This window comes from Amblyomma mixtum, chromosome 4 (genome assembly GCF_055824585.1).
Source record: "Amblyomma mixtum isolate Tamu chromosome 4, ASM5582458v1, whole genome shotgun sequence".
Lineage (NCBI taxonomy): Eukaryota > Metazoa > Arthropoda > Arachnida > Ixodida > Ixodidae > Amblyomma > Amblyomma mixtum.
Genome location: NC_143015.1, coordinates 68,841,522 through 68,954,182, shown reverse-complemented (window position 1 = coordinate 68,954,182; position 112,661 = coordinate 68,841,522). Strand labels below are relative to the sequence as shown.

The window sequence follows — 112,661 nt, the reverse complement described above, 5'->3', positions numbered from 1 at the left end:
CCGCCTGTGCCTGGTTTCTAGACCCTCGGGCTAAGGAGTTGGCGGCCTCGTTGCCGGGATATTCCGAGTGCGCAGGCACCCAGATGAGCTCAATGCGTCGGGGCGGGAGGGGGGGGGGACTTGTGAAGCAAGCATTGTGCCGGGGAATGAACCCTGCCCCTGGTGTTCTACGTTTCGCGGCGTCGCCATCGCTGTTGTGCGTTGTAACCAGCAGTGGACACAGTCGCGCTTTAAGCTGCGAAACCAATGGAGCGGGAGCGGGGAAAACAGATGGAAAACGCATAAATGACCTCTTCGAACAGTGTACACCTCAATCGTGCTTGAAGCTACGTGGCGGTAGTGACAGATGTGCGCTGCATGCGTTGGCATTGACAACGTTGTGCCAGAAACCAGGGCTGAAGCCATAGGCTGCCGGCGTTCATTGTGTTGATTGGCGTTGGCGTCGAGAAAGTTTTACACTCGACACGTGCAGCCCCTAAGCGTAGGGGTGCAGTTTGTTTCCTGTAGCATAATTACGTCTGGTGGGGTTCCTCTGGCATAGATGAATTGCTGCAGGAGGCCTTGTTTTTGCCTGTACCCCCTGCAGTTCCACTGCCACAGCTCTAATTGTTGGAGGCGTTCTGCCATGATGGGTTACCATTGTTTGCGTTGGGGGTTTCTGTGCCGAACCTGCGTTCGTTAAGTAGTCTGTCTCTAGCATCATTGGTTATTCTCTGTGTGTTTTGGCTCTTGATGTGCGTCCTGACATTCTGTTCTAACAGGGCAAACTTTTGTTGTCCCTGCTGCATTTCGCTTTTTAACTGCTGCATCTGCTCTTGCATCTGCCTCTGCATGTTCATCATGAAGGTTTTAAGCTCATCGTTGGAGGTCCCTCCCTCGTGGTGTTGTTGCCCCGTCTCCATCGCCCTAGGCGGTGGGGTCTGAGTCCTAGGCGGTGCATAGCCTGTCCTCGATTCACGTAGTTCTCTGATAACCTCGCTTAGCTGCTTCCTAAGCTGCTCAAGTTCACGTTTAAGTGTCTTATTTTCCTCCGCTAGCTGTTTCTCGCGTGCGGTTTGTGTGTTGTTTGTGTTCGAGTGCGGAGCAAAGAGTGATTTGGGAGGGCCGTCTCCCCAGCTCACCTTAACGCCGCCGCTCTTCTTCTTTTGCTGTTGCTGCCCTTGCGTCTGCTTCTGCTGTTGCTTGCCGTTGCCGCCCAAGGGTGGGAAGGACTCGTCCCTTTCGGATCCCCGGCTCTGGCTCCGGTTCCGGCTGCCCCCGCGGCTGCTCCGGCCCGACTCCTGACTCTCGTCACGAAACCATTTGGTTTTCTTCCCCGGCTGCGGCCCCGGCTACGGCGTTGCTGCTGCAGGGGGCCCCACCGCAGCTCGCTCGCCGACTTGAGTCGCTGTTTGCAGTCTCTCGTGCCCGCCACGTGGTCGCCGCCACACAGCAGGCATTTGGGTGTGCATTGGTGGTCTGCCGCCGGGTTCTGGAGTCCGAACTGTCTGCAGGCCCTAGTCTCCGGATTCGGGCAGACGTCCATTCGGTGCCCCTGTTGGCCGCAGGTGTAGCATACCTGCCTCGTGGGCCGGTACGGGTAGCACCAAAATTCTCCGCTGTGGTAGAGAACTTGCTTCGGGAGGGTGGGGCCGTCGAAGGTGATGACGGCCGTGCTGGATCTCCCGAGCATTCTGGCTGTTAGGATCTTCACGCCTTGCGTGCGAACTCTGAGGCTTGCCTTGAGTTCCTCGGTCGAAGTCTCCGGATCCACTGATCACCCCGCGTAGCGTGCCTTCCGGCGCCGCCACGTGTGCGTTTACGGCGTAGTTCTTGCCTCCGAAGCTCAGCTGCTTGATGCGCATAATCTTCTTGGCTGCTTCTTCGTTGCTGGTGCTCACAATTATGATGTTCGATCCATTGCGCAGCCGGATGATCAGGTCTTCTTCCTTACATCCCCGCTCGGTAGCCGCGACTACCGCCCGCGCCACGTGGTGTTGGTGCAAGTCTCTGACTGCGAGTCCTCTCGGCCGGAGGACGATTTTAAAATCGTCTCTGGGGAGCGGAGGCAGGCGTCGCCTCGGCGCTCCCTCCCTCTCCTTCTTATCCGCCGCAGCTGGCGCGCCAGCTGCGTTCTTCGTCGCCCCTGAAAAAGGCGCGCAATCTAGGCCGTTTCCCGCCAAAACTTGCTGCTTGCCGCCGCCATCTTGGCGTTTCCTTTGTTTCTTCGACATGGCGACTATCCAGTCGTCTTCTTTTTCTCTGTCGATTCCGCTTACTTGTGAGCGTTGGATCGGTGAGGTGCTGCTTCCCGGGGCTTGGATCCCTGCTGCAGCGAGGCCGTCTCGGTCTTGATGCATGTGGGCCACTTCGATGGTGTCGTGGAAGTCTTCTTCCATGTTTTCCTGGGATTCAGCCGAAAATCTTGTCGGTCCTAAGGTCACGGGTTGGTCGTAGCTCGGATTTCTCGTTCGGGACATCGCTCCGATGCGTCTTCACCGCGGGCCGAAGCCGGGAAGGCCGCGGAGCCCCGTACTTAACGCCTTGCCGACCACGTGGGAACTTCAAATGCCGATAAAATCCGAAAAAATGGACCCACCGGCTTGAAATTGGTATCCTCGTGGTCCTCTTCACTTCCGACGTCGATTCCGACCAACATTTCGGTAGTCCGATGGGATTAACCGGGTCAAAGGACCCCATAATCACGTAGCGCATGTGAGGCACGTCCGCACTCTTCGGCGAACGCAGCACCCGGATCGAACACGTGATCACGGAGATAATCCCCAAAAAGAAAGCACGATCTAAAAGCACTTATATTATAAACCTATACAGCCCGCCCAGACAGAAAGATGGGGACTTTATTAGGCTCTTTACGGAGGCGAAAAAGTTAGCGGGGAACAACACCCTAGTAATAGCAGGTGATTTCAACGCCAAGAGCCCGAGATGGGGCTACAATAAAGACGACAAGAAGGGACGTGGCATTTGCGCTGCAGCAGAACAGGCAGAGTGCGAATTGCTAACCGACGAACACCACCCAACTAGACAGGGGAACAGCGTCAGTCCAGACACGTGCCCTGACTTAACCTTCGTAAGGGGCGCCAGACAAGCAGAATGGGAGAACCTGCTCGAGAACCTTGGAAGCGACCACCACATAATAAGGATCAGCACAACCGCAAACAATATCAAGCGGAAAATAGGCAAGGTCCGCCTAACGGACTGGGACGCCTTCAGAGCACACTGCAAGCAGATCAAGGGCGACATTGTATCTGCGGAGGACTGGAGCCAGCAACTCAGATCCAAGAACTCTATACTAAAGAGGTGGATAGAACCGAACAAACTCCGGAGGTGGACAAGCGGCTCCTCAAGCTATGGGAGGCGAGACGCGGGCTCACCAAGCATTGGAAAAGACAGAAGTTCAATAGGAAGCTAAAGATTAAAATAGCCGAAATAACTAAACAAGCGGAGGAGTATGCAACGCAGCTGGCTAGGCAAGGATGGCAGCAATTCAGCAACGCGCTGAACGGCACCCTCAGCACGGCCAGGACGTGGCAGATCCTCAAGTCCCTCATGGACCCGAGCAAGAACAAATCAGAAAGCGGCAAATCGATTCAGAGGCTGGTGCACCAGTACACGGGCACGGACGAACAGCTACTCGAGGAAGTCCGGGTCAAATGCTACGGCAGAGACCAGGTCGAAAGCTACCAAGAAGAGTAACAGGGCGAAGAGAATCCAACCATGGATAGACCCATAACGAGAGAGGAAGTCGTCGAGGCGATCAGGTCGGCAACAAAAAACACAGCAGCGGGGGCGGACAGAATCAAGAACTCGCTCATAAGAAACCTCAGCGATGGAGCCATAGATCAGCTCACAGCCTACTTCAACAAGCTCTGGCAAGAAGGAACAGTGCCGGCCGAGTGGAAACACGCGGTAGTGGTAATGATCCCGAAGCCAGGCAAGAAACTCCAGGTCGAGAACCTCAGGCCGATCTCCCTCACGTCGTGCCTGGGCAAGATGTACGAGAAAGTAATCACAAAAAGGATCCAGTCGCACCTAGAGAAGAACCAACTGTACCCAGACAGCATGTACGGGTTCAGAGCCCACCTGTCTACGCAGGACGTACTACTCCAACTCAAGGAGGAAGTACTCGAGAAAATGCCGAGAAGTGGCGAAAACGTTGTCATGGCCCTCGACATAAAGGGAGCCTTCGACAACGTGAGCCACGCCGCCATCATGGAAGGCATCAACAACACCAACTGCGGGGGAAGAACCCACGACTACATCAGGGCCTTCCTGAGCGACAGAACAGCGACCGTGGGACTAGGCGAGCTGAGAAGCGACGTCTTCACCACGCCTTGCAAAGGAACACCCCAAGGCTCCGTGATATCGCCCGTCCTGTTCAATATGGCGATGATCGGGCTAGCAAGACGACTCAAGGAAATCCCGGGCACCCAACACGCGATGTATGCCGACGACATCACGGTGTGGGTCACCCAAGGATCGTTAGGGGAGAAGCAAGACAGACTACAAGAAGCTGCGACCTGCGTAGAGACCTACGTCAGGGAGAGAGGCCTGAGATGTTCGACGGAGAAGTCGGAAATCATCAGGATCGGAAGAAATCCTACCAAAGCCTCGCTGGAAGTAGTTCTAGAGGGGCAACTGATCCAAGAACAGAACATGGTACGAATCCTAGGCATGTGGCTGCAGAGCAGCCGAAAATGCAGCCATACCATCAGCCTGCTGAGAAGAGCCGCGGAGCAGGTTGGCAGAATGATCAGTAGAGTCTCTCAGAGAAGGTACGGGATGAAAGAAGAAGATACCCTCAAACTCGTCAACAGCCTAATCGTTAGCAGAGTTATGTACTCCTTGCCCTACCATTCAACAACAAAGGCGGAGCGAGAGCAAGCCGACTGTATTCTCAGGAAGGCATACAAGATTGCTCTACACCTGCCCAGAAACGCATCAAACGAGAAGCTACTCCAACTCGGAATCAGCAATACCTTCGATGAGCTTGCCGAGGCTCAATTGGGGGCACAACTCATCAGACTCAGAGGCTCCTCTACGGGAAGGGCGCTCCTGAGAAGGTTGGGTCGGAACACGTGCGGACTGGTAGACAGATACGCGGACGTACCGGACGACCATAGAAAGACCTTTAATGTAGGACCCCTGCCTAAAAACATGGATCCTAACCTACACGAGGACAGACGAAAAGCAAGGGCCGAGCAGATAGAAAGGAGGCTAGGCCGATCAGAGAACACAGTCTATACGGACGCCTCCATGTACGTACATGCAGGGAAGCACTTAGCCGCTACGGTGGTAGTTAATAGCACAGGAGACATGGCCACATGCGCCTCAATGGAGGTCGTGGGCATAACGGAGGCCGAGGAAATTGCCGTCGCGCTGGCGGTAGCAGAAGGCTATAGGACAGGCCGATCCCTAAACACCTTAACAGACTCGAAAGACACGTGTAAAAACTATACGAAGGGCAGAATTAGCGGCATGGCCCTCAGGATAATCAGTGGGGCAGCAGCCTCTGCTGAGAAGACACCCATACAACACATAATCTGGGTCCCAGGCCACGCAGGCGTAGCGGGGAACGAAAGAGCAGACAGCCTAGCTCGAGGGCTTACATACCGAGCAGGCATGTCAGATGTTCTGGAGCTTCAGCTACTAGCATGCGAGGGGGGATACACAGAGACATTACAACTATACAGGGGGACTAGATTCAAGTACCCGCCACCACACAAAGCCCTCACGAGGGAGGAAGCAGTCGGCTGGCGTAGGCTACAAACAAACTCCTTCCCCAACTTGTACATCTATAACAAGATGTCACCAACACAATACAGAGCAAACTGCCCCTGGTGCGGCGACACACCCACACTATACCACATCACATGGGAGTGCGAACGAAATAAAGCATTCCACCAACACGAATTCCCGAGTGCGGAGCAATGGGAGAGCCGGCTCACCAGCAGCGAGCTCGCGGCCCAAAGGGCCTTAGTGCGGCACGCTACTGATGCAGCGCGACTCAGTGGAGCCCTGGACTAGGGGCCCAACCTTGCTGAAGAGAAGCCTCAAGTCGCCGGCGCCACGAAAGACGACGGAGGCTTCGAATCCGCGAATCTCTTAAAAGATCTCAATAAAGTTTTCTACTACTACTACTACTTTACACTCGATCATTCTAAGGAAAGGAAGTGCGCATAACAGGCTCCCTGGCTCAGTGGAGGCCTGAATCGAGCTTATAGGCACGTGGGGTGATGAGAGATGTCGGCTGCATGTGTCAGCGCCGACAACGGTGAGTGAACTTTCGCGATCAACCATTATCTGCCACCTGCCAGGGTGGCAGAATGGGGGGGGGGGGGACTTTAATGCAGATACAAAGACAAACAGAAATTTCTTACCATTTATGCGAGAGACCATCCCGTTCCTCTCGTTCGTAACGCCTCCCACGGTTGGGACAACCTCGCGAAATCAGGGTAGCAGGGTGGGTGGGGAAAGAGAACAGAAATAGAATCAGGCTTGATGTAGCAAGCCGAGCTTATATACATCTGTTTCTCCGACCACAATGCTTCCTTCATGACAATCAAGAACTGTTAGTGGAGTGTTTCTTGAAGAAGGAATATTTGTGAAAAATGGCGAGTTGTCTGTAATTGTAGGTAGTACATGTCTTGCTCTAATTCTTTGCCTGAATGTATCGAAAAGCTGAAACAGCTGATCAGCTTCGCTGAAATTTCGCATTGGAAGCAACGTGTAATTGTCGGCAGTTTTTTTCCACCCTGATTTTTGCCACCCAGAATGCGTATGGTATGGACCTGGGGTATCTGTCGGCCCTGAATTCGGATTTATAAGGGATTTTGGTATGTCCGTCCCTTGGGGGTATGTATGGCGAGTAGTTCATTTTTAAGCGAAAAGCTTCACTACGTCAGTCAGAGCCGAGCTTCTCGTGAGCCGAACTGGTGAGTTACGCGCATGCGTGAAACCAAGTAACGTCACGCGCCGTGCAGGTGGTCGCTCCTTGCCGCCGCCGACTCCGTCGATTGACCTTTCGGCGCAGCCGCGCGCTGCTACGCATGTGCGTCGTCTCCTCGCTGTCGCTACAACTGGGCGCTTCGCCTCCTCGTCCATCGTTTGACGTTTCGTTGCAGCCGCGTGTTGCCTGCATCGCAGCCGGCAACACTCCTCTCCGCACTCCTGCTGGCAGTTTTAACCGCGCTGATTTCTGTCTCCGCCTCCGTACAGGCAGTGTGTGGACGGCCGTCAAACCAAGCCTAACCGAAGCTTTTCGCTTGTACATCCGGGCTTAACCAGAGCTAAGTCACTGCCTGATTTTTTCTCGTGAGCACGGATTCTCCTTGCCCGTTGGAAAGACCTTTGAACACAGCGCATTTTTGATGACAGGAAAGGACGCAGTAATTCTCTGTCATCTCGGTAGACACCCGAACCGCACTATAACGGAAGGGAGGAAGTAGAAGTGAAACAATAAAGAGAAAGAGGTGCCGCAATGAAGCTCGAACGCTGCTGCTTCTGGACTGTGCTGCTGGACTTTGCTTCTCCTGGTGGTTCCGGATTGCTCTTCACTGGTGAGGCCGTTCTACGTTGGGGGGTTTTTGGCCAAGGCTTAGGTTAAGGTTAGGTTAATGTGAACCTGAGGGGGCGTTTCGCAGTGAGATGTCTTTGACCTCCCCAGGTGGAGGGTCGGCAGCTTGGTTTGCCAGCTTGCCAGCCCAAAGCCTGCCGCTTGAGTGCTTCCAGAAAAATGGCATTGAGGCAATTCCTGTGGCTCTCGTCCCAATCGGTGAGGGAGCGATCAAAATGAAAACACCCAAAGTTATTCAACAGGAACTACGATCATTGACAGCCAACTATCTTCAGATCTCTGAAGTGCGTCCATTTGGCCGTAGAGGCATTGTCTGCAAATCGTCTGATATCGCTTGCGTGGCTGACTTGCTGCAGTGCAAAATTTTCAGTTCTCTACCGGTAAAAGCATTCATTCCAGAGCAACTTGCATGCGTCAAGGGCATTGTACGCGGTGTGGACCCAGCATCTTCCCCGCAAGAAATTCTAGAAGAATTTCAGGATGCAGGTGTTGGAGTCCTTTCGGTATATCGGTGCAGTAGAGAAATAAACGGCTCGCGTGTTGCTACTGAATCGGTAATAACAACTTTTGCTGGCACTTCCTGCCCTACTGAACTAAAAATCTGGCCTATTGTATACCGTGTAGACACTCTGCAACCGCGCCCACTTCAATGCACCAACTGTTGGCGGTTCGGGCATAGCGGCAAAGCATGCAAGTCAGAGACCCGCTGCCGTTTGTGTGGCGAAGGTCATGCTGCGGATAACTGCACCTCAGAACAGCCTCATTGTTGCCTCTGCAGTAATAACCACCCAGCAGATGATGCCGACTGCGCAAAACGCAGTGAGGAGCGCAGCTTGTTAGACATAATCAAAGAGAAGCGGTGCTCAAGAGCCGATGCTTACGCTCTTCTTAACAGGAAGAAGGATTCATACGCTAGTCGTGTGCGCGCTTCGGTTGGGGATATTGAGTCCAACTTGACTGCCTCCATTGTCTCCACTGTAGAAAAAGCCCTTAACAATGTTGTTGAGCGTATGCTAAACACATTTTCTGAGGCGTTGGCTCAGTTTATTGCAGTTCAATCTGTGTCACCATCTCCATCCGTTCTGGCAGCGAAGCCGGCGTCTGTTTCAGCTTCTGCCGCTACTGCTAGCAGCTCAGCATCACCTCCTGATGATTCCCAGGTCCCACCTAACATCTCTCTTCCTAGCAATGCATGTTGTACCGATGCATGCACAACAGATGTTGAAATGTCGTGTTCCACGCAGAAGCGTCGTGCTTCCTCGTCTCCATCTAAGTCTAGTTCTCATCAGATGAAAGCTAGGAAAGGACCACCAAAACTTCTTCCCAATATAGATATCCTCAAAGAGGCGGTGTCTGCCTCTTCAATTGGTCAGTAATCATGGCAGGTATCAAAGTGTTACAATGGAATTGCCGCTCTGTATTCTCTTCTCTTCCAGATCTAGAACTACTTATTCGGAAACACAACCCTGATATCGTGCTTTTACAAGAAACGTGGTTATCACCTTATAAATCATTTTCAATGAAAAACTTTCGAGTTTTCAGATTAGATCGAAATGCTGGTAGGGAAGGCGGATTGGTAATCATGCTTTCTAAACACATATGTCATCAGGCATCTATCTCTAACAAAATTCTTCTCCCTGACTGTGAGCTTTTAGCGCTCAAAATTTCATTTCCGCAGTGTGCTGATATTACAATTGCTAATACCTACTTTCCTTTAGGTGTACAGAGGACAGACTGCTTAGACAGCTTGGTGGCTGGCGCAAGTAGTGTAGTTATTGCGGGAGATTTTAATTCCCACCACAGTGAATGGGGAAGTCGCACTGATTCCTGCGGCCAGCTTCTCTGGTCGTGGCTGTCTGCAAATGCTGTACGCTGCTGTAATTCAAGAGATATAACATTTATGCGAGGCGGTGCTCGCTCAGCCATTGACTTAACATTATCGGCAGGTAGGCTTGAGGTGACTGACTGGTTGACAGAAGATTCGGGTACTTCTAGTGACCACTTTCCTATAACTTTCACTATCCGGTTATCTCCGCACAAAAATAGTTGTGTAAACCATAAATTTGTCAACCACAATATTTATAGAAGTTTGATGTCCGCCTCACTTGCCTCTATAGTCAGTACTAGCCGGGATGACAGAGCTCAGCAGGCGGTTTCATTTTTGCAAAGTGCAGTAGACCATGCAATATTCACTGTGCCCGCAGCAGTCTCTAATAAACAGCCGTCTCCCTGGTGGACACAAGAATGTGATAAGGCCTATCGTTGCAGAAAAGCGGCCTGGAAGAGACTATCCTGCAACCAGAGTCCAGCAGATTGGTTAAATTACAAATTTTTCTCTGCATCTTTCAAAAAAACAATTGCAAAAGCCAAGGAGGACTATAACCAAAATTTGAACACTTATCTTTCAAATCCTCGTAATCGGAAGGCCCTGTATAGATTTATGGAACGTAACAAGAGTTATCCAGTCCCTCACCTTACTTCTTCAACAGTGTTATCACCCCAACAGGCTCAGGAAACCCTGGATAGTATTGCTCAGGGACTCGCAGTACGTTTCCAGACTCAGAGAAATGTCCCTCTGCGCGCAATCACACCCTCTTCAGATTATACCGAGGTTGATGCGGCAGAGCTCCTCTCAGTCCTGGCAATGATGCACCCTGCAGCTCCCGGGCAAGATGGTGTCACTGTTGGTATGATTAAAATTTTAGCCCAGGATTTCACAAGCAACCTCTTAGATATTGTCAATACTTCATTGAACAATGCATGGATTCCAAGCATTTGGAAGATGGCGAAAATTATTTTATTGAGGAAAGATGCTGGTAAAGGGTACGTTTTAGACAATATTCGGCCAATTGCACTAACTTCAAATTTAGTCAAATTAATTGAAAGGGTAGTGCACAGCCGTCTCACAAAACATGTTCAGGATGTTAATGGCCTCAGCCCAGCACAGATTGGTTTTCGTCGCGGATGTCTATATGGACCGCGCATGTGGATCTTGAGAGTAGAATCCGGCTCTCGATACGCAGAAGGGAAGTTTCAGCTTTGGTGACTCTTGATGTAGCAAAGGCCTATGATAGTGTAGAACATACTATTTTACTTGACAGACTTGCGCAGTTACATCCTCCAACCTACATTTATGCATGGATATCTGAATTTCTAAAGGACAGATACTTTTACTGCGCAGAGGGTACCCTACGTTCTAATACTTACCATCAATCAAGAGGAGTGCCGCAAGGCTCTGTACTATCACCGCTACTTTTTAATATTTTGGTCAGTGACATCCCCATCCGTCCTGATGTAACAGTTTTTGTGTATGCAGATGACATAGCTTTTTTCGCCTCGGCCACGGATATCCATTCGCTTTACCAGATTATGCAGGGATATTTGGATGCTCTTGGAGTTTGGTTGCACCGTATTAATTTATCCCTGAATGTTAACAATTGTGGCACACTGGTATTTCCTCCAGACACGCCTTTGTACATTTGTACATTTCATTAGCCCATCACTCTAATCTGATTCCACAAGTGGAATCTGTTACATATCTAGGTGTTACTTACCATCCAACCTTAGATTGGAGCCTTCATATCAAGAACAACATGCGTAAAGGAGAACGCGCTCTAGGCCGGCTGACACGAATCGCCAATAAAAGGTTTGGGATGCGCCGCGACACATTATTGTTACTTTACAAAGCTTATGTAAGACCTATACTTGAATTTGGTTGTGTTTTGTTCTCTGGTAGCGCAAACTACAAGGTCCAACCCTTAATCTTACTGGAAAGGCGTGCTCTACGTCTCTGCCTTGGTCTGCCAAAATCAGTTTCAAACGCCCTGCTTTATCTCGAAGCCAGTATGCCCAATTTAATTTCCCGCTTTCAAATACTCACGGTGCGAACTTTCCTCAGGTCGTTGGACCCGATGACTAATGTCAGTACTCCTATTTTTGTGTCTCAGCAGGCCTTATTTTTTTACCAACATTGGCCACGATATAAAATGCCACAAATTACCTTAACGCAGAAACTTTTAACCCCGATTGGTGTTGATCTCAGTTCCTTGCAGTGGGTTGACGACACGCCGGCAGCAGTGGAATTCCATTTTGACCACATCTTCCCATCTCATGCGAAACACATGCCCACAAACATTTTAAACGGCATTCTTTCTGGTCATATAGCGGAATTCCCCCATCATGTGGTGCTTTCTACTGATGCCTCCGTCAGCGGCCAAAAAGCTGCAGTTGGCATCTTTTCGCAGGATTTGGCATGGAGCTATTCTGTCCGCATCCCAGATTATATCCCCATATTCTTTGCGGAATTTTTGGCTCTTGGAATGGCCCTGCACAAAATTCCGTGTCATGTATCTCACGTGATCATCCTGGCTGATTGCTTGTCAGTTTTAGTCTCCCTTGAAACTTCCCAAAAAGATTTTTTGTGCCGCTTCCTGCGATTTTTTGTCCCGTCCACTTTAAAGGAGGTCCGTTTTGTCTGGATTCCTGGTCATGCAGGCATTCATTCCAACGAGGTGGCTGATTATTTAGCAAGGTCAGCTCTTGACGGGCCAGTAACGCATCCCGTCCCGAATTTCAGTCTGCTGGCGATCTCCAGGTTTCAGCGGTTCCAACACATATCAGCCAGGCTACGCGATCCCCTAGTAAATACTGATGATTATCAGCACTTAGCGTATAAATGGAACGTCCGTTCGTGTAACACCAGGCAGTGTGAGGTATCAATGACGCGACTGCGGTGCAGGATTCCCAGTTTAAATTTATACCTATGCAGATGTGGCTGGTCTCCAACAAACCTATGTGACTCATGCGGGGTCGTTGAATCTGTGGACCATTTCATGCTCTACTGTCCAAAGTTCGCACTTCAGAGAAAAATTTACCTGGAGGTCCCTCTCTCCAGGTTAGGGCTCCCGTTATCTATGCCAGTGTTGTTATCGTTCGGAGCGAGCGCCAAAGGATTTGCTTTGAGTTCAATTTGTGGGAATCTACATGATTACATAATTGCAACTGGTAGGTTGATTTGCTAACTCCTTTAAAAATCTCGGAGTTTTTTTTTGTTTTTTTTTAATTATTATTATTCTCGCCAGAATGTTCTTTGTTATTTCACTTCAATTATTCTTCTGTCGTTTTTCATGAATACATTTTTCAAATTTCACGTTTAATCCTATGGAAATTTTCTTATGTATACCACTACACCTTGGCCAATCCCCCCACGTGGGTATGTGCCATTAAAATGAGGTGAAGAAGAAGAAGAAGAAGAAGAAAAATTCAGGGGGCACTTTGACTGTCTAAAGTGCGTAGAGGCGAAAGCGTTTTCCGCACCACTTTGACTGCTTCAGTGGAACTGGTGGCGTCACATATAATTGAGTACTAATTACTGTGATGACAAATCACTAATTGATGGTTAATTACTAATTAGTGCCTGAATACTAATTTTGTGCTCATTAATGACGCTAAGCTTCGCCTTTAGGTGTGGAACGCGACAACGTGTTGTAGCGCTGCCAGGGAGTCCACGGAACGCCACCACCTGTTCGGCGCGATGCCTTGCCCTTTGAACGCAACGCTTTTTGAGGAACGGAAATGGCGCAGAAATTGTGTCATCTCGGTGGACACCTGAACAGCACCGTAGATGAAGGGAGGAAGTGGGAGTGAAAGAAGACAAAGAGGGCCCGTAATGAAGGAAATGAAAATTGTATTTGAGGAAAGAACTGTCTCACATATCTCGGTGGACACCCGTCAAAATTCAAGGGGGCACTTTTTTTTACCTAAAGTGTGGTCACTGATGTGTGGTTAAGATGTTAAGCTTCGCCTGTAAGAGTGGAACGCGACAGCGTCTTGCGACGCTGCCAGGGAGTCCATAGAACGCCATCGCGCATTCGGTTCTACGCCTGGCTCGTCGGTAAATTGGTTTTTGAGGAAAGGAAATGTATGTCTCTCATATCTCGGTGGACACCTAAACCTCGCCGGAAGGGAAGGGAGGAAGATGAGAGTGAGCGGAGACACCGTATTCACTATACGCGCCTTAGTTCATTCCACACCATCCAGCTGGCATGGCGGAGTGGATGGCATGCTCATCTCGCACGCCGAAGACCGGGGTTCGATTCCCCAGCTGGACCAATTTCTTACTCGTTTTTATTTGTTTATCTGGTCTGACGAGACAGATTAATTAGGCTAATTGGTTAAGTAAGCAATTAACTAAGCTCAGTCCCACTTTCTCTTGGAGCATCACTATACGATCCCTTCAATTGGTTGCATGGTTACTAGGCAAAGTACAATTGACCCCGTTTGAAATTCGCGCGCTGTGACGTCACGGCCGTTTCGACCAATTGAAAAGCGTGACATTCTCTGTCGACAACTGCTGCTTACAACGATGAGGCATTAAAGGCTTTCGCCTTAAAATGACGAAGTAACTGCCTCAATTATCTCTGTGGACACCCGTCATCCGTTTGAATTACAGCTATAGAGAGAATTTTGCCCGACAGTATGAGCCATTGAAGGCTTGCTTGCGCCTTAAAACTGTTGGCAGGGAGACTACAGCTTAAGTGCTGGAATGCACGAAGTATCATTCCCTGGGAACGCAGTACGACGAGCGGTTTCCTCACAATTTTGATAAATAATTCGAAGTATCATTCCCTGGGAACGCAGTACGACGAGCGGTTTCCTCACAATTTTGATAAATAATTAATTGTTTTCAGGCGAAAAGCTTCACTACGAGGGTCGGAGCCGATCGTCGCGTGAGCCGGTGCACAAATTTGCCAGTTATGCGCATGCGCGAAACAGAGTGACGTCACACGCGGCGCAGGTGGCCGCAGTCTTCGCCGCCGACTCTGTCGCCTGACCTTTCGCAGTAGCCGCGCGCTTGTGCGCATGTGAACCGCCGCTACCACTGCGCGCGCTACTTCTCCTAGCCACCGTTTGACCTTTCGAAGCAGCCGCGCGCTACTGTGCTATAAATGCGCTTGTCAGAGATTAGGCTCTCGCACTCTTGTATATCCAGGCTTAACCAAAGCTGAGCCACGGCCATTTTTTTTTCAGAGATGCAAATGGCGCAGTCTCGGCGCAGTGAAATATCTCGGTGGACACCTGAACCGCGCCATAAGGGAAGGGAGGAAGGTGAGAGTGAAAAAAGGATGAGAGAAAGAGGTGCCGTATTGGAGGTCTCCGGAATAATTCTGACCTCCTGGGGATCTTTAACGTGAACTGACATCGCACAGCACACGCGTTCATTTTGCGTTTCGCCTGGATTGAAACGCGGCCGCCCCGGTCGAGTTCGAACCTCGGTACTCCGGCTCGGTAGACGAGCGCCTTAATCCCTGAGCCACCGCGGCAGTTTTGATGTGAAAATCAGTTTCTGAGAAAAGGAAATGGCAGAGTATATTTCACATCTCGGTGGACACCTTAACCATGCCACAAAGAAAAAGAAAAAAGAGTCTGCGAAGGCATTGGCATACAATTGAAGGTACATAACATAAATCCTTTTTTAGGAGACCGGAATCATGTAGAGTGGTTGAGGAAACAAAGACGAGTTAATCACATCCGAATCGAAGTCAAAGAAATGGGCTTGGGCAGGGCATGTAATGCGATGACAATCGCCGGTCCTAACGGTAACGGAATGTATTTCAAGCAAAGACAAGCGTAGAAGCGGGCGGCAGAAAATTAGGTGGGCAGATGAGATTGAGTTTGCGGGGATACGTTGGCAGCAGCTTGCAAAAGACAGCGTTAATTGGAGGGACATGGTAGAGGTCAAGGCCATATACTAGAAGAGGCCTTTGCCCTACAGCGGGTGAAGGCCCACTGCATGATCAGCGTGCGTAGTCAGGCTGATGACGATGATGATGACATCAGTTCGAATACTTGTCGCAAGTTAGCCGTCAGTCTGATTATCACATGTAAACTGTATGCAACTAGAAAGCGTGTGACCCCCCCCCCCCCCCGCAAAAAAAAAAATTGGCAGAGGCTTAGCTTGGTTAAGCCCGGTAGGTTGCGAAAGGAAACGAGGCCTTGGTCGAAACGCCTTATATATACACATCCACACGTAATCTTCTCTCAGAGAGAGGAAGGGAAGGAGAGAGAGAGAGCAGCAGCGGCGTGGTTACCCTGGGACTGCGGCGACGAGCCGAGCTGGTCTCCAGTTTTCTGTCCGCTTGGTGTGACGTCACCACAGCGAGCGCCTCCTCGCGGCTGCGGCGCGCAGCAGGTTGCGTCAAACAGTTACAAAGAGTTGCGTCACAGTTTTGATATGAATGTCAGGAAAACTGGCACCACATTGAGATCGCCCAGTGAAAAGTGCAAGTGCTTTGCGATGTCAGTGAACATTAAATACTCAGGTAGTCGAAATTATTCTGCAGACCTCCACTATGGCACCTCTTTATTCCTTTCTTCTAGAATCAGTCACTCCATTATCCCTTCCCTTACCACGCGGTTCAGGCGACGATCGAGATATGTGAGACAGATACTGCGTCACTTCCTCTCCTCAAAAGCAATTTTCGAGTGGAGAGTTCATAAAGATTGTTCGAAACGGCGGTGTTTGTATGGCAACCGCTTGACGACGTCACCCTAGTTTTTTTTCTTCCATAGCTATTAGTGGCTGGCTAGCAGGATACGCAACTCTCCGTCTCCCAGGCCTGCGTGTCAGGGGCGGGAATAAACGTCTTTTTTGGTGAAAACAAAAGTTGTTCAGTTAATCAGTCTTGCCATCGCTGGAATTTTCAGTACCATCTCCGAGTACACACACAAACGCACATACGCCGCCGTATTTTCTCATAATGCGACTACTGATGCTTTTGTATTAGATTCATCAATGCGACTGATGGGGATGGGAATTCGTTAGCCTGTGGGCCTAGATTTCGAGAATGAATGAACGAATGAAAAACTTTATTGTTACAAGGGTGGAGCCCGCAGCGTAGGTGGAGCCCTCAGTCCAGGGCCCCAGTGGCCTTTGCTGTCCTGCGAGCCCGGTCGATCAGCTTGAGCTGCTCTTCAGGCTTCGACCTAGACAGCGCAGCCTCCCACTGCTCCGGTGTTGGTGTGTTGTTTATGAGTAATCTGTGTTCATGAGCTGGACGCATTCGCAGCGATGCCAATTTCAGTTTCACATTGACAAATTATTTATTTGCGTGTCTCTCAGTTCTTTGACGGCAGTTGCAGTTATTTGAATTCTGTTTCCAATTACAGTGACGAGTTCTTTTTTTGATTGCGATTCTTCGAGTTCGTATTCCTCAAATTCTTTAACGGTCCTTTGACTTCGCCTCGCCTCTGAGCCGCAGAGCCCCTGTGCTGTCTCCTCGAGCACCCGAATTCTAACTAGGCTGCGGAGGAAGGAGGAAAAAATGGCTGAGGCTTAGCTAAGGTTTAGCCTAGTCAGATGCGAAGCATATTGATGGCTAGGCTTGGTAAAGTTCCTCGCTTTGTTCTTCAGTTGTTGTAGAACGTTGTCGCCGAGCCGCATATTGAGCACGCCGCTTAGCCAGACGTTCATCCCGCTCTTCATCGGTCTCTGTGGCACGCTGAAGCTTTCGCTTCTCGTTCAAATCAGCCCTGCTTCTAGGCGGCATCCCAACACCTGGCCGCCTCGTAAGTGCCCGGAGAGCGAGGCAAGCTCAGCTTTATACCGCTGCTGTAGCGTCACGTGGTCAGCTGCAGCGCCTCTGATGTGGAGCCTCCACAGCCGCGGCCGACCGCGCGAGCCGGCAGCCCATCTCTCCTCTGCTGTGACGTCATGTTGTCACGTGGTCAGCCGCCGCGCTTCTGATGCGGAGCCTCCACCGCCGCGACCGACCGCGCGAGCCGGCAGCCCATGTCTCTGCTGTGACGTCATGTTGTCACGTGGTGTCACGTGGTCACGCTAAAGGTCAATGGTAGCTCCACCGCCGCGCTCGGCGGGCTGTAGTGTAGCTCTAGTAATATGCTTCGCATAAAAAAACTATTTCAGGCCAGCACTACGGCACGGAGAACAAGGGGGCTTCCTCCGCCAAGGCCTGCTGATAATCTTGTTTATGGTTTGGGGGGTGTTTAACGTCCCAAAACGACCCGGGCTATGAGGGATGCCGTAGTGAAAGGCTCCGGAAATTTCTAACACTTGGGGTTGATTAATGTGCAGTGAGTGAGTGAGTGAAAACTTTATTAGCTCTAGATTCGGATTGTGTTCGGCGGTTTTGAGATGGCTTCGTCCATCTTGCTCAAAGGTCGGTTGCCCTTAGTCCAGGGCTCCGCTGGATGCTGCTGCCAGTTTTGCTCGCCGAATCAGACCTTCTTGGTCGACCCGACGATCGCTGGAGAGCACTCCCTCCCATTGCTCCGCACTCGGGTTTGTTATCACTGGTACCACGCTTATCCTCTGGCATGCCCACGTTATGTGGTACAGCGTGGGGGGTTCTTGGCACCAAGGGCATTTGTCATTGTATTGTGTTGGATATATTTTGTTGAGTACGTGTAGGTTCGGGTAGGAGCCCGTCTGTAGCTGTCTCCACGCGACAGAGTCCTCTCTGCTAAGGGAGTTGTCCGGTGGTGGATACCGCTTTCTGCAGCCCTTGTAATAATTTAGAATCGCCGAATAATCTTGGGGTACAGGTTCGTTCCCCTCGAGGTCGCCTACGTTGGATGCTCGGTAATAAGTTTACCCTCGAGCTATCCTGTCCGCCTCTTGGTTCCCTGTTACTCCCGTATGTCCCGGCGTCCATACTATCGTATGCCTGATTGGTTCTTCGTTTGTTTGTCGTTGTGTTATGTGGCCCCCAGAGCGGAGTATGCGGAGCGCTCTGTGCCCTATTCTGCCGCGTAGGTAGTTGCGGCATGCTGTTTGTGAGTCTGTAAGGATTTTTAGAGACCGTTTAGACCGATAGCCCTCCGCTGCCGCTAGAGCGACGGCCGCTTCCTCAGCCTCGACTATCGTACAGTCTTGTAGTGATGCGCTGGTGATCTCGCGTAGGGTTGAGTCAATCACCGTTGTTACCGCATTGCTGTTGTGCTGCCCCGCTGTTCTGGTGTATGTGGCTGCGTCCACGTATACCGTCGTTTCTTGGGGTGCTAATGTCTTTTGTAGGTATTCAGCCCTTGCCTCTCTGCGTGCTTTGTGTAGGTTGGGATCCATGTTCCGGGGTATTGGCGTTACTTTTAGTGTGTTGCGATATTCGTCCGGAATTGTTTCTGTCCTCTGTATTTCTTGAATTTGATCGGCGCGGCCCAGTTTCTTTAGGAGCTCCCTGCCAGATGACATCCCACAGTACACGGGCCTCTAGAAATTCGCCTCCGTGAGTCCGAGTGAAGCCAAGCGCACCAGGAAGGAGGGGAAGCGTAAGGGATGTAAGGAGAGGTAATTGCACTGTCTGTCGTGTTTCGACGGAGCAAAACGCATAAGGTGTTCGCGTGCTGCGCTCTTCCTGTGCATGAAGTGATTCCCAGGTGGTCCAAATTACTCCGGAACCCTACACTACGGCACCTCTTTCTTCTTTCACCCTCCTTTATCCCTTCCCTTACGGAGCGGCTCGGCTGTCCACAGAGATAGGCGACACATACTGCACCATTTGAGTTCCTAAAAAAATAATTTTATAGCCGACCCTTCCGTAATAATAATAATGATAGTTGTTTGTTTTTTTTTTTGGGGGGGGGGAAAGGAAATGGCGCAGTATCGGTCTAACATATCTTGTTGGACACCTGAACCGCGCCGTAAGGGAAAGGATAGAGGGACCGACAGAAGAAAGAAATGCCGTAGTGGAGGGCTCCGGAATGATTTTGACCACCCGGGGATCTTTAACGTGTACTTACACCGCAGAGCACATGGGCGCCTTCTGCGTTTGGCCTCCATCGAAACGCTGCCTCCGTAGTCAGGTTCGTACCCGGGTACTGCGGCTCCATGCCTTGCCTTGAAAGGCATTTCTTGCCGCCATCCTTTCTTTTCCTGGTCGAGAAAGGGGCAGAAGAAAGCAGATGCAAGGCGGAGAACAAGAGGAGAAGGGAAAGACGCAGAAGACAGGGCACACAATCCTGCGCCCGGGCAGGTAGGTTTCGCGCTCTGAGACATTCCCGAAAAGCGGCTGCACTCAGCCTGGGAGCTCCTCATGGAGTCTTCGAAGTGGAATGCACTTCGCACGAACATATAGCCAGGGAGAGAAACCGCGGGCAGACAGGACGACTATGACGATAGAAGGAACACTACTTGCAAAGCAGGCACGAGGCCGAAACAAACGGCTACACGAAGCTGAAGCGCACTTTCTTGCGCATTTCACTATTTTCTCATGGGTGCTGCCACGTTGGAGAAGTGGCGCCACCTGGTACCTGGCCCACACATGACCGCCATGTTGGGTTGGGCGGCCGGCAGCAGGAGCTAGCTGGCAGTGTAATCGGAATCTTCAGAGTGTTTCCATCCTGGGAAATGGCTGTTCTAAGAACGTTGATCTTACGTGGCTCTCGCAGTGCTTCCAGCCCTTATCTCACTCTGCTAACACTGGCACTGCTGGCCTGGAGTGCCTGTGCGCATGCCATATATGCCGGGACGCGCAACGAGTACTCAATGTAAATCAAATGCACAGCCGGAAAGCAAGATGTTTTGAGTTGAAAGAGGAGAAGTCACGCTGAGTCGGCAGTTATTGGACAGTCTCGAATCCCGCGCGCAGCGGAGATGAAATTAACGCCGAATATGACCAAATACGCTCCCAGAAAAATGTTAACTACTAGTGCACTGCACGGGCTCGGGCCGGCCCGAAAGCCCGGGCCGGGCCGGGTCATGATCTGTTTTGCCGGGCCTGGGCCGGGCCCCGGCCTGAAGTTGCGGGCCCGGGCCGGGCTCGGGCTTAAAGCTGCGGACCCGAGTCGGGCTTGGGTCCGTACAGAAACGGCTGGTGTCCGACTATTCATTCACTTGTGCAGAGTGTGGTACACAACTGCGGTATTGGAGCAGCGACACGGATGAGCTATGGGTTATAGTACGCGCTGAGAAAAAAACTAAGCTTTACTCATTGACTTATTTATTTCCTTGTTTCCACGCCGCGGTGTCTTAGTGGTCAAGGCGCTTGATTACTGAGCCGGGGAACCAGGGTTTGCTCCTAGCCTCGGCGGCCGCATTTCTATTTAGGCGGCAAGCATGCCAGCCTTGTACTTTGTTGTATCATTGCTCGTTGGAGAAACCCGGGGGGCCGAAATTATTCGTAGCCCTCTACTTCTGTGTCTCTCACAGCCTTAAGCCCTTAAGCCCCCTCCCCTCCCCTCCCAAAAAAATGCTTTTATTCTATAGCTATATTTTTCTCATGTGAGAAAATTCACAAACTAAAGCGAGGTTGGTTTTCCTTTTGATCAGCCGACCAGAACGTCTCGTAAAGGAAATAGCCACAAAAGCTCACGACAGTTTCTAAATCTCATCTCATAACCACATCTATCCCTCCTCGCTTCTTCAGCCTGGTTGTCATGACAAGTGTTTTGCCCTGTAAGTTATCACGTGGTTCGCGCGTTATCTTCTGCTCTACCAGTAAGAGTAAAATTCAGCAGGTCTTAATTGGCCATTGATAATTCGTCATCCCAAAACATACCTATACACTATTATAAATGGATTCGGGAAGAACCTATGAGTTTAGGACGCTTATAGTCTTCAAAACACACACCATGAAATACTCAAGCCTTTCAGCTTTTCGTTTCCGCTGAAAGGCGACCAGTTCGGATATGAGTTCAACCTGTGAGATCGCGTTCATTAAAAAACTGTTATCCCACTGCTTGCTAGGCAGCTTTAATGTTTATACTTCCGGGCGGCAAAATATAACTGATTAAAATCGTGGGCGAATCCAAAGTAGTCTATTACGCGCGTATGCAGCCCTTTTTATTTGGCTCTCGGAACTTCCCGAGTTACTTTGCGCACCTACACGAGATCACTGTCCAAAAGACGGGCCTGGAGAGCACTACTTCCTTCTGGGTTAAAAAGAACCAACTTTCTGCAAGCCAAACTGTGGTTTCAGAACCTTTGTCGGCCAGTTTCTTACCGGTGGGCAGTATACCTCAAGCGTTACTGTGAAACGGGCCGGGCCGGGCCCGGGCTGGGCTTCACTCCAGGATTCACGGGCCGGGCGGGGCCAGCTAGAGCGATAATTTAGCGGGCCTGGGCCGGGCCCGGGCTTGAAGCCGCGGGCCTGGGCCGGGCTCGGGCTTCAGGTCTCGGGCCCGGGCCGGGCTTGGGGCTCAGATTGAGGCCCGTGCAGTGCTCTATTAACTACTCGTTCGCAGTAGTTTTAAGTAGCGGCACTCCACTGGTTCTTAAATGGGATCGAATGAAGGTGCGGTACGCCTGGGGTGTAATAGCACCTGGCGTCACGAATATTATCCAACAAGAGTTCTTTTCTAACATTTTGTAGAAATTCAGCTACCAGTGCTCAAAATTTGAATTTCATTCTTTTCTCGCCTTTCCCACTTGTCACTTTTTGCACCCTGGAAGGTCGGCGCTCCTCCACCGGGCGCAACTACGGTTGCGGAGCTTCCCGGGCAGCCGTAGCTTCGCGGCTTATTGGCGTCGGCCATGGTAGCTGCTTGACATCTGAAAGAATCTAACGAATTCTAATCTCTCAATCTAATCCCTCAACTTGTATACGCAGGTGGGAGCGACGGAAGAGGGTAAAGACAAGAAAAAGCCGCCAGAAGGGCTCGCCAACTCTCCAGCAAGATTGTAGGCTCTCTGCTGAGTGTAGAAGTGTATTATTTGGCTCAGTTCATGAAAACACCGCGCTGTGATTGAGAGAGTTGATGTGCTCTCCCCGGAAGGTGATTTCGAGTCCATTTCACAATGTTTGCATTCTGTTATCTATTAAGGCGGAAGCCTTTAATGCCTCATCGTTGTAAGCAGGGGTCGTCGACAGAAATGTCACGCTTTTCAATAGGTCTAAACGGTCGTGACGTCACAGTGCGCGAATTTCAAATGGAGCCAATTGTACTTTGGCTACTAACCATGCAACCAATTGAAGGGATCGTATAGTGATGCTCCAAGTGGGACTGAGTTAATTGCTTACTTAACCAATTAGCATGATTAACCTTTCTAGTCAGACCAGATAAATAAAACCGAGTAGGAAATTGGCCGAGCTCGGGAATGGAACCTTGGTCTCCGGAGTGCGAGACGAGCACGCTACCACTCCGCCATGCCTGCTCGATGGTTTGGAATGAACAAAGGCGCGTCTAGTGAATAAGGTGTCTTCGTTCACTCCCACTTTCCTCCCTTCCCGTTACGGCGAGGTTCAGGTGTCCACTGAGGTATGCGAGACAGTTACATTTCCGCCGCCGCGGTGGTTCAGTGGTTACGGTGCTCGGCTGCTGACCCGAAAGACGCGGGTTCGATCCCGGCCGCGGCGGCCGAATTTCTTTGGAGGAGAACTTCTAGAGGCCCGTGTACTGTGCGATGTCAGTGCACGTTAAAGAACCCCAGGTGGTTGGAATTTCCGGAGCCCTCCACTACGGCGTCTCTCATAGCCTGCGTTGCTTTGGGACGTTAAACCCCATAAACCAAACCAACCAGATACATTTCCTTTCCTCAAAAACCAATTTACCAACGAGCAAGGCGTAGAACCGAACGGGCAATGGCGTTGTATGGACTCTCTGGCAGCGTTGCAAGACGCTGTCGCGTTCCGCTCTTAGAGGCGAAGCTTAACATCTTAACCACACATCAGTGACACAAGCAGCAACGCGCTTATGGCTTTCGCCTCACCGCACTTTAGGTCAACAAAGTGCCTCCCGGAATTTTTCTCCTTCCGCTTATGCACACATGAAAGCGACGAAGGGCCCAGCCCCTAGCGAATACTGCTCAGCAGCAAGTCTATAACATCTTTGAATCACTCCGCTGAAATTCCCAGCTGCCCACTGTGCGGCCGCAATTACACGGATGACGCTTCACGTTTGAACTTTTGTAAAGCATAACAAGCTTACTTGGATTTACCCGCGGGCCCACCAGCGGCATGCGATTAGCATAGGTAATAAACACCTCATTTTGATTAGGTTACGCGAGAGTTATCGGCGAAGCGTACTTCGCGTTACGGCGGAGACTGTACAGCTCAATTTGGTCATGTCCGCGCGGAGAATCACTGTGTGCTTCGTCAAAAATCGTTTGCTCTGTACTAAGCTCGTACGAAAAGTTGGGGCATATCACTGCGTGGAATTGGAAACGTTCAGATGAAGGAATAAGTCACTTTGCATAATAAAATAAAATAACACCAGCAATGCATTAAAGCAGCGACAGCGCATTGCTCTTGTCGTTCTTTTATTTTCCAAAAATTTGAGTAGGCGCACGATACTTGTCGAAGGCTCAGCTGGAGCATATCACTGCGTGGAATTGGAAACGTTCAGATGAAGGAATAAGTCACTTTGCGACACTGCCTGAATAAAATAACACCAGCAATGCATTAAAGCAGCGACAGCGTATAGCTCTTGTCGTTCTTTTATTTTCCAAAAATTTGAGTAGGCGCACGATAATTATCGAAGGCTCAGCTGGAGCCAATGTGAGATGCAGTATTGCGCTTCGTTAAGATGCGCTTTAAATTCAAGAGAAGCACTGGTCTGTATGCGAAACACGCCGCACGCAGAGGTCGCTGCTCGTTCGCCGCAAGAATTGCGTAAGGCTTGCTGCTCTATTAGGCTTCTATCTGTAATTTAACGTGCATATTCAGATTTACCATATCTTAGAAGATAAAACTCGTCGTTTTTATAAGCTGTGAAAACGGGTGGCACTCTAGTACGCGTTTACTCAGTCATTTGAACTACTGTGTAACTTCATGCCGTTTGACGTATTTCTCACGTTCACAATCAAGAATTCAGAATCACGCTGATGATATATCGGCACTTTTTTATATCCCTGTTTACCATGATATCAATATACATTACAAGAATGATATAGTGTAAATTAATATTGCAGTATTTGCATGTCAAGAATGAGCGCAACCTCCTGCAATTTGTCCTCGTCAAATATTTTACTAACCCTTATACTACCTGCTTACCAAAGTTCGTACTAACTATTTTACATGCATATGTCTTGCTTGTTATGGTTTGAGCCAGCAAATGCTATAACCTGCCCCGTTTGTTATAAGAGGTAAAGCCCTCATCAAGTCTTAAGAAAAAAGGCTTTTCGCTTCAACCGCGTAACACAGCCATTACGGTAGTACTAAAGACCGAATGACCTTGAAATACTAGCAGAAGGTTTTGTCTAGCGGTAGAGAATCTTCCAGCTTGACTGGTTTGAGTGACCTGCTATATGGAGCACTCTAGGAACATTCATTTCGCTGCATCTGAACGTTGTGGCTTTAAAACTTCTGGCCAAGACGGTACCTGTCATGTAGCAATAATAGTGTGGGACCTTATTCCCTCTTAGAGTACGAAATATCCTACCGTGTGGCTTCTTTAAAAAAATTTAAAACCTCTACTAAAACAACCAAAGGAGGCACGGTCTCCTCTCCAGCGCCGCTGCATGCTTCCTCCTCATCCGTGAAAATGGCCTCCTACCGCACAAGCTATCCCCCCCCCCCCCCCCCCCCCCTTAGTCTCGTTTGGTTGGACCGTGACCGTCAGGGAATCTTGAACAGGTTGTTCTTGATGAACTTGACACGGTTGAAGGGGTCCTTCTCGCACTTCTTGGTGTAGTCGCCGAGGTGAACGTTGTTCACCAGCCAGGACATGCCGGGGCGCAGGTCAATGTTGCTTTTTAGTTTGTCGAACTGCAAAGATAGGAGAAGCGCTCAGTTGCGCGGAAAAGCAGAAACAGCGGGCAAACTATACGAAGGAAGTGGGGTGAAAAGCATCTCGTTTTTTTTTCGCGGCTAAATTCTAAAGATTATAAACGCTTCCCGCTAGTATGCGTGAGTGTCCTGCGGAGGAGTGTGAGCGCGGGACTTCAAGCAGGAGACTTGAACTCGGGCGCGACATTTCTTTCACAGAAATCGGGCGCCCTGACTTTGTTTCCAGATCAGTTACGGGGTACGTTACAGTCAACGTAAGAAACACCGGAGCTGCAAGAAGGAGATACAACGCAATGAAAATTACTTTCAGATGCTTAAAAAGTACACCGGTGCGGTCCAGCCGATCTAGCTCACCAGATGCAAGGGAGAGGCCAAGTTGCATCATACGAGTTCCGACACCAATAGCTGCGCAGCGAAGCTCGAATTTGTACACTATACCCTAGTGCCATAGCAAATCTAATTCAGGGCATACAGGTTTTGCAATAGGCCGTGCAAACCGACGTCGATTGGAGGAGCTCATTTACTGTCGTTGACAATTTAGCGTCAAACGGACAGGATAGTCCGTTTTTAGGCCGCAACAACTGTGCTATCTTGAAGAAACACATACAAGGAAAAACGACGCGCACGCAGTGGTCAGGCCAGAACTTGCAACTAAAGGCTTAACTTGTGCCTGCGCGTCTGCGTACAGGTGGTTAGCAGAAGAAAGAAAGAAGCTTGTCTGTGTAATTTCCTCCGTCCTGTCTTCTTTTGTGCGCTATTATATTTTTATAAGTACGAATCACTGCTCGAACTTATTCTCTTCGAAAAGAACAAAGAGTAAGGCAAATAAATAAGAAGGAAAGCCGCAAATGCTCTGCGCTCTCTAAGTGCAAACACTGCTGAAGTCTTAATACGCTTATGAAGTGTGCCGCGAACTTTACCGTCTCGCTTAGCCTTGCGCAAGAAAGCAAAAATTCGTCAGAAAGCCGTCGGTGTGGCTCGTCAACCAAGAAATCTTATTTTTAGTTGCGTGCGTCGGGAGCAAAGGGCTTCCGACTTTTTTAGTGCGCAAGCAGTACTCCACTAGCAACCCTGAAAAGGCTGATGGGTCTCCGAAGCCTCGAACTTTGAATCTTGAGATGAAATTAGTTGCATGCGTTGCGCCTAGGGGAACGTCACGGGGTACAAAACCTTAAAACAAACTGTCTTGGAGACTATGTAAGGCTATGTGTAGGCAAGAGTCGAGCGAATTTGAAGAACAAGTAAAGGCGATGTTTAGGCAATAGCCAAGCTAATTCGAAACCGAACGCTTTTGCACGTGACACGCTGCTTAACATCGTTAAACAATCAGTCTAGCTTTTTTTAATGTGTGGCGTCAGCAATAAGTTTCCGCAAACTTGTCCGCACGATTACGTCGTTCTCTGAAGTTAAATATGTGAAAGTGTGAGTGTGACAGATAGTGTGTCATAAAATGTTGTGGCGGAAAAAATTTGGTTGAAAAAACGCGAAAGAATACACTCAGACGTCGAAATAGTCATAAACGTCGATATGGTACATATCGACGTGATATGGGCCCGTACAGAAACGGCTGGTGTCCGACTATTCATTCACTATTGCAGAGTGAAATAGACAACTGCGGCATTGGAGCAGCGACACGGATGAGCTATGGGTTATACTACGCGCTGAGAAAAAAAAACTAAGCTTTATTCATTGACTTATTTACTTCCTTATTTCCACGCCGCGGTGTCTTAGTGGTCAAGGCGCTTGATTACTGAGCCGGTGAACCAGGGTTTGCTCCTAGCCTCGGCGGCCGCATTTCTGTTTAGGCGGCAAGCATGACAGCCATGTACTTTGCAGTATCATTGCTCGTTGAGGAAACCCAGGTGGTCGAAATGATCCGAAGCCTTCTGCTTCGGTGTCTCTCACAGCCTGACTCCCCTTGGGCCCTTAAGCATCAAAGCCGTAGCTTTTATTTTATAGCTGTATTTTTCTCATTTGAGAAAATTCACGAACTAAAGCGCGTTTGGTTTTCTTTTTGATCAACTGACCGGAGCGTCTCGTAAATGAAGTAGCCACAAAATCTCACGAGAGTTTGTAAATCACATCTCATAACCACATCTATCCCTCCTCGCTTCTTCAGCGTGGTTGTCATGACAAGTGTTTGCCCTGTAAGTTATCACGTGGTTCACGCGTTATATTCTGTTCCACCAGTAAAATTCAACCGGTCTTATTTGGCCATTGATCGTTCGTCATCCCAAAATATATCTATGCAATATTAGAAATGCATTCGGGAAGAACATATTAGTTTAGGACGCTTATAGTCTTCAAAACACACACCGTGAAATACTGAAGCCTTTCAGCTTTTCGTTTCACCTGAAAGGCGACCAGTTCGGCTTTGAGCTAAGGTATTTGTTTGGGCTAGTCGGTTTGGGCTAGTCTTTGTCCCTACCTTAGTCCTGTCTTTCGTGCGCTGTGCCTTCAGTTTCGGCTTTGAGTTCCACCTGTGAGATCGCGTTCACTAACAAAATGTCATCCCACTGCTTGCTAGGCAGCTTTAATGTTTATACTTCCGGGCAGCAAAATATAAGTCATTAAAATCATGGGGGAATGCAAAGTAGTCTATTACGCGCGTATGCAGCCCTTTTTAGTTGGCTCTCGAAACTTCAGAGTTTATCTTTGCGCACCTACACGAGATCACTGTCCAAAAGACGGGCTTGGCGAGCGCTACTCTTAGTCACTTCCTTCTGGGTTTATTTATTTATTTATTTATTTGAACATACTGCAGGCCCTTTTCAGGCCCATGCAGGAGTGTTTACAATGCATCACTCTGATCAAACATAGTAAAAACAAAAATTCAAAAATACAGAGATGTTCTCTGACCCAAACACAAAAAGAGTAAGAGAGAATTAAACAGAAAAGTAAATTTTTTCGATATAATTAAGAAATAGTTCCACGGACGTACACTTCACCGCATCTTCAGGCAATTTATTCCAATATGATATAGCATCTGGAAACAGGGAGTACTTGTGGATATTTACACGGCTGACTGGTTGACGAAGTGTTTTACTATGGTTTGTTCTAGACGAGTGTTTGAATGGCGGTTGTAAGTATTGTGAATTGGCTATTTTGAAGTGACCGTGAAGAAGTTGGAACAAAAACTTTAATCTTGAAATGATTCTTCTCTGTGACAGGCTTTGTAAATTTGACTGAACTATTAGACTTGTAGCGCTAGTTTGGCCGAATACTTTGAATAGACAAACCTCACTGCTAGTTTTTGGATGCGCTCAAATTTGTTGATTAAATTTTTATGATGGGGGCTCCAGACTATATGCGCATATTCTAGGGTAGGTCTATGAGTTTTATAGGCACTGAGTTTAATATGGGCCGGCGTGTTACGGAGCTTTCTCCTTAAATAAAGTAATTTCCCTTCAGGTTTATAACGAATAGAGTTGATGTAGGGCTCCTAATGCAGGTTAGATGTTAGGATGAGCCCCAGATACTTCACCTGATCATATATTTTTTTAAAAAGAACCAACTTTCTGCAAGCCAAACTGTGGTTTCAGAACCTTTGTCGGCCAGTTTCTTATCGGTCTAGTAGCAGTCTACTTGCTCAGAGTGAGCAGTAAATCTCAAGCGTTACTGTGAAACGGGCTGGGCCGGGCCCGGGCTGGGCTTCACTCTGGGATTCACGGGCCGGGCCGGGCTCGCTATAGCAATAATTTAGCGGGCCGGGCCCGGGCTTGAAGCCGCGGGCCTGGGCTGGGCTCGGGCTTCAGGTCTCGGGCCCGGGCCGGGCTTGGGCCTCAGATTGAGGCCCGTGCAGTGCTCTAGTCCTTATGCTCTGAATCTGTGAAATAAGATGAACCGCTGTCCTCACGTTGTGACACATTTCGGTATTTAGAAGTGCCGTAAAGGCTCCGTTATACGGTTGAGAAGGAGAAACCTGCTGCTCTGTTACTTTTGCCAAAGGGAGTACGTTTCGCAGCATTTTTTTCTGCACAAATGGTTTGGAATGACCGGAATGAAACAATTGCAACTTGATCTATAAAAATTAATTGCACTAGCAGTCCAACCCCTCGACATTTTTCACTGCATAAGACACTCAGGGTCCGCTTATTCTACGACGGGCGCATAGCCTGCCTGAGAAGGTCATATAGAGTGATAGAACAGTGCGATCCGCGCTCCACCACGGTGATCCACTTCCGCGAGCCGACACTGCGCACGCGTTGGTTGGCTCCGACGCGGCAGGTGTGCGCGCTGCTCACCGGCACCTGGCGCCACCTGCTGTCCTCCGGGCGAACTACGCATGCTCAGTGGCCCCTTGTGAAAAGCCGATCATGGTAGCGGATTGCGCAGCGTCGCATGATATACGAGTAAGGTTAGGTTAGGCTGATGTTAGGTTAGGTTAGGTTAAGTTTAGGTTAGGCTGGTGTTAGGTTAGGTAAAGGTTTAGGTTAGGTAACTCTACAACAGTGGTCTTTGACGGGAGCTGCAAGGCGAATCATTTTTAGAGGCTAACATAGCGCTTGTGTAAAATTGAGTGGGAAGGAAAAGTTCACTGTCAGATGCCGCCCGGAATGCAAATGCTGCATCATTGCCGAGCCGTAAACTGTGCTGCGACTGCTAAACTGGTAGAGTTATTTCCTGTTCTAAAACAAAAATTGTTGCGACGAAACAGCACGAGGTTAAGGAAAGGAGAAAAAGGCTGTCAAATCAGTCACATTTCGTATTTTTACGTGGACCGCCAGTGCGTGCAATCTGCAGCAGACTTTGAAAATAAAAAAGATGTTTTGCCAATATTTGTGCCTTTTCTGTTGTAAATATAAGATAACCTCAGGTGCCAAACATTTTTGTTATGTGTACTGCGACGTCTTACAAAGAATCTCTATGAAGCCTCCAAAAACCATCATTTCTAAAGAATTTGCAATATTTTTATAATGAACCATACTTTCATACAACCAGAAAATTAAATTTTTACGATGCCTTATAGCGCATTACGCAGGAACGGGTGTACATGTGGAAATAATCCTCAACACCAAACCCTCCATTTTATAGAATATTTTTTTTTCAATGCTTGGTATAGCACCATGGCTCTAATTACGAAATCTGCTGAGGCGCTTAAGTTTTTTGTAGCCAACTTAATTCGCGGCCCCATCATTCCCGTGCACTTCAAGAGCATAAATATCTTTCAAATTTCAGGAGGTTGAGCTGTATACACCTATGATATTTGACGGAATGACCCACGAAAAATAAGCACTTATAAAATTTAGAGGCCAGCAAAAGGAAAACGTCGTACACAGTTGAAGCAATAAAAAAGTTTTAAGACGAATCATAACAATTTTTAATATGCGAAATTAACTGAGCAGCATGATTTAAGGAAAGAGACATCAACTACTAATATAAGAAACGAATGCAAAAAGCTTAATTGAAGATGCGCCACATATAGAGTATTTCATTCATTCATTCATTCATTCATTCATTCATTCATTCATTCATTCATTCATTCATTCATTCATTCATTCATTCATTCATTCATTCATTCATTCAGAATTTCAGACAATGGAGAGGTTGTCCAGGGTGACGTGGCAAAAGGCACACATTGCCTGACGAGGCCACGCCACCCGGATGACAGGCGGCACCACTGGCTACAGAAATCAAGAAGATCATTACATAACAGAACACACGTTCATAATTTTTAAACAATATATAAAGACATCCTTACAAAACACTGGCTTTCGGCGGAAAAACAAACAGCATACTTCAAAACACAATTCGACCATTGCAATCTTTACAAAACATACACAAGTGATAGGTATACGTTTAGTTTTCATCTTTAAGGTTCATTTAAGAGCATTGCTTTAATTAACGTTTTGCAGTTACGTATAGAGCGGGTTCTGCGTGCAGTATACAGAATAATAGGCTATTGATTAATTAAGTCAGGGATTTGCCATCCTAACCTCTGAAAACCACAGTTTGTACGTGCACGAGGTGTTTCCATACATTGTTTCCGAAGGTCATATGTGCTAAGTTTAGTGTGATAGGTGGTTTCGAATGCTACTTTGTCTAGTTTGTACTGGCGTAATATTCCGGGACATAGTTTGTATGTGTGCAGTTTACTTATTTCCAGTATTCCATGAGACCTAATCAAAGGCCGGCAGCTACGCAATAACTGTATTTTCCCAATAGCTCGGAGTGCCCGGTTTTGAACTGCAAGGAGGGAATCTCGATTTGTCTGTGTCGTCGTTAACCATACAAGGGAACAGTAGCTTAAACGGGAATGTATTAAAGAATAGTATATTTGCCGCTTTATGGGCGCTGGGAGATAATATCTCAATTTGTTTAAAATGCCAACCGCCCGAGAAAGATCACTGCGAAGCTGATCAACATGCGAGTTCCAAGAGAGATTTTCTGGAAACAGAACACCTAGAAACCGAATTTGTGAGCACTGTTGCAGCTGAGTGTTTTAAAAGTTTAAGTTTAGGTTATCAGGAGCTTTTACACCTTTTGGCCTGAAGAGAACGTATTTGGTCTTACTTGCATTTAATTGCATCCTGTTTAGTTTTAACCATGTACTCAAGTCCGTCAACCAATAGTTAGCCTTTCTTTCGAGCGCGTAGGGGGTCAGTACCTGAGAAAAAGACATTTTTGTCATCAGCGTACAACACTAGGTTTTCGCTGCCTGGTATATTTACAATATCATTCAGGTATAAAATAAAAAGTACAGGTCCGAGAATAGATCCCTGAGGCACACCATATTTTATTGTTTTTACGTGTGAGGCTACAGGATTTATGACAGTAAATTGCTCTCTTGACGTTAAATAGCTGAAGGGTTGAAATGCGGGCCAGTTGGTACATCGTAAACTGAGAAAAAACCAGTCACACAAGACGACGGACAAGAAGAGTGTACACACCACAACGACTGGACTAACAACTGAAGTTTATTGGAAAATACATGGTCCGAGCAAGGCCAGCAGAGCATGCGCAACAGCATCATCACTAATCACTGCGCAAAAGAGACAAAGACAAGAAATCTAAACTATCGTGGACGATCTAAAAAAGCAAATTCTTTTTCAAGTAAGCTCACCGAAGTTGTGCTTATACAATCAGAGCCTAACAAACCGATATGATATGCCTCCAGAATTTCCCGCTCCTGTTTTCCCTTGCCTCTACCAAGAATGGTGGCATTGCTAAACAAAGGATAACAGCCACATTCGTTGCAATGGCGAGGCAAGTTTGCACCGCCACCGGACCCCAGGGAGGAGTGATGCTCACGAAGCCGGTCATTAATACACCGGCCAGTTTGGCCGATGTAAACTCTCTCGCATGTGAGGGGGAACTTGTACACCACCTGTGCGACACATGTCGTGAAGCGATTCTCATGCTGCGTTGTGCACACGTGGTTCCTTTCCCTGCCTCGAGAAATGCGCGAACACAGTCCCGACAGCTTGCAAGGAGCAGAGAACACCATGCTCACTCCCTGCTTGGCCGCCACTTTTTTCAAGTTGTGGCTCACTTTGTGCACGTACGGCATGACCTCGAACTTCTTTCGTTCAGTTGGCCCAACGTCAGTCCTCTTCGTGCGTCCTTTCTTCAGGTTCTGAAGCAGCGATTCAGCCACTGCCTTCAAAAGGGGTTTAGGGAACCCCGCGGCTTCCAAACCTTTGCATTGATTGTCAAGGCTGGTTTTGATGGTATGGTGACAGCTTTTTCCCAGTGCATTGCGGAAACAGTTCATCGCAATCCCTCTCTTTACAATCTTAGAGTGCGCAGAACCGAAAGGTAACAAAGCTTTCTTGCTTCTAGGCGAAAACATCCAGCATAAATGGCCATCGTCAAGGAATGTTAGTTGCAGTTCTAGGAACCTGATAGAATGATTGCTAGGGAGTTCATGAGTAAAATTAAGAGTGCGTGAAGAAGCTTTAAAAGCAGTCAAAACATCGTCTACTGCTGCGGGCAGTAGACGATGTTTTGACTGTTTTGACTGCGGGCAGTAGACGAAATAGCTCTCATTTAAGGTCAACGACACGCTACGGAACTCGTAAAATGGAAGCTTTCTTATTGGAACATCCTGCTGAACACAGTCGAATGCCTTTCTGAAGTCGAGGAAAACACCCAGGGTGTGTGCCTTTTCTTCAATGTTGTTTAGAATTTTTTCCTTTATGCCAAGGAGTGCGGTTTCGGCTGGTCTATCTTTCCTAAAGCCAAATTGCTGATCGGCTATAATATTTCGCGCGGTGAGAAATCGGATGAATATTTTGTATATAACCTGTTCGGCTACCTTTGCAAATACTGGTAGTACTTATATGGGCCTATAATTTACTAGTTCGTTCGCGGGGCCACCCTTGTGCACAACAGTCACTGTGGCTAGTTTCATTTTCTGCGGAAAAACACCCGTAGATAAAATAATGTTGCAAATGTGAGAGAGCGGGCAACTGATTATTTCACCTACAGCCTTTAGAGGTTTCGCCTTTAATTTCGTCTGCTCCTGGAGCACAGCCATTTTTAGTGCCAGAATAATAGCCAACACTTTAGCATAACATTAAACAAATTGGCAAAGATATGTGACTTCTTATGGTTACTTAAGAAGAGCGTATTATTATTATTTTTATTATATTATTGTTAAAAGTGAAGCACATTTGTTTTTTTATGTCAGGATGTTCGTAAAGCCGTTATGAGCAAAAAAAGCTATTAGTCTTTTTTTAGATGTCAAGTACTGGTGGACATAAAAGCTCAATTCCAGTATGCATTTTTACAAGCCGTTTCACGCAAATATAATGTTAAAGAAATACTGCGCGTGACATGTGCATAAAAAAAGAGCTGTATTGCTCTTTAAGGTGAGAAAATGATGTGCTGTGAAGAAAATTGTTCTGCTGTCAACTGTTGCTTGATGCCGAAAATAAGAGTGATACCGAAAAGAAAATATTAAAGCTGCTAAATTTATTGCCCCGTATGCTTCGTTTATCGCCTGGTAAGATGTTGTGTTTGCGCACTTCAAAAAGACTTCTTTGGTGAATAGACTGCCTAATAAAGACCCAAGAGTTACAAAAAATATAAATTTTAAAATACAACGTACTGACCTAATTGGCTCTTATTTGACGCACTTCCCCTAAAGGTTCAAGTGTTAAGTTTCCATTTAAGTTTGCAATTTAAATGAAAATTATGCAGCTCAGAATCCAGTGTGGCTATTGAAATTTCATGCTACTGACGTAACATAAAGGCGATCATCAGCGAGAAAACAGAGGCCAGAGAGGATGCCCCTAGACTGACCTTTTGCTGCAGGCTGTTAATGTTCTCCCAGAGGTAAGCGTACTCCTTTGTGCCTGGCAGCTGCCCAACATTTATGTAACCTCGCCATTGTTGAGTCACGCCATAAACCCCGCAGACCTGGAGAGAGAAGGGAGGAATGAGTCGATCCACCCAGGACTCGTATTCCTTGTTATAAATGACCGAAAACTCGCTAAGAGCTCGAAAGGCTTACTCAAGACTAGCACTCGCATGCTATCATAGGAACGGCCAGCTATGATCGGGTAAATTTTCAGTCAGCGATGGGAACAATCATGTGAACAGTCATAGCCATGTGAACAATCATAGGGTTAAACTGCACGGGCACGTATGAGAAACAGAAACATTTACAGACGATCATGCAATAGGATTCGGCAAATCTGTGTTCACACCTTCGCTTTTGCCTTTAGTTTTTGCATTTTCGCTCTTACACGAAATGATTAGCGTTGGCGTCGAAGACGCTGCTGTTCCGTACGCCGAAAGCATAAGTTTGCTGCGAACTGGTTGTATGAAGCGCGTTTGAGGTGTAAGCGGAAATGTGGCACAGTGACTGCGAGACTCGTGGTCTTAAAACAATTTTTTTTTGTTGCGAAAGCAACACTCCTACAGTCAAAGCGAGACCACAGGTGGTGGAAATGGTCGTGACGTCACAGTGCGCGAATTTCAAACGCGGCCAATTGTACTTTGGCTGGTAACCACGCAACCAATTGAAGATATCGTAAAGTGATGATCCGAGATAGTGTGACTGAGTTTAATTGCTTATTTAACGAATTAGCCTAATTAACCTTTCTAGCCTGGCAAGATAAATAAATAAAACCAAATAGGAAATTCGTCGAGATGGGGAATCGAACAAGGGTCTGCGGAGTGCGAGACGAGCACGCTAACCACTCCGCCATGCCAGCTCGATGCTTCATTTTTTTTTCTTTATTGCCTAGCTTTGGCGCATGACATTGCACAACAAAAATACACATAACGCTATATACATACGACACTGTCGTGGGCAGCCAGCACGAGACTGGCTTCGGCAGCTTAAAATTCCCGCAACATACACAACGGCTATAGTCTTGAGAGCCACTCGGGAGGCTCCGCAGCTGCTTTTTGGATTGCAAGAAACCTGTCCATGCTATGAATACTACCAGAGGCTTTTTTCATCGACTCCTGTAGACGCAGTACCCTTTACGCATCAGTTTCTTGGTGCAATGCCACGGCTTGACGAAGAAAGCAAAAAGAAAATGGAACTAGCAATAACTCACAGCGAGGTAGAGCACGCGATAGATCAGTTAAACCTAGGAAAATCACGAGCACCAGATGGATTCAGTGCGGCATTTTATAAAGAATTTAAGCACGAAATTGCCCCAGTGCTGTGTACAATGTTCAATGAAGCCTATGAAGTAAACGTATTGCCTCCGTCTTTTGGGATCTCCCATACAGTGCTCATACCTAAAACGGATGATATAGAGATATTACAATTGGTTACAGCGTATCGACCCATAGCACTCACTAATGTGGACTACGAAATTTTTATGAAGGTATTGGCGCGAAGATTGCAGACAGTGATATCGGATATTGTTGGACCCCACCAGACATGTGGAATCAAAGGGCGCTCAATTTTTTCCAACATTCACAAAGCGTGCAGTGTGCTTGAAAGCTGTGACGACATCAATGGGCGAGTAGCGATGCTTCAGATTGATCTCGAAAAGGCATTTGATTGTGTTTCCCATGAAATTTTGTTTACCGTTTTAGACCATGTGAACGTCGGTTCAGTTATCCGTAAGGGTGTAGCCCTGGCGTATCGAAGCTACACGACAAGACTGATTGTTAACAAGAGTCTGGGGGCCCCCATTACCGTGCAGCGTTCGGTGCGTCAGGGCTGCCCCCTCAGCCCTCTCTTGCTTTGTATTTACATCGAAACGCTGTGCACGAAAATCATAGAAAACAATAGTATTAATAGCTTTAGGTTACAAGCAGCTGAAGTTAAGCTGCTGGCCTATGCAGATGACGTTGCAGTATTTACGGTTGATCAGGGGAGCATAAGTGAAGCTGTCGGGTGTGTACGCGCGTTCAGCGAAGTCACAGGTAGCGGGGTTAACTGGTCCAAGTGCCTTGGGCTCTGGCATGGATGGTGGCCATCCCACCCGGACCATTTCGCCAACGTACCGTGGGCGACGACCCCGGGCAAGTATTTGGGCGTTCCGCTCGATGCTTATCGCGATAGCGAGGAGTATTGGAAAGAGCAAACTAAAGATGCACGTGACCGAGCTGGGAAATGGAAAGGCACCAGCCTTTCAATTTTCGCCAGAGCTACAGTCTGCAATCTTTTTTTTTATTAGCAAACTCTGGTATGTGATGCAGGTTTTGCATTGCTCGCGTGTGAACGTTCAGAAGCTACACAGGATTTTTACAGTTTTCATATGGCCGTCCGAATGGGAACGTTGTAGCAGAACGAACCTGTTCCGGCGGGTAAAAGACGGGGGGCTAGGGCTAGGGCACCTCTTTTTAAGGCAGCTGGTGAACCGTTTTTTGTTTTTTCGCGACGTCACAGACCCGTTCTTGCGCACTGTGTGCCAAGTGAAGCTGCGGCGATTGCTGCCGGAGTTTGTGGTATCCACAGAAGAGCCCTCTGGTGGAACTTTTGGTTACTACAAAGATATGGTAGCAAGCGTTCGGTTTCTTTCGGCACGTTTTTCCACCGATTATTTGTGGAAAAGTAAAAGGAAAAAGTTGTACAATGATCTTTGTGATATTGTTTTCCCAGAGCCCATGTACAGGGCCTTGTGCAGTGGAGGCCCGGGAGGGGATGTTTTAAAAAGGGTGAAGAAAATGCAGGTGCCACCAAGAGTAAATACTTTCTTTTTTTAAGTGACACACCGGGACGTTACCAGTTAAAAAGTAGCTCGATGCTTCATAATGAACAAAGGCGTGTCTAGTGAATACGTAAGGGAAATAAATAGCGCACAGGAGAAGACGGGACAAGCGAGGAGACACAGACAAGCGCTAACTTTCAACAGACAGTTTAATGCAAAATCGGGAGCATATATACACATGTCCAGATAGGCAACAAAGAACATGATCGAAGATAGCATCAACAAGACACACACCCCCTCAACAGCCATCTACTTATCGTGCCAGATATGCAAGCTCTTTTTTCGACAAATTAACGGAAGGTTCACTGACACAATCCGGTCCAAAACGCACGATGTTCGACGCTTCAACAACAAGCCCCCTTTGCCATACAGTTCAGCGCATTCTAAACTTGTCAAAAGAAATATCGTTCTTTCGTTCCTGTCCAATGCTCTTGACAAGTCATGCCGGCATACGTTCGAGGAGGGTTTAAACATGCAAGTTGCACGTTTGGAGGGCGCGGGCTAGCCGACTCACGTGATAGCTTCGGTTGCTGAATGCTTGCATCGCAAAAGGAAGGAAGCCTCTCGCCTGAGTCATGAACAAAGAGCAGAGGACAGGAAAAAGAAAAAGGATAGAAGAGAGTAAGAAAAGTTGGCGGTGATACCTTACATGCATAAGGTATCACACAACATCAAGAAGGTGGGTCAACGGTCTCATGTTAAGCTCGTGTTCACGGCTCCTGAGAGGCTGGGGAGATTGTGCAGAATGAGTTGCCCGATCAAAATGCGTAGACCCGACTGTACTATCAGACATAGGCAGACCTACGTCCATTGTCGGCTGGGGGTAGTCTACAAGATCCCCTTGTCCTGCGGTAGGTTCTACATCGGGCAAACGGGCAGATGGCTCAACGTACGCCTAAAAGAGCACGCGAAGAAAGTCAGAGGTGGTGTCGACGGGCATCTGGCTTTGCATTGTAAGACATGTGACCCTCCTTGCCGTCCAATTTTTGAAGATACTGTAATATTGTATCATCACCGCGACCAACTTACCAGGGAGATTGTTGAAGCGTCGAACATCGTGCGTTTTGGACCGGATTGTGTCAGTGAACCTTCCGTTAATTTGTCGAAAAAAGAGCTGGCATATCTGGCACGATAAGCAGATGGCTATTGAGGGGGTGTGTGTCTTGTTGATGTTATCTTCGATCATGCTCTTTGTTGCCTATCTGGACATGTGTATATATGCTCCCGATTTTGCAATAAACCGTCTGTTGAAAGTTAGCGCTTGTCTGTGTCTCCTCGCTTGTCCCGTCTTCTCTTGTGCGCTATTTATTTCCCTTAAGTATGTCATACCAACATGCCCAAGCCTCGTCTATTCTGAAATGTAGTGAATACGGTGTCTTCGTTCACTCCTATCTTCCCCCCTTCCCGTTACAGCGAGGTTCAGGAGTCCATCGATATATGCGAGGAAAATACATTTCCTTTCCCCAAAAACCAAATTACCGACGATCAAGGCATACAGCGGAGCGGGCAATGGCGTTCTGAGGACTCCCTGGCAGCGTTGCAAGACGCTGTCGCGTTCCATTCTTAGAGGTGAAGCTTAACATCTAACCACACATCAGTGATACAGGCAGCAAAACCACGCTTAAGAATTTCGCCTCACCGCACTTTAGGTCAACAAAGTGCTCCCCTGAATTTTTTGCTCTCAGCGGCTTTCGCGAACATACGCAGAATTTGCGGGTGAAAGATGGTGAGAACGATATCCACCGAACAACGCGTGAGGCTGACAGTGAACACGTGTAGGCCGTCGCGGTGGCCAGTGGCTATAATGCTCAGCTGCTCACTCGAAAGACGCGGGTTCGATCCCGGCGGCGACAGAAGTATTTCGGCGGAGGCGAAATCGTTTGGTTTCATTTACGCAGCTTGGCGTCACAATGCGATCGGATCAGGCTATGAGGGATGCCGTAGTTGAGGGCTGCGGATAAATTCATCCTCCGGGGAAGCGAAATGGTTGAAGCTCGTGCACTGTGTGGTTAGCGCGTATGTTAAAGAACCCCAGCTGGTCGAGATTAACCGCAGCCTTCCAATACGGCGGCCCTGACAGCCTGAGTCGGTTAGCGATGTTAAACCCAGTAAAACTTCAAAACCGCATTAGCTTTTTCCCTGCAGCGGGAAAAAAGCAATTTAAGTGCCGTGCGAATAATTTTTTTTTCTTCCATTACTTGAGGGACGCAGTGAAGCAATCGAAGAGAGCGGCCGCGTGTCACATGCGCTCCGCAATTTTTGGGCAATTTGGCCCGGTCAACTCAACGGAACTGCCAAATTTTTGGTGGGAGATTGCGCAGGAAGAGAACCGGACCACGAGGACACCTTTTTCGAACCGGTGGGCCCAATATATTCGGATTTATCCGGCATCGAAGATTTGCCACGCGGACGAGAGAGCTAGGCCTAACGCTAGGCCTAGCGACTAGGCTTTATGGGCGGCAAACTCCGCGGACTCCCTGACCTCGGCGGACGACGGAGGCAGCGGAACGATGGCCCAGACTCAAGACACCCATGCCAGACATGAGTTTTTGGCAAATGGAACGTTAGAAACCCAAGAAAGAATGAAAGAAGACCAACGAGACGTCACCGCAGGAGAAACCCACGCACAGGGCCCGATGGTGAACACCCAAACCCCGGGATGCAGCACCCTGACGACAGCAACAGCACAGGAGAGTCGTAGGAACGACTCGGTGATGGACTGGAAAGTAGCCATGTCACGGCGGCACTACGCAAAAGCCAGAAAGCGACAGCAGGCCACGTGGCGGGGGATGTGAGCCTCTCAAGCGGAGGGAAGAACACAGGCGGCAAGCAAAACACAACCAAACAAGGAGAGGGGGAGAGAGCACCGAGGAGGAGGCTCCCTCCCCTACCGAAGGAAGATTTAAAGGTGATCCTGAGGCCGAAGGGACTCGCAGTGAGAGAGCTGCAAACACATCAAGTGGCGCGAGCGGTGGCAGCAGCCACCGGACACGGATGCAAGGCAGAAGACCTTATCATCCGACTGCGCTACGGTTAAAACGTCATAATTGTCAGCACGGACAAGGAAGAGGCAGCTCGACAAATCAGAAGCATAGCGCAACTCAACTTCGGAGGAAAAAGCTATCAAGTCACAGCACACGTGGCGGCGCCAGAGGGAATGCTACGAGGGGTCATCCACGGGGTAGACCTGGTAACCCCAGCCGAAGAGCTAGAAGCAAACCTGAGAACAAGAACGCAGGGAGTGAAGATTTTGGCGGCAAGAATGCTGGGGAGATCCAGCACGGCAGTCATCACCTTCGACGGCCCAATCCTTCCCAAGCAAGTCCTGCTCTATTGAGGGGAGATGTGGTGCCATCCGTACAGACCAACAAGGCAGATATGCTACAACTGCTACCAGCAAGGGCATCGAGCGGACGTGTGCCCAAACCCGGAGAGCAAGGCGTGCAGACAATGCGGCCAAGCAAACCCGGAGACGCAACACCAATGCGAGCCAAAATGCCTAGTGTGCAAGGGTCCCCACATGACGGGCGCAAGAGAATGCACACAGCGACTGAAATCGATCGGAGAGCTACGAGCCTGGGGTCAGCAGCAGCGCGGCCACAGCCAAGGGAGAAGCGGAGCACGACGACGCTGGTTCCGGAACGAGGACCAGGAGAAGCAAGCTGACTACCGAAGCGAGTCCAGGGGACGCAGCAACAGCCAGGATCGGATCCAGAGCCGGGGACGGAGCGAGACGAGCCAAACCACGGCCAGCCAACAGCAGACGCAGCAAAAGAAAAGCAGCGGAGTCAAGGTGAGCTGGGGAGGCGGCTCTCCCAAAATACTTTTTGATCCGCACGAGGGGAACAATACAAGATACACAAGCAGAAATCGAAAGACCTAAATCGGAAAACAATAACATAAGGAAGGAGCAGGAGGAAACGCGGAGAGAAAACAGACAGCTAAGAAAATAAATTAGCGATCTAATTGCAGAACTACAGGAGATACGGAGGACGGGATTCTCACCGGTGAGAACACGGACACCCCCGCAACAAATAATAGAGAACCCCCAACACATGGAGGAGATAAAAACAACAGATGACTTAAAAACCCTCATGCTACAAATGCAGCAACAAATACAGCAACAGCGATAAATGCAGCAACAAATGCAGCAGTTAAACCAGAAAATAGCCTTGCAAGATCACAGGTTCCGCAACTACGTCAAAAATCAAACAACACAGAGAACGGTAAACGGCGCCAGGGACCGCCTATACAACGAGCGCAGATTCGGCACTGAAACCCAAGGGAACAATAGTAGCTGCAACACAGCAACATGGCAGGAGGACAACAACTAGAGATTTGGCAATGGAACTGTAGGGGCTACAGGCGTAAGCAGGGCTCTTGCAGCAATTCATTAGCACTAGGGGAAACCCACCAGACTTAATATTATTACAAGAAACAAACTGCATCCCGACCCTAAGAGGCTACAAATGCCAGGAAAACGGGAAAACAGCGATACTTATTAGCGACATGATAACGACAATAAATCACGGGGAAATAGCAGATACGCAGTTGGAACACGTGGTAACCGAGATAATTCCAAAAAGGAAAAGGAAAGCAAAAACACCTTCGTAATAAACATATACAGCCCACCCAAAAACAGGGGTGACTTTATTAAGCTTTTCGCGGAGGCAAAAAAGCTTGCAGGGCAGAATACCCTGATTATAGCGGGAGACTTTTACGCGAAAAGCCCACAATGGGGCAGCAAAAGAGAAGACATAAAAGGGCGGAACATATGCGCAGCAGCAGCAAATACAGGCTGGGAGCTACTCAAGGATGAGAGTCAGCCCACAAGGCAAGGCAATAGCGTAAGCGTAGACACGTGTCCCGACCTAACCTTCGTCAGAGGAACAAAACAAGCAGAATGGGAAAACACGCAAGAAAACCTAGGCAGCGACCACTATATAATCAGAGTGGCCATAGAAGCTGAAACCATCAGGAGGAAAATCGGCAAAGGAAAATTAACAGACTGGGATGCCTTCCGTACCCACTGCAGAAGAATTAAAGGCGACATCACATCTTTAGAAGAATGGAGTCAGCAACTCAAACAAATAAGAGACATACACACCAAAGAAGTGATCCGCACGGAACAGGTACCAGAGGTAGACAGAAGACTCCTCGGTCTATGGGAGGCAACAAGAAGCCTCACCAAACGCTGGAAAAAAACAGAAGCTGAACAGAAAACTGAAAAGAAGATAGCAGAAATCACCAAGCGAGCGGAAGAATATGCAACACAACTGGCTAGACAAGGGTGGCAGCAGTTCAGTAGAACACTGAACGGCACCCTAGGTACAGCCAGGACGTGGCAAATCCTCAGAAAACTCATGGACCCATCAAAGAGCAAAGCGGAAAGCAGCAAATCGATATAAATAATAATCCATCAATACGAGGGGACAGAGGAGCAGCTAATACAGGCAGTAAAAGAGAAATACTGCGGAAAGGAACACGTGGAGGCCTACCGGGGAGAATACCAAGGGAAAGAAAACCAGATGGACAGACCGATAACGAAGGAAGAGGTCATCGAAGCCATAAGGGCAACAACAAAGAACACGACGGCGGGGGCGGCTACGATCCAGAACGCGTTGATAAGAAACCTCAGCGATGAAGCAATAGAGCAGCTTACGAAATATCTGACAAACACTGGGAAGAAGGGACGGTTCCGGAAGAATGGAAGCATGCGGAGGTCGTCATGATACGCAAACCAGGCAAGCAACTGCAGATAGAAAATCTCAGACCAATCTCACTAACATCGTGTCTAGGCAAGCTGTTCGAGAGGATAATTACCAAAAGAATACAGACACCTAGAAGAAGGAGGATGGTACCCCAACACCATGATCGGCTTCAGGGAACACCTATCGACACAAGACGTGTTACTACAACTGAGGGAAGAAGTCCTAGAAACAATGCCGAGCAAAGGGGAAAACGTAGTCATGGCCGTCGACATCAAAGGGGCTTTCGACAACGTATTCCACGCGGCAATCATGGAAGGCATCAACACCACCGACTGCAGAGAGAAAACGCACAACTACGTGAGAAGCTTCCTCACGAACAGAACGGCAACGGTGGGCTTGGGAGACCTGCGAAGCGAAGTCTTCCAAACACCATGCAAAGCAACCCCGCAAGGCTCGGTGATATCACCAGTGCTCTTCAATATAGCAATGATCGTCCTAGCCAGAGAACGTAGCCAGATACAAGGGATTAGACACGCAATGTATGCGGACGACATAACCATATGGACCAACGAAGGCTCGCTGTGAAGTAAGCAGGAGGCGCTACAAGCGGCAGCCACCTGCATCGAAGAATACACGAAGAAAAGGGGACTACAATGCTCTACGGAGAAGTCCGAACTCCTCAGAGTAGGAAGGCACCCCACGGAATCCAGCCTCGAGGTGAAACTGGAAGGGCAGAATATACCGGAACAAAGAATGATAAGAATACTCGGGATGTGGCTGCAAAGCAGCAGGAAATGCAGCCACACACTCAGCCTGCGAAACAAAGCGGCGTAGCAAGTAGGCCGAATGATAAGCAGAGTAGCCAGCAAAAGACGCGGCATGAAGGAGAAAGACACAATCAGACTGGTGAACAGCCTGATAGTCAGCCGGGTGACATATTCACAACCAAAGCCGAAAGGGAGCAAGCAGAAACAATCCTCCGCAAAGCATACAAGACAGCACTACATCTACCAAGGAACACGCCCAATGAGAAACTAATGGAGTTGGGGCTCAGCAACACATTCGAGGAGCTGAGTGAATGCCAAGTTAAAGCGCAAGTCCGAAGACTCAGCGACACAAATATCGGAAGAGCACTTCTGACGAGGTTGGATCGCGAGATGGAGAACCATCAGAGTAACAGGGCAGACATACCAGATACATTAAGAAGTAACATAAGCATACAACCCATACCCCGCAGCATGGACCCAAATCTCCATGCCAGCAGAAGGAAAGCTAGGGGAGAGCACTACTAGAAAACGATAGGACATAGAGACAGCACGGTATATACCGATGCTTCCCCGTACTACGGCGAACATAGAAACAGTATGGCGGCAGTAGTCGTCAACCACCAGGGAGGACACATAACGAGCCTCACAGCCAGGGCATCAAGCGTAACAGAGGCGGAGGAGATAGCGATAGCCCTAGCAGTGAAGGAAGGGGATAGGAGGGGAAGATCTCTGAATATGCTAACAGACTCACAGGAAGCGTGCCGAAACTACACAAAGGGTAGGATAGGCAAAACGGCGCTCAGGATCCTCAACGAGGGGGCACCCTCGGGGAGGAGAGAAAAGCACAATATAATTTGGATACCGGGCCACGCGGGTGTCTGGGGCAACGAAAGGGCGGACGAACCAGCTCGAGGATTTACCATCCGAGCAGGGGAGTCACAAGCCCCGGAGGAGCTCTGGACCGACCGGGGGGCTGGGTATTCTGAAACACTAAGTCTATACAGGGGTCTGAGATACAAATATCCCCCACCACACAAAGAGCTAAGCAAGGAAGAAGCCGCAGAATGGCGGAAATTACAAACAGGCTCCTTCCCAAATTTATATATACTAAGCAAGATGTTCCCAACGCAATACCGCGCCACATGCCCTTGGTGCGAAGCGAGGCCAACACTATACCACATAACATGGGAATGCGATAGAAACATATCGTTTCACAAACAAGACACACCAAGTGCGGAGCAATGGGAGAGCCGGCTCACCAGCTGCGAGCTAGAGGCCCAAAGGGCACTCATAGCGTGCGCAAGCGAGGTGGCCAGACTCAGTGGAGCCCTGGACTAGGGGCCCACCCAAGGCTAAGAAGGCGACCTCAAGGCCTGAAGACGGCCTCCACCGCAAGCGAAACTTAAGAAATCAATAAAGTTTCTACTCACTCACTCTTCCATTACTTTCCTTTAAGAAATGTCTTCGTTCCAGCACTTGATAGTATAGCTAGTAGATTTTATTTTCAATGACAGAAATATAACAGCATACATGTCGCTTAGGAAAAAAAAATGTATTTCACTGACAAAATTTGAAAGGCTTGCACGGAAAGTCACAAAATTATTAGACATATTCAGTCAGAAATGGCAAGAATAAAAACTCTAGAATATAGCATTTTTGCTCTTCTATCCCAAAATTTCGTATTCGAAGTTAGAGAACTGTTCATGATAAACTTTACAGTCAATAAAAATAATAGTTTCTTCGCGAACAGCATTTTGGGCTGCACTGTGGGACTAGTGTGGACCCCTGGACGTCATGCAGTTAACTGCGGCCGCTACACTACTTGTGGCACAAAATCGCTAAGAGCCCTGAAAGCAAAGAGACCTTGAAAGCCCGCAATCTCCTCGGAAACGGTGGAAACAAAAGTTAATCTGAACGAACAAACGTACCGTCCTCATCTTTCTGTGTCCTGTTTTAAACGCTAACTTTGTTCGTTCAGATTATGTATGACCAACTGGCCCCACAGTGTACTCTGTGAAACAAAAGTTACTGTAGAACACCTGTCGATACTCCGGGCTGGGAAGAGCAATCACCTCTATCTGGACTAACATCAGACAAATGGACGTCATGTCTTCCCACAAAAATGTCGCTTGCATCTACAGAATCAAGTGTCGATGCCGCGAAATCGGAGGAACACCTCCGCTGCTGAGCATGATCAACACCACCTTGACTTGGCAAGGCCTGTTCATGTCCTCTCCAGACTGCCTACGTCACGCTAGTTGTCCGATTCTCCTGTTGCCGGCAGGCGCCCTCGCGACGGGGGGACGGGGCGAGTCAAAAATTTTTGACAAGTCGGAACGTGTTTGCCACCCGCCTGTCCTTGCTTCCTCTGGTTAGGTTCAGTGCTGCGTCGCACTGCGCTGACATTCTTTTTGCGCTCTTTTCGTTTTTGGTGAAGTGTCTTATTTTACTATCTTTGCGTTTGTGTGCAATCCTGCTTGTGTATGTGTGTGCAGAATAGCTGCGGAAGTGTTGCGTGCAACAATCCTGTGGCTTTGAGCAAAAGCAAACGCCTCACTTTGTGCGACATGGGACGGTGTTGTGTTCCGGGATGCCGCGGGAATTACGACAATGGGCCCAAAGTGCGGGTTTTCTCTTTCCCCAAGAATGAAGGTCGGAGGCAATCCTGGATTAGAGCCATTCCGCGCAAGGATTTCACACCCAGCATACACTCCAAGGTGAGCAGACGATATTTACTTCATTACATTGTGCATCGCATGACTCGCGTTCTCGCTTAGTAACTCTTGAAGCAATTAAGTATGGTTTGTGGTCAAAACTTTCGCAGTTTTATTGCGCTTCCGGAAGAACAATGCGGTGTAAACGAGCAGAAATATTCAGGACAGTGTCAAACTGCATCATAACAGATGTTTCATAAAATAGTGTGTCCATGTATCGATGATAACTCAGTCGTTTTCACGTGTGGCGCAGGTTTGCGAACTTCACTTCCAAGGGAGTGAACTCATCCCGAAGCTGTCACATTTCGGTGCAGCGTCGGGAAAAACTGTGACAGTTGACAGCGAGAGGGTGCACCTAGTGCCAGATGCCGTACCGTAGATTTTCCCTAACTGTCCAGCGTACCTGAGCACAAGCAGTACTCGTCGCGAATCTCCAGCCTCTAAGAGAGCACGAATGGAAGAGGAGGCCTTGAGCAAGGCAATCAAGAACTCCATAGACACAAAAGGAGAAGAAGAGGAGAGAAATGCAGTGTCATCACTTGAAGACTTGAAGGGCAAACTTTCTGCTGTCTGCAATAGTCAGTTCTGGACCGTCAGCGTCAATGATCGCTGTGTAATGTTTCTCCGCATCGAGGATAATCCTGCACCGCATGTTAGGTTTTCCGTCACAGTGTTTGCTGATCTCTCAGTTTCAGTGTCAGCAGGTATGATTAAGCTTATTTCATTACTCTGTGGACGCTCAGTGCCAGATGCACTGCGTGACACCCGTACGTTGTCCTTAATGCTCGAGCAGCTAGAAAATCACATGACGGAGACGCCAGAAGCTACAAGTGCGTCAAAAACAACGAGAGTGCTGCAGCAGATCGGCTCCTTGCTCAATGAACTGTCTGAAGACAACGATACAACCACAGAACAAAGTGCCTTGTTTCGTCTTCTAAACGAGCAGATTGCTCTCACACTCGCTGCCCCCATTCGTCGATACAGTGCTGAAACTTTAGTGTTTTCTAGCATCCTGCACTCCATTTCCCCGCACGCTTATAACTTTGCGAGGTCGGCGTCGATGTTGACGTTACCCCATCCTTCAACACTGCGCCGCGTTTGCTCCAAGTATGGAGGCGATCCTTTGCAGGAACAAAACCAAGCCCACTTTCTTTCCTACATCAAAGAAAGGGTGAAGTGCATGGAGCCGCACGAAAAGACTGTGGTGCTGATGCTTGATGAAATTCACATCAAGCCGTACTTCGATTACAAGGGAGGCAGCATAGTAGGATCATCAGCCAATTCTGAAGAAGCAGCCACAACGGCCCATGTTTTCATGGTTCAGTCGCTCCTGTCAGCCAACAAAGATGTGATACACATTCTGCCCGTTTCTAAAATGAACTCCGAAATCCTACATGAGTACTGCAAGAAGATAATTTTGGAGGTGGAATCTATGGGCCTTAAAGTCATAGCTGTAGTTACTGATAACAACTCGCTCAATCGGAAAATGATGTCGCTTTTCTCAAGGAACCATGAAGTGAACATTGTTTATCCCCACCCAGCCGATAAAAGCCGTCCTCTTTTTTTTGTCATCGACCCTGTGCACATACTCAAATGCGTCAGGAATAATTGGATCAACCAGAAAAACGAAAGAACATGTTTCTATTTTCCTGAAATGAGCCTGTCTGGAGAACTGCCCGTAGGACCTCCCAGAATGAAAGCTGCATCGTTTGAAGCCGTGCGACAGCTTTATTCATCGGAGAAGACATCGCTCTTAAAGTTCGGCTACAAGCTAAATGCCAAAGCAGTCAATCCAACACCTATGGAAAGACAAAATGTAAAGTTGGTTTTAAACGTCATGAACCCGTTTATCGCAAACGCACTTGAAATGCGTGGCGAAGCCTTCCAACTCATGAGCGCCAATTCAACAGCCCTCTTCGTCAACATTATAACGAACTGGTGGAAGGTCGTCAACGTAAAGAGCCCTTCCAAAGGTCGCCGACTGAACGACTCCCTGCAGAATCCTGTGACTACGGTGGTGGATCAACAGCTGACTTTCCTGAACGGCATGGTAGACTGGCTGGACGCTTGGCGCAGTGTCAACATGACCAGTGGCTGCATGACGAAGGAAACACATACTGCTTTGAGGCTAACTCTTGTTGAGTGGTCGCGTTACTGCCTAGAAGACCTGAAATTCAGGTATGTTCTCCTAGGCAAATTTCAGACGGACGCACTTGAGGATCGCTTCGGTCGATATCGTCAGCTTGCTGGTGCACAGTATCACATTTCTGTGCGACAGCTTCTCGAATCAGAAAAGAAAATTCGTCTACAAAAGCTGCTGATGCTTCCGCAGCCAGAGAGCAACAGCGCGAGCGACACGGAAGAAATTCCGCAACACAACTTCTCCGTGCTGGTCTCTGATGAAGAAATTTCCGGCCCGAAGCACGACATGGAAGTCGTCGCCTACATCGCTGGATACTGTGCCCATTCAGCTCTCGAGAAGGTGTCTTGCACATTTTGCCGCAGCGTTCTCATTCTGGAGAATCGGGATATAGAAGTTGAATCGACGAAAATGATTGCCAACTTATCAAGGGGAGGATTAAAGTTCCCGCAACCATGCACTGTGCATATGGTGCTAATTACAACCCTTGTTGTGGAAAAACTCACCACGGGAGAAAATGCAAATTCTTTCCTCGCATCGGACAACCAACGTGCCATTGTCAGCTCCATTTCCGCCTCTATTATTGGAGATGTTGATCCAGAAACGTGCGAAAATGGACACACTACAGAGACTCTCATGCGACAGGTAGTGCGTGCTGCAACGAACGTAGCTTTGAACAACTTTTGTAGACTACAAAATGATACGATTCACAGCTCTGCACAAAAGAAGGCTGCAGAGAGAAAGATGAAAACATTAAGCAAGAAATGAAAAGGGTCAGTTCTAGCCATGCTTTCCAATAAAGCAATTTGTACAAACGCATTTGTGGCACTGTTTCAGTATGCTGTCGTAAAGACTAAAAACAGCCTCACATATTCGCGGTGCATGCCTTGGAGTCGCAAACACTATATTCTACTACAAAAAAAAAAAAAAACACCCCGGTTTTTATCCTAGCAAGCACCCAAGACATATCTAACGCGAATGCGTAGGTACCGAAAGAAGCGGCCGAGGGGGGCTGCCCGGCCACTGGAGTGACGTCACGGCCTCCGTGGAGGGGCCTTGTCTAGTCTAGGTGGTGTTGGCATGATTCGCTTGATAAGACGACTCCACTTTGGGCGCCATTCTCAGGACATCGTTCCGTGTTGACAGTTTTCGTGCGGAGTGCGAAAAATTCAGGGGGGGGGGGGGCACTTTGTTGACCTAAAGTGTGGTGAGGCGAAAGCTTTAAGCGCGGTGTTGCTGCTTGTGTAACTGATGTGTGGTTAAGATGCTAAGCTTGGCCTCTAGGAGTGGAACGTGACAGCGTCTTGCAACGCTGCCAGGGAGTCCACAGAACGCCATCGACCATTCGCCTCTACGCCTATCTCACATATCTCGGTGGACGATGTGGGGACGCCTTCGTCCCCTGCGTTCACTTTCCCGCACTGCACCCCACTGTTGTTAGCTGCCCCCGAAAAGCACTCCCTTTAGTTTGGTTACTCTAGCTAACAGGGGAGGGCGCTCGCGTCGCAGCGACAGCAGCGCCACGGATGGCGTGTTTGGCCGCTCGCGCGCGGGGGAAGGCTAGGTCTCTTCTGCTCGGCACCGGGGATAGCTCGCGGACGTTTCGCGAGCCGCTCCGCTCTGCGCCGGCTGGCGCGAACCCACGTGGGGAGGAACGTTCACCCCGCATCTCGTTCCGTCGGGCCTCGGAGTTTATCCCTTTGCCCTACCGTGGGCGGACGTTCGCTCGTAGCCGTGCTGGTGAGTCGGACATCCTAGATTCCTCAGTGTATTTTGTTGCTAGCTGGCGTTATTGTTGCTATAGCAATAAATGCCTTGTTTGTGTCAGCCAGTGTGTCGTTCCTTTGTTCCCGCAGAGCAAGGCCCGCCGTGGTCGGCGTGCGCTCAGAAGCGTACGCGACCACGGGGTGGGGTCCGCGCGGTTTTGAACTGAGTCAGCCGCGCTTAAACGGGGAATACGTGTTTATCTCCCCCATTTTAAACCCCATATCTGGCGCCCAACGTGGGGCCTGCTCTTGGAACATTGGACGACAGTCTGTTCGGTTCGAGGAACGCTCTTTGTCCGGACTTGACAAGTGCTAGGCCTAGAGTGAATTTTGATCGCTAGGACCTGCGGCATGCTTTCTTGAGTGCGAGGTGTATTGCGCTGCAGCATGTTTGAACTTTTCGACATGCTCAGCATGTTTTTTTTGTGAAGTTTTCTTCCTGGAGTTTCTTCAAGAACCACTTGGTCCGCATCGAGGGAGCGCGAGGCCTAGCGCCCGCGGAGTTGCCGAGCCCGAAGCGAGTGAGTACGGAAGCCGCGTGGGTGGTCCGAGTTTTCTGTATATATTTTCTCGCTGTCTCTTTTTCGACTCTGGGAGTCGCAGCTCTGGGAGCCGGGTGGCCTGGGGCCACGGGTGCCATTACGAGCTCGCTGGTATTGCAGCTCGGCACCGGGCGTTCCGACACCGTCCGATACGGTGGGCGCCGATCGCTCAGAAGCTGCTTTGTGCAGTGAGCGGGGAGGACCACCCCACAATGCTGATGTCTCCTCGCGGCTGCGCGCACGAAACCCGTTTCGGGTCTTTCTTTTGTTGGGGGTCATCGACCGCCACTATGGTAGTGAGGCCTAAGGCTATTCATAGCTGCCTGCGCCATGTCAAAAGTGACACGACCACCGGAACGTGGTGTTGAGAGGGGGCGCACTTTGCTGGCCGCCTGTTTTTTTTTAACCTCGCATGAACCGAGCATTCTCGTTCAACTCAAGAAAGGGCTTTGTTCACTCGAACTTTGCGTTGCACAGCCGCCCGACACGTTTTGCTAGCGAGTTGAGCATTGAGCCACCAGGCCTTTGTGTACGCCGTTTCCCCTCCCGTGACCTACGTTAAAGGCATGCGGAGTGTGTTTTGGCAATCTTTCAGATCCAGCGGAGCCACTGCGGCTTGCTGTCCTGTGCACATCGTCTCGCTGCCGCCTGCTGCGACGGAGCGGCCTGTATCCTGTTCGCCGCATCCATCCGGGGCAGCTGTGGCGAGACCAGACAGCAGCCACCTCTGGCTGCTGTTGCCCTGGCGACTACTGCGGAATCTTGGCCTGCGGTGGTCAACCGGCCCTCCTCTTCGCGGGCCTGCGGGCACTTAGTCCGCGGGCCATGCGAGTCGTCCCAGCGGAGACCTTCACGCCGCCTTCGGAATACCGCGGAAGACTGCGTGCACGCTGTCGGCGTGACCTCCGCTGCACGACCTGCCTCAAGTGCATGAAGACCAGGAGACTCCTCCATAGCATGTAACTTGCAGGCGCGTGGGTCTATTTAAGGTTGGGGGGATGTGGGGACGCCTTCGTCCCCTGCGTTCACTTTCCCGCACTGCACCCCACTGTTGTTAGCTGCCCCCGAAAAGCACTCCCTTTAGTTTGGTTACTCTAGCTAACAGGGGAGGGCGCTCGCGTCGCAGCGACAGCAGCGCCACGGATGGCGTGTTTGGCCGCTCGCGCGCGGGGGAAGGCTAGGTCTCTTCTGCTCGGCACCGGGGATAGCTCGCGGACGTTTCGCGAGCCGCTCCGCTCTGCGCCGGCTGGCGCGAACCCTCGTGGGGAGGAACGTTCACCCCGCATCTCGTTCCGTCGGGCCTCGGAGTTTATCCCTTTGCCCTACCGTGGGCGGACGTTCGCTCGTAGCCGTGCTGGTGAGTCGGACATCCTAGATTCCTCAGTGTATTTTGTTGCTAGCTGGCGTTATTGTTGCTATAGCAATAAATGCCTTGTTTGTGTCAGCCAGTGTGTCGTTCCTTTGTTCCCGCAGAGCAAGGCCCGCCGTGGTCGGCGTGCGCTCAGAAGCGTACGCGACCACGGGGTGGGGTCCGCGCGGTTTTGAACTGAGTCAGCCGCGCTTAAACGGGGAATACGTGTTTATCTCCCCCATTTTAAACCCCATAACACTTGAACCACGCTGTAACGGGAAGGGAGGAAGATGGGAGTGAACGAAGAGATCGTATTCACTACACGCGCCTTCATTCATTCCGAACCATCGAGCTGGCATGACGGAGTGGTTAACGTGCTCGTCTCGCACCCCAGAGACCCTGGTTCGATTCCTTAACTCGGCCACTTTCCTATTCGGTTCTATTTATTTACCTGGTCTGACTGGAAAGGTTAATTAGGCTAAATGGCTAATTAAGCAATTAACTAAACTCAGTCCCACTTACTAGGAGCACCACTCTGCGATCCCTTTAATTGCTGCATGGCTACTACCCAAAGTACAATTGGCCCTGTACAAAAGTACAATTGGCCCAAAGTACAACTCGCGCACAGTGACGTCACGACCATTTCGACCAATTGAAACAAGGTCAGCGTAGTTACGGCGGTCACCTGAGGTCTCGCTCTGCCTGACGGAGTGATGCTTTCGCAACAAAAACCCTACTCCCGTAGCAAACGGGAAAAATCGACTCCCATTTCAGAAGTACGGTTCATTTGCAACGTACCCAGTCACGTTGCTTGTGCGGAAGCGACGCGGATTGCTGCGAATTCTTAGTTTCGCACATTGGTTCATAGTAGTGTGGCTGTTATAGCGGTGAGAGGATAAGTACAGGAGGTATTGCAATGAGCAAAACTGATTTCACAGACTGATCATTGGTCTAGAAGCATATCGACAGAGCAGGAGTTTCACCAGATGATACTATTCAACGCTTGTTACAGCAGACTCGCGTGATCCTTTAAAAAACGTCCGTTGTATCCGCGATATGCTCTATGCGAAATAACAGAGCCTTTTGCAACGGAACTTAACAAAGCTTTGTTTATTTGCCTCCACTAAGTTTTTACTGGATATCTACTTAGTACGTGGTTGCAGGTCTTCAGCAGAGCAGAGGAAACCCTTGACTGCAGCGATGCGCTCAAGAACGACGTGCGAACTTGCTCTCACAAATTGATTTTTTTTTTTACGAAACGTCATGAAGCCTTAGTTATCATTTCGGTTTCGTTTAACTTTATGGGGTTTAGCGTCCCAAAGCGACTGAGGCTATCAGAGAAGCTGTAGTCGAAGGACCCGGAAATTTCCATCGACTGGGGTTCTTTACTCAGAACACAGTACACAGACCTATAGCATTTCGCCCCCATCAAAATGCGACCGCCGCGGCCGGGATGATTCCAAAATAAAAAAAAAACACAGTGAGTGATAGACGAAAAGACAGGAAATGATATTGCCCTCTAGAATGGAAGACTGCAAACGCCGGCAGGGATGAGGTCGTCGCACGCTTTAAAGCGTCCTAGCGAATTGAAATGAATGATGCATTTCGCCAGAACTGGGGAAATAAGGTTTCCTTTATGGCGTAATTCACGCCTCTTTTGAGGCTTCATGCTCGACAGGGAAGCGGGCCCCGTTGAGAATGCTTCTTTTGCCGGTGATTTGTAACACTCCCGAAATGTCTGCTTCAAGATTTGCCCAGTACGAAATCTGGCTCCAAATTTAATAATAATAATAATAATAATAATAATAATAATAATAATAATAACAATAATAATAATAATCTTTATTCAGCATAATCTGAACATAAAAAGAAACGGAAGCGCCGAAGCCACAAATGGGCTTGTGCGGCGACAACCGGCAGCCGCGGCAATCTTCGCGCTACATCAGAGCTCCATCAGAGGCAAAAGAAAATTAAGAGACGTAAACATGAAGAACACAAAAATTTTGGCACGGAAAGAATGAAAAAGCACTGATAAGATTTTAGCACATGTTAAAGATTCTCTAACGCTTGAACAGCAACACGCAGTTTTTTGCGGGTGGTTAAAGAAAATAAATCGGTTAGTCCACTGCACCCAATAGTTTATTACAGCGCGTACGTAAAGACGGACACACGTGCGATTTAAAATGTGCGCGGATCGAACAAGATTAGTGATATCGTCCTTTATGTACGGATGCTCGTTGTATCCGGATGCGTTGCAACCAGCGTTGAGTGTACCACTACTAACGTAGTGAAATACACGACATTCCTTAGTCCGCGTGTGTTCCGCGCGTTAGGAATTTTCCAACTGTTATCCCACTGGTGCAAATCATTACAGTGCAATACAGCCGAAGGCAGCACACATGTAAACTGACCTCTAGCCATTTTTGAAGACGGATTCAAAGTACTGCGCTGACATAGCGGCGACAGGATACCTCACGCACATAGGTACACCATAAACAACAGTGAACTCAGTGGCTGCGGCTGTTCATCTTTCCTTCTATGCACCTGTTAATAATGAAATACAGTACAGGCACGCGATAATGATTAGGCACAGAAAAATGCGGCAGTACGCTCCTGCGAAGCATGCAGTTTCTAAATACTGACCAGAGGTAAAGTTGATTGTCCCGCACTGCTTCCAAAAACGTGGCTTCGGATTGACATCTGGTGGTTTTTTGATTGCTTATAGTCAGTATTTTTATTAGTACAGTTTTGCTTTCATTGATGTTTCCACCGCCCTTGTTATTCAGTTCTAAAGTATCAGCACAAAAAGATTCTGTGCCAGCCTGCTGCTTGCCAAGACATGGCACCTGCCTTTGTTTCTCTTCCTGGCTCGTCTTTCCTTTGCGCTGTTGCTTTGCGGTTGAATATGTTACTCTCCATTCATGTCCGGCAGCAGCGCCACAAGACGTTACTCAGGATAAAATAACGAGGCCAAAGACTTACTGTTCATTAATGAATGTGTTTCCTAGTCATGGGGGTGCTATTTAGCACCAAAATGAAGCACGAAGCAGGAAGAGGCATCGGGTGATGCAGCTGTAATTGAGACCCATCCATGCTAAGCCTCCCAATATCAGCCATGCAACTTCTCACAGTTTCCTGTGCAGAAGTTATCCCAATGCGTCACACAGCCCGCTTGCACGTGCTTCACCTTCCTCGTGCCAAACAGGTGCGCACCATGAACCAGCACCTGTATTTTCGGCTCAAGATCTGTGTGTCGTACCTGCCGCTGCCTCTTCCATGAAGAGCGCCCATTGGCTATTCCAAACATGTGTCTGCCGAAGACCGATATTCAGCAGTAGCACTCCTTATACGAGCCTTACCCAAGCAACACAGTTAATCGGTTCAATATTGGAAACATATCGGCAAAGGCTGGTCCTACAAAGGACCAACGTGAAACCATCCGTTTGCAACACTGGGTGGCCCGATTACCTTCGCTGCTTGAGTATGTACTGCCCTGGATTTTGGGGCATTACTATTTCCGTGTTTGTGTCTTCAGTGGTTGCAAGACATGCAGACAAGGCTTGTTCGGTTCGTGGAGACTAGTCGATTCGAGAGAAATGATCCGGTTACATATGAAGCGAACCGTCTACAAAAATCGTTTTTTTTTTCACTCACCACCACGTCCATGTGGGTAGTCGTGGATGTTTTGCACTGCGCGAACGCTACGTCTTCCAGTGGCATGTTGTTTTGGAACATCCTGTAGAACAGTGTTCCCAACTCGAACGAAAGACCCAACTTGATATTTCGCTTGTACACGATGTTCCGTGCCATGAGGCTCCCTGCTTGAAGTTTCTGCGCACACAAAGGTTGTTCGCGCACAGTCGTTTGGATGTGTTCGCTTGTAGGGTGTGCGCCATCTTCATACACGATGTCGGTCTCCGCAAATGCTGGAGCTAGCATGGTGGGTAAAAATTGATCAGCTTCCATATTCTCATCGGCGCGGTGATGGTCAAAATGTGGTTGATGAATTAATATATTTGCGACTTTTTCTAGATCAATTTTCCACGTCCTTAGCTCTCTGGCCAATCTACGAGGTCTGTTAGAAAAGTATCTGACTTTATTTGTTTTTGCGAACACCTGATGGATATGAGACAAGCGCGCTTGCATCAGGCGACCTTGAACCTTCATGCGCATGCATGAATTTTTTCCCGCCTGCCGATAACGTCAGTCGCTGGGAAGCAGCGTTTGAGTGAGGCAGTGTGCAGTGCTCTCGTGGGTTTTTTTATTGCAAGGAAAATGGCGGAGTGAAAGGAGCAGCGCTACTGCAACAAATTTTGCCATAAACTTGGCGACAGCCGAGTGGAAACCATTCGAAATATTCAGACGGCTTTCGGTGAAGATGCTATTAGCAGCACACAGTTTAAGCAGTGTTACAATTGTTTTAAAGATGGCCGCACATCGGTGGAGAACGAGCCACGCTCCAATCGGCCATCAACATGCCAAAATGACCAGGTAATTGCCGAACTGAACGCTATGTTGATGCGGGACTGTCGCGTGACTATTGAGGAAGAGGTGGACATGAGCAATTTCTCCGCACATTCCATTATCACCGAAGATTTGGCCATGGAGAGAGTTGCGGCGAAATTTGTGCCGAAGCTGCTCACGGTGGAGCAAAAGCAGCTTCGTGTTGAAGTCTCACAGGACATGCTGGATTCCGCAAACAGTGACCCCGACTTCATCAACATCATAATCACTAGTGACGAGTCTTGGGTGTACAGGTACGACCCGGAAACCAGATCCCAGTCGTCAGAGTGGAAGCATTCCACGTCACCAAGACTTAAGAAGGCCCGCCAATTGCGCAGCAATGTGAAAGTGATGCTGACTGCTTTCTTTGACACCCTCTGTGTGGCAGACCACGAGTACGCACTCTACAGGGTCAAACAATGACCAAAGAGTACTACAGGGATGTCCTCCGTTGCCTACGTGATGCTGTGCGGCGCAAGAACCCGGAGCTGAGGTCAACAGGAAATTGGCGCACCCATCGCGCCAATGCTCCTGCACATTCCTCGCACTCGAATAAGATTGTTTGGTGAAAAACCAGACTCCTGTAGTTCAACAGACTCCTTACTGTCCTGATATGGCCCCTGCGATTTCTGGCTGGTTCCCAAAATCAAAAGGCCATTGAAAGGAGCGCGATTTCAGACAAGGAAGAACATTATGGCTGCAACGACAGCTGAGCTGAACTCCATTCCGAAAAGGGCCTTTTCGGAATACTTCCCACAATGGCAGCACCGCTGGGAGAAGTGTGTGGAGTCCCAAGTAGACTACTTTAAAGATGACTAGGTTTGCAACGCTCCAGTTATGCAAGTTTTTTTTCAACGGCCAAAGGTCGGATACTTTTCTAACAGACCTCGTACACTTAGCTTCACAGCCACCAGCCATCGGGTCTGTTTTATTTCGACGATGTTGATGCTCACTACACTCTGCCGGTTTTCTAATTCCCTATTGTTGTGGAAACAAAGCGGTGGTCTCATTTACTGCGGTTCGATATGCTCGTTTGCCTGTCTTGCACGCAACAGCAAGTACTGACTTTGGCGTGAAATTTCTGCCGGCAGCATTTTGCAATCAGGTGCTCTATCCAACGTTCTTAAGTTTAGTTGCTTCTCTAGGAGCGGTTCTGCATGTGCCTTAGGTGGTGATGTAGAGTTCTAATATGAGTTTTCCCTTTATTTTCTTCACTGGAATTTTTTCCAATCCTTCTCCGATATACCTCTTAATAACAAGGCATCTTCACGTAGTATCAATGCTATATAGGTATGTGCAAGCCTCTGTATAATGTGCAGCCCACCACGCCTGATTGCGGGGCGGGAGCGTGTGATACATAGCAAAGGTCAAACCTTTTTACAGGACGAAGCAGGGTGATTCATTATGATGTTCTCGTTCCTCTAAGCCCTGCTTTAAAGTCGTTTCAGAGGCCCTTGAAAGGTTTGTAGAGCCTTTTTTGTCTTAGGGTGTGTTTTAATCGACCCTCCGCACAAACGTTTCTCACAGATTTCGAACCAACAACCAAGAAACCCAACTTATTAGCTGCGACCAGCATGGAGGAGAGCACTGACTTATAACTTACTATGTCCGGGTATCTCGCAGCCCAAATTTTCTGCCGGTCAGGGTACGTATCGCGGGCAGCGTAAGCACTCGGCGCCGCAGCATAGCACTCCGAAGTGCTCTGTTGCCATCCCGTGGAACTCAGGGCAATCACGGTATCCGCCTGGGTGTTCCTGAATGAAGACGAAAAGAGAAATGTTCTTTGCGGCATTGCGATTACCTTAGCGCCAATTACACACAGAGTCGAGAGGAGCCATAGTCCGCAACGAGCCAATTCGTCGTACCGTAGCGGAACACCAAAGCGTGAGCAAATAGCTTTCTAACATGTTGCACTCAGGATGTTGTGGAGAAACCACTGCAGTGGCAATAAAAGTGGTAATACCATCACTTGTTTGGTTTGTTTTTGCGATTCTATAACTAAGCAAGCAGCGGTAACAAAGCGCATTTCATCAGACAGCAAGTTCTTGAAAAACACAACGTGTACGACCAAAAATTATCGCGCCCAGCCACTTTGGACAAGAGCGTTTTTAACCAGAAACCTTCCATGAAAGATTTTTTTCTTTTAATGTAAGATTTCACTATAATAGTCAAAATATCTGCAGGTCACCCGACGCCAGTATTGTATTTTTTTCTATTACCGGACGTGATATTCTGAAAAGTGCTCCATATTGGTTTTCCATGGCAGTCTTAACCGTTAGATACGACCATCGGAAACACTTTCAAATAAATATATCGCTACATATCAGAAGAATGGACCAACGGTCTCAATATTTCGATAACCATATCTTAGAACATTCAAATATTTAAAATTTTTGTCCAAGAAAGCTATATATATATAGTTAAATAAAAGGAGGAACATCGCTTCATATCGAAACATTTCTTAGGTCGACGTTGCGGCCAGGAGCTGGCTTTCATCAGGACTGAGTGTGAAGGTATTGCGCATGGTTTTAAAAGTGCAAGCAAGAAAGAAGGTCCAAGAGAATCTGCTCACGTTCGGAGGACATTGTGGAAAATTCTGATGGTATGCGGGCGGTTCTACATAATCAACGCTATCCGCTCTCTATTATTGATGACGCGATTAAATAGGCTGACACAATAAATCGTAATGAACTCTTTCAGCAGCCCCAAACGACCAGCGCTCCAACCTCATCCTAACTTTCGCAAGTAACCTTCCAAACATCAAAAATTAAGAAAACACATCAACATCATCGAGCAAAGTGATCGGCTCTCCAATATTTTCCCAACAGTTCCGTGTGTTACGTACAGGCTAACCAAAAATTGACAAAATTGGGTAGTTCACTCTGCTATCAGTAGACGAACGTATGGAGGCTGCCTACCTTACGGAAAAAATCGGTGTAAACTTTGGAAGCATATGCAGACAACAACGCTAGCTCAAAGCACACATTCGAACTTCAAACACTCCATTCGGAGAAATTTGATTTGTGACAGCAGCAAGGTTGTGCACATGCTCAAATGTGGCAGGTATCAATGCAATACATCGGTCACACCGAGAATTCATTCCGAATGAGATTTAGTAAGCATCGTGCTCAAGCGAAATCCCTTCCTGACCTCCCTCTGTCGAAGCACCTTAGCCAAAAAAATGACGAGTTCGACAAGCTGAGGGTTACGCTGCTACAGAGCGGTTTTCACAGCCACCGTGAGCAGAAAAACGGGAGTGATACTTTATTTTAAAATTTAACACACTGCAGGCCGGTATAAATGAAAACTTCTGAATCCTGTACGCCCTTCAGAGGCCAGAGACCTGATGAAATCCCCCCCCCCCCCATCGCGCACCAACACTTCCCCCCAACAAATACCATCCACCTTACTTCCTCGAAGCAACAGCCTCCATGCAGATAAGAAAGCCACCGGTCTGCGTCTCCTCAGGTCATGCCGAATTACGTGCCTGCACATGCCGGCTTTCGCCTTTTTTTTTGTTTTTCCCCTGGCCACCGCGGCTTTCTGATGTATATTTTTTTCGCCCCTGCTTTCAACCCCACCACCCCTCCCTCTCTCCTCCCGCTTTTTTTCCCTTCCCCTTCTTTCTGCTTCCCCTTTTAAAACCATGTGCAATACCTTCATTCTCAGTCCTGATGAAGGCCAGCTTTTGGCCGAAACGTCGACCTAATAAATATTTGGATATAAAGCGAGGTTCCTGCTTTCCTGCTTTTACTTAAATTATAAACAGCAGTCGAGAAAGTTTTTCTTCGCAGTATATATATATATATATATATATATATATATATATATATATATATATATATGAAAACTTGGCCGCAAGGTTGCAGTTTAGAGTTTTCGACAGTGGCAAATAAGAAATTCAAGACTAGAACAGTTTCAAGCACAACGAAGCACTCAGCATGAATTGATTGGGGCGTGGATCTTGTAGCTGACCCACATGTGCCGCAAAATAAAAAAATTTGCAGAAAAGAACGATAGTTTTACATATATATTTTTTAACTTTTATCGGTGGAAATATTTTTCTAAGCATGCACTTTTCATCAGTCTTACACTATAGCGTACAAGGCAAATTCTCTGCTTCTTACGCGTGGTATAGCTTCAAACATTTGACATCGACTTTAAGATAATATTACTCATCTCGCAGGATGGTTTCCTGATCACATTCAGCCAAAATTGTTTTTCTTGCAGGATTGCAATATAGTAGATGGGATAGAATTCCAAAAATAGCGTTCTAATAAGAATGGCATACAACGTAAAAATTTGAACGCACAGAGTCAAACTAATTGACAGGAAAGAATCAAACTCCGTTAAACCTACCCTAACGGGTGCAAGCTTTTAGACAATAACTTTTCAAGTTGCTTGGCAAAAAGCAATGCCCTGCATAGAGGACGCTGGGCATGTATCGGTTAAAGGGTCCGTTCTTTGCGCTGTAGAATGAAAGTGCGAATTGGGGCAGACAGAGAAATGAACTTTGTGCAGAAGGAAACCCTAAGCACGCCCAGGTTTTAAGCGCTTAACGGAGAATTTGAATAAAATCTGTTAAAGTCAATTGCGGAAGTGCATCTTTCTAAATTTCAGACCATTCTTCATACTTCGCACCCTTTCACTAAACTATAATACTGTCGACTTCCCTGGCATCATGTGGAGAGGGCAATGCCCCTCACCCATTCGGGCACCGTTTTGAAGCCTCCCAGAACAGAAGGCCTGACCACAGGTGCCACACGCGGTACACTTCACGAATCAGCTCTTTGATCATAACAGTTTCCTGCCAGTATTGTGCTGTTTTTAACAGTTACCAGGAGAAATTCTTTGTAGGAATATGGGAAGATTTTACAGCCGGAAAGCCCTCTCTGAAACTGACATAATCTGATTACTGAAGGAAAAATTTCAGTATCGTATGCATCGATTCCGTCCAGCACAGGGTTCAGCCGACGCACGCATCTTGCCACGGCCCCTCGCAAATGATGGAGGACGTGAGAACTCACGTGACAATGTTAACGGTCACTGTGTGATGTCAGATGAGTAAAATATTTTCACTGAAGCAAGTGGTGACGCCGTCTGTGCAGGCGTAGAATATCGTCACGTAAAGTTACACGGGAATTTCTATTATCATACCTTTAGCTATCTGTATTCACCAGAACGTGCAAAAGTTAAGACATGAACAAGCGCGCGGCTTGGACTGAAGTTAGCGTCATGGAGTGCTTCCGCCGAGTTTGAGTCCATGTTGCTGGATATGCTCGCGGGGCTTACGACAGCGGCTGCTCTGGCAAGGTCTCGGACCTAGATGCAAGCGATCCCCCGCGCTAACGTCAGTTGAAGCAACGGGCGCGAGCATTCGCGTTATGTTTCCCTGCAGTGGTACACACACAGCTCCCAAGCAGCACCGCTGATCGGCCCCACATGGGGAAACATATTGGCAAAGGCCGGTCCTACAAAGAACCACAGTGAAACCAGCCATTTCCATTATTGGGCCAAATAGCTGTGGTGCTTGTGTCGTGTGTTCAAAGGTGCACTAGCATGTGGAGGCTTCACACAGACACCGATCCCCGCACGATCCCCGGTACTGTGGACGCCGACGCCACCGAACTGTTTTCCACTTCATGGCCGGCCTTAAGGCATCCTATTGAAGAGAGTGTGAGGACGAACAGAAAACTTGACGCGAGGAAGCTGCTGCAGTTGGATTTACTTTCGTTTGTGGTTTTTGTGGGGTTTAACGTCCCAAAGCGACTGAGGCTATGAGAGACGCCGTAGTGGAGGGCTCCGGAAATTTCGACCAGCTGGGGGTCTTTAACGTGCACTGACATCGCACAGTACACGGGTCTCTAGAATTTCTCCTCCAGAGATTTACTTTCGACGATCGCTTTGATGCTTTTACTCTAAGCCGAAGCTTCGCACACACGAAAGAATATTTCTGGAGTGAAGAGGTGGCAGAAGTGGTCCGTACTTCTGGAAGGTGGAGGTATGGTCGAAAATGGCAGGAGGGTGGCGGTGGGTGTGCTAGGAGGCCCCTAGCTATGAGGAAATGGCGGGTAGGTGGCTTGCGTGTGATGCTTCTGGAAGCGACGTGCCTTTTCACACTGCGACATTGGATTCGATTTCATATTCGCTTTTTCGTTCCAGTGCTGCATTGGCTTCGAATGGCCCGAGACCTTTTGGATGTAAGTTCAAGGTTGATTTGGTTTATTGGGGTTTAACGTCCCGAAGCAATTCAGGCTATGAGGGACGCCGTAGTGAAGGGCTCCGGAAATTTCGACCACCTGGGCTCCAAGGTGGATGGTTTTTAGCGCTATAAGGGGTGCACTTGAGGTGGGGACATTGGTGGGACTATTGGAGCGAGGCTTAACACAGACGACGAAGGCAGTTTCGTCATGTGCCACCGGTACTGCTTACGCATTAGAACTGCAGTAGCGACATTTTACGGAGCTATTGCTCTCACTACAAATCGAAATCCTCGACATCACTTACTGCGCAGCCTTTATTTCAATTCTTGCTAACCACTATGGCAGCCATTGCTATACATAGGTGCTTTTTTAACATTCAAAGATTCTTACTTTAAAAACTGTTCAATATGTGCCGGTGTGATCTGTTGAGCTGTACTGTACAGCCAAGACGACATTGCATACCTCATTACGAACCACATTTACAAGAATAATTAACTTAATAAACTTTTCATTTTTGATGTTAGGGGTCTAGGGTACATTGTGAAATTGTCAGCCGTCAAAATCAAACGAGAGCGCTGTTTTTATTTTTCCTAATTGGTAGTCTGGTTACAAATATCGAATTGCAAATATACGCGTTTCAAAGCTCGTTTGGTTGTCTTTCCAGCATTGCCTAATTATAAAATAGAGCCACTCTGTGCGGTATTGTCGCCAAAACCAAGATACCTTCATCTGCGGCATCAAATGTACCAACTGCGCGAGAAAGACCAAGTTCGACCGCCGCTATCTTATAAATATACATTTATAATATAAACATCACTTAAGGCTTTTGTAACAAAAACCTGTATAATGTCTAATAACCCTGTATAAGGTCTAATCATGCCATGCCACCAGCAGGTGAAGAAGTCCAGACGAAATTTATCTGCAACAAAGATCGTCTGAGATAACTCTTGTACCGAGTATCGTTATGAACGCTGCAAGAAATAAATTCTGGCGCGTTCTTGCCGCCAGGGCGCACTTCCATTAAAGGGTAGTTGCAGCTCTTTTTTGACAATTTCGCGCTATTCAAGGATTCAAATCTATGTAAACTGTAGGTAAAGCATGCCAAGTGTTTTTGCACTAGCATTTAAAATAGTGACGTAATCGACAATTGAAATTCGCGCTTCTCAATTCACCGGAGGAACGCAGGAAAACTGAGCGTGACGTCACGGAAGGTATGATTTCAAATTAACGCTGTCGTCAGCCACACCCTGCCCGGACGCATTGGGCGCTGCCAAACAACTCTCAGTGGGGTTCGCCCTCGGTGGCGTTGGTTTTTTCCTTCAAAGCAGGCGTTTGTGCGTTGGAAATGTGGCGTTACCTTCGATGACGTGATCATGCGCCACCCACTTGGCGTTGTGCGCTGCGCAGAAGCTTGAAGGGCGTCCAGATTTTAATCGGCGGTTACTTCACTATTTCAAGTGCTAGCCCAAAAAGGCTTCGCATGCTTTGCCTCCAAGTTTCACACATTCGACCATCTTAAGCTCGTTGATTTCTAAAACATACTATGCAGTTTCCCTTTAAAGTAATGTTGTGTTTAAACGCGCAGGTTTAAACTTTTTTTGGAACAATGCGTCATTGGTTGTTAGGTCTCATTTTGCGCAACATCTTCTTCCCGTGCAATGACGGCGCTGTTGAGGATTGCTGCAACCTCCTGCAGGGCTCTGGCAGCCAGGGACACCTCATTTCTCTTGCCCTGCCTTCCTCCGAAATGAGTCCCACAGATGATCTCCTTTTGTGTCTCATTGCAGCGCCTGCTGTGCATACATCAATCAACCAATCATTTTTTATCCAAGACAATAATACAAAACAATTGTCTTGGGGGACGTGGCAAAAGGCGGAAAAGTGTCTGACGAGGTCACGCCACCCTGTGGCAAGCAGCGGTTTGACACTCATGCAGAGTTTCAACAGAGTTTACATGCAGAGAAATGTCTTAGATGAAACTGTATCCCCCAACCCCCTTATATTTTTTTACAGTGCAAAAATATGTACAGGAACGGAGTACAAGAATAAGTGCACCAACTTCTACTAGCAATACATGTTAACAAAACACTTCCAAACATAAAATACATGTAAACTATCGAACTTGAAGCACATCGAACATAAAGTTGAAAACAAGAAGAAAAACATGAAAACATAACACACTAGTCTTCCTTTATGAATAATCCCTTCAGTGTTTTCTTAAACCTGCTTAATGAAAGATTTTCGGTTAATAGGTCATGAATGACGGAATAGCTGTTTAATAAACCTGCTATCTGACAGCTTAATCTTTGATGTCCATAGTTTGTTCGAGCTCGGGGCTTGACTATGATGCTCTTTCTTAAATCGTACACACTTCTTTTTTCCTGGTATTTTGTTTCAAAGGTAGATTATCCGACCGGTATTGGCGGTAAACTTCCAGGCTTAGTCTGTATTTGTAGAACTGAGGCATTTGGAGTATGCCATGCGATCTATAGTAGGGCGCACAACTAGAGGACAGCTCTAAGTTACTAATAGCGCGTATTGCTCTTTTTTGTACTGATAGTAGGGAATCTAAATTTGTTTTCGTCGTGGTTTGCCACACAAGAGAGCAATAGCTAAAACGTGAATGTATAAGGGAGTAGTACACCAGTCGTTTGATAGAAGCTGGTAGGTAACACCTCAGTCTGTTTAAGATGCCTAAGGCACGAGAGAGATCAGTTCTAAGTGTGTGGATGTGAGCATTCCATAAGAGATTTTCGTGGAATGTCACACCTAGAAATCTGGTAGTAGAAGACTGTTGTATGTCCAGGCCATTAAATTTTAAACATGGAATTGTATACATTTCAGTACCTTTGGAGCGAAAGAGTACATACTTTGTTTTGTTTACGTTTAATAAGAGCCGGTTACTTCCCAGCCATGAGGTTAAGCCCAACATCCAATTGTTTGCCTCCCTGAACAGCGCATCTAAATCCCTATCCGAAAAGAACACATTGGTGTCGTCCGCATATAAAACCAAATTCGAGGCACCCGGTATATTTGTATATTTACAATATCATTAATATAGATGAGAAATAAGACTGGCCCTAGGATCGACCCTTGTGGTACACCATACAACAGTGTTTGTCTCTGGACATACACCATTGATGACAGTAAACTGCTCACGTGAAGTTAAATAACTCATGAGGAGAGTACCAGCTATACCCCTGACACCGTAATGCTGAAGCTTTTTTATTAGTATATCATGTTGTACACTGTCGAACGCTTTTCTAAAATCGAGGAATATACCCAGAGTTAGTGCCTTGTTTTCGATATTGTGCAGAATTTCATCTTTTATTCCAAGTAGTGCTGTTTCTGGCGATTTGTTTTTCTGGAAGCCGAACTGTTGCCTTACGATAATATTTTGCGAGGTTAGAAATCCAACAAGTCTTTTGTTTATAATATGCTCAGCTATTTGGGAAAATACAGAAAGCACAGTGATCGGCCTGTAATTGTTCACGTCATCGAAAGAGCCTCCTTTATGTATAGCCGTCACACGAGCAAGTTTCATTTTGGCTGGGAAAACTCCCTTTTCCATTATAAGATTGCAGATGTGTGCAATAGGAGTACTAACTATTTGACTCACAGCCTTCAGTGGTTTTGGTCTGATCTCATCAGTGCCAGATGCACAACCGTCTTTTAGAGACATAATTATATCTTGCACCTCGCTGAAATCAGTGGGGGACAAAAATATTGTATTCGGATTGCTTGCAGTGACATAATTTTCCCAAGGTGTAGAAGAAGGTGCATTTGTTGCGTCGGCTAAAGGAGCACCAGCAGCAAGAAAGTGCTCATTAAACAGGTTTGCAACCTCTGCTTCAGACAGATCGGCATTCCGAAAGTTCACTTTTTTGTTTCTGCATTCTTATAGATTAACTCCCTCATGGTTTGCCATACCAGTCGTGTATTACCGTTCACCTGTGTAAATTTATGTGTGTAGTATTCGAGCTTTGCTTTTTTTAAGTCTGAATTTAGCAGATTTCGTACTTTCTTGAATGCATGAAAGTCACTTTCATCTTTTGTTTGCAAGAATGTTTGGAAAAGTCTGTTTTTCTGTTTGATTCTTTGAAACAGTTCACGAGAAATCCAGGGCTTTCGTACTTTTTGTTCTTTTTTCGGGGCTTGAGGGGAAAACATGTGTTATAAGCAGATACAAAGCATGAAAGGAAAGCGTCGTAAGCGGCATCGGGGTTCGAGAGCTCCAAAATTATGTTCCAGTCAACATTTGTCATCATGTCCCTAAACTTGTTAACATTGTATTCGGAGTAATCTCTAATTAATACTTTGTGTTCGGGGGCGACTGTGTGTTTGCAGGGTAACACACAATATATTGGCAAATGATCGCTTAAACTGCAGACCAGGGTGCCTGATTTTACATTCTCACGAGGGAAACTTGTAACGCAGAGATCAAGAATACTTTGGGAACTTGGTGTAATTCTTGTCGGTGTGGTGATTACGTTAAAGCAACCATAAGACTCGTATAACTCTTTGAATTGTAAGTAGGCTTGATTGCCAAGGGCAGCATTCAGGTTCAAATCACCCACAAGAGCGCTTTCAGACTTCAGCTGAACACTGAGTTCAAGTATCTTTTCAGTAAACTGCATAAAGTCACTGAGAACACCTGATGGAGGACGGTAGAAAAAATCATACCACGATACTGTATAACTATGCATTCATAATTATCGCCAATTATCTTGAACTCCGGAAGTACTTTATAGTGCTTTACAGTGCTTTATAGTGCTTTGATCGCATGTATACAGCGATACCACCACCACGCCTCCTACAGCGACATGCAGATACAACATCATATCCGGAAAGTGAAAAACACTCGTCATGACATGAGAACCAAGTCTCTGTAAAACAAATGATGTCATAGAAATGATTCGGTTCCGACAAACAAGAAATTACTTCATCATACTTGTTACGTAAACTCCTGGCATTAAGATGAAAAACTGAAAGTGTGGGCAGGTTTTTCATTGTGGAAGAAAAATTTCAAAGAAAAACAAACTTGCCAAGAATAGTCACTGCAGATCATCAAGATCCTGAACCGTGCGAATCACCACAGCATTATCACCGCTCTTCTTTCGAACTAGCACTTTTCCGTTCGTGTGCCATACGAAAGCGTAGCCTGCGTTCTTCGCCCATTCCTTCGTTTTTGTCAGAAGACTACGGGAAAGCCTTGTCATGTTTTCGCACATAAACATCTCACCAGGTTCATTCCTTAGTGTCTGTCGCTTTGCCAGCCAGGCGTCACGATGTTCATGACTGACGAAGCGAGCAATGATGCCCCGTGTTCTGCCTTGTTTCGCTGGAAGCCGATGTAGCGCGGTGATATCTTGCTTAGTTAGTGGCTGAATGTCCAGTCTAGGGGCTAATTCATTTACTTTTTCGAGCAAGTTCTCGTTCTCAGTTTCAGGATTGCCGTGAAATTCAATGTTGTTGCGACGGCTACGCCACTCCAGGTTATCAACATCTTGCATTATCTGTTGCAGTTCACTGGAAGAGTCGGCCTTTTCTATCTGATCCATGCGTTTGGCCAGTTTTTTTGTCGCTTGCTCTTGAATTTGAAGACGATCCTGAAATTCATCGAACTTGTCTGACGGGGACTTCACGCGGGAGTCAAGTGCGTCTACCAGTTTAGGGAGAGCTAGGAGAGTATCGAGTTTGGTCTGAATTGCTAGCAAGTGCGCAGCTAAGAAGCTGTCTCAGTTGGGGCTCTCCGAGTCATCGCTTCGTGAACCCTTGCTACACCGGTCACACTTCCAAGATTTCTTGAAAGAACCGCGTTTGGCATTCTATGTTTCGTCACTTATACCAGAAATTCGATCAAATGTAATTCGATGTAATGTAATTATGTAATTCGATCAAATGCAGCCCACCCGAGTGAGGCGAGGACCTCTTCGTTGTTTAAGCCATTATAAGGTCGACGCCTAGCCTGCTACGTTGCTTTAATTAGGAGAGGAGATGGGGAAGATGGTGAACAGCTGAGATGCGGAACGGCTAAGGCGCCATTCTTCAGAGGTTTAGTACCGTATCGAGACCATCTCTCTCCCCGACGGCCTCTCCCGTCAACTCTCACGAACGTTTCCAATAGAGCAACACTTCAAATAGCGCTCCGTTACATCCAAAAGAACACTTACACCTGGTCTCCCAACCAGCGAGGCACACCGGCTATGAAAATAGTAAAGAGAGACACGCCGGCCTCAATGCTTGTGTACTCACTCGACGGCCCATTTGAACTGCGCTGTGAAGGTACTGTACGCATTTTTGACGTCGTAGTCGTAAACGCCGAGTGCTATAATTGATTTTCCGTCGTGGTGTTTGCGTTGAATTGCCTTGAATTTCTGCAACAAGACCCCAATAGAAACTCTGAACGACACGTATGCGCTCAATACAAACAAAGGCTTACTGAGAACTTTGTAACCTCCCTGCGAAAATGATGTAAACAGCTGCCGCGTGTAACAATGTGCTAGGTACGGGCACAGTGGTAAACGAAATCAGCAAAACTTAAGCTTTGTGGTACTTCAGGTGCTCTTCTATTTGAGGTTGAAGGTTAGACATAGATAAATGCGCTATGCGCGAGCTTCGCGCCTAGGGTTCGGTTTTTCTAAGGTGCATGTAAAGGTCAACTTTTTAAATTGCAGCCCTTGTTTCAACAAGCTCTACATTGTCACCAGAATAATAAATCGAAGTCGACAAGCACAAAATGAAATAATTAGGGGAGATCAACGACATTGATGGGGGGGGGGGGGGAGTATGCGGTAGCACTTTACTCGCACTCGGAAATATATTCGAGTTGTAACTAAAATTCTATTCGTATCCTGCTTAAGGTTCCACCTGTATGATAGATGTAACGTTGAGAGACCGGAAGCGGGAAGAGTGGGTGAGGGAACAAACACTGGTTAATGGCATCCTAGTCGAAATCAAGAGGAAGAAATGGGCCTGGGCAGGGAATGTAATGCGAAGGCAAGATGACCGCTGGTCCTTAAGAGTAACGGAGTGGATTCCAAGAGAAGGCAAGCATAGCAGGGGGCGGCAAAAAGTTAGGTCGGCGGATGAGATTGAGAAGTTTGCGGGGATACGGTCGCCGCAACTGGCAACTCACTGGGTGAATTGGAGGGACATGGGAGAGGCCTTTGCCCTGCAGTGGGAGTAGTCAGGCTGATGATGATGGTGATCCTGCTTCAAGTCAGTGTTTCTATTAATTGCTGTTCCATTTCTAGCCATAATCGCGTCTTTTATTACATACTACACATACATACATACATACATACATACATACATACATACATACATACATACATACATACATACATACATACATACTTACATACATACATACATACATACATACATACATACATACATACATACATACATACATACATACATACATACATACATACATACATACATACATACATACATACATACATATATACACATATTCTTTATTTCTCTAAAAGAGAAAAAGGCCCCTAGGCAAAAAGCTACTTCAGAGTAGCTTGACTAGGCCCGGGACCCATTACAAGGCAGCAGGGCATACAGAATTCGGACATATTAAAGCACAGGGTCCATTTGACTGAGCACTGCAATTTCGAACGCAAGAGGCAAACATGTAAGGTTTTTTTTTACCAATTAAGTCAAATTGAACATGACACAATATAACAGGCAAGAAGAACAATAAATGAAATCATAATTAGACACCTAGAACACAACGCTACTAAATAGTTCTAAGCGACAGACATAAGAACAAAATATGATGTTCACTATGAGAGAATAGAAATAGCGAGGTAGAATTCTCTGTTTGTGAAGAGACACAGTGAGGATGTACAAGCATGTACACAAAGTGATAGGAGAAAAAGCTGTCATCATCCATACGACTGAGAAAATGTTTCATAAAAACATTTCTTTTACAGCCGGCATTCCCACACCACCATTTGAATTAAGTGTGTTAGGAACTAGGAATCGCATCATTTGCCTCCCATAGTTTGTGCGAGTCTACCGACCATTTGTTTCTTTGATGTGTATACCTGGGTGGGCCTATTTTTTTGTAAGGATGCAAGTTTGAGGAGGAATTTGCTGCGGGGGAGTTCGTGGATTTCATCAGAAGCAGGACGTTGTACTCCAACATTTTGTTTATTGGTATAATATTGTGTAGGATAAATAACGATGGTATGTCATGTAATCGGCGGAGGAAATATTACGGATGACCTTTCTCTGCAAGATGAGAATGTGGTTAATATGTGTACGGGCTGCGGTACCCCAGACTAAGTGGCAGTACTTAATTTGAGAGTTAAATAATGCATGGTATATCAGTTTCTTAACTGCTACGGGTAGTATATCGCGACATCGACATATGACACCTAAAGTTTTTGATAAGTTATTTGTAGGATATTGAATATGGTCAGACCACTTAAGGTGTTCGTCAAAGATTACTCCTACATTTTTGTGTTTGGCCTGCTGTGCCATCAATTGTAGGGCGTTTTCTTCCACTCAACTAAAAGAGAATAGGTGGTATGGGAGGGAAGTGCGGGGGACGGCTGGCAGATTGAGAGGAAAGTCCCTCTAACCACGACCAGCCGTGACTTACAGCTGGAGGCTTCGCACAAACGATGAGGCCGGACAGTTCTTGCTCCCATGACTCTTCAAAGGCTACCGCAGTAAGGCGGGGTCCAGCTGAGCGTATGCTCCATTTGAGGCTATAGGCATCCGAGCATTCTTCGCGTTTTCTCGTTCAGACAGCACAATTTCGGCATCATTCGAACGATCTGTCACTATGTACACTCCGTCAATCGATACACACCAATATAGGGTATATGAATTATCAAGTGCACAAGAGGCGGTATCGCAGGTAACAATGCTTGTAGGTTCGGGGATCTGACCTGTGTCAGAGAACAATTCTGAGGAACAATTCAGTTAGGACAGTTTGATTTGTGCTATGTATAGAATAAATGTTTATCTAGTATCATATGGCCTAAGAATGCACCTTCGTCGAACTGTAATTGGACGGCAGCTTTTTAAATGTAGCAAATTGGGGCTATTGTGGGCAGCCGTATCTGCTGTGTATAGAGGTACCCAGTATGTATATCCGTATCGCTTGGAGGGAAAACATACTAGTGCACTGTGCGAAGTTTAGTTGAACTAACTTCGCTAGTTCATTTTTCTTTGCCATTCCAATTTGAAGATCGTGAAACTGTATTACGGGAATCTCCGAACTGAACATGCAATAAAAAATCAACTAATGAACATAAGTTGATTAGGCTGCGCACAGTGCACTAGTATGTTATCTACGTCAAGTCATAAAATATTGATGCAGTCCACCCTGATACAAAGGAAGTATTCATGCTGAAAATGGACATATTTCACTATATTTAAATATCTTCCAATGAAATACTTTAGTGAATCCACATTCTGAGGCTATATTTCTACAGACGCTAGGAGGACTACGAAGTATTCGGGAACGAAACCGACACTGAGGTGCGCGCCTGTGTAGAGCGACTGTCCTAAGCCGTCGATTCTTTGCCGAGCAGATTACCCCTGGTGGAAAATTTTATTTGGAACAGGGGAGTTTGGGACACGCAGGTCATTGGGCGCCCGCACGGTCCCACTGCACTCAAAAGTTCATGTCTCGGAGGCTCATGACGCTGGCAGCCCGGCATGTGGCGATGGCTTGCTTGGCCGGGTCCTCGGAGCGCAGCAGGGTCTCCCAAGCCTCCCAAGTGGTAAGGTGCTCGAATCCCGCGGGGGAGGACCTCACGAAGCTGCTGGCGTAGTGTAGCTCTCGCTACAAGAGCAGTGTTTCCTTTTGTTAGGAAAGCAACCCTACGCCAGCCAGCTCAACTCGTTGAGAGGTCGCACTTAAGCCGTATGCCGCGGCCCACGAACGAAGTCAAGCCGACGTTTCCTAGCAACGCCGCAGCCGCGCTCCAACAGACGGCGCCGCCGGCGGCGCCGCTGCTGTCGCCGCTCGCTCCACCAGATATGCTCCGCTGGGGTAGAGGGAGAGGAGGGGTCACCTGGGGGGGGGGTATAAATATATGTGCTTCGCCTCTGTGGATTCTAAGGAGGCTGTGGCCCTCGGGGCCACGGCCGCTTATCTGTTTTTTCAGCCAGCGTCCGTTCCGGCGGACGCGGTTGTTGCGACGCGCCTCTTTTCTATTTTTCTCTTTCCTCTTATCCTTAAACTCTCTTCTATCTGCACGTAGCAGCGATGGTGGCTCGGCTTGAGCCAGTCATCAGGCCCGTGCGCTTTCCTTTTCATCCTTTCTCTTAGTCGCAACCAATCGACCAGTCGATTCTAGTCGTTATAGAGAGCGATAAAGAGAGGCAACAACGAAAGAACGAAGCGACAAAAAAAATTCAGGGGGCACTTTGACTGTCTAAAGTGCGTAGAGGAGCAGGAGGAAAACTTTTATTTCTATTTACAGTGAGAGGTCGACGGGGCGAGCCGGAAGGGCCCGCCCCTTACAAACACTAGGAGGGATCCCTAGTCCGGGATCCCTGTAGCTTCCGCAGCAGCCTGGGCTCTAGCCACCCATGCCTGTTGGGCATGGAGTTCGAAGCAGCCGCGCAGGGCAGCTTCCCAGTCCTCTCGAGTGGGGTGGAGGAGGGGTGGGTAGACAGGATTGGAAGGGCATGCCCACACCATGTGGTAGGTGTCCGAAAACTCCGCCTCACAGTGTGGGCACGCGCCCGAGAAAGAAGAATTGAAGTGCTTAAGTACTGCCGGGCACAGTACAGTATTGGTATAGAGGCGGAGAAGCCAGCGCTCCTCCACCCTGGTGAGGCCTTTAAAGGGAGGGGGATACAGACCATGAAAATTTTGATAAAGAGAGGTGATCTCTTTAAAGGTGATGGCCGGATTGAAATTGAATTCCGGATCAGGCTGCGGATGAGGCGACGCCCGGTGAGTAAGCGCTCGGGCGGCAGCGTCGGCTGCCTCGTTCCCCTCAAGACCCGCATGAGCGGGAGCCCACACGATGGTACGATGGGTCGGAAACCCTGTGTATTCGCATGCGTGGAGAATTTTGAAAGCACGGTCTGGAATATACCCTTGCTCAATATTGCGGCAGGCGCCCCTGGAGTCCGTAATAACGACTCGGGACTCTGGATCTGCGGCGGCCAGTGCAATGGCGATCTCTTCCGCAAATGTAATGTTTGGGGCACGGAAAGTAAGGCCCTGAACTGTAGTGTTTTGGTGGATGACGGCCGCCGTGTACCAACCCCCATGGTGTGGGCCGGCCGCATCCACATAGAAGACACCTGGCTTATGGCCATATTGTTGAGAAATAGCCTCCGCCCGCGCGAGACGGCGACATCATGGGTGTCTGCAGTCATGTTCTTCGGAAGGGGTCGCACCTGGAGTGCAAAGCGCCAGGCTTCAGGGATGCGGACCCGTTCTTCTGTATGTGTTGCGTAGGATATGTGTAAGCGGGTCAGAAGGCGGCTCCCCGCAGGTGTTTTGCTTAGGCGCAAGTATTGATTGTTAAGATGAGCTTCTCGTAACTCCCCAAAGGTGTTGGTCATCCCCAGACCGAGGAGACGCTTGTTGGACGTCGTTATGGGGAGGTCGAGCGCTCTCTTATAAATCTTGCGGAGAACGACTTCTAAGGCATTCTCATCGCATTTGCGTAGGTGGAGGTAGGGAGCCGAATATAAAATCCGGCTGGTCACGAATGCATTGGCCAGCCGCAGGGCATCTTTGCATCGTAGTCCCCCCCTTTTATTGGACACCCGGCGGAGCATCCGACCCACCTGGTCCCCCACCTTACGTAGCTTGTTTAGGGTAGTGTCTATCTTGCGCCTATGATGAATGAAAAGCCCCAGAACCCGGATCTCCTCGTGTTCAGGTATCGGTCCGCTAAGTAGGGAAAGGGCAATTTTGGTTGTGCACTTTGAGTTGGGGCGTATGTGCACAAATTCCGATTTGCTCGGGGAGCATTCAAGACCACAGCGACGAGCGTATTCGTCCACAATAGCTGCCGCTTGTTGCAGGTTGGTCTCGATGTCTCCAACCGATTGTTGTGTTGCCCAGAGGGTGATGTCGTCCGCATACAGAGCGTGCTGCACACCGGCGACCTCTGCCAGCTGGGTAGGGAGCTTCATCATGGCCAGATTAAATAGTAATGGCGAGAGGACAGCTCCCTGTGGGGTCCCTCGTGTGCCAAGTTGATAGGGGCCATATTCTGTGTCTTGCAGCCGGATATAGGATTGGCGATCTGTAAGGAATTGTTTGATATAATTGAAAGTATTGCGCCCACAGTCTGTTTGCGACAAGTGGGATAGGATGATCTCGTGGGTCACATTGTCGAAAGCCCCCCGCAGGTCAAGTGCGACGACTACTTTATCATTGCTGGGGTGCTCGACGGGGTCGAGAATCTCCTTGTGAAGTTGCAACAGGACATCTTGTGCGGACCGGTGTGGGCGGAAACCGTACATGGTGTCTGCGAAAATGTTTTGCTGTTCCAGGAAAGCCGACAATCTGTCGCGGACCATAGTCTCCATCAGCTTCCCCACACACGAAGTGAGGGAGATGGGCCGGAGGTTGTCGGTGTTAATGGCTTTACCTGGCTTGGGAAACAAAGTTACTAGTGCCGTTTTCCAATATATGGGGAGTGGTGTGCTTCCAATCCAGATAGTGTTGAAGTAATCGAGGAGAGTTTCGTAAGCGGGATCTGGGAGGTTGGCAAGAAGCTTTACCGTCACCTTGTCCCGGCGTGGTGCTGTACCTCGCTTCATTTTAGCCAGGGCCGCTTTTAGGTCATGGAGCTGGAACAGTTGATCCAAATCCGCGTTCTCGGAACCTGCATACGAGTACGCCTGACCACGGGGATCCTGGTGTATACTCAAATATTTGTCGCGGAGCGCATCGGCCAGTTTGGCCGTGTCTCCAGTGAAGTTATGTATAGCCCTTTGAAGCTGTTTTTGTGTCTCAGTACGGGTTTGTGCCGGATCAATAAGGGCGCGGAAGAGGCGCCACGTACTCCGACTCGACATTTGCCGAGCTGCAGTGTTGCAGGGGTGCACCCAATTGGAGTCGGCGAGTTGGGCGGCGTATTGTGCCGCCTGTTGGGTGATATCCGCGATGCGAATTTTGAGTTTCCGAGTGTGTTTTTGACGACGCCAGCGGCGGACTAGGCTGTGTCGTGCCTCCCAGAGGTGGAGGAGGTGGTTATCCACCGCCGGGCTCGCCTCTGAGAGTTGAACATTTTGCTCGACTGATTTCAAGTGGGATACTAGGTGTTGGGACCACGTTGAGTATCCTTGGTCCATTATCGATTGAGGATTGGTGTAGCTGCTCCTAAATTTGGTCCAGTCGGGTAGTTTTGCATTGGCCTGTGGTCTTGTGAGTGGCTTGGTATGGATTGTCGTGGTAATTATGCAGTGGTCGCTACCGAGGGATTCCTCTGTGTTCCTCCAATCTGCATAGGGAATATTTTTCGTAAAGGTGAGGTCCGGACACGTATCGCGTGTAACGGAGTTACCTATACGAGTGGGTTGCGCGGGATCCGTGTGAAGAGTAAGGCCCAGTGTGGAAACAAGCTCCGCCAACTTGCGTCCGCGTTTCTCTTCACGTGTGTACCCCCATAAGGTGCTGGGAGCATTAAAGTCCCCAACGATTATGAGGGGATCCCGATTCGCGACCTTCAAAGCTCGGCTGAAGACATCTGCGAATGTAACATTTGGTAGCTTTGGGGGACAGTAAATGTTGAGTATGTGGAATGGGGGGTCCTGTTTGCGTAGCGGAAGGATCGTCACCATTACATAGGAGAAATTAGCGCTAAGATCCAGGTCAACCTGGGAGGCCGTGTAATTTTTATGTACGCAGAGGCAGCTCTGCGCATCCTGCTGGTACACCGTGTAACTGGCAAGGGTGGCGCCATTTCCTGGCTCCTGAAGGGCCACCACAGCAGGTAATTCTGGGAAAGTTGTAAGGAAAAGGCGTAGATCGGCTCGCTTTGTGCGTGCCTTGAATCCGCGACAGTTCCACTGTACAATTTGAATAGGGATCGAATTGCTTCGCGGATGCTTCCTATTTCTAGGGGCGCCCGCCATGGTCAAGGGTAGAGTTGTGAGTTTGGAGACAGGAGGCTTGAGAGCCAGTGGCTCCAAAGAGAGGAGCGTTCTCTATACTGGGGATGGCACAGGGGACCTCTTCTTCTCCGGCGATTGGACGCCTAGACGCTTTGAGCTGCCGGCCTGCGAAGGTTTTGAGCGGGCCAGCGCGCTTGGGAGCGCGGGTGAGTTGAGCGAACTGAGCGGTTATGAGGTTTGGGATAGATGCCGCAAGGTGGCTAATTTTGTTGAGTGCCGCCGTAAGTGTGGCATTGATTTGCGTTTCGAATGCGGATATTCTGTTGTTAACTTGAGTTTCGAGCGCGCTCACTCTCGCCTCGAGTGCCGTGAGGGCATGCGCAGCGTGTCCTGAAGGGGTTGCGTCGCTTTCCATTGCCTCTGCTGCGGGTGAGGCAGAGGTGTGGTTGGGGGAATTTTGGCGGGCCTCCGCTATTGCGAGGCGCTTTTGAAAATTTGCAACCTGCTCGCGGAGAGCAGATATTTCTTTCTGTTCGGCAGAGATTGTCCGTGGTTGGGATTGGGAAGGGGGAGGGAAGGGAGAAGCTGCCCTGCCCGCGCCGCTCACCTGGGAGTGTTGCTTGACAACGTTTGCCCACGTCTTGGAGCCGCCGTTCTGGGGAGGTCCGAGGGGCTTCGCTGCACCGGCTTGAGGCGGCGGTGGCGCAGCTGGAGGTTTTCCCTGGCTCCCGGTAGAGGAATTCACAGGCTGGTCCATGGCTTGGTCGGCAGCCTTGGCCTTCAGCTTGTCCGGGCGACGCTTGCCACGCCTGCGTCGGTTCCGCTTCGATTTACGCCCGCGCTCGGCATGCGGGGGCTGGATAGCGCGATTTTCAGCCGTACACGCAGGGCCTCCCGTGGCATGGGCCCCGCCGCACACTGAACACTTTGGGTTGCACTGGTGAGGGGCCCGCACCCCCTCAACGAGTAGAGCCTGCTGTCCGCACAGGCCACACCGGTCCAGCCTCTGGCCGGGGCAGGCGTCCACGCGGTGGCCGACCACACCGCAATGTCGGCAGGCTGGAATGGTTCGCTGGTAAGGCCTAACTTGTACAAGCTCCGAGTCGTAGTGCACGAAACGTGGCTTCTCTATTCCGGCGAAAGTCAGTCTCGCTTTGTTGGATGTCCCAAATTTACGCACTTCCACGATGGTGCCGTAGCGCCATTGGAGCCTAGTACGGAGCGAGTCCGTAGTTTCAGAGTTACGGACGGTAATGACGCCGTAGCAGACGTCCTTGCCGTCTTGGCGCAGGTGCCCCACAAGGGGACCCTCCCGTCGGGTCCATTAAGTTCAAATTCGCCGATGATACGGTCGGCTAGCTCAGGTTTCGCAGTCTGAACAATAATGAGGTTTTGGTCTCTTACCGGTATTATAGTAAGGTCTGTTGCGGGTTGCGTGCCCAGGAGAGCCGTGAACGCCCGGCCGTAGCCGGTCTCCTGGAAAGTCTCGTACAACGAGACGCGGGTCCGGGGCTTGATGACGACGACGTAGTCGTCTGGAGCAGGCTTGGGAATAACGGGCGGTTTCCACTTCGTGAGCAGTCGCCGACTGCGGCCCGCCGCGCGCGGGGCGGGTGACTGCTGGTTTCCGGCGTGAACGCCGGCCGCGTCTACGGACGCCGGCTTTAAGGCTTGGTCTTGCGCTCGGCGCAGCACTGCGGCGTTCAATGCGGCGCTGCGAAATCTTGCCGAATCTGGGCATCCGGTTGCCGCTGGGGTAACCGTTGCCGAAACTGGGCCTTCGGTTGCCGCTGGGTTAACCGTTGTCCAGTGCATGTTTTCGGGGTCGTAGCCTCGGCAGGAGATTTGCGCAGCAGCCATACTGGCGTCAGTGGCCAGAGGCCCCGATGTGCCGGGTACCGGTTCGGCCGTTAGGCCTAGCCGCGCCACCGGCCCGATCGGGCCATGTGTTGCCCGAAAAAGGGGTTTAACCGGGCCCACCTTGGAAAAAACTGGTGTCCAGATGTTCCCGACAGCTTTCGGTGCACATTGGGGATGATCTTGCTAGGGTCAGGCGGAAACTTCCGCTGCTCCGGCTGAAAATCGCCGGAGCCGACGAGCAGCACGTCTGACTCCCCGTGCGAACGCGCGCGTTAGGCGAAGGCGTTTTCCGCACCACTTTGACTGAGTGAGTGAAGAAACTTTATTTCCGCCAGAAGAAGACCCGTGCCCCTCCGGGTCCGCACGCAGGCGTCCGGGGAGGGGCAGCGTCGCAGCTGGAAGACTAGCAATGGTATAGTCGCGCAGCTTCTACTGCCAGGCGGGTAGCGTATCGTTGTATGCTAAGGTCGGCATTTCTGAGTATGGTCTCCCATTCCTCTGCATTATTGATTCTGCCATATCCTGGGGCACTGGGGCATCTCCATAGTATGTGTTCGAGTGTAGCGGTATGCCCGCAGAACTCGCACACCCCCGCATCCTCCCTCGTGTCACCTCCTGTCCAGCTCCTCCAGAGCGGGAATGCGAAGTTTCTAGCTTGGAGTCTTCTCCAGTCATAGGCCTCAGCCGAGCTAAGCGATCTATCCTGAGGAGGATAGATCCTTTTGCTCTTTTTCTGAATGTCTGTGATGCTATTAAAGGTATTGGTTTCCTCTTTAGTGCTGAATTCGTATGAGGTGTCCACGGCTCCCCGGGGTAAAGAGGAGCGGGCGAGCCTGTGGGAGGCCTCGTTGCCAACCAGACCCGAGTGGGCTGGGGTCCAGATAATTAGAATATTGTGGGCTGGGATAAAGTATTTTAGATATTTAGCCGCCATTTCGTGGATGCGTCCCTTGCTGTAATTTCTAATTGCGGCTTTGCAGTCGCTTACTACGTATTTGGTACCTGGCTGAGTTAGAGCGATCGCTATTGCAACGTCCTCCGCCACAAGGGGTTTTAAGTCAAGGTGTCTTACAACGCGTAACGTTCTGCCTGAGTCCCCGACGGCTACGGAGACGGTGTCTCCTAGCGTGCCTACCGCGGCATCAGTGTAGGCCACGGTTCCCTGTGGCATCTTGCCTAGCTTAGCAGCCAGCTGTGCGACCCTGCTTTTCCTTTTGCCTTTGTCGTGGATGGGATGCATGTTTCTGGGTATGGGAGCGATAATAAGATGCTCTCTTATTTCTCTTCCCAGATCTGTTCTGGTCTTCACTGTGCTATCTACGGTTGCCCATTTCGCAAGCTCTAGGTATTTCCTTCCTGCGGGTGTGGATGTTAGCCGTTCGATTTGCGATGTTCTAACCGCTTGAGTCAGTTCTCTCCAATTGTTATGCAGGCCCATTTTCTCCAGTATATCATTGGACGTGGAAATGGGCAGCCCTAGCGCTCGTTTGACACATTTTCTGATGATTGTGTCTAATTCCTTTTGACTGCTTCTGTGGCACTGGTGGCGTCACATATAACTGAGTACTAATTACTATGTGATGACAAATCGCTAAGTAATGTTTAATTACTGATTAATGCCTGAATACTAATTAACTGCTAATTAATGACGCTTAAGCTTCGCCTTTAGGAGTGGAACGCGACAGCGTGTTGTAGCGCTGCCAGGGAGTCCACGGAACGCCACCACCCGTTCGGCGCGATGCGCTGCCGTTTGAACGCAACGGTTTTTGAGGAAAGGAAATTACGCAGTAACTGTAACATATCTCGGTGGACACCCGTCACAATTCAGGGGGGGGGGTGCATTTTTTGACCTAAAGTGCGGTCACTGATGTGTGGTTAAGATGTTATGCTTCGCCTCTAAGAGTGGAACGCGACAGCGTCTTGCATCGCTGCCACGTAGTCCTATCGCCCATTCGGTTCTACGCCTCGCTCGTTGGTAAATTGATTTTTGAGGAAAGGAAATGTATCTCTCTCTCATACCTCGGTGGACACCTACACCTCGCCGGAAAGGAAGGCAGGAGGATGGCAGTGAGCGAAGACACCGTATTCCCTAGACGCGCCTTTGTTCATCCCAAACCATCGAGCTGGCATGGCGGAGTGGATAGCATGCTAGTCTCGCACTCCGAAAACCGGGGTTCGATTCCCGAGCTCGATCAATTTCATACTCAATTTTATTTATTTACATGGCCTGACTAGAAAAGTTAGTTAGGCTAATTGGGTAATTAAGCAATTAACTACGCTCAGTCCCACTTACTTGGAGCATCCCTATATGATCCCTTCAATTGGTTGCATGGTTACTAGCCAAAGTACAATTGGCCCCGTTTGAAATTGGCGCACTGTGACGTCACGACCGTTTCGACCAACTGAAAAGCGTGACATTTCTGTCGACAACTGCTGCTTACAACGATGAGACATTAAAGGCTTTCGCCTTAAAAGGCAACGCGCTCAAGAGACGGCAGAAGAACGCTCCGCACGTATCGAGAAGGGTCGCAACGATGATGCGGCTAAAAGAAGTCGTGCCACGTTCCGGAGTGACTGTTCAACTGCGGAAGACACCGGTTTGAGTTCTCGAGAGCGTCGGAATGAGACGCTGCGTAGACGACGTGCCGAGGAAACGGAGGAAGAACGTGCAAGATGGCTCGAGACTTTCGCAATTAAACTAGGGTTAACCACAGCTAAACAACAGCCAGTTATTTAGGACTTGGTTTGCATACAGAATCTTTGATACACCGACGCTCTACCGCTTGTTAGTAGTAGTAGTAAAAGACTTTTATTCGACCAAAATTTATAGGCCGAGCATTTCGACCGCCTGGGCGACCAGAAGCCGCTGTTCTTCTTCCCCTTCAGCGCCAAGCCAGTCGAGCCAGGTGGTCATGGATAGAGAGGGTGGGGGGAAGGAACCCGACTGCTGAGCAGCCGGGCAATAGAAGAGGCAATGGGCCAGGTCCGCATAGATACAGGGGCAGTTGGGACAGGAAGGGTCCGATCGATAGCGATAGAGGAAGAGGCGGGACGGGGTGATAACTGCATTCATCTGAATGTGCCGAAAAAGGCGAGACTCCGGCACCGTGAGTGATGGATGAGGGGGAGGGTAAAGGCGTTTGTCGAGGCGGAGCTCAAGGTAGACCTCTTTTATGGTGCGGCGAAGAGTGAGTTTCCCATCGTCCTCCGAGGGCTTGGGCCAGGGGATCTACGCAGCGGGCCGTGATGACGATGGTATCCACGTGCTTCGGAAGCCTTCCTGAATCGATGGAGAGGAAATCCAGGGGCGGGCGAAGCCCTGGACTAGGCCAGGGGCAGGTGAAAGCGGAGCACGGTAGGCAGCCAGCTAACCAGGGCGGCGCCACCTAGCGGACCTACCGCTTGTTATACCGCTATTGTGTGACGTCAAGAGTGCTATGCACAGCTGTGCCCCCCACCGGTGCGCCGGTAGCTAAGGAGGGCAGGAGGTTGCGCTGCTGCGGGGAGGAGAGGCCACATGTGGCTCGATTCCAGCGCACGGATGTACGCCGCGAGCATGGACAGACACAGCGCTAACCACTATCGACGTATATGAATGGGAGCATGGCCTGACCTGCTCACCTTCAAAATCGGAGCTCTTTCTCTACCGGCCCAAGCAACACAATTGAGTCAATGCACCCATCTCCCTCACTCTAGGTGCCCATCCCATACCACTAGTACACAAAGTCCGCGTGCTAGGCCTAGTTCTCCACTCCCACGGTGCGCACGGAGAAGTCATAAAGAAACTTCAAACACACGCTCAACACACCACTCGACGGATTCGCCGCATAGCGAACCGCAGGGCTGGCCTAAAGGAGTGAAACACGACTCGCCTCACCCAGGCTTATATCATAAGCCGCACCACATATGCCTTCCATACCTACCCCTCAAACAGAAGGAGAGAGACCGGGTCAATGCGCTCCTGCATGGTTGCACGAGAATGGCTCTACGTCTCCACCCCCCCCCCGCACATCCAACGACCGACTCCTCAAACTCGGTGTACACAACACCTTTCAGGAGCTCAAACCCTTACGGCACAAAGATCCCGTCTAGCCAACTCACGGGCTGGTCGTACTTTATTGTCGCAGTTGAGCCTGACCCCAATTACAGAGCCTACCGAGGGGGTTCCCCTTTCTGCTACCCTCCGCTCTAACTTCAACATAACCCCCATCCCCAAGAACATGCACCCTGAGCGAGAAAGGAAACGCAGAGTAGCAAGGGCTCGGGCCTTCCACAAACAGTATAGCGAGGACCATGAGGTGGACCATAGCCTGAGGCTATGGGTGGACGCAGTGGAATATACGACAGGCTCCCGTATGGCCCTGGCGGTAGCCGACAATAATGCAAAGCTTCTAACCTCCAGCTCAATCATTACCAATTCGCCCACAGAAGAGGCAGCCATCGGGCTGGCTTGCTCTCATTTCTACATCTGCCACAGTAATTATCTTATTCGAAATCTGCCATTTTAAATTATGCCAAGGGCTACATGTCCAGCACCGCTGCTCGTTTTGCTACGTTTCTGGCAGCCCCGGCGCCTCATAACCCTCATCTGGACACCAGCACATGCTGGCCTCCCTGGCAACGAGGAGGCTCATTCCCTAGCCCGAGGTTTCACATTCCGGGCAGGAGTCGAGCCCCCTATACGAGCCTCGGAGCGTCTGCTCTCCTTCCGTGACATTCTCTCGTACTACCGTGACAAACGAAGGGAATACACACCCCTAGCTAGATCCCTCACCATAGCGCAGGCTGCACATTGGCGACAGCTACAAACCCGGACTGCTCTATACCCAATCCTGCTGCATGCCCGATACCCAGACCAATTCCCGTCATCATGCAAACTTTGCGCGAAGCCAGGAGACTTCTACACACCGTCCTCACATGCCCCACCTTCCCTCATCCCCCATCACCAACTGCGGCGGAGTCTTACTGGGAGTCTCTTCTGACGAGCTCGTCCGCTCAAGACCATCGCCGGATCATCTTCAGCGCTAACAGAAGCATTGCGCTCCAGGGGCTACCCATCGCGTTCTAAGGGTGCCTCCGCCTCCCATTGAGGAGGCATCCAAGTGCCATGTAGGGGGCTTCGCCCCCACGATTTAAATCATTGGCAATAAGCGTTTCCACCACCACCACCGGACACAGCGAACATGACCCATTAAAGGCTTTCGCCTTAATACATTCTACATCCCACCGCACGCGGGAGCGTGCAAGCCTGGCTACCGACGCGGCGGTTTCTAGTTCCGCATAAACCGCGGGGGTTCAGAGTGGTCAGGATCTAAGCGATGGTTCCTCGGGGAAGCGGCTTCACAGCCGGCCGCGGGGCTGTAATGGCCATTGCGGGATGCCGAGGAAGGGGGGTGGAGTACGGTCATGAAACGACCAGTCTACACCGTCGATGTTGTGGAGTAACGGTGGAGTAGGCCAGGGCCATTTCACTCCAAGCCCCGTAAATTGTTGGTCACACAATCACAATTACCTACGGCCAAATCTTTTATCTCACCATTAGCTTTATACCCGCGATACATCAGTGGTGCGGTAGAGGCTTATTTTCTGATTGATTTTGCTTGCCTCAAACTATACTTTGTCCAAACCCGTTGATCCTCTGCATAGAAGCTTACCTCTGCTGCTTCTAGCCACCACGAAACAATGATATTAGATTAACATGTATACGTAGAACGAAAGAAACTGTCTTCAGTGCAGTTTTTTCAAAATTTCTCTCTGAAGTTGATCACATCAACGAAAATATACCGACTGGGTCATCTGCAATAGAACCCCTTGTACGGCTGATGATGCAGTTAAACTATAGTGGTGTATGTACATTAATATTTCGAATGATATATACATAGCGCTATATGAACAAGGAAAATGCGCACAACCCTCGTGCAAAAGTGGCCTAAAATGGAGCATTCGATCAGCCAGAGTGGGACCTTTGCCATAACATTGTGTAGTACAAAGTCCGTAACCTGCCAATAGCGCGATGGTGCCAGACATAAGTTGAGTACGCATCCTGCAGTGCGATCACCCATCCATTGGACCGTATTACAAGATATGGCGTGATCAATAGGCATGGAGTCTGCCTCGCATTGAATAGGTTGTGCCGTCAAACTGCAAACATCCTGGCGATTGTTCCTCATGATTGAGTAGCGCTATTTTTTTAGTAGTGAGGCGTACATTTGCGTGATGGCCAACCGGCAGGCCAGCATTAGATTTTCTTGGCTGAGGCCTGATCCGCTAGTCAGCTTCCGACGTAGTCAAGTTATTGGAACCGACAACAGATGGCAACAGCGAAATGGCATGTCTGTTTTTCCCAGGCTCTTTGAGAATTCTGATCAGTCCCAATGCTTCATTGCGGGACTCAGTATTTCTGCCGAACAACAGGAACACACAATATGTGTACAAATAGCAGTATTTGGTATTCCGTAGAAAATGCTGGTGTAATATCTTTCTCTACCGTTGTCTGAGCGCTTTCTTCTTGGTTTGGTTTGGTTTATGGGGTTTAACGTCCCAAAGCGACTAAGGCTATGAGAGACGCCGTAGTGGAGGGCTGCGGAAATTTCGACCACCTGGGGTTCTTTAACGTGCACGTTCCCTTTAGGTGTAACAATCGTGAGGTACCCATTTCATTAACCCTGCTACAATAAAACATTTAACCAGAGCTCAGAAGAAATTACCAGTGCTTAGAAAGGTACCAAGAAAGTGTACAATAACCGAAAGCAAACTTATAGTAAATGAAAACGCACACGGATTTTTGACAGCAATACACAATTTCATACCTCCATAGTCACATTTGAAGAGCAGAAGTGGAAGCATTTATAGTTAACATGTTCGCACATTTACACCTTCTGAGGTTTATCTTGCTAGTGTGCCTTGGAATGTGAGAATTGTGCCGTAATTTTTTTTTCCTGCCTTATACTAGGAGCGCATTTTACTCTTAATTCGGGAAGTGGACACTGAGGGAAACTGAGGGGCCGCAAATCGCATGCGATCGCGTTTCGAGATAAGTGATAAGGAAGCAGTGTTGTCAGCAGTTTTTTTTTGACAGCCTAAAGTTAGCCTAGACATCTTGAAGGCACTTGAGTAGCAGTTGTGTGTTCTGCAGTATGAGGATGCCGGGGGAAGAGGAGTTAGAGGAACAGGTTATAAATATAAATACTGACTGTCTATTCAGCAGTCAGCAAACTTCAAAGATCTGCCATGAGAGGCTTTCAAATTCATGGGGTCAGATACTCCGAATAATCCTGATTTTGTGTCCGTATGTAATGTTGGTGCGTGAACTTTCAGATTGTCTTTGAACTAATAGTGATGGTGCGCGTACTTTAAAGCCAGAGTGTCCGTGCATAAAAAGGCTGAAGATGACCTGCTGAGTGAGGTGCTCCTTTCCAATCTGCGAAAGCAAGAGATGAGGATGTTCTAATCCGCCCGTAAAATCACTGCTGGGGAATTTCATATTCGGCCTGCCCGACCTAGTACTTACCCGTACTGAAAAGGCCTGCTCCGAAAGATGGGCAACTGAAAGCGGTTGTTCTAAAATCAGAATTCATTGATGTTTCATTACGTTTATAATCCTCTGTCCTTATACAGTTGATAAGAGAGGAGCCTTTCTTCCTTAAGCCTAAAAAAATAATCTGTTCTTTCAAACAGGGCTTCTGTTACGTGCGAAAGTAAGTACCGCCTGTGAAGTCACGCCTGCTCTGTTATGCAAGGGCACGACGTGGGGATCCAACCCCAGTGGGCTCTTCATTACCTCCGCTGGTAAAAGCTTCCACACGATACAGTAATCGACACTGTGGTGTGCTGGATTTAAGCTATTATCTTCGGTACTTACGTCAATCACGGCTTTTGCTTTTTGCATGAGGCTTGCGAGATTCGAGGTTTTCGCAACAACCGTGAGCAAGCCGTAGTTATAGATGTTGAAGTCTGCCAGATTAATCACGTCACTTATCACGGCATTGTTAAATTGCTCGGCCGCGGTGTACCTAGAATAGAATAAAGCCTTCATTACTAGACAGCTTGTGTCACATACAGCCTCTTCACTAAAACATGTGCCTAAGTGCGAAAACAGGTAAAGAAAACATAAGCGCTTCTTTATTACAACATTCTAGGCCTTTTATATGGCTTAAGTGCGAATTTCGGATGTTTTCATTTCCGCTGAAAGAAATTTGGCAAATGATGTTTAGGTAACTTTAGGCCACGTGAGGCATGGAAAAATTGTATAATCTCTCCCTCGTGGCCTGTTGTGCCAGTTGGCCGAAAATTTCAGAATGACAAAACATTTTGAAGCACCTATAAAATGACACTATTTTTCCATGCTTGTCATCACCGGCACGAAGACTTGGCGCTACAGCTAAGCTTCCGGATATTGAAACCGAAGCCGAGATATTGTAATAGAATATTATAAATTAAATGCCGCCTTAGGCAAAATCAAAACGTCCTTTGTGCGCACTAATGTAATGCGCGTTCTTTTGAAGAAAGCAGGCACAATCGAGATATTCCTAACCGTTTGAAATGCTCGGAAAGGACAACACCAAAAAAAAAAAAATTCAGGGGCACTCTGACTTTCTAAAGTGCTGCAAGGCGAAAGCCTTTCCTGGCTCACTGTTTGGCATTGACTGCGAGACTGTTTGTGCGTACTAGTGCTTTATTTGACTACACACTTTGACTAAACATTACAACTACACACTTTGACTGCCGACTTTGACTGCTTTTTTAGCACGACTCTCTGCTTTGATGAGTTCGGCGGTACCCATGGCTCTGTTCGCAGTAATGGGGTATGTAATGTGGTCACCCACGGACGCCTTACGCCCCCTGTCGGAGCGGACGACAGGTATTTTATTAGTTGTCGTCTGCTCCAAAAGGGGGCGTCAGGCATCCGTGGGTGACCTCATTACTTCGAATCCGCGCACTCTGACGTCATAAACATTTCGACCAACTGAAAAGCGTGACACCTCTGCTGACGACCTTCTATCGATAACGATGATGCATTAAAGGGTTTAGCCTTAATATATTCAAAGAAGCGCCACCGTAGTGTGCTAACTCAGTTTGGAAACTGTAAACATGACGGCAAGCTAGACTGCAACCACTCGACTCCCCCTCCGATATATAGGCAAAGGAGCGGATATGTGCATCGAAGAAACGAAACTCACCGGATGTCGAATGAGATGCCACCCTGGGTCTTTCTGCGCGATTTCATCTCTTGCTGGAATACTCTCCAGCTCTTTTCGACGCGGGTGGCATGCAGCCTACTTCCATACACCACTACGTCGCTGTAGTAGAGAAAAGGGCAGATCCCATCCGGGGGAATCATTTGCTTCACAACCGCCCGGGCTCCAACCGTGCAAACCATCTCCACGACCGAGACTGCCAGCGAGTGGGGAGAAAGGTATGGCGTGAGTCAGCGGTCGTCCAGTGGCGTTGCGTAGCGCGCGGCTAGCGGACGGCGTTGAAAGAAACAGGAGACTCATTTCTGTCATCCTGTCAGACTGGTGCGAAACACTAGTGGCCAAAATGCATGTGCACACATCTAAATAGCCCTGTACAGGGGTAGCCGTGCGCACCGTTCTACAGCAAAACTCTTATCCTCAGATTCCACCATCTCAAACGCGGCCGCCTGCAGCAGCGCCGCAAAACCCTGCCAGAAGGTCTACGCATGCGCTTTTTAATGCGTTACCGCGGGATTTACACCAGCGTGGGTGCGGTATCCTTCAGGTTAGGTTTTGGTTTATTTGGGGGCGAGAAGTACGCAAAGATTTCCAATTATAAACCTCGTGGCTGCACACGGTGCGGTTTATAAACGCATTCCCTTCATACATTCGGCTTGCCTCAATATCTCGAAACTGATTAACGGACCACCTGTTACATGTTCTATAAGATTTGCCTCTCAATTTCAAGTGGAAAAATATGCGACCGTGTGAGTTTTTGAACGAATGCACGCGTGGGCAGCCCTTGCGCGGCGATAAACTTCTCAGGCTGGCTTCAAGGGGAAGGAACTAATACCGCAACAGAGCTGGATGCCAAGTTTAACTGTGGTATATGTACCGCAGTCGCTGCACAAGGCGAGCTGATGCCATTTGCGCCATTGTAATGCGCTCTTTAACAGGAAGTTACATGGGCTGATGCAAGCCGGTAGTGAATGACGTGACATGACGCACGTGGCATCTCTACCTCGCATTCTGTACAAAATAGATTATACTAAGTCTGAAGTGATGTGAGTTTTTTTTCTCTCGCAAATATTAGCAGTGACTGAACAACTTGTGCGCTTGTGTAAGGATATTGGTCTCCATCCTTAAGATGGTTGATTACTGCCCTGAACGGCAGCACTTGAAATGGTCAGCTATTACAATGAAATATTTCGGAACCTTACGTGGCACTGCGCATTATATCTGGTCCGCAGTACCGTTCCTTGGGCCAAGAGGCCTCTTCAGTCGCATTGAGATCTTTATACAGCGATCTCACGCCGTCATATTTACGAAGCCTCATTTGTGAAGGGTTAACAGAATGAACACAGTTAAGATTCCCCAGGCGGCGGGTGGTTGTTATGAGAAATGTGCTTCGGAAATCGCACACCATGCGCCTGCATTAGCAACACTGCTCAGAGAAAAAGCTCACAGAAAACCGAAACCTATGAGTGACCTTATAGGCACTTCCATGTGCTCTACCGTTAATGGTGATCCAATTGAGCAATGTGGGTGGCTTGTCCACAATGCCGAGAGTCGAGAAACAAATGGCAGTGTTCGACGCCGCGCGCGCATTGATAACTCAAGAGGGAACTTACACGGCTTCTTTGTGGTGGTCGTGGTCGTCTTTTTAGTCGTCGTAGTCTTTTTAGTCGTAGTTTTCTTAGTAGTGGTCGTTTTTTTAGTTGTCGTCGTCGGTTTTTTAGTCGTCGTTGTCGTTGTCGTCGTCGTCGTTGTCGTCGCTGTCGTCGTCGTTGTCGTCGTTGTCGTCATTGCCATTGTCGTCGCTGCCATTGTCGTCGTCGCTTCCGTCGCCGTAGTGGTTGAAGTGGCCATCGTAGTAGTCATAGCAATACTAGTAGTAGGCACGGTTGTTGGCGTTGGTGCCTCAGTCGTAGTCTTCGGTTTGCGGGTGGACTTCTCGGTAGCTTCGGCACCTGCAAAATGAAAATACAGATATTTTATTCCCGATAAATGTATTATCAGGAAACGCCAAGCGGCAGTGTAGCATCTAGACAGAACCGAGTGCAGATTTAAGCTGCAGTGCAGCTAGCGCCGCTACATATTCCGGCCTATATATAGTGTGTGAATAAGGGAGGTCGCGTTTTTTGGTACAGTATAACGTACAGAAAGTGGGGTTGGTTTTTTGCAGACGTTTTAGGTTCTGCGTTATCCGCCTGCGTTCGTCGCGTGCAGTGGCATCTCGATTCCTCGCCTAGCTTCATTTTAACACTACACAGAAATTATAGGCGTGACATCTGTGGAGATGACGAAGAGTTAAAGCCCTTTTGAGTGAAAAATTACAATTGCTGAAGAACATATAGCCCTAATTGCTCTTTTCTTAAGTGGATTCAAATGGAATTCGAACTGGGCTCTAACTGGCTAGTGCATGTGTTTGTAGAAGCAAACTTGTCGTAAACTGACGTTTTCTTAAAGTGGTTACCTCATATCACACTACAGGGCTATGTATGTCATAACTAGAGATGTAAAATTTCAAGAAATTTTGAATGGCATGAAAAAACCGTTCTTTTCAGGAATTTTTTCATTAAATATAGGAAATTTCGCAAAACGTGACAAAAACAGATTTATTTGCAACCCCACAACGATCAATAATAATGCTCCGAAGTTCAGTCGAATATGCAGTTATATATATCATATTGTGAAATCAACTTCTTGTTCTATTGCACCGAGAAGATAAATGACGATTTGCACCTCAGGCGAATACGGAGATATAAATATCATATTTGTGGCATGAACTTCTTGTTCTCTTGCACCGAGAAAGGGAACATGAAGACTGATCTATAAGTCACTCCATATTGGACTCTGTCGTCACTGTCGCTGGATGCGGCACTACGCGCAGCAGCATGGATTGAAGCTGTGTCCACATCTAGGTTCGACTGCACCTACACAAGCTGTCGAACGCGTTCCACTGAACGCCTGTTGCAAATTTTTTTATGGACTTTTCCCAAACATGACCAGTATCTGCAGCAATCGGCAAGCCAGACGAGTTAGTGGCTGGTTGGTGCAAAGGCCTTGCCACCAGGTAGATGGGGCCACGTGCTTCGCGGAAGACCCCTGTCCTGGACCAAATTCCTGCGGATCTCCTGTACTCTGCTACGTTGGAAATCAAGAAGCTTGGCTTGCATTTGGCTAAAACAGCTTACGTGCTCAGCAGCCTACGTTATTTATGCCATGTGTGTTGCGCTGTAGAATCTGCAGCCATTTTGTTCTACTTGAGCCGTGAGTTGGTTTTAGTGTGTTAAGTCAAGCCTAGATCTTATTTGTGACCTGGCCTTCAACCCGCGTACTCGCAGCTCGAATGTTTTAAGAGCACTTCCTGGCACCGGCGATGGCGACTACTCTCTAATCGTTCAACGATGCACGCTGTAATGGTTTTCAAAGCGAAAACAAAAAACCTAAACTAAAAAGAAGCAATCATAAAACCTTGAAATTGTATTGTGAAATTTTCAATGTTTCTTTCTATTTTTCTCGTCTGAAAAAAAAACGAAAAAAAAACCGTTTTTTTTTTTTCCAAAATTGCGGCGTTTTTTTCAAGCCTTCACATCTCTAGTCATAACTCGCCCTTCCTTTCCCTTCACATTTCTGCTCAATAGCTAACGAGGACCTCGGTTCTGGCAGTCTTGATGCCATGGGTAGCATAAGAGGGTTCTCACAAAGCTCCCGCCGTCACCTTTCGATCACGTTTCGCGATACGATCTCGGTAATACAGGACGTACTACGTCCGCAACTATAGACCAAGGTGGCGCCGGCGAACACTATCATGGTTCAGTTACATTAGACATAAATGCCCTCTAAAGCAGAAGTTTGGAGAGCTGTCGGCGTAGTTCAGTTGGTAGAGCACCGGTGCGCAATTAGAAGGTCGTTGGTTGGGAACCTACAGGTGCCATGTGGTTGTTTTATCGTCTGCTTTCTATAATGATTATTAGCCTATTAATCTCTTATTTATAAACCCCGCATATACAAAAAAGCCTATATGCTTCATGGTTTCGGTGACCGTTGACTTCCTTCATGCTGGACTAAGTTCGACAAGCTCAGATGTTGGCAGAGTTGGTGACGGTATTCCATAACTACAGCGTGACCAATAGGGCCCTGCATGTTCCTTTCCTCTATGTCCCTTTCGCCGCGATATACTTGTGGAATTAAGGAGTATAAGCCAATGCGTCCACACGCACTCATTTGGCCACAACTCGCCAGGACAACGTAGAGCAGCGAAGTTGAGCATGCAACAGCCTTTTAAAATTCGCGCGATAAGTTTTGCTATTCCATGACTTGTTTCAACGAGAGTACCTCGCGTCGGGTAAAACACACCTGGGAATTAGTTTTCAAAGTACTACTGCCGCCTCTTTACCCGAAAGCCGCCGGACAGCGGCTTTCGAGAGAGAGCCGCACTACCGAGAGAACGAAGGATTTCCTCTTTTGCTACTGCATCCGAGTGTTTCTCTTAAAATGCCGTCAGTGTTGTTTGCGAAATGGCAGGCTTCTGGGACAAGTGGGGAAGTTTCTTCGGTGTGCTGTGGACATAACTTGATCCGGCTTCACGGTCTAAATGTCCTCGCTGAGAACCAATAACTGAATTCTGGCTGGCGCGGTAGTCGCGGTTTGTGCTTAGCACTTCGTTGCTAAGGTCTAGCGGGTGGTAACGGCGCTAAACACGGACGAATATCTGCACGAGGCGCTCGTTAATGGGCCCCGGGCCGCTTCTGGATTAAAATCCTCGGAACAGCAGCGGTTCGGACCTGCGTGAACTCGCAAACCCGACCAGGCGCGTGGCGGCAAGATTGAAATGTGTAACGGCAATGCTATGCGAGACGGTTCGCGCTGGAAGGCTGCTCTGGCGGCCTACAGGAACCTGCTGGGCCACCAGAACCACATTATGTTGATTAGACTGCTTCAATATTCGAGCCACAACTGGTTCACACGCATCTACCGATATGCGGTCGCCACTGTTATGTTATTCGACCGCGCTGCCCTGTACCACCTCAATGTCGCGCCGCTACCATGTTAATTCACAATCGTGCAATATAACATGTATCATGTGAATATAGTCGATTCGTTATTTAAAGTACCCGCCGTACACCCGGGGACTAAAGCTGCAACGCACAGAAAGAGCGGTTGCCGGATCGAAGCTTTGCTTCGGCACCGTTTACGTCTAGAAAAGAAACCATCAGCTTCTTGCCGTGGGTCACGTGGTAGCAAAAGAAAAAGGTATACTTGACCTCTCGATTGGCTCCTAGAAAAGCCCAGAAGAAGCTTTACTTTTTTTTTTTCTCCGACGAGAAACACAGCATTTAGCCCGCTTGGCGGAAGACCATACATGATTAATGTAGTCACCCCTTTGTAACAATGAATTCTCTTTTTCTGTCCTCCTTTCCATGTTCCTTCCTTGTTTTTGTTTCTGTCTCGCTTTGTTCCTTTCTTTCTTTTCTTTTGTTTACTTTACTTATTTTCTTTCTTTGAGATATTCCGTTGCAGAAATATCTTGGGGGACGAGACAAAAGGCAGTAACGTGGCTGACAGAGCGGCGGCCCCCTTGGCGGCTGCTAAAACGACCACTTCATAAAAGATCTAGAATAGGCCGCAAACGTACGCCATTGATACGCCATAATAATAATTAATGTGCAGGATAACACGTTGCTATCGGTATTCCGAGCATAAACGAAATTTCAACGCATATTTCAAACAGTAGTCATCAAAGTAGGCATCATTCATACATACATCACAGTTAAGATGAGAGCCTGTAGTTCTAATGTAAAGGAACGCAATAAGCCCAGTGCTGGCTTTAATTCCTATCTTGAAAAATACTTTCAACCTGCTGTTGTTCTCTGCATACGTTGCTCTATGAAGAAAAGCCCTTACGTAACGAGCTTTTGAAGCAGTCCTCTCGCTACATAAGGCCGCGTGGAACTCCTCCTTCGGAAATCCCTTTTACTAACTTGGAACGTAACTCGCGTTTCGACTGCGCACGTTTCTCTTTTTTAACGGTGTCCCTCCTGGCTGAGCAAAGTCTGCCCGAGAGTATGTCGCAATTCTAGTGTGCCAAATGTGACGGGTTCCGCTACCGTCATGCACCGACACTACGCTGCACCTGACAACGACGAAGTTGCCCCGCTCTCTTGGTGCTGGCTACACCTGTCTACGCTGCCAGGTCCTATACAGCGGCTCAGTCTCTCCGAGGACGCCTAATAAACGCACCCTTACACAATGAGTAAATAGATCACCGACGCTTACCTGCGGGTGGCTTCGGGGGATTCTTGTAGCCGGAAGGTGACCCACCGGAACCGCCGCCACTACCGTCCTCGGTTGGGTCCTTTGCGAGATCTGCGTACAATGAAAAAATAGTTTTGGTTGAATGACCATAGACGCCGAATTTCAACTCGCCAGCACTCCGTTGGCCAAAGTAGATGGTCGTCCTCATCATTAGGCCGACCCAGTGGGGGCAGCAGCAACAAGCCTCGAGACCGTTCGAGCTCCTTCCCGCCACTACCCGGCGTGGACAGCAGAGGACGACGCAGAAGCTCGAGCCGGGGAAGAAGTTCCAGTCGTTCCAGTAAAAAGGTGCGCTGGCCGGACACGGCCTCCCAGCAACATTACACCGCGCGAAAGAAGGAACTCAAAATGCAGCTAGAGGCGCGAGAAAAAGAAAACGCGGAACTCAGGAAAGAAATAGCTGAGATAAAGCGTCCCATTAAATCGAATCAAGGTCAAGGTAGCATTACCGCTACACGTCCTCTCGTGCGCGCAGGTATAACTCCTGCGCGATGCGCATCCCCAGACGTTGGCAACAACAACGGGATGGAGGTTGACACGCGCACCACTTCAAAACGCCCGGCCTCCATTAAGAAAGTCGAGGACACAAAACGCATGGCAGGGACATCAACAGATGCCACCCCGCAGTCGTCGCCCGCGTCGAGCCAGGAGAGCAGGGCCCGACTGCCCCCCAGTGCAGCAGAAGAGATGCGCATACATATTAATACCACAGCAGGTCGCATTGACTCTCTGTCGAGCTAATTCACTTCATTCAAGCTCCAGGTTACCGCCTGTACCCAGCAATTAGCAAATGACCTGAAGCCATAAAGGAGGCAATCTCCCCCGCGATGGTGCACCACACCACCGTGATCCAATCCCCTATCATATCTCATCAACATGGCTCCTCGCCAACAAATTAAGATCTGGCAATGGAACTGCAGGAGCTTTCGTCGCAAGCGAGGGAGCCTGCAGTTACACATTCAAAGCCTCAACAGTCCACCAGATGTAATAGCACTCCAGGAAGCTAGTGGCGTGGCAAAATTGCGGGGCTTTACGGCATACCTGCCACAGGGTTACGACGCGACGCGCCCTCGGGCTCTTTTACTGACACCTTTGTGCATCGTAACATCACTGCTATACAACACATACTAGAGGACACTAAAGAAGACTACACACTAGTGGAAATAATACCTAAGAAAAAGGGGGACGCAAACCTTTTCGTCTTAAACCTGCATTGCTCCCCGAAGAACAAGGGCACTGGCCTGGGCAACCTGATGGTTAAAACCCTTAAACTTGCAGCAAAATCACTGTTGCTGGTTGTTGGCGACTTTAACGCGCAACACCAGGCATGGGGATATCGGAAAGCTACCCCTAAGGGGGTTAAACTATGGGAAACAGTACAGAATCTGGGGCTATCCATCCTTAATAACCCCCAGAAATGCACACGTATAGGCAATAGCGTTAGCGTGGATACCTCCCCGGATCTAACTTCAGCTAGAAACATTAAAGACGCTCAGTGGACTAACACAGGCCACGCATTAGGTAATGGTCACTACATAATATCTACATCATTTCACACAACACCACACAAAGCCTCGTTCGCAGAAGTGATGGTCACGGATTGGGATAGGTTCAGGGATTTACGCCACTTAACTGCTCCCAGAACAATCACAAATCTTTCGGAATAGATGGATTCCCTCAAAAAGATACAAAAGCTTCCACCGTCGAGCAACCGGTTGAGGAACAGGGTAAGATTTCCGACTCTAGGCTACTCCACATGTGGGAGGCCCACCTCAGCCTGCAGAAGAGGTGGAAAAAGCAAAAACACAACAAATCTCTGCGCAAACGAATTTCACAACTTGAACGGCAGATAGAGGAGTACACACTAGAATTACAAGACAGGCAATGGGGCCAAATTTGCGATAAAATGAACGGGCAGATGGGCTGTAGAAAGACGTGGCAGCTACAACGTCATCTATTAGGCCCCACACAGACCAAGTCTACCCAACGTATCCAGCTTACGCGACTGGTACACCAGTACACGGGCACTAACACGGAGCTTCTCGAGGACCTACGGAGACATTACGTAAACACTACCCCGGGCAACCCACTCCCGGATTACCAGGGGCTCCCCAACGACGAGTTAGATGCCGACATCATGGACGCCGAGGTGTGGTACGCCCTCAATCACCTCCGCACCACCTCGGCGGCGGACCGGACGCAGTTACAAACAAAATGCTTAGAAACCTCGATGCCGGCTCGGTCGTGGCTCTCACAGACCTCTTCAACATCTATTGGCGCGAAGGCAAAATACCACAGGAATTGGAGACACGCTCAAGTCACCTTCATTCCCAAACCGGGCAAGAAACTTTGTATAGAGAGTCTTAGGCCCATACCACTCACTTTCTGCATAAGCAAGTTGATGGAACACGTAATCCTTAACCGCCTTCAACGGTTTGTGGAAGACAGCGACTTACTTCCCCTCACCATGATCGGCTTCAGAGCGCATCTGCCTACACAGGATGTCATGCTTCAATTGAAATCCGACATCATAGACCCCGTGAAAGGGACGGGTACGAAGGCCGTGCTCGGGCTAGACCTGAACAAGGCTTTACATAACGTCTCGCACGAGGCTATCCTCACGAACCTCTCTAACATTAATCCCGGAGTGCGGGTATTCACATATATCCGCTCCTTCCTCTCAGAGAGGACTGTGGAGCTCGCAGTGGGTGAGATCAGGTCTGACCCCATCCCCTTCGGAGGCAGAGGAACACCTCAAGGTTCAGTCCTCTCGTCTTTTCTGTTCAATCTGTCCCTCATCAAACTTCCTTCAAAACTCGCCGCCATACCCGGGTTGCATCACACTTTCTACGCGGACGACATCACTCTGTGGGTAACAACAGGGAGTGACGGCCAAGTGGAGAGTACACTGCAGCACGCGGTAGACATGGTCGAAACATACGCCCAAGCGGCGGGCCTCTCGTGCTCGCATCAAAAATCTGAACTCTTTGTACTCAGAAACAAGCCCAGAGGCATACACCTCAAAAACTACGTTCCCCCTCCTCCGTTAAATGTATGCGTAGGAGGTTTGCCAGTGAAGGAGGTATCCACCATACGCATCCTAGGGCTATACATGCAAACCAACGGCAAGAACACCCAAACTATTGGTTGGTTGGTTGGTTGGTTTGGTTTATGGGGTTTAACGTCCCAAAGCGACTAAGGCTATGAGAGAAGCCGTAGTGGAGGGCTCCCGAAATTTCGAACATTTGCGGTTCTTTATCGTGCACTGACATCGCACAGTACACGGGGCTCTAGAATTTCTCCTCCAAAGACAAACTTAAATCTACTGTCAGTATGACGACGAGACTCATCAGACGAATAGCAACCGCAGACGGGGCGTCAAGGAAAAGGACCTCTGTCGTCCGGTTCAGGCCTTCGTTCTCAACAGAGTTGTATACTCAGTCCCTTACCTCCGCCTCTATGCAGCGGAGAAGCATAAAATCGATAGTATTGTCACCGACAAACGGGTGAAGAAATAGCCCAGGTTCTAATTAGACGAGGTGGGCGTGCCAGCCAGCAGGCAGCTCGAGCGAGGAAGAAGACGATCTTCGATCACCTTCAATGCCCAAGGCTTGGCAAGTCCCTGCTTAAACAGTTCGGCCGCGGTACGGCGCCACTGATTGGTCGGACGGTGGCAGTATCATCAGACAAGCGTACAAGACCGCCCTCGGTCTACCGCGTTACACGTCAACAGCGAGGCTCTTAGGGCTCGGCATACACAACACGCTAGATGAACTCCGCGAGGCACACCTCACGACACAAGCTGAGAGACTCACTCGTACTAGAGCGGGCAGACCCATTCTCTCCCGACTAGGAATGGGCAACGCAACTCCAAGCGAAGACATGAAAACTCAGCTACCGAAACGTATCAGGAAGAACCTGCTCATAAAACCCCTCCCCATGACCATGCATCCCGCGCACCACGAGGGACGTCGTCGGGCCAGAGCTCGCGCTTTGCGTGAAAAATACAAACAGCACTCGGGAGCGATGTACGTGGATGCTGCGGAGTACCAACACAACAAGGCCTACGCGTTGGTGGCGGTGGATGGGCCCGACGGACTGCTCGCTACCGCGACTATCAAAACAAGCTCCTCTGAGATCGCGGAAGAGGCGGGAATAGCTTTATCTATAACTAATACCACCGCTGATATTATTTTCAGCGACTCGAAATTCGCCGTTCGCAATTTCGCGAGGGGCCGAATAGCACCCACCACCTTTAGCATTCTTGCAAAAGCAGCCCAACCTCCCAGAGAGGTAGAACTAATTGGGCGCCGTCCCACTCGGACAATCCAGGGAACGAGGCAGCTCACAATAAAGCCCGAGGTTTCGTCAACCGGGCAGGGAGCTCCCTTTTCATCCGGGGTTTGCGAGAGACGGCATGACGTCTTTTCATGACATTACCCACCATTACACCTTGAGCAGACGAGTTTATCCCCCTCCGGCTAAAACGCTGTCCAAAGCACAAGAAAACACGTGGAGACGACTTCAGACGCGCTCCCTGACGAATCCCGCGCTACTGTCGCTTATGTACCCCTCTCAATACGAACCCCAATGTTTCCGCTGTGGCGAACGCGCCACTCACGACCACATCTTATGGGACTGTAGGGAAGAGCCGCCTCCGGCAGAGCTAGTACAAATCCCTTCTCTCGAGCGGTGGGAGGCTGTGCTGGCCAGCTCAGACCCGAAAATGCAAGTCCGGGCCGTCGAGTGGGCCAACAAGGTCACCAATAGTCACGGACTAGCGGCCACCTAACACGGCCCTCCGATCACGAAACTCTCCTTGTCGAAATAAATGTTTTCCAATCCAATCAGCTCCTTAGAACGAAAAGCACTCCTAGTTTTCCCGTCCTTATTGCCTCTATATACGTTTTCCAAGGCAGCCTGCTTGTGGACAGAGAATACAGTCGCTTGAGAATTTGTCCTGCCGCTAAAACAAAGGAAAATGTGCGCTCTTTCTTCAAAACTGTGTCCGCTCCTGCTGTTTACAGAGCAGTCATAGCATTGTTTTGGATCCCTTGGCGGCCATTTTTTCAGATTCCTATGCACGGGCCACTCCCGGGCCTGCTATATTTCTAAGCACTCAGAATGTCTTTCGGACAGCTACACTCATATTCTTGCGGACAATGAGCTTGAAGATCGTCGCCAGGAAGTTACTGACTTCGAAGACTCTCCAGAGTGCTGTTTACTCCGCTGTTCCCAATGAAGAACGAGGTTATAAAGGGCAGGTTATGTACTTTGTGTGTTCCAGCATTTGCGGGTGCTTACTACATGGGAGCACAGATCAGTCGACTTCTATCAGGTGCCAAAAACGCGTGCGCGGCCTCTTTACATTAATGGAGATGCGTCTGCTTTTGGCGTTGTTGACAGGTGGTAGCGCAATGCCTGCGAATTGCTCAAAGGCGATTGGCGGCTGTCATTCAAGAGGTTCCGCATGTCGGCGAGCCAAGTAAAGATTTGGCATCGTCAGTTTCAGAGGAGAATTAGACAGCCTTCGGCAGAGATCCGTAGATCCATGGCTCCAGAACACTCTATAGTGCGCCAGATGCGGTCACGTGGCGGTTGAACTCAGGATTCCGGTGGGCTCAGTGCGGGACATTGTAAGGGAGACTAAAAACAAAGAGTCGTTATCTTCTGTAGTCATCTTTCCCACCGGTGTTGCAGGTAACAATAAAGGTAATTAAAACCCTACGCATGGATGATGGGATATATGGTAGATAAACAACAGGTAAAAGTCAATGAATGCTTAAAAGGTGAAACGTGGAGAGGGGAGGGAAGCAATGATTTTGACCTCTGCTCGACGTTTCGCGAAGAGGATCGTATCGAAAGGATCGTAAGTGGACTGAGGCCTACCTATACTGCGCCTTTTGAACCTTTTAGTTGCCAATGTCCCAAATTGAAACACGTCCTCATGTCATCAGAGTACTAACTCCCTTCAGAACACACCTCGCTTAAAAACTTTTTTTTTCATATATTACACCATATGAGAACAGAAAACATCGCACCGGTCATATATATTATCTAATTGTATCTAGAAATTAAAATATGCCTGATATACAGACAGCTTTTGCGCCTTCTCAATGAAGAGTGTTTCTGGCGTCGTTGAAGAGAAAAAAAAACTCTTGAAATGGGGTCAACATCACAAAACTAATGACCAAATCCGCTGTGTACCTCACTAGCAGGGAGTTTTATGCAGTGTTCTTTTTTTGGAACAACGGCGTTTGGCAGTAGCAGAATTAACGAAATGATATCGCTATCTTGGCGTCACTAGCATTACGCCGGCTGGCGGAATCTCTGTCCCATTCTATCAAATGCGTGGATACAGATCTGCCGACGTTATCGGGCGACGAGTTCGTGGGTTGTGTCCTAAGGGAATGCTGCCTATGTAGCATGCGCCTAGCTATGACAGCTATGAGGGCAGATTTCCCAGTTGCGAAGTGTTGGCGTAACGCGGGGTAGTGCGAAGAGGAAAGGGTACTGGAGGGGGAGCGACGCGGGTGCACTGCGCCACGCTCATTGGTAGGAAAGTTGCGGCGTCACGTATGAGGCCTCTTAGATCCGCCACGCTGACTGGTTCGAACGCACTGACGTCACGAGTGACAGCATACTGACGCCACGCGCACGCTACCAGAGAAGAAGACAAATATTAATGCGCAGGAAAGATGCTCATCACTGAAAAACATTCCGGGTGAATATGGCGTTACGCAGTGGTAACCGTCCTGTTTTCTAACTTTCTTAAAACTAGCCACACTAATTTAAATAATATAGAGTGCGTACTTACCTGAAGATCCAAAGACCATGTACATGACGCCAAAAACCAGCAGAAGCAGGCAACAGAGGCCCACAAGGATCACTGGGCCAGCTTTGTTGTCGGACTGACTGCAAAGCAAATTTTTTGGTGCTCCCATTTCGAGCCTTTAATCTGTCTTCAGGCTAGAAGCCTGGTAGTGCGGTTTGTGCCGGTTAACCCAACGTGGACACTGCTAGTCTCAAACCGTAATCACTGTGTGCCACGAGCCAAAGTGCAAGCCGAACTGAATACGAACGCAGATTAGTTGAATGGATTGTGTTGTATTCCCGACTTGATCGGGGTGGTCATTTGAGCTCTTTTCTCTTTAGTTACTTGGCTCTTCTTTTCACATTTTGTGCTATTCGGTTTCTTTCCTGTTTCGAGACATTTAGCTCCTATGTTTAAACTTATACTACTGCAGTTTATGTTTAGCGTCTGCGTCCACCCAGCAGACAGCGGCTGCATGTCGACAGGAGGCCTCACCCATACTCCTCTGTGACTGGCCGAGAGCCAGGCACGCTACGTTCCACGTCAAACATTACGTCGCTCTTACTCGCTTCTACCATCCCGCTTCCCTTTACACACCTGCTAGCCTTCGCCAGTGCATGACATCACATCCTTCCCTCGACCTCCCCTGCCAAAGTTATCCACTCTACGCTTTTTGAGATAAACGCCTGCGTCACCAGGTTTGCGCTAAGATAATTGTTCTAATGCTGCCGCAAAGAAGTGTATGGTTCTCGGACGTGTGCACCACTCTAGGAAATATAAATATATAAATCTTTAAGTTTCCCTTGATCCCTGCGTGTCAACTCATCGTGAGACAGTCTCTGGCGGGGCACCCCTGGTGCGAAGAAAAGCTTCAGTCTTCTAGTTAAACAAACCGTCTCTGGCGGGGCACCTCTGGTGCAAGGAAAGAGAACCTGAAACTTTACTGGCGCAGTCGACGAGGATCCTGCGGCCATCGGAAGACGGTGCAGGAAGAAGACTGAAGGCAGGGAAAAAAGGTGACGACAAGGCAACAGGTCAGCGTTCGAGAACGGGCCTGCGGAGAGACGGCGGCAAGGACGCAAGGACCACGGCAGTAGTCCAGCGACGCGGGACTGCATCCGGTCAAGGAAAGCAGCGCGTCGAGAACTTGACGGTCACCGGCGGGTCGCAGCAAGTGACGACAACGTGCACAGGACCAGCGGCGTGCGACAGCTCATCGCAGCGTCCGGTGAAAGTGGCGTGGGACTGCGACGCCAATGAGATGGCAATGCGGATAGACGCATCAAAACTGTGAGTTTCCTTCGTCACATTGTTCACGTCCCTTTGCATGTGTTCGAGCCGGTAGAACAGTTGAGGGGTACAGACAGCGGTATGGAGAGTTATCCATGCCGGCCCTCACTCGATGTGAGGTACCTGGTTGAGGTAGCGAAGGCGCGCTTAGCGGACCTTCATGCTCAACTTGCGAAAGTAAATGGCGGAAAGGCGCTGCTTCACGAGGAAGAACCTCAGGATGTTAAGTATGTCTTGAAGGTAATAGAAGCAAGACGCCAGCAGGTAGAGCTCGAGATCTCTCAGATCAAGGAGAGCAGAAGAGCCAGTGAATCAGCCAGGGAGAACTACTCTGAGTCCCGAGAGGTGAGGCCGCCTGTGCTGGAAGACAAAGGACTATGCTTGTCATGCACAGGTCAGGGAAACAGCAGTGAGGACGCTGAAAGCAATCAGCCGGTATGCGTGAACGCATCTTTGTTAGGAAAGGCCGCAAAAGGTTCAGGAAGTGAAAACAGGATTCCTGAAGGACGCGGAAATATCACAGCTTTTCCGCCACCGCGGGCGGCTAGCAAAGAACAGGAGCAGCCCAATTCTCATGATCTAGGGCCAGTCGAGGCCAAGGTGTCCGATAACAAACAGGACAGCGGTGGAATTCCTGCAGGCTCTATTACTAAGATTGTGACCTCGGACACGGAGCTAGTAACAGGTGAAAATCTGGAGCTGCTGCAAACACACACTGTGTCGGGCATAGGGCATGAAGTGCCCCATAGCGTTACTGGTGGCAAGAGCTCTTCATCCGAGGCAGAGAGCTGAGGTGGGCCTGCTGGGCCGACCGGGCAGAGCGCCGCGGAGTTGTCGAACGCACCCGGTGTGTCTGGCCAGATCGCTTGAGGACCCGGAAATGAGTGGCGACTTGCCGCAAGGCAAGCTCGGGTCAAGTGACTGCGAGGGAGCTCATGGAGCCTCGGAGCTAGACGATGCCATGAAGCCGGCAAATACCTATCAAGCAGAGAACGGCAACGTCAGTGTTTGCCCGAGCAGGAACGGGGCAAATGGCTCTAAGCGAGGCGAAGTGCCAGGAGGCAGGTGCGCGGCTTTCATGTTGAAAGTCGGTTCGTGGAACATTACGTTCCGTGCTGCAGGTCGCCAAATCAAGTGTAGCGAGACCGGCTGCATTGGTATGGTTAGACGGGGCAAGGGCTATGCTCCTTACGCAGCACGCGGTTCGTACCGGCGCGCCAGAGAGAGCGGGCCCTCAGGTGCGTTGTGTAGTCAGGGGTTTGGACCCATCAAGGACCGGGACGTTTTTGATCCTGGAGGGCACCAGCATTTGAGCAATTGAGCTCTCGCCCCGCGGTGGCGCCAGCCTAATGAGCATAGCGACCATTAGGTGTTAATCGTGTCGATTGAGACACGTGGGGGCTCGAACGCACACAGGGACGCTCGGTGCGACCAAGGACGCTCACGTGGCCGCTAACGGACCCCATGTCAGTGCTACTGAACACTCCAGTTGCAAGTGTCTGTGTGTGTGTGCGCTCGTTCGCGAGCAGGATGAGGGTGTGTACTTGGAGGTGGTGAACTGGGTGCAACCCACCAACTTGGACGCCGTGTTACGGCGCATGGCAGGCATGCCACTGTGTGTGAGTGCATTTTGCTTATGTTTTCTTGGTGCCCTTAAGCATTTTGCGTAATGTTGTGTTGGTTCCCGTGTGCATTATTTTGCTTTTGGTTTTGTTGGTGCCACTGCTAGTGTAGCTGCGGTATGTCACCCACAGGGTGGTTTTGTGACCCGTACCGATCCCTTCTAAACATAAAGTGCCTCAAGATGGCCGAGCCTGTGTTCGGGTACAGTAACTACGTGACCGCGGAAATAAGGGATGTCTACAAGTGCAGTGCGGACGCAGCCTCTACCTGCATGCCGGAATGGGTGAAATTTTTCCACCGGCTGGTTAGTAACGCTTGCTCTGTATTGGTGTAGTATATGCTATGATAAGGACGGTACGTAGGCTTTTAGTACTGTCACCCAGTGATTCACAAAATCTCTCGATCTCTAGCTCAAGTATTGCGGTCCTGGGGTGACAGGCTTAGAATCGCAATGTCACGCCGCTACCCGTACCAGTAAGAGTACGGTATTAAAACAATCATTCGCGGCGGAAACTATGAGAAAATGAACTCTTGAATAACAAATCAGACAACTGGGTCGTCTGTCTTGCAGTTGCATGCTTTGATGGGGCGCTCCTCCCATTACGTGAACCGATGGGAATGAAGAAGCCTAAATAACAGAACATTTGTTTGGTGAGATGGTTATTCGTCCATTCCAAACACCATTAACGCAAACGGTAAGGATAGCATCTGAGGTACTCAAGTAATTTTTTATATATACTTACCCTCCTCCTCCTCCCTCGATTGCTATGGAAAAATGATATGCAACGTCAGAACGGCATGCAGTAAATAGAGCACTGAATTGCGGCTTTATATACGACTGACGTCATCAAAACTGTTGCCGCTACTCATGTAATGCCCCATACCAAGGGCCTTTGAGGTATCAAATAAAAAAAAAGAGGAAAGGCTAGCTTTACGTCATACTAACGACGTCGTTCACAAGTACGCGACTCCTCGCGTTTAGTGTAGTAGAAATGTCATCTGCCTTAATTCCGAGCCGTGTTCTGGTGGTGTCGAGCTGTTTGACGGCGGATAACAGGAAATGATGAACTGAAACCTCATCCAATGAAAGCATATCATGTCTGGTTTCTGTTGACTGTATTTCTGTAGTTCAACAGCGCAAACACACACAGACCAAGGAGGAGACAAGACACACACACACACACACACTAGCGCTGGTGTGTGTGTCCTGTCTCCTTCTTGGTCTGTATGTGTTTGCGCTGTTGAACTACCATTATGAATCTACAGAAACATGCCCAATCTGCAGTTCTTCTACTGTTTTTCTGTGGTCGAGCGCAGTCGCCGCGATTGCTATCGATGAATTATGTTCCGCACATCATTGGATATTATCCGGACGGTGATTTTAGACCGGCATCATCCTAACAGAACGATTAGCGGTTTATGCCCATTTTTGAGGGTCGAGTGGAAAGCCACAGGTGAAGAAAATTGGATAATAAGTTCTAGAGCCACAGCTGCCTCTCTGGTGGAGACGCGAGTATTCGCCTCGCTAGTCTGAATATACTGGGGCGGAAAATGAGCATTCTATTAAAAAAATATAAAGAACGACAGCGTCCGTAGCTGCTCCAAGACATAGGCCGTTTACACAAATTTTTGTTTTTCTGTCTCGCTTTCGACTGTGGTTGAAGTAAATCCGAAAGGAACGCCAGAAACCAATATTTAGGCGTACTATAGGGTATGTTCATAGAAGGTTTCGGCCAAGCACTACACCAGGGGGGCCAAATGCTGTTCTGGTGAGGAAGTGCGCAGTCGGGTAACAAAGAGGGCTCAGCTTAAGTCAAGGACAACGCAGCAAGCTATAGAAAGAAAAATAAAAGGTGTAGCGTTAAGAAATCGGAAGCGGGCGGAGTGGGTGAGGGAAAAAAAACGTGCGTCAATGACATCCTAGTCGAAATCGAGAGGGAGAAATGGGCTGGCGCAGGGCATGTAGTGGGAAGGCAAGATAACCGCTGGTCATTAAGGTTGACAGAGGGGATTCCAAGTGACGGCAAACGTAGCAGGGGGCGGTAGAAAATTAGGTGGGCGGATGAGATTGAGATTAAGAAGTTTGCGGGGATACGGTGGCTGCAACTGGCAAAGGACAGGGTTAATTAGAGAGACATGAGAGAGGCCTGGAGCGCTGGAGGTTCGTGCTTTGTGTGGCGTATGCACTTGCGAAACACGCGAGTTTTGCACCGCAATCAACGCAGCGAGAGCGAACAGGGCGGTCCCACTGCCAGGCATGCACTGCGCACAATGTTTGTAGGCGTAGTGGCCGCCATTATGGTAGTCCCTCTTAATAACCGGCCACCACTTCACGCACTAACTAAACGATGTACAAATCTGACACACAAGTGCAAAATAACTTTTCGAACCGATTTCAGCGCTACTTGACAAAGCGGACTAGTTTTTATCTTCCTTTGAGAAAGTTCCTGACTCCCTTACACATAGCATAATTATGATGATGATTTGATGATAACGCTGAGGACATAAAGTGTGTTAGCCACAATCCGGAAGTCGGCTGTGAGCATCTTTCGTTAACGTTTCCAGTGCGCCGATTGGGATCAGTGAAACATTCCGCCAACAGGGCAGCCTTAGCCAATACGATTTGATTCTAAATCAGGGGCGCCGCGCCCCTAAAAAACCGTTCTTTGGGCATGCGTTGCCTGGGTTGAATCAGCTTATTGTTTAGATTCTTTGCACTTACTCGACATCTGGCTCCCCTCTGAAAAACAGAGTGAAATTATTTGTAGCGCTTCCAATAGCACTGGACATCACGGACAGTTTTAGTTTTCCGCAAATGCACTAAGGTAAAACGTCTTTCCGCGGCGTCTTTTAAAGACCAGGGCGTATTACCGACGTGTTCACTACGTGAAGAGTTCTCAATGGCGTTTTTTAAAGGATGGGCGCCGACTCTTGTTTGCAAAAGCAGAAAATTTCACCGCTCCCGTTTCTAATAGCATAGATGCGTAACCTCCCACCAGTTTTAAATCAAATGCAACCGCCGCCGGCCTTTGCATTGTAAAGCTTTATGCATCTATAAATGAAGAGTATTTACAGCACACCTCTTTCAATACCAACTTTTGCGCTACTGTTATCCCTGCAAAGTGCAGTGCGATTTCTGCCGGGTTAAGGTAGATAGACAGACGTGTCAGCTGATTTAACGGAGCCGACAGTTTCTTATAAAGAGCTCCAACAAATCGATGATGACTGAAGTAAGCATGTGCGCTTTATAGAGGCTTCCATGATTACGGCACACTTGTCAGGCGTCAGGATCGGTTTTTTTACTCCGAAGCGCTCTAACCTTACACTCACCTCTGTCGCCCTCGCTAGGAAAACAGCTGCCTCTATTGGGGCCAACCTTCTGGCATCAGAGGCTCTGCCGCACCGTTTTAAGGGCTGAATGTGTCGTGTTGGTTATAGAGAACGAGCAGCTGACATTGCCTTTTGTTTTGTAGGACGCGAAATTATAACAGCCGCAGATAGGCTAGCATTAGCCGTTTTTGCGGTCATTTGGTGCCTCCTTGAACCCCTATCTGTGCGCGTCGTTCGCATTTGGACCATTGGCAGACAAGCACGTTTTTGTGGACGAGCCTTTATGCGATATATGTCGCAGAGAGCTACGTAGACATAAACATCCTGCAAAAAGTTCCCCAGGAGAAGTACGGTTTTCGAAAACAACTTAAAACACAAATTTAAACGCATTGTTCTTCACCGAAACTCATAAGAGAAACATTTGGCAGTCAGCGGCAAACCTTTGTCCCGGTCTAAACGTTTGCTTCGCTTTTGGCAGGTGAGCTCTGCAAGCCAGGGGACAGTATCAGCCGGAAAGCGGCTCGTATCTTCAACGGCTATCACCTTCGCAACTGCTTCGGGTGACTGATCTGCGCATGCGGCTCAAGAAAGCTGTTGTTTCGACATCGCAAGCCATCCTTGCCTTCATTCGCTCTGGACCTGCCAAAGATGTCCCCCTGGCGCCGATCACCGACTATTTAAAGACCGTCAACTTCGTGGACCGTTGCAGTCAGCGGCAAACCTTTGTCCCGGTCTAAACGTTTGCTTCGCTTTTGGCAGGTGAGCTCTGCAAGCCAGGGGACAGTATCAGCCGGAAAGCGGCTCGTATCTTCAACGGCTATCACCTTCGCAACTGCTTCGGGTGACTGATCTGCGCATGCGGCTCAAGAAAGCTGTTGTTTCGACATCGCAAGCCATCCTTGCCTTCATTCGCTCTGGACCTGCCAAAGATGTCCCCCTGGCGCCGATCACCGACTATTTAAAGACCGTCAACTTCGTGGACCGTTGCAGTCAGCGGCAAACCTTTGTCCCGGTCTAAACGTTTGCTTCGCTTTTGGCAGGTGAGTGTTGGTTACACCTGTTGTAATTCATCATTTTTCGTGTTTTGCCGCTGACTGCACCATGTCTTCTTTGTGTACTTCTTGCTCAAAAGCCATACCGAAAGATGGGAAATTTATGACTTGCTGTGCCTGTGAGGGCGAATTTCACTTGGGGAAAAACTGCTCGTCAGTTACTGATAACGCCTACAAGAAGATGAGTACGGTAACACGTGAAACATGGAAGTGTCCTTCATGCAAGGATGATTCGGTGGCGCAACCTGACGTAGCATCCAACCCCGATGGTGGTTCGTTCTCGCAGCAACTGTCTGCTCTGAATGTGAAGCTGGATACTTTGACTACCACTGTATCAGCACTGATGGGGAAAATGGAAGAACTGTTGTTGGTCAAGGAAGCTAGTGAAAAGGTTGCTTCAGCAGTCGAGGACATACAGTCAGCTATTGACTTCCTTTCGTCACGGTATGACTCTGTGCTTGCTGGAGTGACCACTAATCAGGCTGAGCTTGCAGATCTTCGGTCACAAGTTCAATCACTGTCTTCAACAGTAGTTTCCCAGAAAGAAGTGATTGACAGGATGAGTGGAGAGATAAATGATCTCGAACAATACAGCAGACGATGTAACTTCGAGATTCACGGCCTTCCGGTCAAATCTGATGAAAACTTGCACACTTTCTTAAGTACCTTAGCAGGCAAACTAAACATTACCGATTTTCAACCAGCAGATATCTCAGCAGTCCATCGGCTACCGTCCAGAGGCGACTATATCCCACCGATCCTAGTACAGACTCAGTCGGTTTCTGTTAAGCAGAAATGGCTCGGAGCTCGGAAGGGCCTTCCTGATTTGGTGCAAGACGACCAGTCTCCTCGGCTGTTTTTTAACGATAACCTGTCTCGGGTTAATCGCGAGCTGTTCCGACTAGCAAGGTCTCAGGGCAAACAAAAGGGTTTTGAGTTCGTCTGGACCAAAAATGGGAAGGTCCTTGCAAAGCGGTCCGAAGGCGCACCTCTCATTCGCATCAACAAGTTTTCGGATCTTGAGAAACTAACATAACCATGTCTGATACAGGTTTCGTGAAGTGTTCCGATTTTTCTGAAGTCCGGAAGTTCTTTCAGTATCAAACAGGCAATTCATTTCAGTTTACTCATGTTAATATTCGCAGTATACGGAAACACTGGGACCATTTTTGTGCGTTAATTCACCCTTTTCACTTAAGTTTTGACGTCATTGCTCTCACGGAAGTGAACGCTTCGTCAGACGTGTTACTACAGTTCTCGCTGCCAGGCTACCAGTTATATTCTTACACTCGTTTACAAAGAATGGGAGGAGGAATCGCAGTTTTTGTTAAGGATTCTTGGTCCGTTTCTGAAATTAGTGTTCCTTTCACTCAAGCAGAAGTAGTTGCTCTCCGCCTAAGTACACCTTGGTTGTCGCTAGTTCTCACAATTTACCGCCCTCCGTGTTGTAACGGTCGAATCTTTTTAGCTGAGCTAGATTTTGCATTATCATCGTTCTCCCGCGAAGAACACGTGTGCATTATCGGTGATATGAATATCGATATTTTACGCCCCACTGTGTCAACGGTCGCAGATTATCTGGACACTTTATCAAAGTGGGGGCTAGCGACTACAATCCACAGCCCTACACGTGAGGAATACTTAGCTGGGCAGCTGGTCGCGTCTTGCATCGACCACATCAACGTGCGTTCTCAAAACCTGTCGGTGCGGTCTGCTGTGGTTGAGGTCAAGCTTGCAGACCACTATTTCATTTGTTGCTCGTTAACAGATAGTTCCAGCCATCCTGCATCTATGCACAGCCAGCAAAAGGTCTCAGTACTTGATTATAAGCGTCTTGACGAAAGAATAGCAAAGCATGATTGGGATTCTTTTATACACAGTGTGTCCCCTGCGGACCTATATGATCGGTTCGTCGATGTTTTTCGTTCACACAAAGCAGAATCTTCCCGCATGGTGAATGTTAAACAACGAAATTTAGACAATAAGTGGATGTCTCCCGCAATATTGGCAGCCATTAAAGAGAAGGATCTGCTCTGGGCTCGATCAAGACGTGCCCCAAACTGTTCTCAGCTACGACTGCAGTTTAAACATGAACGAAACCGTGTCAACGCCATGATCCGTCTGGCCAAGCGCAACCACTTTAGGTCTCAGTTTAATGACGCACGTTTTAACAGCAAGAAAACATGGTCATTGGTGAATAGTCTGAAAGGAGGGAGCGCTGCTATCTACAATGATACATATTTCATCTCGCATTTTCATAAAGATGGACAGAGCATTGCGAATGACTTCAACAATTTTTTTTCTCTGGTCTCTGGTGCATCTCGAACCCCTCCTACCGACTGTCCTATGCCTCTCAGTGTGATGGAATCTGCTTTCCTTCCTGATATTACTGAAAGTGATTTAAGGTGTATACTTTTCAGTCTTAAACGTAGCAAATCTCCTGGTCATGACGGCCTCACGATTTCTGAATTGTGCAGAAATTTTGAAGTAATTAAAGGTGTTCTACTAGTTATCCTTAACACTATCATTTCTACTGGTATAATACCTGCTTCAATGAAAACTGCTAAAGTTATACCTTTGTACAAGGGTGGCTCCAGAAACATTATGAGTAATTACCGACCTATCTCTATTCTACCATGCATTGGCCAAATTTTTGAGAAGCATCTATTACTCACCATGACGAATTTTTTGAATACGCACAGTGTTCTATCACCTTGTCAGTACGGCTTTATAGCAGGAAAAGGAACAACGGTTCTTCTTGAAGAATTCTCTGACGTGCTAAATTCAGCTTTTGATAAGAATCAAGTCGCATGTTCTCTTTTTCTGGACGTTAGCAAGGCTTTTGATAGCATCTGCCACGTTCTTTTGCTTGATAAACTTTCTGCGCTGGGATTTCGAGGTTCGTTTTTGGAACTGCTTACTAACTTTTTACAAGATAGGCGCCAATATGTGTCGATTTCAAGATTCCATAGCGATTTCACGGCAATTGCCTCTGGAGTCCCGCAAGGTTCTATATTAAGTCCTTTATTATTCAATCTATACGTTAACGACCTTGCTAACAGTGTGCCATCTTTGCTGTTTCAGTATGCTGATGACACTGTTATTGTTGCATGTGCAAAGAAATACACTGATGCTGTTACAGCATTACAGATAGCTGCTATTAAAGCCATGGACTGGTTTAAGTTTAATCTTATTAATGTTAATACTTCTAAAACAAAACTGATCTGTTTTCATAACCCATTAAAACAAGTTGAATTAACTGACCTTGTTTATTTGCATACTTCCTCTTGTCTTAATTGCAACTGTGTACCAGTTGAATATGCGCATTCGGTCAAATATCTTGGCCTGACCTTCGACAGTGATCTCTCTTGGAAATCGCACCTTTCTTTTGTTTGCCAAAGGCTTCGTGCTGTATCGTGTGTCCTGTATAACATTAGATATTTTATGCCTTTTTCTGTCCGTAAATGTGTTGTACATGCTCTAGCCTATAGTGTACTTAGGTACGGAATTACTGTTTATGGTCACTGCACGGTTCGCTGGCAACATAGGGTGAATTCGCTTTTGCGTTTGCTTCTAAAGAATATTGCTTACGACCTGTCCATTGGTAATGACATTGATATTTTTAGAAGACTAAAGCTTCCAAGTTTTAACTCTTTATTAACAGAAACTATTGTGCTAAAACACTTCTGGTACAGTCAGTTCACCGTTCCATATGTCCCTGCTCGGGATTTAAGACCAAAATACCGCTACTGCATTCCTCGCTCCTCAACCCGGTACGGTAAGCGCACACGTCATTACTATGTACCTGCCTGTTTCAATAGCTTGCCTCCTACTGTACTCCGCATGAAAACTAAATACACCCTGAAAAAAACTTTGCGGTATGTCTCCGTGTTGCTTCCTGCCCCGTAGTTATTTCAGCTATTTACTGTATTAATTTCAAATCACTGTAATCTTTCTTGATGTTGTAATAGTTATATATTTGTTTCATTCTGTTTGGTGACCATTTTCTTTTTTTGCAAAGTTCATTGCAACGTCTCTATTTTCCTTTG

General features: G+C 48.5%; 1 protein-coding gene and 3 pseudogenes across 1 annotated transcript; 3 read left to right on the top strand and 1 right to left on the bottom strand.

Moving 5' to 3' along the window:
* Positions 1–25,083: 25,083 nt before the first annotated feature.
* LOC149346785 (uncharacterized) lies at positions 25,084–88,385 on the bottom strand. The gene is made up of 7 exons (XM_089541426.1): positions 88,186–88,385; positions 86,868–87,018; positions 69,332–69,453; positions 58,477–58,627; positions 56,025–56,201; positions 34,501–34,617; positions 25,084–25,233 (listed from the first exon to the last, which is right to left on the bottom strand). The coding sequence occupies exons 1-7, from the start codon at positions 88,383–88,385 to the stop codon at positions 25,084–25,086; spliced, it is 1,068 nt and encodes a 355-aa protein (XP_089397552.1).
* On the top strand, positions 43,970–45,109 carry LOC149346787 (uncharacterized; annotated as a pseudogene).
* LOC149346786 (uncharacterized) lies at positions 46,425–49,489 on the top strand (annotated as a pseudogene).
* Positions 88,386–97,009: 8,624 nt separating the features above from the next.
* LOC149346784 (uncharacterized) lies at positions 97,010–99,295 on the top strand (annotated as a pseudogene).
* The last annotated feature ends 13,366 nt before the right edge of the window (positions 99,296–112,661 follow it).

Excerpts from the sequence above, each read along its gene's own strand:
- LOC149346785 (XM_089541426.1), bottom strand. The coding sequence starts at position 88,385 with ATGGTTTGCACGGTTGGAGCCCGGGCGGTTGTGAAGCAAATGATTCCC. Across the intron at positions 69,454-86,867 it reads AAGCAAAAGCCGTGATTGAC|AAATTCAAGGCAATTCAACG; the intron begins GTAAGTACCGAA and ends GTCTTGTTGCAG. Across the intron at positions 34,618-56,024 it reads CTACCCACATGGACGTGGTG|GTCTGCGGGGTTTATGGCGT; the intron begins GTGAGTGAAAAA and ends TTCTCTCTCCAG.